Source organism: Talpa europaea (assembly GCF_964194135.1).
Source record: "Talpa europaea genome assembly, chromosome: 10".
Lineage (NCBI taxonomy): Eukaryota > Metazoa > Chordata > Mammalia > Eulipotyphla > Talpidae > Talpa > Talpa europaea.
In genome coordinates, this window is record NC_140077.1 from 74263805 (window position 1) to 74407410 (window position 143606).

The 143606-nt window shown below is 48.2% G+C and overlaps 2 protein-coding genes across 3 annotated transcripts; both read right to left on the minus strand.

Annotated features, from left to right (window-relative positions):
* Positions 1-24327: 24327 nt before the first annotated feature.
* Positions 24328-28203, minus strand: LAX1 (lymphocyte transmembrane adaptor 1; the record flags this gene model as incomplete). The annotated part of the gene is made up of 4 exons (XM_084245528.1): positions 24328-25191; positions 26942-27027; positions 27553-27663; positions 28074-28203. The coding sequence occupies 4 exons, from the start codon at positions 28201-28203 to the stop codon at positions 24328-24330; spliced, it is 1191 nt and encodes a 396-aa protein (XP_084101654.1).
* A 15872-nt stretch (positions 28204-44075) lies between these two features.
* ATP2B4 (ATPase plasma membrane Ca2+ transporting 4) lies at positions 44076-84435 on the minus strand (the record flags this gene model as incomplete). 2 transcript variants are annotated; one of them, XM_084245955.1, is made up of 20 exons in its annotated part: positions 44076-44390; positions 52053-52229; positions 53968-54075; positions 54965-55176; positions 55621-55834; positions 56323-56514; positions 61689-61795; positions 62434-62521; positions 63251-63430; positions 64532-64763; positions 65673-65914; positions 66468-66710; positions 67315-67529; positions 70230-70391; positions 71941-71976; positions 73084-73209; positions 73636-73761; positions 74211-74468; positions 74932-75129; positions 84243-84435. In XM_084245955.1, the coding sequence occupies 20 exons, from the start codon at positions 84433-84435 to the stop codon at positions 44076-44078; spliced, it is 3624 nt and encodes a 1207-aa protein (XP_084102081.1). The 2 variants fall into 2 exon arrangements, with proteins under 2 accessions (XP_084102081.1, XP_084102082.1); XM_084245956.1 differs by lacking the exon at positions 44076-44390 and adding an exon at positions 49022-49210.
* Between the last annotated feature and the right edge of the window lie 59171 nt (positions 84436-143606).

Genomic DNA, 143606 nt, shown 5'->3' on the forward strand with positions numbered 1-143606 from the left:
CAACTATGAATTAATTATATGTGGTGACTCTCAGATTGTATCTCTGACCCAGATCTCTGTGTAGCTGCCTGGAGGTATCTTCAGTTGACTCTTTCACAAGCACTTTGAATTTTGCATACCAAAACCTGAAATCATCACTTTGTCCCCATGTCTCTGCCTCCTCCTGAGTCTCTGTCTTAGCAGGTGTTGCTGCTCACCACCACCCAGTTACTGAGATCAGAAATCTGGGAGTTAACAAGGACTCCTCTTGTTTGGTCACCTGCCATATCCAAATGCTTATGAAATCCTATTGACCTTACTTCATAAAAGTCTCTTGAATCTACATTTTCTGGTCTATTCCCATTGCTTCTGCTGAGTGTAAGCCTTTGTCACTATAGGGTAAGGAAAAATGTCAGGCTTTTCTGCCCTCCCGCCATCAGGATAGATGATGGATCCTTGCAGTCCTGAATGCATGCCTGACGGCGGGCACCTGGAATAGGGTGTGGGCATATGTAGATGGGATTCACCTGGTCTGAGACTGGGCTTTTAAGGGTGGCGTCACGGGGCTGCCAGCAGAAGCTGAAAGAGAAGCTGAGAACGAACAGAAGCTGAGAGAGAAGGCTGGAGAGCCCAGATAGAGTGAAGACCTGCTGGGGGCTGGGAGGCCTGCCAGCCTACCGGCCCCCAGCACCCCTGCCTGCTGTGTACCTGGTAATCCCAATAAAAGCCTGCAAAAACCACTGAGGACTCTGACTCCTCCTTTACCCGGTCTGCTGTATCCTAGAAAACCTGCACCGTATCCATCCTGCCCCTACAATCGCTCATTGCTCATTTTCCACATTGCTGCCACAGCCTCGTCATTGATATTGCTCTTGTAACAGGGTGGTCCCCAGGAAAGGGGGAGGTTCCAGGTTTCCTGCCCTACCTAAATAGAGAGTGGAGCTGAGCAGGGAGAGAAGAAGCTGTAAAGGAGACTGAGAAGGAAGGAAGCAGGATGGAGATCCAGAAGCAGACCTGGAGGAGGCACATGGAGTGGAGAGACATGTGAAGAAACTACACTTGCCTTTTGGTAGTGGACTGTGCCGCGGACCAGCACAGCGATGGACGATGAGGCCGTCTCAGGGTTGAGAGATTGCGCAGGGTGGTCAGGGATTCGATGAATAAATGGCACACAGACACACTTCAAGAGAGTGAAAATCTGAGTGCGTCTTTATTAAGCTAGTGGTCAGTATATATATGTTTTTCTAAAAGCATAGGAACAGTGAACATCAAAGAGATCAGTTTGCTCATAGACTTAGCTTAATTGACAGGGCAGTGATTTATGTCCGAAGTTACATCTGGACCTAGCCTCATTCCTAATTGGACAGGCTATAAATTCTTTCTACTGTTTTATATAATTATTTTCTAGTTGCACTATCATTTTTACTCATAATTGTCATGGGTGAATTTATTTTATAATGCAGTTAATATCAAAGGTACTAAAGTTAAGCACATAATAGAAAGATTATTAAACCAACAATTCTATTATAACACAGTGTTTAGTAATGTTTCATTTGCATTAGCCTAATTATTAAATTATGTATGTTTTTTAATTAGCAATCAATGACCAGAAAAAGGAAAGATTTTAGAAAGACAGTTGTAGCAGAATAAAGTTTGTGGGCCTTGAGAAAGCGAGATAAGGTTCCAGGTGGTCAGCATTTCTTTTAATCATCTTTGTGGCCGCTTTTGATGGTCATTATTTCTTGGCAGGCATTCAGTTTCTCTGCATCTTAGGGAGTTTGCTGTTCTCCCCCTGCGCGCATGGTTCCTTGCCCACGCTGGACCTCAGGGACCATGGCAACAGCCATTAGCCTTGAGGGTCACTGCAGGGGGGGGTGCAACAGACTGGGTGACACAGATATGGGTGAGAGACCCGTGGGGAGGTGACCATGGCGGTTTTTGTCTTGATTTTTATTTTGCTGTTTTCCTTCCGGGCTTGTCTGGTTGTTTCTGACCCTTTTCTATGGGTCCCACTGGAAGATGCTTTAGACTTGTGGCAGGCTTTGGGGCCTTGCTCTGGTCCAATCCCATTTGGTGGACTTTTACCCACGAGGGGACAGGTAACTTTGGGTGCTTGATTTAGAAACTAAATTCTTTGCCTTTCCTGTATTGTTTCCTAGTTGTATTAAAGTTCCTTCCCATTAAAGTCTCATATGTTTTGTGCTGACGTGGCAGATGGCAGAACCTATTTAGAATAGGCAGGATTGTGGGGTTTGGGCTGCCCCTCTCCCTGCCCTGTAAACCCTGTTACACTCTCTCCATCTTGCCCTTTCTTTAGACTTTTCCAATCTGCCACAGGATATGTCTTTCTAAAATGCAAGTAGTCCCCTTTCATCTGAGGGGGAGCCCCTCAGTGGCTGTTGAAATCTCAGGTAGAGCTGAGCCCTATCTACACTAAGTTTTCTCCTATATACACATATCTATGGTAAAGTTTAATTCGTAAATTAGCCACCAGAAAAGATCAATAATAACTAATAGTAAAATAGAGCATTTAAAATAATATATTGTGATAAAAAGTTGTGTGAATATGGTCTCTCTCACACATATGCTGTCTCTCAAAATATCTTATTGTTAATACTATTTTTGGATTGTGGTTGGCTGAGGGGAACTGAAATTGTTTAAAGTGAAACTGGATAAGGGGGGATGACTGTAGTATAAACATCACACACGCACACTCTTATGCACAGAAAATATTCTGGAAGAATCTATTAAGAGTGGTTCATTGAGGTGAGTGGAGCTGAGTGTCTGAGGTGGAAAGGAGATTTTTTTGGGTACTGATTCAAATTTTGTTTTATTATGTAGTCAAGCTTCACTTAATGCCTTGGTCAATGATGAATTGCGCACAGTGGTGGTCCCGATAGGCTAACCCATACAGCCTCGGGGCACAGTGGGTGGGGCCAGCAGGGTTTGTATAATTATAACTCTGTGATAATCTATGGTGTTCACACAACATGAATGACATTCCCTGACATTCTATATGTTACTTTTATTATGTGTAAACTAATTGATGGAACTGGAGGGGATAATTAAGTGAAATAAGTCAGATGGAGAAAGACAAATACTGGATTCCACTTATATGAGGAATGCAGAGAAACAAAGGGTCAAACAGAACCAAAATCACTAACACACTCTAGAAGTCTATGGAATTGAGGCTCCCAGAAGGGAAGAGGGAAATGGAGAGCAGAGGCTTGTTTCTTTGCTAAAATGCTTTTTCCACCTTCAATCTAGTGACTGTTTCCTCTGTGTTCAGCAGACAGTGACTTATCACCTGGCTTAGGAAGGGCCTGTCACTCCTTTGCGTCTTTCTATGCACAGTGAAGGCGTTGGGAACAACATCTCGAGAGCCTTACAGCTTTTAGTGCAAGGCTGAATGTGGGAGCCCAATGCTAAGACTGGGTAGATGAGGACACAGGGCTTCCAGACTAGGGAAAACAGTTTGGATGGTTATAGGTAGGAAATCATGGTTTCTTGCACAGGGAATGACATGACAAGATGGACTGAGAGAGAAAGATGCTGGAGGGAGAGAGATTAGGTAGTCAGATGTTGGGACTGATCTGAATGTGAAGAAATGAAGACTAAGATTTTGGGCTGTGGCCTTGTGAGAGGAGGAAAAACCTGAGGGAAAACTGGTTTGAGGAGAAGAATGAGTTTGCAAGGCAGAAATGAGCACTAATTGGAAAAGTTATCATTTATAGAACATCATCTATACCATGTACGTGCCAAGTGTCTTCAGGCCTGAGCAGACCTTGAGCTCTTGCTGAGCTTACTGAGGCCCTCCCCCAGTGCAGCTGTTTGCTGTGGGCGCTTGGTTATTATGGCTGGTGAATTCTGGTAGAGTCCCCTATATTTTTCTGCAGGCACAATTTATTCAGATGAATAATTATTGACTCATCCATCCCTCCAAACTAAAGGAATACTGACCCCACTGAAATTTAAAGCTATAAAAACATGACAGATGATGAGTTGTGGAGGCTAAAGTTAGATTTAAGGAAAGGATAATCTGGTTCCCAAGAAGGAAATTTCTCCAAGAGAAAGTGGATTTGGGGCCAGTGACACAGACTCAAGTCAAAGTCCGGATGGGAGGTGCGTGTTATGTACCCGAGGACCGTGCAAAGTGGAGGTAGGTGTGACCCTTCAGGAGTCTTGGTAAGCAGCTTTGCTTACTGGAGATGGTGTAAGTTCCCTTCCACATCACTGAAGCTTTACTCTCCGGGAAAATCTACACGAAGGCCTTGGAAGCCAGTAGAATTTTATTCCTTCAGGATTTTTTGGGTGTAAGCCAGGAAACTGAGACCCATGCTGTTGACTGGTTTCTAGCTCTGCTGAGTGCAGAGCTGTGGACAGTGGCGGCAGGTGTCTGGCTACCCCTGCCAGGGGCAGAGGCCAGCAGGCAGGGGTGACTTGATCAGAGTTGTGTCTTTGAGATTTTTTAGAGACCAGGAATTGCAGGACTGATCTCAAAGGGTATTTTAGTCTTCTTTCATCATGGTCTGAAGCAGCAGCAGTGAGCAGGGCTATTAACAGATACCTAAGGTGCCAGGGAGATTCTCAAACATAAGAGTAGAAAGTAACCCCTGGAAAATGCTGTACCTTCCTATTTGTCTCACAAGTAGAGACTCAGCAGTACCTGGAATGTTGTTAGGAATGAAAAGCCTCAGACCCACTAAATCAGAAAAGACTGCAGTTTGACAAGCCCTCCAGGCATTTCTACTGAACATTCAAGCCTGGAAGTCCACTGACAGAGCGTCACTGTAAAAGTAAAATGCCTTGAGTTCAGACTAATACTGTCTTTGACATAGATTAACTATAATCTGTAATCCACAGGTCAACCCATTTTACTGATGGAGGAAATTAATTCATTCTGTCCTCCTTGGTGGCAGATCCAAAGAAGAGGCCCTGTCCCTTGTCCCCCAGCTGCTCTGCATCAATGGCCGTGGACAACCACTCCTTCTTGGAAACATGCTCTTTGCATGGCTCCTTGGATGGCAGGCTCCCCTGGTCTTTCTCCTCCAGCATCAGACTCTTCCAGGTTGTTCCCGCCATTTTTCAAATGTTGAGGCCCCAGGACTGGGACCTGCATCTCCTTTCCTCCGCCTTGACTCTCTCCCTAGGAGATCATTTCTCATGCCTTGAATATCTATGAGCTCGTGACTTCCCCACACTCCAAACTTTCCTTTTTTAAGAAAGGCACACTGCCACGCGAATTTGATGTATCCTATTTGATGTGTCCCGAGTCTTAGAAGCTTGACTATTCTTTGTTCTCCTTGTTCTTGACAAATGGACCTGGAGTGTTGGAGGTTCTAATGGGGGAGCACAGCTACTTGTATACCTTTGACAGAAGAATAATCTTCTGTCAAAGATCGTGGCATTCTCCTACATTCTGTCTGTTCTGGGGCAATGTCGCCCTCTTCCACCAAGGAGGGACCACAATGGAGTGGTGAGGGAGACAGGGCCACCTGCCAGCCAGACCTGCTGAATCGGCCCTGGCGAGCAATGAGGTGACAGTCAGCCAGACCACCCTTCTATTGTCATCTCAAACTTGTCATTTAATTTCCTACTTGATGCCTCTACTGGTTTCACTAATGGTATCTCAGATGTAATCAAATCAAAGTGGAGAGCTTAACTTCCCAGTAAACCTTCTTCTTTCTCGTCTTCCCAGATAATGACCTCATCTATCCATCATCAGTTTGCTTAGGCCCTAAATCTGGGAGTCTTCTCTGATGTTCTCTGAGGCTTATCAGTTCTGCTTCCAAAATCCACCTCGGACCTATCCACTTCTGTCCACATCCCCAGCCACGATGTCAATGTAAGCCGTCATCGTGTCTCTCCCGGTGGTTGCTTGAGCTTCCTGGCTGGCGTCCCTGCTTCCTTCTACTCATGCTCCTTCTCAGTACTTTCTCTATAAAGCAGCTTTGAAAACAGAAAGCAGATCATGTCACTCTCCTACCTAAAACCAGTAAATGGCTTTCCATGATAAATAGAATAAAATCCAAACCCAGATTTTTTTTGTGACTGAAAGGTACTGCCTCCCCTGGCCCCCAGCTCCATCCTTTCCCCTCACTCCCCTCACTCCAGCCACAGGGGCCTCCTTTGTGTTTCTCAGGCCGAAGCTGAGGCCTGTTCTGCCCCTGGGGCTTTGTGCTGTGATTTTTCCTGGAATGCTCTTTCTGCTCAGTTCCTTTTTACCTTCAGGCCTTTGCTCGAAAGTTCACTCACTCGGAGAGGCTTCCTCTGGCTGCTGCATCTAAAGTGACTCCTTCAGTTACCCTGAATTATGGTTCTGCTCATTTCCTTTATAGTGCTATAACACTTGTCACCGGTCTATAAGTAAAGACTTGCTAATTATCTGCCTCTCCATTAAATTGTTCACTCCATAAGGGCACAGGGATTTTCTGTTTTATTTACCATTTTATCCCCAAGACCTAGAAATGTATGTAGGACAGAGGACACATTCTCAATATTTGCTGGATGAATGACAGTTTAAATAACCTTCATACCCTAGTTCTGTATCATATCAGTTGCGAGGATACTTGCTATGTAGGAGAAAGAAAGGAGCGCTAGGCATCTGAGACAGAGGACCTTATTCTGAGAGCTGGAGATGGGATTATATTAGTTCAGGCTGCTATAATAGAAGAGCACAGTTTGGTGGGCGGGTAGGGGGCTTCTACACATTTATTTCTCATTGTTCTGGAAGCTGGGAAGTCCAAAATCAAGACCCTGGCAGACTGAATCTGGTAAAGGCCTCATTCCTAGTTCATAGACACCCGTCTTCTTGCTGTGACCTCACATGGTGGAAGGGATGAACAAGTTCTCTGGGGGCTCTTTTATAAGGGTACTAACCCCATCCATGAGGGCTCCACCCTCACAACTTAATCACTTCTTTTTTTTTTAAAGATTTATTTTTGCATAAAGAACTGGGGTGTAGGCCAGAGGTGCAGGGGGTGAGAGGATTCACCAGAGACAGAGTGGGGAGCAGAACACACAGATGTACTGAAATATACTGCTGAGGGGAGCAGTGGGCGAGACAGGAGAGGTCTGCTGCACCATGTGGGTAGCTCCCTGGCTAGGGCTTGAACTCATGCTGCAGTGGCTGGTGATAGCTTCAGAGTGCTGAGACTTTAACCCCTGCGCCACCAGGGAGGCCCACAACTTAATCACTTCTCAAAAATCTGGTCCCCAACTATCATCTCACTATAGTTTCAAAATGTGTGTTATACTTGGACACAGACATTGAGTCTGCAGTAGTGCTTGATGACAGCATGACACACATGTAGAAATCTTTGTTGAACTTTGCATTTTATTTCCTCCTTTATTTAGCAGGTAAATCAGGATCCTAGGAGGGCTGCTGAGAATATGGACTCTGCTAAGGGCTGATGCTCCTGGAGAACCTTGAGTTGAGTAGAGTCTTTTCCAGAATTTAGATTTTTTTTAGGATTTTTTTAATGGTATCTTTAAAAAAAATAGTTTTCTTAAATCACTGTTTTTGTATAGTACAGTGACTGCTTTCTCTCCTCTCAGGTGTAGTCCCACCACCATCACACCCGGGAGCCGTCACCATATTCTCTTGTGTTTTTCTCTCTCCTGTTCTGTGTGCCTCAGATCTACGGTCAGCTTGCAGGTTTTGTTTTTTTCTTGACCTTTTGTTCAGTTTCTCTATATTCTGCATATAAGTGAAACCATCTAATATTTATCTTTTTCCTTCTGACTTATTTTGGTTAGCGTAATCCCTTCCAGCTCCATCTATGTTGCTGCAAATGGCATAAGTTGTCTGTTTTGATAGCTGAGTAGGATTCCATTGCTTATATACCACAACTTTTGATCCATTTGTCTGTTTGGGGGCATTTGGGTTGTTTCCATACCTTGGCTACTATAAGTAGTGCTGTAATAAACAAAGGAGATCAGGTTTCCTTTTGAATTAGTGTTTTTGTGTTCTTTGGGTAGATTCCTAGGAGTAGAATCACTGGATCACATGGTAGATCTATTTTCAGTGTTCTGAGGAACCTCCACATAGCTTTCCATAGTGATTGGACCAGTTAGATCCCACCAGCAGTGTAAGAGGGTTCCTTTTTCTCCACATTCTCTCCAGCATTTGTTGTTTCCAGTTTTTTTAATGTGGGCTATTCTTGCCAAAATTCAGATCTTTGGGCCTCCCTGGTGGCGCAGCAGTTGAGCGCTGGGTTGCGAACCTGCCCGCAGCCTCTGCGGCAACGGTTCGATCCCCGGCTGCTCCCCAGCCACCGGAGGAGGGTCCCACATGGTGCGCAGACCTCTCCAGCCGCCCGCTGCTCCCCTCAGCAGTGTACCTCGGTCCTTCTGCCTGCTCTGCTCCCCACTCTGGCTCTGGTGAATTCTCTCACCCTCCCGCGCTTCTGACTGTACCCAGTGCATGTATAAACAAAACAAACAAATAAATAAATAAACATGCCTCTATTAAAAAAAAAATTCAGATCTTTGGTAAAATTTAGATTCAAGGAACCTGGTGAAAAGAATGGAAAAATAATTCTAGATCACTTTAAATGTTGGCTGTCAACTTCCACTTTAGACGGAGTAGATTATTCAACTGTGAAATGTCCCAGGGACATCCAGGGCCACAAAATTGGCATCCAGAAATGAATGCCATGAAATGAGGTGATGTTTCTGAAACCACAATGCTTGGGGAAGTGTGATGATGAAGAGCGTATATAGGGGCTTGAGACCGCTCAGCCATATCCCAAGGGGGTGGAGGGGCGGATCAGGAGCTGGCTCCCTGAGCCCTCAGACCCATCCATGTAGTGTCAAAGTGTTGGTAATATCTGCTGACTGAATCCAGTGATTGGTTAATACATCGGGAGTCTTTTTCAGTCAACAGTATGGACTCTGAGCAGGTGAAGAGTCCATTCCTGAACGTAGACTAACTGCAAAGACATAAAACAAGCTCTCCCCCTGACATGGGGTTCTGAGACTCAATTAAGTATTAATTTGCGGTTGTAGTTTAAGAACTCCTTGGTATCCTCAGGTACACAGATTATGCAACCTAATAGATCTTAAGACATGGAAAACAGGGGAAATAAAATTTTTAAATCCTCTAATTGAGAGAAGCATTTAAAAAATCAGCACTGGCTCAAACCCTGGGAGGTTATAGGCTGAGTGTGTAACTATTGCCCTGCAGCTGACACAGCAGCCAGAACTAACTAAAGATGAACAGAGCTTTTGAGATGAATGGTCCTCAATGTTTCTATGCCATGTTTCAACCATCGCATTTTGAAGAATGTTACCCACCCTGCTTTAATCGTGGGAGAAATGATATCTGATAGAAGATACGAGAGATGCAATGGACTCTGCATCAGGCAGAGTAATAGCTTTTTAATCAAATAGCTCAATCATAAAAAATAGTAAAAATGAGGTTTTTGGTTTTGTCCAAGATGGAATAAGTTCACTATGGCCTCTGTAGCCTGTGGATTACAACTAAAAACTCGAACACAATGGAAAAAATAGCTATATCAGGATCTTTTTTTTTCCCCAAAGATTTATTTATTTATACATACAAGAGCTGGGTTACAGGCCAGAGGTGTGTGTGGGAGGGGTGAGAATATTCACCAGAGACAGAGTGGGGAACAGAATGGGCAGATTGACTGAAATACATTGCTGAGGGGAGCAGTGGGCGAGTCAGGAGAGGTCTGCTATTCCATGTGGGTAGCTCCCTGGCTGGGAATCGAACTGCTGCAGAGACTGTGGATTGCTTCATAGGTTGCCTGTTAACCCTTGTGCCACCAGGGAGGTCCTTCACAAGGATCTTGAGAGTGAACAAAGCAAATGAATTATGGAGAGATGTCAAAACCTGGAGAACTAAGCCAGAGAGAGTTGACTTTCTAGTTTTTAAATTTTCCCTCTTTTCTCTCTTGACCTGAGAGCAGGCACAGCTATAAAACTGTGTGGTGAAGGAACAAGCAGTAAACCCGTTAGGGCCTCCCTGGTGGCGCAAAGGGTTAAGATGCAACTTATGAAGCAATCCGAAGCCTCTGCAGCACAAGTTCAATCCCTGACCAGGGAGCAACCCACATGGCACAGCAGATCTCTCCTGCATTGCCCGCTGCTCCCCTCAGCAGTGTATTTCAGTCAATTTGCCTGTTCTGTTATCCACTCTATCTCTGGCGAATCCTCTCACACCCCCCCCCCCCCACACCTCTGGCCTGTACCCCAGCTCTTGTATGCATAAATAAATAAATCTTTATAAAAAAAAAGAAGCAAACCTGTTACAGAAACCCCATGTGGGGCCTCCCTGGCATTGGATTTATTTTGAAATCCACTCAATACCCTTTAATTGGTGAAATCAAGTCATTTACATTTAAGCTAATTAATGAGACATATCGCTTGTTGCCATTTTTTTCTAGTTTGTCTTTATTTTTGACACTTTCATTTCATGTTTTATTTTAGTTCTATGCCCATTGTCATATGTGTTACTTCTGTTGATTTTTGTTTGATGGATCTGCTGAGGTTAGTTTATGATGGGAATGTTTTTGTGGTCCTTGGATGGTCTGATCGCAAACTCATTCTGAAAATGATGCTTTTTTCTCTCTTCCTGCTTCTTCATATTGTGTAATGTAGGTGTTGTTACCTCTATGTTTGGGTGTTCATTTTGTTGCATTATAATAGCTCCTTTGGTACTTCTTTCAAATCCAATTGGGTGTTGATATATTGTTTTAATGTTTGCTTTTCAGTGAAGCTCCTCTCCCTTGCTTCTGTGTTGAATGGTAATTTTGCAGAGTAATGGATTCTAGGCTAAAAATCTTTTTCTTTGTGTACTTTAAATAGCTCCTGCCATTCCCCTTTAGCCTATAAGGCTTCTACTGAAAAGTCTATGGACAGTATAGCCGGTATTCACCATATTGCCAGTGTTTTCTTACAAGTTCTTTTTTTCAATGCTTTTAGTAGTATTTTCTTGTCAGTGGCTTTCAAGTTTTATTAAAATGGGTCTTGGAGTGTATCTGTAGGGTTTTATTTTGTTTGGAACTCCTTGGACCTCTTGGATCAGGTCATCTCATTTATTCCCAAGACAGATGGTTCTCAGCAATTATATCTTTAAGTAAATTTTCTATGCCTTTTTCTTTTCTTCCTCTGGGACCCTTATGATATGGATGCTGTTTTTCATTAGGTAATCTCAAAGGGCTCTACGCTGTGTTCATCTCAGTATTTTTTTTTTCTTTCTGTTCTGCTTGTGTGTTCTTCACCACTGTGCTTGTTTTTTTTTTTTTTTTTTTTTTTAAGATTTATTTATCCATTCAAGAACTAGAGTACAGGCCAGAGGTGCGGGAGGGTGAAAAAACTTACCAGAGACAGAGTGGAGAATAGAACAGGCAGACGGACCGAAGACACTGCTGAGGGGAGCAGCAGGCGAAATAGGAGAGGTCTGCCGTGCCATGTGGGTATCTCCCTGGCCGGCAGGAAATCGAACCTGCACTGCAGAGGCTGTGGAAAGCTCACAGCTCACTCTGTGCTCAATCCCTGCGCCACCGGGGAGGCCCTCCACTACTGTATTTTCAAGCTCACTAATTCTCTCCTTTATTTGCCTTTGTTTACTTGTTTCCATTACTTGTATTTCTTGTGGATGCCCTCTATTGTTATTTTTAACATTGGTTAAGTATTTTTTAGATCCATTAGTTCTTGCTGTAGCAGCCTCATATTTTCTCACCTAAAAATCAGAGGATTTTTAGTCAGAGTTTTTGGTGTCTATTATTTCCCAGACTGATGCACTTTCACTTGCTCAGATAGCTGGTCAGGGATTCTCTCTGTGTGTCTGCTTTTGGGTCTTGTCCTGAATTCTTAAGTGTCATCCCTGTTTCCCTGGGATTGCCCTGGCTCAATATCAGCATCCTTTATAGTGTAATTGCCAAGGTTGTGTGAAATATTTTACTTATAAACACAAAATTCTTTTAGTCTGCAATTAGAAGCTGAAGTAAGCCTAAAATCTAGTAATTAATATTTCAGCTTAATGACATATATTTAATGAAGTCCCATTAATGTCTGAGAGACCAGTGAAGCAATTGTTAAGATTTCTGTCTCACTTGTTTAAACCTTACACCTCCTTGAAGGACCTATACAAAGAAAACTATAAAACACTGTTAAAAGAAATAGAAGAAGACACAAAGAAATGGAAAGACATCCCCTGCTCATGGGTTGGAAGAATTAACATTATAAAAATGGCCATCCTACCAAAAGCAATTTACAGATTCAATGCTATTCCAATAAAAAATTTCAATGACATTATTCAAAGGAATAGAACAAATATTGAAGAAATTCATATGGAGCCACCAAAAGCCCTGAATAGCCAAAACTCTCCTGAAAATAAAAAGAAGGGAATAGAGGTATCACACGCCCAGACTTCAAACTATACTACAAAGCCATAATAATCAAAACTGCATGGCATTGAAACAAGAACAGATCCACGGACCAGTGGAACTGAATAGAAAATCCAGAAATAAACCCACAGATTTATAGTCAATTAATCTTTGATAAAGGAGCAAAGAATATGCAATGGAGCAAAGAAACTTTGTTCAATAAATGGTGCTGGGAAAACTGGGTCACTACATGCAAAAGAATGAAGCTTGACTACTACCTCACACCATGCACAAAAAACAACTCAAAATGGGTTAAAGAACTAGACATAAGACCTGAAACCATAAAATATATAGAAGGAAATATAGGCAAAACACTACATGACATATACCTCAGTAACATCTTTAAAGATACTATCACCCAAAGCAGTGCTAGTGAAGGCAAAGATAAACAGCTGGGACTACATCAAATTAAAGAGCTTCTGTATAGCAAAAGAGACAGTAACCAAAACAAAGAGACACCCCACCGACTGGGATAAAATTTTTGCATACAATGCTAATGATAAAGGACTGATCACAAAAATCTACAAAGAACTAATGAGATGCAACAAAAACAAAGTAAATAATACAGTCAAAAAATGGGCAGAAGAGCTAAAAAGGAACTTCTCCAAAGAGGAAATGCAAATTGCCAACAGGCATCACTTGTAATCAGGGAAATGCAAATCAAAACTACAATGAGATACCATCTTACACCAGTGAATGGCACATATTAAAAAAACTAGCAACAACAAATGTTGGGGAGGATGTGGAGAAAAAGGAACTCTTCTGCACTGCTGGTGGGAGTGCAAATGGGTCCAACCACTATGGAAAGCTGTGTGGAGTTTCCTCAACCTGCTAAAGATGGAGCTTCCATATGATCCCGCTATTCCACTCCTAGGTATTTACCCAAAGGACACAGAAACATTAATTCAAAAGGACACCTGCATCCCTATGTTTATAGCATCACTATTTACAATAGCTAAGCTATGGAAACAACCCAAATGCCCAAAAATAAATGAATGGATCAAGAAGGTGTGGTACATGTACACAATGGAATATTATTCAGCAATCAAAAAAGATAAACTCATGCCATTTGCAGCAACATGGATGGAGCTGGAAGGGATCATGCTCAGTGAAATAAGCCAGAAAGAAAAAGAAAAATGCTGGATGGTCTCATTCATGGCAGGAATTTAGAAGACCCAAGTAAAGGATCAGGAAAAAGACTAATTATGATAAAGTAAAAATCAAAATCAACAGGCAACTATAAACCAGAGACACCCTATAGGGGGGAGAAGGGAGTAGGATCAAAACAAGCGGGGTGGGAATTTTACGGGGACTATAACAAAGATGAAAATGCATACATTGTACAAAAATGAAAAATGATGTAAAAAATATATAAAATAAAAGAAATAAACCTTACATCTCTTAAGGCTGACATAGGCCAACATTTCCAGGTGATATGAAGTTAGTATTCAATTTTGGGCCTATTATTTTCTTGATATTGGCCATAAAAACCTCATGAAGCTACTAAAGTTATTATTTCCTTTTTCTGTTATTTTTTAATTAAGGCAGTTAATTTTCTTGATAGCATGAGCTATAATTTGTGTTCATAAACACAAGTGTAAAAGTATTACTTATAATCCTGAAGATGCATGTTCATGTTTTAAATTAAGCCATTAAAATTTAAAGCTGGTTCTCATTAACTAAAATCCAAGATTGTGGGCTGCTTTAAAAAAAAAAACCTTTGGGTTAATTTCTATTATGTTAATATTCCTGAGTTTAGAAATATTTATATAGGTAAGTGAATTTATATATGGATTAATTCCAATATTACCATGCAATTTCATAAAATAATAAAACATATAGATAGAGGTATATAGACAAACACAGAGATCTCTTAGTTTTCAAAAATTTTTCCATGTGTTAAGTAAGACATCTGGGTCCTCTCTGGTGGCGCAGGTGGTTGAGCGCAGCACTGTGAAGCTGTCCACAGTCAATCTCCGCCGGCCTTGGAACAACCCACATGGCGAGCAGACCTTTCCTGTCTCGCCCGCTGCTCCCCTCAGCAGTGTATTTCATCAATCTGCCTATACTGTTCCCCGCTCTGTCTCTGGTGAATCCTCTCGCCCTCCCGTGCATCTGGCCTGTACCCCGGTTCTTGTATAAATAAAATAAAATCTTTAAAAAAAATGTAAGACAGTTGACAATCTCATCTCACAGGTTTAAATATAATATTTGAGGAGAGGTAGCCCCATTCCTTAAAAAATCATGGCAAGGAAATCTGTTTGAGTTTAAAAGTGTTTCTTTTCCTCTCCGCCCTGCCCCCTTTCTTATCCAATAAGATTCCGGGGAAGCTGCTGCCTTTTAAACTTATAATAATGGTTTTGCAAATGAAATAAAAACCCTGGTCTTAGCCAGAAAAATTTTGGTTCCTAATTTGACCAAAATGTTAATTATGGAGTTATTATAAAATGAATCTTTTCAAATACCGTAAGTTTTAGTCAATATTAATAGCAAATATTTCTGGCAATGCTAGAAAACCTCAGAATCATCCATAGATAATTCCCCCGAGGGCAGGCGACAGTAAAAACCCTGCTCTGAGATTCCTCATCTTCCTTCCAGTTGTTTATTGGCCCTAATTAGATCATTTGAACTATCTCTTTCTTTGAAACCTGCAGTTTCAAATTTAGAGCATTTTAGAAGCCTGAGGGGCATTTTTGCTGTTGTGGGTCCAGTGAGCCTGGAATTTTCATAAGGCTGTTAATTTCACTAAGACATGGTTTTAAGTCTAATCTGTATTTTCATCTTATTGATAAATTGCCTAAGGTTAGCCAAGATACTTCACTACATTTTCATTTTTACAGTTCTCTTCCCCTTTGTTTTCTTCTACACAATTTAGCCTCTTTTTCTAATAAGAAATTGAGAATTACTTTTTTCACTGGTCCAGTAAGCAATTTAGAAGTTTTCCAATTCAACAGCATCTGTACTGACTAGTAAGCATTCTTAGTGGCTTACCCAAAGATTCAGAAGTTCATTCCTAGCATAAGATACCACAAAAGGAAAGACTTGACATATTAATACATTAATGGTTTGGCTAAACCAGAATTATAACCTAAGCCCCCCAAGTTTGTGACTTTTTGGCCTCCAAGTTTTCCTTAACAAATAGCATTTTCCTACTTTTTTTTTTTTAAAGAAAAGATTTATTAATTTATGCATATAAGAACTGGGGTATAAGCCAGAGATGTGGGGGTGAGAGGATTCACCAGAGAGAGTAGGAAGCAGAATAGGCAGATCTACTGAAATACATCGCTGAGGGAAGCAACAGGCAAGGCAGGAGAGGTCTGCTGTGCCATGTGGGTCAACTCCCTGGCCGGCTGGGGATCAAACTCTGTGCTACAGTGTCTGGTGATAGCTTGATAGCACTGTCTTTAACCCCTGTGCCAGCAGGGAGCAATGGCATTTACCTTTTTGTAACAACACAAAAGACAGAGACTAGAGGGGTGACCTGAGAATATTGCTAGCAATTCCTTTGAGGCCTTTTTGGTAGCCTAGGGTTTCAGTCTCAGTGCTATCACTGCTATGGCCTGGATTTGATCCCCAGCCAGGAGCTGCTGTATTTCAGTAGACCTGCTTGTTCTGTTCCCCACTCTGCCTCTGGTGAATCCTGTCATCCCCTGCACCTCTGGTCTACACCCGAGTTATTTTATGCAAAAAAACCCCACAAAAAACCCTTTGTATTGGAACAACATGGGGATGGGCAGGATGGCAAGAACTGGGAACCTGAATTTCCTGCCCAAGGAACAGAACAGTACTTCAAGGTGGACGAGACCTTTACCCAAACCTCCAGTTGCAAAGTACATCATAAGTCAACATGAAACATATATCAATGAAGCATGACCAAATAAAATGATTCTGGGTGAAATGAAAACCAATTGGTGAATCACAGCACCAAAATTCTTACAGCCAAAAGAGTTGCTCAAGACCCAGGAATCTAGCCTCAACAATATTTTCTTCTACTAAGTAAATTATGAAATATCTCTCACCACTTGGCTTCCTTTAGATTTCTGCAGGGAGAGGGAGCAGGAGTCTGACCTGGTAAAAATCTTCGTGTTGCTTGCCAGTGTGTTTGCAAGTCCTCAATCTCGTTCTCTGCAACCGTCCCAGGAAAACAGGCAACATCCAGCCATTTGCTACTCTGGCTCGGCTTACTAAATTGTCTGAGCACAGGGGAAATTTCCTTACCCATCTTTGTTCTCTTAAGTCTGGACTCATGAACAAAGTAACATCAGACAGATTGGTAGGAGGAAAGCCGAAAATTTAATAACACAACCTATGGAGAATTTTCATTTTTTATAAATATCCCTGGCTGTTTATCCTGCATTTGGGGGCTGGGGGCCTCATGCAGTGGGGAGGAACTTTACATGACAGATGGGAAGGAATTACCTCACCCTTACTCTGAGAGTAGAGGACATGTTCTCTGGTAAACCTTCAACTGGGTGAGACCCTCCCTGCCTCACCCAAGACTGCATTCTTCTAGGTAGCAAAAGGGGCAATAGTGATTGCTTCTCTGATTAGGAAAGGGCGGAAGCTTGGGACATGATCTGTTTCTTGAGTTGGGAGAGAAGGACTTTGGCAAGGGACTTAGCAGCCTCAAGGGACTTCAGTGTTCTCAGCTCAAAATACTCCGCCTACGAGAGCTGGGTGTCTTGAGAAGAAGAGGTCTGAGAATTCTGGGGTGTTCTGATTACAGCACCTTCAATGGTCACTTTATAGACCATAACTACTATGAATAGCAAGAATCAATCGTGGGCCTCCCTGGTGGCGCAGGTGGTTGAGCGCAGCGCTGTGAAGCTGTCCGCAGCCTCTGCAGCGCCAATTCTATCCCCGCCGGCTTTGGAGCAACCCACATGGTGAGGAGACCTCTCCTGGCTCGCCCGCTGCCCGCTGCTCCCCTCAGCAGTGTATTTCAGTCTGCCTGTTCTGTTCCCCACTCTGTCTCTGGTGAATCCTCTCACCCTCCTGCGCATCTGGCCTGTACCCCGGCTCTTGTGTAAATAAAATAAATCTTAAAAAGAAAAAAGAATCAATTGCATTTCTTTCTCATAAAAACAGTAGCAAGACTGCATGAAACTAACTCCTGTGATGTTGTAATTTATAATAAGAAAAGTATATATTTGACCTAGTTCTGGCAGAGTTCCCAAACCTTTGGAATTTCCTAAGTGTTTAGAATGAGAAAGCTACCTTTTGTGATGTTATTGGTGACTTTTTACAAATTAGGCAACAGTAAGGATGGGGGCTGGGTGACAGGAGAATCAAGCATGTGATTAAAGAGATGCACCTCCCACCAGCAGTGCAGGAGATTTCCTTTTTCTCCACATCCTCACCTACATTTGTTGTTGCTAGTTTTTGTTTTTTTTTTTAATATGTGCCATTCTCACTGGTGTAAGATGGTATCTCATTATAGTTTTGATTTGCATTTCCCTGATTACAAGCGATGTTGAGCATTTTTCATATGCTTGTAGGCCATTTGCAATTCCTCCCTGGAGAAGTTTCTTTTTAGCTCTTCCATTTTTTGACTTGTTATTTACTTTGTTTTTGTTGAGTCTCATCAGCTCTTTGTAGATTTTTGTGATCAGTCCTTTATAATTAGTGTTGTGTGCAAAAATTTTCTCTTAATCCGTGGGGTATCTCTTTGTTAAAGTAAAAATCAAAATCAACAAAAACTATAAACCAGAGACACATACAGGTGGGGGAAGAAGGGAATAGGATCAAAACAAGGGTGGTGATTGTACAGGGACTATAATCAAGACGAAAATGCATACATTGTACGAAAATGAAAAATGATGTAAAAATATATTAAGTAAAAAAATTAAAAAAAATAAAAAGCAAATGTGTATTAAACAAAAAGAGATGGACCTTTCAATCCCCCCAACCTTCCAGGGCGGGGAAAGGGGCTGGAGGTTGAACCTATCATCACTGGTCAATGATATAATCAGTCATGCTTATGTAACAAAGCCTCCAGAAAAACCCAAAAGGATAGAAGCTGGAACACCATCTTCTGGGGTGGTGAACCAGAGTGGCTCTACCAAGGATAGAAGCTTGTTAGTTTGAGATCTTGCCTTATGTACCTTTTCATCTGACTGCTGACTAGTATTCTTTAATACTCAATGTGATAAATCAGTAATCTGAGTAAACGGGCTTCCTGAGTCCTATGAGCTGCTCTAGCAAATTAATCAAACCCAGAGGATGTTGCGGGAACCTTTGATTCATAGGCAAGAGTCAGCAGCATGGCTGACAGCCTGGATCTGTGATCTGCACATGGAATGAAGGGCAGCCATAGGGGACTGAGCCTCAGACCTGTGAATAAGACACTATCATCTGTGGGTAGCGTTGAGTTGAATTGTGTGACACCCAGCTGGTGCCCCAGAACTGCTTGATGGTGTGGAGAACCCCCACCCCCACCCCGGCTCCATCCCACACACTGGAGTAGGTGATCAGAACCCTTAGCTCCACTTTTTGGTATATTCCACCAACATGCTCCACCCTCCACCCATGCTAGCTTACTGCTAGCAAAGGGAGACTGGAGGGAAGAGAAACTATAGGTTGCTTTCCCTTTCTTGCTGTCATTATTTGCAGCATAGTGGTTAATTAATACAGCAGACCCTCTAATCTGCAGCTTCCTTTTTCATGCTTGCAGTCCCCAGACATCACCTGCAATCTGAACATGTTATATACATGATACCGAGGAGGGGGACAGCGAGTGAGACCAGTCACATAACTTCCGTTACAGTTTGTTGTTGTAATTGTTCTGTTATTACTGTTAATCTCTTACTGTGCCTCATTAATAAATGAAAGTTTATTATAGGTAGATATGTATAGGCAAAAGTAGCTTATCTGGAGTTTGGTGCTAGTCACAGTTTCAGGCATCCTCTGGGGGTCTGGGAGCACCTCCCCTGAGGATAAGGGGGGACTACTGTATAAGGAAGTGACAGAAGTATGAAAGGATGTGCGTGTCCTTGGTTGTTTGTGTTCCTTAGAGCACCGTTGTCCTTCTGTGACTCCGGCTTATAGGTTGGTTTAAGACTCAAAGTTTGAGAGTAGTTGTGAAGTCAGCACAGGCCGCAGCCCACAGGAAAACCAGAAGTTCTGATGAAGCGCCCTGATCATGAGGGAGGGAGTGCTTGGGGAGGATGCAGGCAGAGCAGAGCAAATCTTGTATTCTTCTGCCATTAGGGGGTGAGTAATGGAGAAGGAAGGTGGACACTTAGTAAGCCTCTGAATTTGATACCAAACAGCATTCTGAATGATATAATCACTATAATACATGGTTGAATAATTAATACACTATATTTTACTAATTATGGAATCAGAGCTGATTAGTTATCTTTATATCTATTTTTCTCATCATGATCTTGGAGAATTTTCCCCATGGTTGGCATTAACAGAAATATGAGATGAGACAGTTACGACCATTGCGCATTCAATTTAACTAAAAATTTTCTGGTAACTAATGTGAGGAAATAAAGAGAGAGAAAAATTATAATTTCATGAAAGAAAAAGTCTTTCATCCATTCATTTGTAAAAATTCTCAGAATAAGAAATAAATAGAAAGAGAAAGATTACCTATTTAATAAAGATAGTCTATAATTTTTAATTCTCAATTAGGGGCAGTATGCATAAGGCTACCTGGTTTATTGAGGGCTCCATCTCAGTGGGGTATAAACATGAGTTGGCGTTGTTTTTTCTCAGGACCTGCCCCTCTCCAGGTAAGTTGAGCATCCCTTTTCTCCTGGGTGGTAGCTCTCTTATGCTCCTGTAAATTTTCATCCCCTCTTGGTTATGAGAACTCTCTGTGCCAGTATTTAAGACTCAGTTCTGTCTGACAGCCCTCTTCTGCTTGCGCAGGGGAGGTGGCCATCCTCTCTCAGCTTGTTTCTCTTTCTCTGGCTAACTCTGACTGGCCACCAAAACCGGACTGACTCAGAGCCCTGTGTGGCAGGAGTTCCGCCTCATGACCTCCAAGCTCCACCTCAAAGTACTATCTCTTTGAGGATAAGGTTTCAGCCTATGAATTTTGGGAGAGCACAAATGTTCAGTCTGCGGTACTGACTGGGCACTTGTGAGGCCCCCTCTGATGGTCTGTACCTTACAGATTTATCCCATAGACCCTGGCCTCAGCAGTCCATTCAGGTGGTACCAACAAGATGGCCCCACTCCAGTCACCTTCCCTGTTGACACTCTCACTGTTGCTACACCCCATAATGGGTGGGCTGCTTCACAGCCCTCCTGTCAGCTCTGGAAACACTCTCCTCTTTCTGTTCTCCTGGGGCACCAGGCACTCTGCAAAAGGGAAGAGTCATCACCTGGAGGCAGGAGCTGTTGAGGAGAAAAGAACCTCTCTTCCTGATCGACATGTTTCTCAAAAGTGAGCCTTACATGTCTTAGTACTCCACGGAGCAGGAATGTGGTGTGTTGGAGAGAAGTCATGGTTAAACAAGTCCCAATCTCTGTCCTTGGGGGTTGCCTGACCCCTGACATATGAGCTCACAATGCTGGCTGTTGTACTCAGTTTTGGAGTTTAACCTTCATTCCTGAACAAAATTAAAAAAAACCGGACTCAACATTTTTTGTTATAAGTATGTGCACTGAAACCACATCATCAACAATCAGTGATCAATAAGCTGCCTCTAGCTTGTGCTAAGAGCCAGGGTGAATACAAAGGACTAACATGTATTTTCCAGCAGCAAAGTGACTGCTGGTTGACAGGGGAGACTGAATTAACAGAGTAATGCAGACGGCAACCCCCAGAACAATTGTACTTGCGCGTGTTTTGTGCTGCATTCTTTTTGTGGACGGAGCAAAATGCATTTCTTTAAGTGGGGTGAGCCAGGATGTCTTTACTTCCACCTTTGTCCGTGCTTTAAAATTATTTTTTATTTTGAAATATTTTACAGAAGAGTTGCAAAGTTAGTATGGGGAGCTCCTGTATACCCTTCATCCAGCTTCCCCCAATGCTAGCATCTGACATAGAGCCACTCTCCTTGTCTGTCTCCTCCAGCCTGTCATAGTTCTGAGTCGTGATTTTAACACTTGAAGAGTTCTAGTCAGATATTTGTAGAATGGTATTTACTTTGATTTTTCTGCTGTTTTCTTATGATTTGGGCAAAGAACACCACAGAGGTGAAGTACCCTTCTCCTTGATCATATAGCAACAGAATGTTACCATTGGGTTAATCTTAATCACATGGTCAAGGGAGTGTTGGAAATTTTTCCACTGTGAGTTTAGTATTTTCCTCTCTTTATATTCTGCATGAGAAAAGACTCACTAAATCCAGGCCATTGAGCCTCCCTGGTGGCGCAAGGGGTTGAGTGAAGCTCTGTGAAGCTGTCTGCAGTCTCTGCTGTGTGACTTTGATCCCTGGCCAGGGAGCTACCCCCATGGTGCAGTAGACCTCTCCTGACTCGCCCACTGCTCCCCTCAAGCAGTGTATTTCAGTCAGTCTGCCTGTTCTGTTCCCCACTCTGTCTCTATGAATCCTCTTATCTCCTACACCTCTGGCCTGTACCCCAGTTCTTATATGCATAAATAAATAAATTAAACAAAAATAAATCCAGGCCATGCCGAAGGGGAGGGAAATTAAGTTCCAGGGAAAGTATCAGATAATTTGTGGACATATGTTAAAACCACCCCAGTAATGAAATATTTGGGGGGAAATTCTTTGAGGCTATGCCTCTATCTTATTTCTCCTTAAAATGTCACCCACTAATAATCAGTAATTATTCTGTGATGTCTTAATGGTGATTTAATCAGCTGCCCCACCCCAGCCTTCTTCCCTGTACCCCACCCCATTGCTATTTCTTCTTTTCTACATTTATTACTTGGAATTCGCCTACAAGTAATATTTCTTTCCTCCATTTTATCTGACTGTTAGTGTGAACTCACAAATGCTTATTTTGTTCTTTGAGTTATAAATCTGTATTATATATTTTTAAAATAAATTTTATTTTTACATTCCCCATACAATTGCAACCCCCTTATTTTAACCCCAATCCCTCCCCTCCCCGCCCCCTACCCCCCACAGAGTGTCTCTGGTTCATAGTTTTTTGTTGATTTTGATTTTCACTTTCTTATAGTTATTATATTTATTTTTATTGCTCAAATTGTTCTGCTTTGCCTTTGGGAATTCTCTCAGCCAACTCCTTTTGGCACACTGTCATCTTTTCTTCCCCTCCTCCACCTCGCTCTCTTCTCTTCTCATCCCTTCCCTTCTCATCCCTTTCTTTTTCAGTCCCTTCCCCACAAGATGGTCAGCTTCATCCTGTGTTTTCCCTATCCTAGCCCTACAACTAGCCATTTCTCCAAGGAGCTCTGCTTTCCTTTATTGGAGAGTGAAAATTAGAAACGAAATCTGAGTGCTAAGTATGTTCATTGCTCATGGGGTGTCACTGCTTCTGGCCCTTTTAGTGGGTAGAGCTAGAAAATATATGTATACTAGCTTACATATATACACACACCTATGTTTATTTCTGTATCTACTCATATTTATATTAAAGTTAACATGAGTTCAGCTGTACCCCAATTCTAATTTAGCAGCACAGATTTCATTGTAGCCTTTTCCACTTGTACTTGTCACTTCGTTCTATGACAGTAAGAATTATCTGTAATATGTTTTTTTATTTGTTCACCCTTACATTTAAATAGTTTCAGAATTGCTCCCATATACATTTAAAGTAGTTTCAGAATTGCTACCATATATGCCTGTGAGATACCAGTTGACTAACTAGAGCACAATGTTTGTGTGCAGTTCTTTGTGTCTGTATCTTAGAGTTTCAACTAAAAACCTTGCTTCCCAAAGTTACTTAGGTGAGCTTCTTTCCCCCTTACTTCCCTCCATCCCCCACGGGAGGCTATGCCATACAGGAGGCTATGCCATACATCGCTATACGTGAGATCGTTTGTTACAATCTGCATTCCACCATGGGTTTCCCTGTTTTTCAAATTCCCATGCAATAAAAGCCACTCTTTATTCTATACAGTGTGTGTGTGTGTTGGCAAGTACAGAATCAATATATCTACCACCCCAGTACCTTCCAGAAAAGCTATCACCTCAAAAGTTCCCTCCTCTCCTTTACACTGCAACCACTGATCTGTTTTCCTTCCTAGAGTTTCATCTTTTCCAAAATATAATATAAATGAGATGATACAATATGTGGACTTTTAGGTCTAACTTCTTGCACTTAACAAACTTAACAAGCCTTGTTCATGCAGTTACAGGAACGGAAAGCTGGTTCATTTTCCCTGCAGTGTGTGGCCAGCCCATCTATGGATATGCCATTGTTTATCCGTTCACCTGTCAAAGGACATCGGAGATTTTGGCAATTGTGAATAAAATGCTGTAAGCAGTCAGGTTTTGCTTTTGTGAGAAGACAGGTTTTCAGTTCACTTGAATAAATATCTAATGATGGAATGGCTGGGTTACATAATAAGTGTAAATTTATATAAACTTCCAGTTTTGCAAAGTGGATGTTATACTTTGCCATCCATCAGCAAGGAGTGAGAGATCTTCCTATTCTGCATCTTCACCAGCATTTGATCATCCACATTATTTTAAAACTAGAAACTGCTTTCCTCCTTCATTCACATTTCCCCCTTCCTCTTGACCTCTGCCTGGATTATAAAGTAAATGTGTATACCTGCTTTGTAGCCTGTTGATGTTAGGATAGAGATTGATTTTAGACTACTTCATATGTCCACTGTGCACTACAGCACCCTTCTATCCCCCTCCCTCCCAAGTGGTCCTAAGGCACTTTCAGCAAACAGTTTTTAGGTTGGTAGGAGGGACAACAGCATCCTGCTTGAGAAGAATTCCTTCCCTCTGCTTCTGTGAATCTCTTCACTCCCTACATATCTCAGCCTCTTTTGGCACAACTGAACAAATCCTGCAAAATAGAAGGTTGGTCAAGGGTCTTCACTAGGCCATTCCATGTGGCTTTCCAGCTGGTGACTGGATGTTGATTCATGAGGAAGGAACCGGGTGTCAGACCCCTCTTTGGCGTCCTTGTCTCCTAACTTGGTGACTGGCAGGTTCTCATAGTCATTAGAACCTTCATTTGACATCTCTTCTCCAAGGTTCCCAGCACTATGGTCTCCCTGCGCAGATGGCTGGCAGTTCACATGATCTCCTAAAGCCAGGGACTCACCCTGTTGTGTTACAAGTTGGGCATGGGTCTCTGGAATATCTGTCCGGCCTGCTACAGGCTCAGTGTTTGAGAATGTCACTTCCTCCGCCTGCTGCTGGCTTCCATGAGGATCTGCTGGTGGGACATTCTCATAATCTCTGCGCTGCTGGAAAGTGACCCAGGGCTGCTGCTCCTGGATGACTCCAAGATCCACCCCTGCTATGTTGACGTAGTCGTTTGAGCTCTGAGAAGAGCCTTCCTCATCACTGAGTGGGTCACTGTACCCAATTTCCAGACACCAAAGACCAGTGTGGTCAAGGCCATTCTCACAGTCCCAGTCTCTTTCCTCAGTAAACTCCAGCTCCTGGGCACTTGGGAGGACAGAGAGGCTTTCAGGGGCGCTTCCAGTAGAAGCCAGAGACTCAGCAAGCTCTTCTGCTGTGGGGACATTGACATAATCTCTCGAGTCCTCTGAAGAACTGCTCGAGCAGTCTCTGGAAGCTCTGACGTTGATGTTGTGTGCTGAGGGACAGAGGTTGCCACACATCTGGGGCTCTGAGGTACTGTCATAGATGCCCACTGCATGGTCCATTGTAGGAGCCTGGGTTCCGTGCAGCTGGAGGCCACTGTCCACTGGGGAGGCCTACAAACCAGAAGAGGAAGCCAGTGATGGGATGGAAGCATATGTAAGGACAGAGCCTTTGTTCTTTCATGCCAATATAATTCCTTCACTCAGGTCTCAACCTTGGCGAAAGGCTCTAAACGGGGGATTGCAAACTGCAAGGCTTTAGCTGCTAAGTAGATATAACTGAAATGGACTGAGTTTAAGGAAAGAAACAGTGATGATATATGACAACTGGTTTTGGCCACAAAGTGGATATTCAGTGTAGGAGTCAGGGCAAGTATTATAAACTCCAAGAGGCCACCTGCTCCGAGCATGTTGAGAGGCAACACATTGTAGTATAGGGGAAAAGGCAGAAACTTAGGTACACACTGAAGCTGCAAATCCCAGATCACTACTGAGTTTGGACAAGTTCCCTAATCTCTCTGTGCTTCAGTTTCTTAACTTACAAAATGGGGATAATCATAACATCTATGGCATGATGTTTTCATGAGGAGCAAATGGATTGCTATGTATCAAGTGTGTAGAATAGCGCCTGGCTCAGAGAAAACATTAAAAAACACTAGCTCTGATTATTAAAGGGGCAGCTGACACGTAGACTCGGGGCCATTTAGGGATGCTGGTCCAATGTTTCCAGAACTTTTGAATTTTTAAGAAAAGCTACACATCTGAGCTTTCATTTGAAATCTTTGAGAGTTTCATATGTTGGCAATGGTTTAAACTGTTCTTCAAACACTAAGGGGCCCAAGACAAACATATTTGTGGGTTTAAGTCAGTTTGGGATCTCGGCTCTAAATGCCAGATCCCTCAGGGCCAAGGAAGTCCTGAAACCGCTTTGGCAATGAAGCTTCCTCTTCCCCGCCCTTCATCCTTCTTTCAGACTTCCTGCCCTGGGAAGTCTCAGAGGCCAGAGCAGAGCCCGGGGATGGGGCATCTGGGGGAGGGGGAGGCAAAGGTGGCTACATGGAGGTGGCTGCACCACAGGGGAGCCCAAGCCTCTGGGTCACCAGGGTCGTCTACCCCAGCCCCCAGCTGCCCAGGGCGGCTTGTGCTTGAGAGGACCACACAGCCCCAGGACTGATTCCTTCACAGCACATGGGAACTGATTGTGGAAATAAGCACCCCAAGCTCCAACAGTGTCCCTCTACCACCCCTGATGCTCCTGCTCCACACCCTGTGGGACTCCTGCTAGGGGGTTGCCTTCAGAAGCGGGTCATAAAACACATGGGTGGGTGGTTGCCATGAGTGGTATCACTCCCTGGCAACCTCAGCGGATGTCCCGGGTGATCAGACTCTTTCTGTACCAGTTCCACACTGAACGCCTTATCACTGTTTCTGCCACCAGGGATGACTGAAACAAATCAACACAGGCCCCAGAAGTAATTCCCAAAGTGGGAGTTACAGCATTGTCGGGATATTTGTGTCCCCTCCCAGGTGATCGCTTTGGTGGGGGCGATCAATCCTCATTTGGATAAGATCGTGTTTGTTGAAACTATCATTTCAGTTCTAACTTCAGGTCCTTGGACACATGTGCCCTGGTGCCTTTCTTAAAGTTCCAAGTGCTTGCTCTTCTCTTTCTGGATTTTCCTCCTTGGGGAATTCAGGAGGACCTGAGCTTAGTCTCCCCAATTTATTAATAGGATGCAGAGCAAATGCCACAGGACAATTTGTGGTAAAACTAACTCTGAGGCCCAGCTCTTTTTCATCTCAGTTCATCTGCCAGAGGCATGTCCTTTCTCCCAAGGGGCCCAACATTCCACGTCACTCTTACCACACCCTCAGAGGGGGGACTGTTGGCGCTTCTGGATAGGAGGCTCGCGGTACTGAAAATACGGACACTCCTTGGTGGGCGTCTCCCTGGAAGGACAGAAGACAAGTGCTGCAGCTGGTTGGCTAGTGTGTGCTTCAGTCCCAAACCTCCTACCTTGTGGTGGGGTGGGTATGTGGCAAATGGTATTTGCATCAGAGCTACAGGATGATGCGCTGAGGTCTGGCCCCCCTCAGCCTCTGTGGCACCCTAGACACTAGCACAGGGTTTGGAGAGGCAGGAAGGAGGTTCCTGGGGAGAAGTCTCCAAGCCTGCAATGATGGCACCCGTGTTCTCCTTCTGCATGTCTCTCCCATCCTTAGACACTCCCATCTTTCCCTCTGCTACCTTAACATCAAGAAAAAACAAAACCCCAAACCTTGACTGCCCCCTGCACCCTTTTAAAAGCTCTCTACACCTCCCACCGGATTTCTGTCTTGCAATCAATCTGTTCCATCTTCCGAGCTTGCCTAAGGCCTTAGAGCTTAGAGAAAGTACTTCCAAGTGGTGCAAGGTGCACTCTGGGGAAGAATTTCCGTTGGTCTGTACTCCATGGATCAGAACGGACAACTTACTCAGCTCTTCCTGCCTCCGGGGCAAGTGGTCATAGATATTTTTGGCTCGTTGTCTGGGTCGAGGCAGACTCAGCAAGGGCAAGACTGTGACTCGGAGGTAAGGAACTTGCCCTGCAAGGCGAGGAGACAGGTGAGGGTCACGACACAGCTACTGCAGAGAATGTGGGCCCTCTTGGGGGCTGAGATGGTTCCCGAAACTATTCCTCACCCTCACATGTATCACAAATACATTTCAGACTTTACCTCTTCCACATGAGGTAAATGGATGGGGGCTCAGTGGAGAGGAGCAGAAAGGGGAAACGGCTCAGGGGCCACCGGGGCAGTCACCTCCAAAATGGAACCCCAACTAGCATGGAGCCCATTGGAGCCAAAGCTCAGGATCTGGAGCGAGGCGGTGACTGGTGTGCTGGATCCGTACAGGGCGCGCCCCTGTGCAAGAGTTTAGAGAATACACTGGGCTGTGATATCAGGCCACATATTGGTCCTAGCATGTCTCCATGTTGGGTAGGTGAGGGACTCACGCTTCTTCCATTTATTCCAGTTCCACAGGATACAGAAAATTGTGATGAGCAGGAGGATGACGAGGAATCCCGCAAACACAGAAATGATGCTGCTCCAGTCTGTATCTCTAGGAGGAAAGTCAAGTGCCATGACCCATGGGAGGCTGGAGAAGACGCTTCCTCCCGGCTTCCAGAGGGAAAGCAGAGGTGGGTGAGCTGTGTGATGGAAGCAGTCACTGAATGGTGACCCGGGGTGGAGGGGAGTGACCCCAGGAAGGACCCTTTTGCACACCTATGGGAAGCTAGGGGTTGACATGTGAAACTTAGTCTTACAACAATCCAGTCTCTCATGATGACCCCGGAACTTGAGATGGAGACTCAGAAAGTAATATGGCAAATAGCACACAGTGGGGAGGAGCGGAGACAAAACGTGAATCGGGGTCTGTGTGGGTCCCAAGACTGTCCTCTTTCAGCTGCACCACACTGTCTGCCAAGCTTGCAAATTCAAGTCCATCTTCCCAGCTCCCCCCTTGTCCCTGCTCCTGCATTTCCTGTCTTTTGTGGAGGAGATGATCACCCAATTTACAGTTCGGAAGTGACTCTGGATAGTCCAGAGTGTGCACTGGCACTATTAACTCGTGGAGCTGGTCTGCAGCCACACTTCCAGTGTGTGGCACTTAACGAGGCAAATGCACGTGGAGCTCTGTGCCACTTGTGGCTCCTGGCACGGCTGGCCTTACTGCTGATGTAACAGAAAGCAGGCCATGAGGTGACAGCAGGAATCACGAGCAGACTTGCTACCCCCAAATATTAGAAAGCCGGTCCTCTAGAGAAGGTTTTCTCCCGAGATCCAGCCTTGTTTATCCAACTTATACTGGACATTTCCCCTCGCCTGCCTAAGAGAAATCTCAAAACAAATCTGTCCCAAGCAGAACTCCTGTTCTCCCCGCACAGGTCTGCTCTTCCTCCGGCGTTTTCCATTATGGAGTAGCTCAGTCAAAAGCTTTTGCGTCATCCTTGACTGCTCTTTCTTTCATGCCCCATTTCTAGCCAACCAGCAGATTCTGTCTGTTCAAACCTGGACACCTGTCCCTAATGCAGTCATCTCTTGCTCTCCCCACTGCTGCCACCCTGGTGCAGGCCACTGTGTACTCCACGCAGACCTCGGGGCTTGCCCTCCCGGCCCCAACATACTAATGTCATGCATGTCAGCATCTCTGCACAGTAAATCAGATTATGTCCCTCTATTTGTGACCACCATGATTTCCTCTCCCCACTCAGCGAGGGCTTCACAGCACCTTATGGTCTGGTCTCTGCCCACCTTCTGACCTCATTTCCTACCACTTTCCCTTGCTCTGCCTGCCAGCCTCCATGCTGTTTCTCGCTGTGCAAAGCACAGCCTTGTCAAGCCTGCGCTACCTCTCCCAGCTGTCTGCCTGGCTCAGATTCTCATTTCATTTGGGTTTCTTCTGAAATGTCACTTTTCCAGACAGTTCCTTCCTGACTACACCCTGTTACTCTCACCCTGTTACTGACTACTCCTTGTTACTCCCTTACTCTGCTCATAGCGCTTAGGACTGCTGGACGTTATTCTACCTGTTTGTTCATTGACCTGTTTATATTTGACTGCCCCACTTGACTTTAAACTCCACAAGGTTATGAGCTGTCTGTCCTGTTCACTGGTGCCTGGAGCAGTGCCTGGTGCTGAGTAGGTGACTGATGGGGGTTTGTTCAATGAATGAGTGGATTAATAAGTGAGTACACTGGGGCCTCCCCAGTGGCGCAGCGATTGAGCGCTGGGTTGTGAAGTTGCCTGGAGTCTCTGCAGCGCCGGTTCGATCCCCAGCTGCTTCCCTGCCCCAGAGGAGGGTCCCATGTGGTGCGCAGACCTCTCCTGCCGTGCCCGCTGCTCCCCTCAGCAGTGTACTTCGGTCCTTCTGCCTGCTCTGCTCCCCGCTCTGGCTCTGGTGAATTCTCTCACCCTCCGTGCTTCTGACTGTACCCAGTGCTTGTATAAATAAATAAAAATAAATCTTTAAAAAAATAAATGAGTACATGTGGAAATAGTTTTTTGGGGGGGACTTCAAGATTCTGACAACTTTATGAATTCATTCCTCATCAATGTCCCTGTCCGCCTGTAGGTGACATGTGTTTATCACAGTAGTACAAACATTTATTTTCCTAAACTGTAGTGGTTTTAAACTTTTTATCATTGAGCTGTACTATTAGCTGAGATCTAGATCTAGATCCCAAAGTTTCAGCCGCTGATGGACTTTTTTGTCTTTTGTTAGTATGATATTGAAAGTTCTAGCAGTAAAATTTACACCCACTATTAGTTCTGTGAGATTTTATGCCTTAAAGACTTGTCTTGATCACATCCACAATGACATTTTTCATTCATAGCAAATTTCTAGGACCTAAAAATACATCTTTAAAAAAGTGGATCTTTTGTTTCCAACATGGTGGGACCTAGTTTTCTTTTGAGGAGTGGTTGTTGTGACCTGAGAGAGGAACGATTGAGAACAGCCACCAGGGCCCAAGGTGTGAGGACTCTCCAGGCCAGGCAGCTGACTCTAAGGAGTTCCTGGGTTGTGTCCACAAACAACTCCCTTTGCTCCTAAATGGCTTCCTTCCTAGCAGTCTTGAGAACTCCTTGGAGCCTGGAGTTTGGTGGTTTGAGTGAGGAGTGGCAGCCTGGCTGGGGCAGGAATCCAGCAGGGCAAGCAGGGGGCCCTTTGTCTAAACCAGGGGAGGGTGGATCTCGCCACCCAGCCACTCACCTCTTCGTGCTGTTGGGTACTTCTGAGGTCTCCCCTCTCTCTGCCGATGGTGTTCTGGTGGGCGTCATTGCCGTGGCCGCCAATGCCGTGGCTGCCTCTGAGATGCTCTCTGACTTCAATCACCTTCTCCTTCAATGTCTTCTCTTAATCGTAACCGGCCAGTCAGCATGTCTGCCACTTTTCCTGGCTTTCCTTAAGTTGTTTACTCCCAGGAGAAAAGGCAAAATTGGTTTGTGTTTTACCTAAAATCCCGAGAGGCACAACCAAAATTTTTTTTTTTAAGTAGATAAGAATGACAGAAATATTTCTGGTCTCCCACATCTTCCAAAGGCCCCGTAACATATAACTTTTTATTCTCAAAATTTCTGCTTAAATCTTTATTCAGCAAAGTCCCTCACCAAAACAGTGCCTATTATTTTAATTTCTTCCTTTCTCAAGCTTCTCACCTTTCTTTTCTCCAACAAACTCCCTACCTCGTGTCTACCCCTGCAATATCTGTCTGGGTTGATCCAAAATACAAATTGGTTCTACCTGGCTGTGGCCCATGCAGGGGTTGAGAGCTCACCCAGGCACGGTGCTCCCAGGTGAGGTTGCTCGGCAGCTGGCGTGGTGTCTGCCTCTCCTGGAAGTGCAGGGACACAGAGGGGGAGCCCGGCAAGAAGTCTGAGGGAGGCTCCGTGAGAACCTCATCTTCCCTCCCACCCACCCCCAAAACAGAAAGAAAAGAGGAAATACTTTGCTAGAATGGAAACAGAGAGTCAGTGGCAGGAAGCGACACCACCAATGTGCTAATGAAGCATGGGGCACAGGAAATGCTGCTCAGCTCTTACTGAGAAAAAAAAACATGTTCATGCCTGTTCCCTGAGCTGGCCAGGTGTGCTGTGGTCTGTGAGGAATGTGATTAGAGATGGGGCAGGATAGTGGGGGTTGTGATGGTTCACGCTGAGATTCTGAAGCATTTAGAATTTTATGAGACTCTGAGTTTAATAATGTTTTGATTATTATTATTATTTTTTAGCAAGTTCTGAAGCTGGTGCTTTCAGAAACATGTGTGGATCTCCGGCCTCCCCCACACTGATTCTGTGGGTGGCAGAGGAGACAGAGGGGACAGGCTGTTGTCACATATGCCTGCCAGGTGATGTTAACAGAGATGGTCTGACTTTTGCATTTTGAGAACCTCTGCTCTAGGTGTTACTCCCAGAATGGAGCTAGAATGGGATAGGAGGGCCCCTCCAGGCCGTTCTGCCCCACAGTCCCTGTCCCCTGAAGGCCTGCCCTCAGTGGCCCCTGGCTGTTGGCTCTCTTGCTCCAGGGCTCTTCTGGAAAAGGTCCCTCCCACTCCTGCTGGTTGTGCACTTGTCCCAGAAGCAGATAATTCACCTCCTGGGTCTACCAAAGGGTCCCAAACTTTGGAGATTGTTCAAAATTTGTTTCTAACTCCCTTGCCTTCTTCCCCCTAACAATCTTCTGAAATCCTCTTTGCATCTTGGGAAAGTACAAAGACCAGGGGCCACTAAGACTACTACGAGGGAGTGAGGAAGAGCTTCCGACTCGCTTTCCACAGCAAGTGAGTTCCCAGCTGGACGTCCTTACCTCCACGACCCTCTCCCGCCTCTCCCTGAGCTGCTGGCCCCCACCCTGTGTGCCCAGGCTCTCACGGGTCCCCCAGGGCTGCGGGCTGGTCCTGGCTGGTCCTGCTGAGACCCCTGTCATTCCAGGTCCTCACTGCCCTCCCTCCAAGTACCTGACCTGGCAGGAAGCGGAGGTGGCTCAGAGGCAGCTGGTTGGAGAGCCGGGACCCAGGTGTCTGTCCATTTCTCCTAATGGGTCGAGTCTGAGTGAGAAGTAGGATTCCGCATGGGAAAAAGACCCATTGCTCCATCGCAGTGGTGGCTGGGATGGGAGGAAGAGAGAGAGGTTCTCTGGACCTCTCCCGAGTCATCGGTGCCAATAGGGATTGTGTGTGAACAGGAGCTTGTAAGATGGTACAAGGAGGACAGAGAGCACCAAACCTCAGAACTTTGAATGCTCACTCAAAAAAAATTTTTTTTAAAAAGAACTTCCCCCTGTGTGTGATTGTCTCAAGGCCCGCCAGATCTTTTCTACCCAGCCTGCCTGAGTCAGACAGGTCTGCCCTCTGCCTTTCTGATTCTCTCCTGCCCCCACACTGGAGGGAAACAACCTCCTCAAAGGAGGCTTCGAGCCCCCACTCCCAGGCTGGGAGCCTTGCAAGTCCCGGTTCCCAGGCTCTGGCTGTGGCCTCCACCTGGCTCCCCTCCCCATCTCTGTGGCGCAAAAAGCAATCACACCAGTACTTTGCAGTACAAAATAGGTGTCTGAAAGTTTTCCTTGTCATAGGGGAAGAAAACGACGGGTTCCTAGGAAGCAGGGTATATTTTTAAATTTTATTTATATATTTTTATGTATTTTACATTGTTCTTCATTTTTTTTTTTACAATGAATGCTTTCTCATCTCAGTTGTAGTCCCCGTGAAAGTCCCACCACCCATTCACCTGTGAACCATCACCATAGTCCCTTGTGCTCTTCCCACCCCTGTTTTGATCCTACTTTCTTCTCCCCCTGCAGAATGTCTCTGGTTTATAGTTGCCTGTTGATTTTGATTTTCACTTTATTATTATACATTTTAAACTGAACTGCCCTAGGGCTAGTGGGGTCTAGAAAGCCCTTTAACCACCTTTAAGGACCTCAGGGGTTGAATGTGACAAATGATTCTGAAGCACTAAATAAAGAACCCCTGGAGGGGGAGGCGCTTCACGCCAACCCTCAACTTGTTGCTGACACGAGTCCTGGGGTTGCACCGGGACAGGCACCCAAGTGCGTTCAGGCCCTAGTGACTACGTGGGCGGTCTTGGGCAGGTCACCTCATCTTCTAGGGCGTTTCCTTGGTTGAAAAATGACAATAATAACAGTACTTAGATGATGCTATTGTGAGAATTAATTGGGCTACAATGAATAACACGGAACTTAGGACTTGGCCTGTGCAAGAGCTCATTAATTGGGGGCTATTATATTATCACCTCATGATGAATTAGGCTTACTTCTCTACACTTGATGTCTGCTCCTTTTGGCTTTTCTTCCTCTGCCAGCCTGCCTTCCACATGTCACTTTATTCTTCAAGCACATATTTGTGGAACCCCGGCTTACAGAGTCAGCCTGGCTGCCCCCTCACAGGCACCCCGCACCCCTTTACACGTTGCTCCTCCCCACTCGGGGCCTTTGCTCTGGCTCTTTCATTTTAGTAGCGGTTTATTTTTCTCTTGTAAATTGCAGCAAAATCACCTTTTGCAAGTTTATACCGGTTATTTCTGGGTTGCAGGACTTGAGGTATATTGCTAGTTTCTTCTTTGGACTTGGTGCTTGAATGACTACAAAAATCAAGCATCATTTTTATAAAAAACAAAATTATTTTTTCAAAAATGCACCCAAGTGTCCCTGTCTCTCTGGAGACTTCTCTCCTTGGTGCTCGGTCCTTGCTCTTCTGAGCCCCATGGCCCCCAGCCCCGAGTGAGCTGGCACCTGTTAGTTGTTGGAATTAGTTGTTTAAATGTCAGTGTCCCCAAATAGTCTGTGCCCTTCAGGGTGAGGGCTGTTTTATTTATTGCCTGTCTGGCATTTGGCACAGAAGCCTGGCCCGCAGAATTAACTGGGCCGGGGGCCTCTCCGGTGGCACAGCGGGTTGAGCGCTGTGCTGTGAAGCTGTCCACAGCCTCTGCAGTGCGGGTTAGATCCCGGCCAGCCAGCGAGAATCCCACGTGGTGCCACAGACCTTTCCTGTTGCGCCCGCTGCTCCCCGCAGCAGTGTATTTCTCTCATCTGGCTGTTCTGCTCCCTGCTCTGTCTCTGGTGAATCCTCTCACCCTCCCACGCCTCTGGCCTGCACCCCAGCTCTCGTATGGAAAAAAAAAAAATCTTTTAAAAAAAATGAATTAACAGGGCTCTCAAGGTTCTCTAGATACTTACTGCTGCTATGAATTTACAACCTAAGTGTATAGTGGGGTGAGAAACTGAGAAAGAAATCAGTTTAGTCTTTTTCCTGCTATGTGCTCATCAGCCAAAGGGAAAAGGCAAGCCCTGTCCAGGCCTTCCTGCCCCTTGTGGGCAGGGCCTCCCAAGCGCCCCTGCCCCAGGAAAGGGTTAAGGTTAAAGGGAAAGGCTTTTGGATTTCTGGGCCAGGAAAGGCCAAAATCAGCCTGTGGGAAAGACTCCTGCTTAGCTTTGTTTGTGACTCTGGGAGCTGAGAAAACCAGGGCAGGATGACAGCTGGCGCCTCAGTGGTGGCCACAAGCCCTCCCCCACCTTCTTGCTTGCTTGTGTGCTTCTCACCCGGAGGCGTTCTCCAGTCCCGACAAGCCTGAGACAAAGGCAGCAAATATCTTCCTTTTAAGTTACAGTTGTGAGTTAGCAGACTTGGGAAAGAAAGATTTAGAAAGTAAAAAAAAAATTCTCATACTTCTCTGCTCCCTGTCCCCACACCGCCCTGGGGAAGAGTGAGAATCTGGAAGCGAGGAATGTGACAGAGACAAGGGGGTAGTTTCTGCTCTCCGCTCAGGAGAGGCCCAGGGAGAGAGGGGGCGGGCACTGCTGACCAGTAAGAGAACACTTTCCTTACTTAAGTCCGGGGTCTGGAGAGGGGGGCAGGCCTCCGCCATGTGGTCCTTCTGGAGTTCCTGCTTGGCAGTCTCCCCTGGAGTCTTAGTAAGCACAGAGCTGCAGCGCAGAGACAGCTGGGAGGCGTGTCCGGATGAGCAAATGTCGGCTGACAGCCCCAGAGCTATGAGGGAGCTGGTTTCCCTCCCTGAGCCCACACAAGCAGAGCTTCTGACCCCCTCTGGCATGAGTAGGTAACTCCTTGGCACAGAAGCAGCTGGAATAGTCAGTCACTTTAGGAATTGGAGGAGGACAGTGCATTCAGTGGCAGCACTGAGGACCACGGGCTGCTTGCCTGGGGACCAGGCAGGGGAGGTCACAGAGGGAGAGCACAGGGCAAGAAGGTTCCCTGCCCTGCATCTTTTTTTTTTTAAATTAATTAATTAATTAATTTCTACAAGCACTGGGTACAGTCAGAAGCGCGGGAGGGTGAGAGAATTCACCAGAGCCAGAGCGGGGAGCAGAGCAGGCAGAAGGACCGAAGTACACTGCTGAGGGGAGCAGCGGGCGGCAGGAGAGGTCTGCGCGCCATGTGGGACCCTCCTCCAGTGGCCGGGGAGCAGCCAGGGATCGAACCAGCGCTGCAGAGGCTGCGGGCAGCTTCGCAACCCAGTGCTCAACCGCTGTGCCACCGGGGAGGCCCAGCCCTGCATCTGTTGTGAGTGAAGAGAACACCATCTCAATCGTTTCCTTAACAAGACTGTCCCGAACAAGTTAAGGTGGTGAGCAGTATATCTTAATTCATTTTTTAACAAGCATTTCCTTTTCACCATTTTGTGTGTCATTGGACAACAGCATGGCAGTGGAGCTTGGGATTATCTGTACCTTTCGATATTAGGGAAGGCCCACATCTGGTATGAGTGCTAGTCCAAGCTGCCGCCTTCTTCCATTATTTCCTAGGCTGCAGCCACAGGCTAGTCAGGCTTCTAACAGTCTTCAGAAACCCCTCCAGTGAATTCCCATTTTATTCAAGCCAACCATATAATTGCTTATAGAGTCTGCCCCTTTCCTAGACCTCCATCTCTGAACGTATCTCCATCACTTTCCCAGTTAGTCACTGCATTCCAACCCATGACTTCCTTGCATGTTCTCGAACAAATCAAGATCTCCTACTTCTGGGCCTTTGCATGGGCTGTGCCTTTTGCCTGGAATCCTATTATATATATGCACTGCTCACTCTTATTCCCTTCACATCTCTTCACAAATGTCTTTGTCAGAGAAGCCTTCTGTGACCACTCTGTGTTCTTTTCTCCCACCTTTCTCTCTGGTCCTTGTCACCATCTGACATTTTATATATTTACCAGTTTATTTTTTCTCTCCTCCATAAGTCTAAGCTCAAAGAGGCCAGGGACTTTTTTTCTTGTATTCCCACTAAATAAAAAAGTGCCTGGCACCATGAATATTCGTTGAATGAGTGGACTAATATCTGAGCTGAGGAGATTAAACCATAAACAATTGAGACCTTTCACAGATCTTGGTGAGTGCTACCTAGTTCAGTGCTAGATCCGATTTGATTTAGGAAAGAAACAAAATAGAGTTATTATACTTCAAGAACTGCAGAGCAATTTGTCATTGTAGATATAAGTGTCTGAGCCCCCAGTGAAATCTGCCTACACACGTCCCGGTATGCAGTGTGTTCCCCGCACACACAACACTACATTCCAGGGAAGATAAAGCCCTGGAAGAGAAATGCCATTCAGACATTGTCTAGCAGTTGTTAATAGCGAGTTTGGTCACTGGGATAAGAATGGAAAGAGTCCTGGAGTTGGGAGGACTCTGATCCTTAGGTCACACTGCAGATTTGCGGCAGGAAGGGTTAGAAGGCCTTCTACTGTGGGGCCAACTTTGTCGCTGTACCTCCAAGGAACCATCTTGCTCCTCCTCTCTCATCCGATGCCACGCCATTGGACTAGATCTCTGGACTCCCAAGCTGCCTCTCTTTCTATAACTGTCCAAAGCAGAATCCGCAACATGAAACTATGATCTCTAAGTTTTATTTTATTTGCGCATACATTGTTAATTATAATGGAGGACAATTTAGGCTTCCTGGTGTACTTAATCATACAACTTGTTAGGTTGTCACTCAAGTGTGAATCACTTCAGCACTGATTATTTGGTGTGTTAATTAGATTTATAGAATTTCAGAGCTGGCAGGAACCTTAGAGATGGTTAGTGCACAGCATTTTAAGTCATTTTTTAAAGCTACAACTAACCTGTAAATTGTGTGTGTGAATCATCTTTGGATTTGCCACAAGGTCAGGGAGCTGTCTGGTCGCATGTGGCCTTGGGAAGGAGTCAGTCTTGATGGAGAACTTCAAACCAACCCAGTGACTGTGGGGCGAGCACACAGTGGCTGAGGAAGGGGAGACTCACAAACCATCATTAAAGTGGAGGACAGGGCCTCCCCGGTGGCGCAGTGGTTGAGCGCTGGGTTGCGAAGCTGCCCGCAGCCTCTGCAGCGCCTGTTCGATCCCTGGCCACTGAGCGAGGGTCCCACATGGCGCGCAGACCTCTCCTGCCGCCCGCTGCTCCCCTCAGCAGTGTACTTCATCAGTCTGCCTGCTCTGCTCTCCGTTCTGACTCTGGTTAATTCTCTCACCCTCCCGTGCTTCTGACTGTACTCAGTGCTTGTATAAATAAATGTTAAAAAAAAAAAATTAAAGTGGAGGACAAATAGAGCATTCTTTTTAAAAAAGTTAATACAAGGTTTATTTACAAGGGAAATGAGAGAAGGGAGAAAACACACACACATAGACAAACACACACACAGATTAATTGGTCAGTATGTCCTACCAGTAATGCATCAGAGGTGAGACCCTGGATGCATGCTGAAAGCCAAGAGCATAAATTAATCTTTCCTAAAAAAATATGGAAGAAAAGAGTTTACTCTTTTCTGTATGAGAAGTCAGGCCCAAGTAGCTGAGCTGACTTTGCACCCCATTAGACCAATGGTTCAAGATGCCCTGGTCTCTGTCAGAAGCTATTTTGAAACTCATTCTCCAGGTATCACTGCACCTGTGTGTGTCTGTAAGGTCCTGTTTGGTGTAGCAGAGGCATAGATACAGGGTACAGCAAAGACAGGTGAGGATAAGAGGGGAATTTCAGGGCCTAAGCTTTAGAAGGGACTCAAGGGGTATGTGTGTGTATGTATGTGTGTGTGTGTGTGTTTCATACCCCCTTTTAGCAAGCCCATTAGTATTTGGGAGAGACCCTAAAAGTGGGGAATAAAAACCCTACAAAGTTCTCTACATACTGAAGTATCTCCAACACAGATGTTTGTAAATGACTTGTTATCAAATAATCCTCAGCCCCTCTTACTCCCTCTTTCCCTCTTCCTTTTTTTAAAAAAGATTTATTTATTTATTTATACAAGAACCAGGATACAGGCCAGATGCGCGGGAGGGTGAGAGGATTCACCAGAGACAGAGTGGGGAACAGAACAGGTAGATTGACAAAATACACTGCTGAGGGGAGCAGCAGGCGAGACAGCAGAGGTCTGCAGCGCCATCTGGGACCCTCACCAGCCGACCGGGATAGAACCAGTGCTGCAGAGGCTGCGGACAGCTTCACAGCACGGCACTCAACCACCTGCGCCACCAGGGGAGGCCCCTCTTTCCCTTTCTATCCATCCCTCCACCCACCCTTTTCCAGCCAGCATTGGTTCATTGCTTGGAATCAACCTGTTTAAATAGCCAAGAGTAGGTTGTTATTCAACACTTTTCCTAAAGGATCTCAAAAGGCTGACAAAGTCCACCCCTTTCTTGGATGTTTTAAAAGAGAGTAGCAAACTGGATTGTGGACCTGTGGGATGGAGTTCTGAGTTCTGAACTATGAAAACTCAGCACCTAAATGATCTGCCAGGGAGATGTTTTCACCTGCACACAGTTCAAACTGGGAATTAATATCCATCATGCTAGCGACTCAATAAATGGAACAATTTTTAAAAAGGTGAAAAAAGAACCAATAAAAACCCCAGCAACTTTGGGAAGGTGGGGTCTGGAGGACCCCAATGTGAAAGTAGGGATAAGACACTAATACAGGAGAACTCATTTTCCCAAAAGAAAATACACTTTAAAGAAAAAGGAAAAAAAGGAAGGACTGTCAAGCCTGACTTTGTCTTATTTTTCTAAACTCACACATTTTAAAAAGCTCCAGCTTACAGCCCCGATTGTAGATTCTCACCAACATGGGCAGAGCAAACCTTGTACAAAGGAATGAAACTGGCAAGCAGGGCCCTGAGCTGCCCAAGAGAAGCACCGCGAAAGGCCTGCCAGGACCCAGTGACGAGCTGAGTGTGGGTTTGTACAGCTGGGGTTCTGGGCACAGCGGTGGCAGATTCCTTCTCAACCTCGGGAGACCACCAGGGACCTGACCCCAAAGCGGAGACGCATGGAGGACAGCACAGTCACACGTGGGCATGGGTTTTATTCTCAGTGCACGGCAGTATTGGTTTCTGCTCATTAGCAACAAGCTTTATTGGTTCCCAAAATTTTATCCTTTCCCCCCGTCTTTTAAAATCCTATTCTTCCTGTCTCAGTGGAACAACATATTTGAATCTCAGATTTGCCAGTTTAAAGCATTTTTTCTATGAACCACATAAATACATGCAAAACATTGTACAGAGAGTTTAAATAATATCAAAATGCAAATACAGATTGGGTGCACTGTTAAGCTGAACTGCAAATTATGGCAACACACACGAGGGTGCACGTTGCTTTGATATCACCATTTGCTTATATCATGCAGACCACAACAGTCAATCTTTTATTTTGTTTTTCTTTTTTATACAAAAATACCAGTGCTTGTTATACTAGTACTGGGGAAAAAAAAGAAGAAGAAACTCGAAATTCCTATCTGCGTGCTGACTTGAAGAGAACGCAGAGTTGAGTTGGCACATACATGGCATATGCACATATGGCATGTACACATGTGGGGAGAAACACAAACCACAGGCCAAGTCAGTCGTGGGGACCTCACCTCCCTCCAGCTCTCCCAGTCAAGAGGAATGGGGCAGCAGGCCTAATAGCAGAGTAGGGAAGGCCAGGACTGGCGCTGAGCAAAGGGAAGGGTGTCTGTCTATTCTGAGAAGAGTCTGGAATGGCTTAAGAATAGCAGGCATTTGGAAGTGTCCCACCCCCACCATTGTAGTGGGATGGTCCCTAGACATGAAAAGTGATGGTGTCGTAGGCAAGGACAGCTGGAAAGAAAGGAAACCAGGGCTTTAAGGGTTTAAGAGCACACATGGGCTTGCCACACCCCTCTCGCTTTTTAGCAGTGAGGCAATCACTCAGGTTTAATAAGCCAACTTTCCCCTCTGAAGTTCAAGGGGAAGAAGAAACCTAAACCCGAAAGAATCCACAGAGCCAAAGGGTTTTCTAGGTGGTCTCTCCAACACCTTTCGGGAGGGGGGAGTCATTTCGGAGGGCGGGGAACACTTAAGGGAAGGACCGAGCTCCCATCCCCAAGACTGTCACCCAGCGCTGAAACCAGTCTTTGTTTTGCCCGCTTCTGAGCCCTGTCCCCCCTCTGACACAGTGCACAGACCTCTCCAGGGGAAGGAAGAGTCCCAGATCATATCCTGGCACAAAACTCACCAGTGGAAAATTCTGGGGGTGATAGGAGGTGAGCGAACCACAAAAAACTCAACCCCCAAATCAGAGTACCCTTGTAGCTCAAGAGGTATTCATGTCTCGGGTACCACTCTGCCAGCTGTTCAAGACCCCCAAATCTCCCTTGAAGTCCCTAATCACTGGTTACAGATGCGCCTGGGGCCCTTCTCCCTGGGGGTATCAGAAGGTCATTTCCTACTGGCTCTTCCTCTATGCTGGGTGCTCCCCTTCTCATCTGCAGTCTCCTGCCTGTTTACTAGGTTTATCAAGAGAGGAATTCTAGGATATTTTCCCCTTCTCCCCATCAGACTCTTTTCAAACCCAAAGCACCATTTTTGGGGAAAGCTTTATTAACTTATGCCATATTTATTCACTGCCAGTTGGATCACTGAAACTGAGTAGAAAAAAAAACTTATATAAAAAACATATGCATATAAACACTTAAACTTACTCAATTCCATATCAACAAAATTTATATTAAAAAAGCCTATAACCCAACAAATTGTTTTCCCCTAAGTATAAAGATGGCTGTTTGGAGAAAGGAAGTATGGTGCGCAGGTTTTAAAACCAATTACAAATATACTAAGTCACCTGTCATGTCTAACAGCTGGTTATGCACTCCATCCACAGGGTTACATGACGGCACTTTAAGTCTTTTAAACAAAATACATATGGCTGACTCAAAAATATCAGTTTCTGATCTAAAGAAAACTATAGATTTTTGCATAATATTTCTCTATTTTCTCTCCTACTATGGAAACTAGAATACACACACACACACACAAACCGTTGACTCTAAAAGAGTAGACACACGTCCTCAAGAGTGACCTGTGAGGCATCATGGGAGTCTACTGGGCGCAGGAATGATAAAATAGCCTTCAAAGTTTGTTATTGGCTTGGTTTTCAAACGATCTGAGGTAATAAAAGACTTGACAGAACTAAAGCTTCCGATGTATTTAATAAATATATATGTGAACACCTAACACCTTGGCTGAGCGGGCTATCCCCCCATGGATATTTAAGACAGAGGGAGAAATTACTGAAGCATATAAGCTCTATAAAGCCAAAATCCAAATCGGTGTATTATGTAGTGATGGGATGGACGTTGTCTATTTACTCTTCCTTGGGCAGCTCAGGTGACAGGTGGAGGAAGGACTCCAGAAGGAAAGGCTGGAGAAGTCCAGGGAACCCTGCACGAGTGGAAATTTGGTAATTCCTGAAAGTCTCCAGCCCTTTCTCCCTCCTCCCAGCATTCTAGAAAGAAGGAGGCAGGGGACACTGATCTAATGGGAGAGGTGACCTGGCAGACATGAGCTGACCCTCCCGACAGATGAGCCAAAGTCAAGACCAGCAGGGATGAAAATGGAGCTCCAGCAAATGCAGCTCCCACTTGGCCTACTAAGGAACACTTATTTTCCTAGGGCAGTGCCTGACTCCGGAGAGGCAGGTGGGAGGGGATGCGTGGGCAGTGTTCAGGGAAAGAAGGCACAGGGCCTCACTGGGCAGCACATCCTGGAGAGGAGTGTGGGGGGCACGTGGGAGAAGGGAAGAGAGGAAGGGGAGCTTTTCAGAGTGGGCCTTCTTCTCCTTCAGTAAAATGTCACTGGAGCCTTCCACTAGCGATACATCTTTGCAAAATCAATTTTCGAGAAAAGCTGAACCCTTTTCAGAGACTAGATGAGTCAGGGAACATGGCAAAACAGTAGAATAAGAAAAAGGAAGGGGCTGTCAAAGCTTGGACCTGTCATCTAGGCACAAGGTTTCTGGGTTCTCAAAGGAAGGTGTTCTCAGATCCCGCAGAATGGCACTTTGGCCCTTCCCGAGCCTTCTGAACACTCATTCCCTCAACGGTCAGGTCCTGCCCTGGAAGAGCCTTTCAGTGGATGGCTTTGAAAGCAGTAGTGGTCACCCCAAGGGGGACCCCGCAAGAGTTGGCTTTGATGGTCTGTCTTGTCTTAGACCTGCCAGATTCTGGTATTCAATATCCAAGTTCAGTTGGGAGGCAGGGTCATTTTCCATTCATTCTTTTCCTACCACTTTAGTAATAGGAGAAAGTTGAGGCTTTCAGTAAAAACTGTATACCACATATATACAGGCTTCATCGTCAAGACTGATCTCCCTGGCACTTAGAAAGCACACACACCTGACAAGATGGCAGTTTCGAAGTAGAAAAGGTAACCTGGCAAGAACAGGAATACATTCTTAGCAGCTCTTAATTGCTTCAAACGGACCCTTGTAACAGACAAACCCATCTGCCTCTAGAACTACATCAAGGGTTCGATTGGGACCAGAAGGGAGAATGGTCAAAGTTGACGTAATTCATCCATGTCCTTTCTAATTTCTTAATCATCACAACTTAAATTAAAAAACGAAGAGTAAAAATAAGTAACACAACAGTCACAAGCGACCAGAAGAACCTTGGGGAGGTTTTGACAGAGCTAGAAGGTTTTAAGTCTAACTTTCTAAAATGGGAAAATTGTTTTAAAAACAATCACTCTACAGGCAGATTCCGTACACTCCATTCTTACCTCACGACATTTCGTTTGAGGATATTTGTCTCTGTGAACCCTCAACTAAGCTTATAAATAGCAGACTCATAGGGTAAAATCCAGAAGTTGGGAGACGGTGACCTACATGTAAATACTGGGTAAGAATTTGGGTTGGGGTGAATGCCAAAGGGATGATTGTCATTTCTTTAAAAATGACAACGACAACACCCAAGGAAGAAGATTCTACTGCTCATTACCTGCTGGGGTTTGACTGGGTCCTGCTACAAACCTCAGCTCAAGGTTTTTAAGCCAAATCCTTGTAGATTTGTGTTCTTGCCTCTTCGTGGTCACATAGGGGTGAATCACACATACTTGGGAGCAGCTGACATGACAGTGAAAAGTCCCGCCCTCACCTTAGAGACTGGATAGATGAAGAAGGAAACAAGGAAAGCAGGGACGGGAGTCAGAGAACCAAGTTCAAACTGATGTCTCCAGGCTGTGCATGGGGCTGTCCGAGTGGGCGGCGACAGTCTGCACTGGGCTGTAGTCCACAGCGTTGTTGTTTCTGTTGGCCGGTGGGGTGACCTCACTGTCCAACAGGGGCACCCCAGTCTCAGACGTAGAGGCATTTTCAGGAATTTCCTCCTCTTGCTCTTCCAGCAGCGGTGTCCGTGGCACCTCCTCCTCTATGGCATATCCGGGGTGGGTCATGAAGTTGTGGATGGATTCTTTGTTCCTGGGCTTATGACGGGCTTCGTGGAGGGAACTATGGAATACTTTGACCACCTTGATCTACACCGGGGAAAGGAAAAGGAGAATGAGGAGAGGAAGTGAGCCCTAGCCGGTAGAACAGGAACTGGTTTGAGGAGAGAAACAAAATCCAAATGGAAACATTATGCACAACGACCGACACGACACGTCTAGGGAGAGGTCGTGGAACGCCAGAAACATCACGTGGCTCAAATGTCAAGCATGGGGTGGGGTGAGTCATGGCAAACAACTAGGATATCTCAAAAGTTTCATAAAAAAAGTAGAAAACCCAAAGCAAAGTCAGCATTCCCAAACAATCCGCTCGTAAAGAAACAGAAACCAAAAAGATTCATTAGTTTCATTTCCATGGAGGGCAATGATGTTGGAGCTGGGTGCAAATTAATAGCCAAACTCAAAAGATGATTCAGACACACGGACTTCTGTGTTGAGGCCAAACATTCGTGAATATGAAATGGAAAAATTACACACTGATGTTTAGTTGTCGGTCTACAACCCTCAAAGAGCCAGACACACCAATATGCACAAAATACACTTTGGGTGATGAGTGACCACGAATTCCGTGCAGCAAGGCAGACAAACCAATCCTCACTGGTGTAGTGGCATGCAAGAAATTAAAACTGTTACATTCTCCAACTTCATAATTTTCCCCTTCAGTCAGAAAACATGCAGCTGTTTCTGTCCCACCACCTCCATGTCCCCAGCCCCCAAAAGAAAGCAGAACTTCACTCCTTCAGTGCCCCTCCTGCAAGACAGGCGGGGCACAGGCATCTGCTGGGGACGAGAGGAGACCTGGCTCTCACAGCTTAAATGTCCGTCCGTTTCTGACACAGCAGCTACGTGGGGCGCGGCTTTCCCCAGCGGCCCCAGATTGCGAAAAGGAACATGAGCTTATGCGGAGAAGGGAGGATGAGGCCAGGAGGGAAGCCACCAGTCCAGGAGGCAGTGCTGCAAACGGTGGCTTTTCGGATGGGGCGGATGAAGCGGGTATAGGAGGGAAACAATGGACCCTTTTACTGGGCAGTGGGGAATGCACCGCCCTGGGAGCACTACCGCACAGAACGGGAAGGATCCAGCCAATTAGAGAAGGTCAAAATTAGATAAAAAATTGACCTGTGGGACTGGCCTCCGCCTCATCCACAGGCACCGGTTCTCTTAGCAGCTCTGCTCCAAACTGCAGGCCCCTGAGGGTGAGGTTTACAACTTGGGTTGGGGGGGTTGGGGTAGGGGAAATGCTGGGTCCAGAGGCTGGAGAGAGACCAGGGGGAAAGAAAATGGCTGTAGGACAGTTTTAGTTGTTGGGAGGTGGGTCTTACCCAAAAGTTACACCTCAAAAAGAAATGCAAGTGATGTTGAGGTGGGAAGGGATAGGAAGGAGTGATGAATGTTGGGGTAGGGCACCTCTTTCTTGTTGAAGCAAAGAATATGTTCCTGGAGAAGAGTCAAGAATGTGGGGTGGCAGAGCACACCACGAGTCTGGCCAATAAATTGGTTGGCTTCCACTTTCAAAGTTCCGACTACCGCATAGAACTTGCAAAAATCATGGATAGAGAAGGTCCACAAAAGTTGTGTCTCAGCTGACTCAGGCTTTCCCTCTGTTCCCCCACTCCCCAAGAGCCTGGCTGACCCACCCAGGACTGAGGGGGCTCAAAGTCTGTGACAAAGGACTCTGCCACTCAATAGAATCAGCTCAGCAGCTCAGCCAAGAAGAGCTAAAACTCCTGGGCCACATTCACTGAGCTTAACAGAAAGTAAGGCTGAATTCCCCACCTCCTCGGCTCCCTACTGACCATCTAGGGGATGAACTTTACCTGTCATGTTCTCATTGCTCCAGATCTTGGGCGATCAGATAGAACAGAGGCTCCATCTGGCCTTTAGGAAGTCTCAAGTTATAATTCTCTATGTCAAACTCTGGAGCGAGGCAACTTGGACTGAGTAAGCCTGAACTCGAGGCCTTCTCTCGTGGTTCTGGTCAAGAGTTGGGTTCAAGGCCAGTTATATCCATGAAGGAGTGATAACACAGCCTTACTTTTCACCAGCATTTAACTCTCAAAATTTCTAACAAACACTACAGGAGAACAGGTACCTTTATGTGACCGGTTTTGTTTTTTTCTTAAGCAATTGAACACTTTAATGAAATAATTATATGTGAAATCCAGTGTAGGAGTAGGTTTTTAAAACATGGGATTAGGGTGAGGGTCTGGAGCCCTGTTTGCTGGCTTTTTGTCTCACCTGTTGGGGTGGTCAATAACACTGTTACAGGGATACAAGGAGGGAGATACAGTGAATTGGGGATGGACAGATAGAAGATGGGGGGAAGTTTCTTCCTTGGGGGAGCAAGCAGAAGACATCCAGCTAGACGGCAGGCTTCTGGGGTCTAAAGGAAAACCAGCCACCTGCAAGGGAAGCTCAAGTGAATGTGAGTGAGAGAGCTAGGGAGTAGCTCCTGGGGGGTAAGAGAGGGGTGACAAAGCAGAGGGCACAAGGTGGAGCCAGAATGCTCCAACACTGGCCTCAGAGAAAGTAATACAAGCTGGTGAACAATCACCCAGATACATCTCCATTCCACCCCAAGTGGCAGCATCTTCCCTGTCTGGTGCCCGGGGCCTGAGCCGTGTCTGGGGAACAAGATGGAGCCGATGAAGCAGGTGCTGTGAAAGCTTCGGTCTTCCTGCTCAGCCCACAGCCCTTCCTTCCCAGTCATCAGCTCTTGAAGCCACCAGGAAATGCCTTTTTGGGGGCCCCTGCCTTATAGGTGAGAGTGATGAATGCAGGGCAACTCTTCCTTATCAAGAACCCCCACCGGGCTGGCCCTCAGCTTAGGCACAAGTTCTGAGCGCCCCCCTCTGGAGCTCGGTGGATGGACAGGTGTATGGACAGGTGAAGACACCATGTCCTCAGCTGGTAGCTCAGGTGGTTTTCAGAAACCAGAGGAAGAGAAGGGATTAGGGCCTTTCCGCAGGGAAATCTTAGAGATTTAGTGACTGAATGTTGGCGATCTGAAATGGCAAGGGGGTTCTAGCTGCATGAGTCTAACTTCGAGGAACTCCAAATGAGAAGGCACAGTGGGAGGAAGGGCGCCTGTCTCTCCTGTCTGGTTTCTGGACTGTGGTTTTGGGCTGCAGCTTGCTCTCTATCAGTAGCTCTGTGGGAGCCTGTGGGCTCTGCCCTCTGCTTACTCTCCTTCCACCTTCTAGTCAGTGGGATGCCCCAAACTAGCCTTTCCTGCCAGAAAGGCACAGTATAAAGAGAACAGAAGCTACCTAGAAGAAGAAGGAAATAGAGGACTATGGAAGTACTACAGCAAGAAGCTCTTGGATATTTGCATAGTAAGAAGTCTTTAGTTCTTTCTCACCTGCCTTTGGGCCTACGGAAATGTGTATCTATAAAATCCCCTGCCCCACTTACAGTTGGCTAAAAATGACAACAAATCTGTCTAGTCAACCTGCCCAGCTCACAGTCACGTGACCCACAGACAATGCATCTGCTTTCTTCACCCCCATGTTCCAGGGATTGGGATGGGAGCGGCTGGGAGTGGGGGGAAGGTGGAAGGGATAGATGGAACACTTGGATATTTGAAGCCCACAACATACCTAGCACAGAGAGAATGTTCTCCCCATCCCCAATACCTTAATAGCAGTATTGGCCAAGAGCCTTCTTTCTGCTCTCTGTGTTGGGGAAGGTAAAAGAACCGGGATGAAGCAAGAACCCAAAAATCTACCCAAGGAAACAAGAGCTCTCAGGCTGAGTGTTGACAGCAGTCCCGCTGACAGGCTGGCTGAGAAAGGGGTCCTAAAACTTTATACACAAAAAAGATAGGCAGGCTGGCTACAGGTGAGACAGCCGAAGTAGAGGAAAGAGAAGCAAAAAAAAAAAAAAGAAAGAAGACTTGTTCTTCAGAAATGCCTAAAAAAAAGGTTAACAAGTGAAGAAAAAATGTTATTTTGATCTTTTCATATATTTCTCCTACCATATGGGAATGAACTGATTCTTAAATCAGAGTTGGGTTATAGTCCCTGCAAAGTAAAACTGGTGGGGGGGTGTCTAGACATGTGCATGTCAAGTGAACCCCTTCTTTCCTTCACACTGAGCTTCGACTTGCATGACCATAGTGCCAGCTGACCGTAGACAAATGGCCAAGTTCAATGGTAGCCCAGTTAGTACATACAGATCTAATGTTCAAATCTCTGTGGAATAGCACCCCCTTTTCCTATCTTTGTTCAGTGGATCTCAAATGCCCCCAAATGAAGAGTGTGTATGTTTCCATCCAGCCCAACCTTACATCTAACCTTCAGAGACAGAATTTGACTCAAAGGAGGACGAGAGGAGAGAAACAAAAACATGTCCAAACAAAATAAGAAACAAAAAACACCAAGTAAAGGGAAAAAACTCAAGGGAGAAACAAGCAATGCAGAGGAACAGTTCGAAAACAAGATTATTATCTTAAAGGTGGGTATGGCTGCATCCTTTTGCGACATTTAAAACAATGAACTCAAAGGGCACAAGCCTGGCTGGAGTGGAACTTCTGCCCCACTTTTCTTCCCTTAAGTCAAGAGATCAAAGGGAGAAAGCAAAGAAAAGATAACCACACTGGTTAAGGTGGCTGCCGCATGCTCCAGTGGTCACTTTAGCGAATCATGCATCATAATAGACTGTCACTCACTGCCCAGAGTAGGAGATGAAACAGCAGCAGCAACAGAGGTGGCGGGGGGAGATTTGGCTGGTGCCACTGTTACACAGGATGAGCTAGGAACATGTTTTACATCAAGGTGTTGACCCATGGTCTGTCGCTTTATGACTCCCTTAAAATTGGCTCCCGTCTGGAATGTGTTAATTACGTCGATCTGCAAAGAATCACAGGGTGAGACAGCTTTGCTCCACAGAGAGGAGAGAGAGGAAGGGGGATGGAAGGACCTGGGACAGATGTCAGGGAACGAAAAGCAGGAGAGACCCTCCCTCACACACGAAGGGTGGTGAGAAGGGGAACGTTAATTGCATTTTTGGAACAATTTGCTGTGGAGTCCAGAGACCCAGTTGATTCCAGTCTTCTCTTCCCTTTTAGCCTAGGAAGGACATTTTACGTGTGCCAGAGGACCCCCCCCCCACAAAAAAATGTAGCATTTAAAGGGACATCCCACTCTAGGCTTCTAACAGAGAGTGAGAACTTACCCACTGTTTTGATCTCTACTCTTGAAAATAAGGCACGCAATTTAACACAAAGTATAAAGGACTGGATTCGAGGCTCAGGCCTCTAAATCAATTAAGCTGACCACCCATTTTTGCAGATTTTTCAGGAAAATATGAGTTGAAAATGAAAATAGAGGTGTGCAGAGTCCACATGGGGGCAGCCGTGGGTGGCTCCCGGACCACAGGGTCTAGCCTCACACCAGCGGTGTCCAGTCTCCAGTGTCCAACAGTGGTCTTGTTTGCGGCCTCAGTCAACCCCCCACCCTATTCCTGACACTTCAGTAACAAGGAACAAATCAAAAGGAATTCCTGTATCCTTCAGGATTTGGTAGAATCGCCTTAAAAATACCCATGTGCCTCATACCAAGGACCATCTGGGATGCAGGAGAGGCGCATTTATCTGACTTCACTTCCCCGGGAGAGAGGCCGGGAAAGCAGGCATCTGTGAGTCAGGCAGTACTCTAATTTATAAAGCCCCCTAAGAAGTCATGGAGCATTTAGGGTTAGTTTCTGGATTCAGGGCAAAGTTTGAGCTAAAACACCATCCATTCATCAGAGCAGTTTTCCAAGCCAGCGGACTGGCAGCCTGGCCCTGCGGGAGGAGAGGATTCGGCTACATGGAAGCAGGCTCTTCCTCTGTGCTTGTTAGGGTTACAGGGTCCCGAGCTCCACAATGAAACTGGATCCCAGGTTTACTTTCCAGAGTTCTAGCCCTGCGTTTCCCAACGTCTGCTTTCCAGGACCTTTAGCATCCCCCAAGTTAAAGGGACCAGATAGAACAACAGCTGGCAACCACCTCTTAATCTCGGTGTTGCAATTAGAGTAATGAGGATCAGCAACCAGAGGGCAGGGGTTTTGTCAGCACCCACTGAGGCTGAAGAGTGATGGCAGCCAGGAGGGAGTGGCAGGCATCAAGGGCACCGGTTACCACAGCCGGCCTCATCTGCCCAGGGAGCCGGGCGCTCACTGAAGGGCACAGATTGGTCACTGTGGCATCTTTAACAGGTTGCCTTGGCTGCAGAAGATGGGGCTTTAATGCCCATCTGGCTCAACTGCCTGTCTTCCAAAGGGGGAGCGAGTAAGGCTAAAGCTACTCGGGCTGCGAAACCAAATGGAGCAGATAGCGAGGGAACGGAAATTGGTGCTGGGGAGGAAAGAAGATCCATGAATCTCGGCTCCCCCAGAGAGAGACTGGCAAGGAGCCAGGAGTCACTGGACGAGAGAATTCTGGCTAGGAAAAAAAATCACAGAGTAGAAGCGAAGGCATATGTTCCTGGAGGGGGGAAACGCAGAGAGGTTATTTCGCAAAGCGCAGACCTAAAGGGAAGCACCAGGGTCTTAGAGACAGGAGCCCATGCCAATGCCCGTGGGGGTGGGAACGCTGCTGCAGGCACTTCCTGTCTTAGAGGAGGGACTTAGGGGAAAGGAGCCCAAGTCCCCCTCCCCTTCCCACTCTTCCACCTACTGTCTTGTCCCTGGATGCAGGTTCCGAGCAAGTGCTCAGTTTGGAATATTCCTTTCCCTCTCTCCCCCCCCGTGTGCTGAGGAGACAGGGTTGACTAGGGAACCCTCTAAATCATCTGTAAGGCTTCTCGTAGAGAGTGAAGCTTATTTCTGCATTCTCCAGTCAACCAGCAGAGAGGAAAAGGCCTGCTCTCTGGAAAGCATCCTTGAGACAGTGGGATTTGCAGTCTCTGGAGACAGGGACCGACAGAAAGAGGCACATGGACGGGAACCAGGAACATGACAGGACTATCACTGCCTGGGCACCCCCTCACACCTCCCCCCAATCCGTTCACCCAGGAGAAGGCAGTTACAGTTGCTGTGTGGAAATGGGGGGGGGGTAGTTACAGGAAGCTACAGGCAGGGGACTTAAGAACACAGAAGCAGCTTTTTTCCCTTTTAGAAATTGTCAGAAGGGAAAGGTTTGAAGAAATTATAGCTTCTTCCTTTCTGGGAAGCAAATCTGAATCCTGCAAAAGACACTCAAGCATTGAGAGACTATGGTCATTTATACACACTTGGCCATCAGTAGCCTGCCGGGACCTTCAATGTCAAGTGGGCCAGGTCAGAGGGGGTGTCCTTAATAGAGATCCTTCCAGATAACATCTACAGTCCTGCAACACAGTGTGTCTGCTGGGGAAGCGGCATAGACACTGTCTGACATGTTTCTTTTGAAGGGCAGGGAAGACTGAACATGCGCACCATGGGTTAGGTTTAGTGCTCAAAAGAGACCTTGAACAGGAAGCATGTCCACCCAACAGAGGAGGGGAGTGGGCCAAGGGCTGTGCTGACAGTCAGTGTTCCAGGCCCTGGGGCAGCTCTGCTCTCAGAGGAGCCCACACAGCTACGTCTCCCTCTGTCCCGGAACTGGGGACCCAGAGCTGCCATGAGTAGTGGGCCTCAGGAGGGAAGAGATGTTGGCCACCAAGAACTGCTGCCCTCCCAACACCGCCTGGGGGAAGCTCTCCCAGGGCTAGGAGAGGCCACTCGGAATACCTGAGTCTGGATACGGTTCAGGCCGCGGAACCAGAGGATCTGGCCCTTGCGCAGCTCCATCTCTGCAAGGTCAATCTCGTCCAGCCCCTCGGCATCCTTGGTGATCTCCTCCTTGGTGGTGCCGTGCCCGGCCTCTTTCAGGAACTTCAAGGATTGGGTAGGTATCGTGCAGATTACCTGAGAACAGGTGCAGCAAGAGGAGACACCAGAATCAGGGCAAGAACAACAGTCATCTCACTTACCTGGCTCAGGCCCACCCATGGCTGGCTCACTGTTGGCCTAATCTACTTTCCTACCAGGAGAATGGTAGGGGGAGCCTCAGCCATTCAGGCAGGCATCTACCCAGTGCCACCAGCTGTCAGGCCCTCAGGAAGATCTTCTGCATTTGTGGACACACCAAGAGGAACTTATACATTAAACTAGTAATCAACCAGCCCGTCTCCATCTCAGCTCTTCCTTTCCAGCTGTCAAGCATTATAGAGCTATAATGTATGGCACCTAGGAGGCCAGGGCCAGGGCCTGGTGGGAAACAATTCTGGGGTCAGGGGAGTCGCATTGCATATGAACGGTCAAGGGCCAGAGAAGGTTTTGGAAGAGAACTACACTCCCCTTGGCTACCATGTGCAAAGGCATTGCTGTGTTGTAAGTCCTCAGTGCCCCGATACTAGGTGGTGTGCTCAGAACCTGTCAGCTAGCTCTCCTTTACAGACAAGCTGAGCATGCTGGGCTTAAGTGGGACAGCATGCACTATGGGCAGTCCCCCAAGGGGCCATGTGTTTTGAAATAGGAAGGACATCAACATTCTGCTTTCATTTGGGAGGAGCTGGTGAGATACAGAAGAAGGCTGCCTCTAGCATCGAGGGCACGTAGCCATGTCATTAACTCCCACAGGGGAGTTTCAAAAGACAGGTGGAACAAGTGTCACCCCAGTATAAAACTGCTCTAGAAGCCTGTTGGTGGATGAACTTCAGCAAACAGAATGGGGTGGAGGGACTCAAGTTAGGAGCCAGGCATTAATCAGGGGGCATCTAGATGTGTATGGGGGAGACCTGCAGCTCCACAGAAGGAACTTGGGGGCCAGTCAGAGCAGAGCCTCCTGCTACCCAAGTGGTGAGGCTCCAGGGGATGTTGGTAGAGACCTGGGGTCTACAAAGCTGAGATGCAGCCCAGGCAGAGCTGGGCATGAGGGGGACTTGCAAAGTGGTATTAGGAGGGAATGAGGCTCTTAGCATACCTGGTGATACGATTTTAATATTAATAGCTAATATTATTAAGTACTTACAAGGTACTAGACACTGTTCTAAGGTACTTTGTTTCTTCTTGATTTACTGATAATGAATGATTACCAATTACCCTGTTAGCCAAAATTGAGGAAATCGAGGCACAGAGTAGTCAAGTAACTTGCCCACAGTGAGTCAGTCTATAAACAGGAGAGCTGGGATTTGAATCTGGCAGTCAGGCCCAGCGTTCATGCCTGAGTCGCACACTGTGCAGCTGCTCCAGAGACCTAGTGAGTCTGGAATCACCTTAAGTGACACAGGTGAGCTTATGGTAAGAAGCAGAAGGGGCAGAGGAGCCCCCAGTTATGTTGGCACAGCACCCACAGCCCGACTGCAGTTTTATTAGTGGGACAGCATGCATTTTTTTAAAGTAAAATTCTGTTGCAAATCTCCACTCCCTCTCAGAGAAGCTAAGAGATTGGCCCTCTGTGGGCAAGGCTGGAGGAGGGGAGCGGCCTCTGATGTGGTGGGCACTGATCCTTCCACCCTGGGGTCCTTGAAGATGGAAAGACCTTGAAGCCAAGGTGGGGAGGGGAGGGCAGGAGAGAATGGGGGGAGGAGCTGGGAGTGAGAGGCTGCTTGCTGTCCAGGTCCCCAGCGGGGGTGCCTGTGTGCTTGGTGGGTGTGGTGCTCACCTGGCCCCACAGCAGCTCTCCGATACCGATGAGGAGACACCACAGCCACTGGGACAGGGTGAGCTTCGTGCAACTGAAGGGTTTCCCCCCGAGTTCCACGATGATAATCTAGAACAGAGAAGCAGGTGGTCCACCGTCAGGGAGGTGTAGCAGGCAGCGGCCCTCCAGGCCAGGCCACTGCAGCCACGTGCACCGACCAAGGACCTCTGTGGCGCAAGTCCTAATCTGCTGGTTAGGAAAGAGAAAGGTGACATCCAGAGGGGAGGAGGAGGTGCACATACATAGCGTCACGAGAGCACCATGGTGTTGAGATGGACTTACTCTGAAAGTTATTAAGGTAAGGATAAGGGCAACAGCAGGCTGGAGGCAGCTTATGGATAAAGCCAGTGGATGACAAATAGAAGGCATAGTGATGATGAAGAAGAATTGGGGATGGGACAAATAGCAGGGGTGCCCTGGAGAGGGGTGAGGCAGGAGCTCTCATACATGATCTCCCGTATCTACAGGTGTTTTATGCTAGTCTTGACTAGGGTGAGAAGGGCAAGGCCTGAGCCTAGATGACCAGGGCAGTTGTGCCCTTGACACACCCAGGGGACCAGCCAGGCCTGCTCCGTCAGCTACGAGATACCTTCCCCCACTGCTCTTTGTGAATTGTGCAGCATTTTAGAAGCAAGGAGCAAGGACAGGGAGACAGTCCACCTGGCATGCCAACAGGGCAGGAGAGTATCCCTCCTCTTGGCCACTTTGTGAAATTTCTGTTTTAGAAAGACAATGAAGGGATCCTATGAGTCTTATTTACTATCAAAGTGCTGCCTTGCGCTGCAGCACTCAGCATGACTCTGATTCTAGAGCCATGTACAAATGGAAACAAACTGGGAATCCCAAGAGTTCAACCCACAGCTGGGCTTTCACTTCTCCCTCACTCCTTTTCCTGCTACTCTGGTCTTTATCATCCCAGAGGCTCCCCCTGGCCCCCCAACTCTAGCTAGAATCTCACCTGGCTGACGAAAGTGCCTAAGACCACGGCGCAGAAGATGGCGTTACGGAAGATGCCCGAGAAGACATTCCTCTCCCCATGGATCTTGCGGGAGTTGATTTCATTGAAGAGCTGCATCAGCACGAAGGTGTTGAAGATGATGGTGTAGTGCTGGCTGGGTGGCGAGTGGAGAGGTGCGTTCCTCCCACTGTCAATGTCAAAGAACTTCTCACCTAGCGGGGGAAGGGAAGCATGGGGAGCTAAATACGGTCTCAGCCACAGCTCAGGATGTGTGAGAACATGTTGTGGGCCATCTGGTGCTTGGGCCCCTGTCCCTTCTACCTGGCCAGTGGCTGAGCTGCACCAGCAAGCAAGTCCTTTACATGTCAGCCTCGCTCTCGACATCTCTGACTGCCCCCCCTTCCGCTGCTCCATTGACCTTTGCCTTCTTGTACGGCTTGGTGATGAGAATATGCATCCAACAGGCTTGGCTCTCAGGGCCCCTACTCACTGCTCACAAGGGGTCCTGAGCTCCAGTTTTACAGTTCATAAGGAAAACCACAGAATAAGACCCCCTTATAAATTCTCGAGAGGAGTGATAGACAGCGGACACACTAAGTGAAATTGCTGTGCTACCTCCCTCCCTCAGGCCGCTCTCTGCCCCGTCCCCAGCTCACCAGCAAAGACAAGGGAAAAGATGACAGTGAGCTGATAGACTGCGTGGCCCAGGATGTTCTTCATCATGGTGCGTGAGATCAGAGGCTTGTTTCGGCCATAAGGGCGGCGCTTCAACAGAGCATCTGTGGGAGGCTCCGTGGCTAGGGCCAGCGAGGCAAATGTGTCCATGATCAGGTTAACCCACAACATCTGCACGGCTTTCAGTGGGGAGTCCTAAGGGGAAGAACTAGTCCTTTTAGCTGTCCCTGGCCACCACCCCTCAGCTCCCCCATCAACCTCACCCCTGTCCTGGGATGGCTTAACAGCTGCCAGACTTCAACGTTTTGGATCTGGCCACTTATTAGCTGGGTGACCTTGAGAAAATTTCCTAACATTTTTGAGCCCGGGGTTCCTCACCTGTAATATGGGGATAATACCTACTTTGCAAGGTTGTTTTTGAAGAATAGAGAATTCATCTAAGTGAGTACCAGTGGCTGACACATAAGCTGAGTTAATGGTGGAGTTGTTACCATCACCCTAGGGATGACGGGAGCTATGTCCATGAGCAGATGGACACCTTGGACCTAACATAGCTGACTCCTGCCCCCAAACCACTGGGACTACCATTCTTACTCCTCCATAGGCCTACTGCACTCCACACCCCATGTTCCCTGGCCCCTAGCTCGTCCCTCCCATCTCAGCCTATCCCACTCTCCCATCACCTGAGTGATGCAGGCACCGGTGAAGGCCACAATCACAGCCACTACGTTGACAGTGAGCTGGAACTGTAGGAACTTGGAGATGCTGTCGTAGACGTTTCGTCCCCACATCACAGCCTTAACAATGCTGGTGAAGTTGTCATCAGTCAGGATGATGTCTGAGGCTTCCTTGGCCACATCTGTGCCCGCGATGCCCTGTGGTAGGAACGGGAGGGAAGACAGTGAGTAGCTGGTGGGAGCAGTGTGTATCTGAGCCTTGAGCCCAGAGTCCGTTCCCTGCTCCCTTGGGAGCTCCAGAAGTCAGAACACTAGAGCGGGCACAATGGTCACACTAACCCCAGGCTGAGCCACTGTGCTTGGGTTCCCTTCTATCCCAAAGAAACTGAAGGCGAACTGTGCTGCTGCCAGTGCCCACAAACGAGGCCGGGCAGCTGCCTTCGCCTCACGTCTCACCCCAGATGCAAATGACAGCTGTCTTGGAGAGTCCTTCTTAGAAATGAACTAACAGGTAGGGGTAAGTCCTGTCTTTTCTACCTCCAAATTGCTGCCTTCTTTTTCCACGGCCAGTATCTCATTTACACCCTTCTCCCTGACACCTTTAGGTCACCGCGCATTTTTTCTGAGGAGCAGCCTGGCATTCTAGGTCAGAGGTGCTGTCCTTGCGCCCAGTCCCATCACTCGGGAAGCACTAAGGGTTGTGCTTTAGAAACAGTCAGTTTTCAAGCCTGGTAGGCAAAGCCCTTGCTCCATGGACTCAGGTTCATGTTCCAGCCTGCCCTTAAATCATCTGTCTGCTCAAAAGCTGCTGGTTTATTCACAGCTTTCCGAATCCCTCAATTACATCTAGAGTTGAGACTTCTGCTTTTCCCATTCCCCGAGCCTCCAACCTACTCTTTCCCCATCATGCCCCAATTTGATTAAGTTCTGCTTCTTTGAGAAGCAGCCCTGACACCCAGCCTATGTATTTGTTTCACATCCTGCAACTCCTGTGCCCCTGTCAAAACTGCTTCTTTCACCTGGCTGTACCAGCAGATTTATTTGTCCCCTTACCTGGTAGTATTATCATCCTATTCACAACAAACGATTCTCTATTAGGCCACACAATTCAGTTTCCCCTAATGCACTCATACAATGCACTCATACAATGGCATCCCACGTGCTGTAAAAAGAACATCTCTAACATTGACTCCCATGTATGATCACCAAGTCATGCTGTTAGGTGACAAAAACAAGGTGGAACAACAGTATGTAATAGAGTATCACCTTTTTTTATGAATTATTTTATTTTATATAATTCTTACATCATTTTTCATTTTTGTGGGACACAAATCTATTTCGTTCTGGTTTAAAGATGCCAACAAAAGGGCAAACCAAAAATTAAAGAAAAAATTCCCTGTGGGGTTAAGAGGGAGGCAACAGGGCAAAGTGACTGAAGGAGACACCAGATTTCTAGGAAGAGACTTTGTTTCATATATTTGATTTCAGAACTATGTAGCTATTTCATACAAGTATAAAATGAAATGAAGTTTAAAAAGCAATCTCTAAAATGGAAAGCAAGGAGATATAAAGGAACTGATACGGTCAGTTGGTAGCAAACACACACAAAGGAAAAATGTTTCAAATGACTTTTTATTTTATTTTTATTTATTTACTTTTTTTTTTTTAAGGTTTATTTATTTATTTTTATACAAGAGCTGAGGTACAGGTCAGAAGTGCGGGAGGATGAGAGAATTCACCAGAGCCAGAGCGGGGAGCAGAGCAGGCAGAAGGACCGAAGTACACTGCTGAGGGGAGCAGCGAGCGAGGCAGGAGAGGTCAGCTGCGCCATGTGGGGTTCTCCCTGGCCGGCAGGGAATCGAACCGGTGCTGCAGAGGCTGTGGACAGCTTCGCAGGGCGGCACTCAACTGACGCGCCACCGGGGAGGCCCTCAAATGACTTTTTAAAAAGTAATTTTATGGCATATTACTAGTAGGATGTACTTACAGGCTAAAAAGAACTATAAGAAAAATCTTTGTTTTCAGTAGGATAATTATATTATTACTGTTGTTTAGAAACTAACATATATTATAGGATAACGCACATAATAATGATGTTAATATTATTTCAGTTTCAGAGACATAAACAAAATCAGGGAAGTTAAATAAAATTAGTTAGAAATGAGGAAGTTAGAGTTCCACAATTCAAAATTTGAATTGGAAATACCAATATGAATTCACAAAGTACTTTAAAATAAATAAGCACAAAAATAAGAGAGCTACAAAAGACACATTTTTTAGTTTTGTCCACAGACTGAAGTTTTAGAAACAATTTTCTCAGTAGTAAGGAACTCCCCGGTGTTCAGACTGTGTTCGCTAAATACCATTTCTCATTACAATGTAGTGGGACATCTTTGAGAAATGGATGATTCCAGATCTAGGACAAGGAATCTACTTGATGACTCTGGAACATCTAAAGATGTAAGAAACCAAGAAAACTACTAAAGACAGGTGGGTTTTGCCAAAAGGCCTCAGCAGAGTTGGAGACCAATAGGTCAATTTGAGCACCAAACAATGGGAAGGGCAGTAGATCAAACACACCGAATATATATAAATCCATCGTGGTGCTAGTCAAAATAAATAAACAGTTTACTGATCACCTTTGGAGGATCTGAGGAAGTCAACTGCTCATTATTTTGAAAAGTATAAAATGAAGGAAAAGAATCAAGCATGGGATCCTCCTTTCCTGTGGGAATGCAACCTGTGTGTAACCAAGATGTTGACGAGGGTAGTTTCTTTTTACGGAAGGTTCAAATGAAATAAATAAGGAAAATCAGAACATCATCATTTTGCAGTCCCTAATGAAAGAAGGGATCTGGAATCAGACTGCTTCTAAAACTACCAGTTCATAGGCAACACAAGGGACAAAAGAGCCCATTCAGGACACTATGGGGCTACAATACACAGAGTCCATGATTTGGGGTCATCTATGAAGACAAAAAACCTGCTCCTTTCAAGACTAAATAGCCGGGGGAAAGGTGGAAGAGTTAACCAGAAAGGCCGTTTGCAACCAGAAAGGCCTCAGCTGGCACCTGGGAACTTGGCTCTCAGATGTTTCCAGTCAACAATTAAGTGACAGGGGCCTCCCTGGAGAAGCAAGGGGTTAAGACGCAACGTATGAAGCTTCCACAGCCTCTGCAGGACGAGTTCGATCCCCCGGCTGGCCAGGGAGCAACCCACATGGCGCAGCAGACCTCTCCTGACTCGCCCACTGCTCCCTCCAGCAGTGTACTTAGGTCAATCTGCTTGTTCTGTTTCCCACTCTGTCTCTGGCGAATCCTCTGACCCTCCACACCTCTGGCCTGTACCCCAGCTCTTGTATGCATAAATAAATAAATCTTTTAAAAAAAACAAACAATTAAGTGATAGTTAGGAGTTCACTGTGGCTAGTTGGTTAGTTGGCTGGTTGGCTAGTTAGTGGTTCCTACTAAACCCCTTTTTCTCTGGGAGTCTGGGATCACAGCACATGCCACACGAAGTTGCCTGCATTACCAACCTCAATAAAAACCATGGGTGCCAAGTCTCTGATGAGCTCCCTGGGCAGAAACATCACAACCTGTTGCATTTTCACTGCTGGGGGAGAATGAGCTCAGTGTGACACCCCTCCCCCACCCCATGGGCTGGAGAGAGTGCAGAGCATCTGTGGATCCCTCTAGACTCTGTCGGAGCTTTCTCCAGCTGCATCACTGCAATGGGTCTAGCCATGGCACAACTATATGCTGAGCCCCAAGACTCTTAGTGAATCCACAAATGTAAGGGCGGTCCGGGGGCACTCTTGCAGGGACCCCATAGAAAATAGTTCTCAAACTTTAGGGTGTGTCAGAATCATGGAGGGGGCTTAGTAAAACAATTCTCTGGGCCTCAACTCCAGGGTTTCTGATTCAGTAGATCAGGGGTGCCCCCTCCCTCCAGCATTTGTATTTCTCTAGGTTTCCAGGAACTGCTGTTATAGTTCTGGAAGAAGAGCATACTTCGAGGACTATGGCTATATTTAAGAGACGTAAGAGACACAGCAAATAATTGCAATTATGGAACTTACTTGGGTCCGGATTCAGATGAATAAACTATAAAAATAACATTTAAGAAGAAATTTATGAGGAAATGTGAACACTGACAAAATATTTGATGGTAAGAAGGAATCAATTTAATTACGATAATGGTATTATATGGTATAATTCTTTTAGGTATATTTTGATATCATCTTATAGAGACATGTATCAAAGTGGATGAAATGACACAATGTCTTGGATTTGATTGAGAAAAACTAGAGATCTCAGCTAGAGATTGGGGAAGGGGGGTAAAGTAGTCAGTGAAAGAAGATGGCCAGCTGCTGATAATTATTGATTCTGGTGACAAGTACATGGGATTCATTCTACTATTTTCCTTATTTTTGCATAGTCTTGAAGTTTCCTAGAATAAATTTTGCTATTTTTGTTCAAGATAGTGCCCTAAAGACAGATTACTTCTTGACTCTCTTTTCACTGCTTAGAAATCACTAACAGGGCTTCCCCTGGTGGCGCAGCGGTTGAGCGCTGGGCTGCAGGGCTGCCCGCAGCCTCCAGTGCCGGTTCAATCCCGGGCCGCTGGCGAGGTACCACATGGAGTGCAGACCTCTCCTGCTGTGTCTGCTGCTCCCCTCAGCAGTGTATTTCGTCAGTCTGACTGTTCTGTTCCCTGCTCTGGCTCTGATGAATTCTCTCACCCTCCCGCGCTTCTGACTGTACCCAGTGCTTGTATAAATAAAAAAAAAAAAAAAATCACCAATAGTTCAGTATATATGGGAGACTTACAATCATAAGTTAATTGAGTGTGAGGATGGACTTAGCAATCTGGGGGCTTCTAATTGTTCCTGAATATCAGAATGAATAAAGTACCCCTGAAGCAAACTCCCCCATTCGTGGACCCACCCCAGATACTACTGAACTGAGATGCCCAATTATGGGGCCTTGGAATATGTGACTTAAAATGAACTTTCCAGGGGATCTTTCTGCGTCTGATGTCACAAGCGAAAAGCAGGGTACTGAGGCGGTGGGTCAGAATACACATTCACACCTGGCAAGTTTTCTCCACTTGTGCCTGGGTTGACAAAAGCATTTTGTTCATGGGCAAGTTCAAGTGGGTCTTGCTGTGCTGAGCAGTGATATTCACGGTTTCCCTGCCTGTGTCATTTAGTGTTTGTTCTTGATGGCTCACCCATTACACATATTATTGACCAGGTTGGTAGGAAAGATGAAGCTAGAGGAAAGAGCATAACATGGGCCGTGAAGGTGCGTGAAGCAGCAGGTCCAGAGACCTAGCCTGGCTTCCCGACGCAGCTGTGCCCAGATGCTTACCATGGCAAAACCAACGTCTGCTTTCTTCAGCGCTGGCCCATCATTTGTGCCATCACCAGTGACAGCCACCACCTGCCGCTGCTCTCCAACGGTGCTGTCAATGATGCCTGCAGGAGACAAACGCTACTGTGAGTCCACGTGGAGTCCTCTGAGGCCCTCTGTTCCCATCAGAGGTGCTTTTTGGCTCTTCCTCCCTGGCCCCTGTCACCACCTCCCTTTGCACTTTCTTCTTCCTTCTTTTTCCTCTGCAGGAGGTAAGACAGCATCTCCACGGGCACTAATTGCTGCATGGGGGCACTGTGGGTTGATGAAGTCTGTCCTCTGATATCCTGTCTGTGCTTTAAGCAGCTACTATGTGGTGGACAAAACACCTGATGATTTGAAGTTAGTGACTTGGGGGTCAACTGTACCCCTTTCTTCCATCAGCTGGGAAATTTGGGCATGCTTCTTCCTTGATTGCCTCAGCTTCCTCATTTGCAACATGGGAACAAGTTAATCAGCTCTGCCCACTTCACCATACCATTGGCAAACAACAGGGGTCTTGTTTTGGAAACTGTGCTTTACTGTATGCTCTCTGCATGCCGGGGTGCAGCTGTCAGCTGATCTTCGTGTTCTGCCTCAGAGCTGGCAGCTCTCCTGGGACCTCCCTACGCAGGTCAGGAGGTTGCTTTGGCTTTGGGGTCTTATCTGTGCTCACTCCGCCTGCCTCCACCTCCACACTGCCCTGCCCAGACGCCAGTCTCACCTTTCACCAGTGTGTGCTTGTCAGTGGGCGAGGATCTCGCCAGGACGCGAAGCTTCGGCCAGACCTTGTCCAGCTTTTCTTGCTCTACCTGCCAACACCAGACCACACCTGGGTCAGTCAAGCTCAGAATGGCCAGCCAGGAAAATCTTTCTTCCCCACACACTCTGAGCTTCTGGGGGTTCTGGCAAGCCAGGGCCAGGGGGAGTGTTATATTGGCCCCTGGTGGAGATGTGGCAGGTCCAGAGACTTGGTCTGGCTTGGTCTCCCGAGTGGATGCTTCAAGGGTGCCCACTCAGGCCCTGTGTGTCTTCCCTTCCCTCCCAACCCACCCCCGACCCCGAGTCCCCTCTGTCTCCTAGACCCTTGACGGGGATGGGCCAGGGCCAGCTGTTGGCATGGCGGCCACAGCGGTGCTTCTGAGGGCTCAGGTGTGATCTCTGCACAGACCAGTAGGCGCTGATTGCTACACACCCAGATCTTGTACTCTCACACGCTGCGCCACACTAGTCACAGGGTGGTGACGTGGAGGGGCGCGGTGGAGGGAAAGCAAAACAAAATCATCCTGTGATTGAAAAAAACGGACAGACGTGAAAAGTGAGAGTCACTGTCTCAAAAACTTGTGAATGAAGATGAGAAAGGAGAAACTCCCAATTTTATCCTCTGAGCAGCTTTGGTAGAAGGAGCATTTTACTATGAAGAGATGTTAGTTTCAAACCACCTGCAAAATTCCAACCCCCTCCCCCTGCACCAAGCCTTGGAGCCAGCCCTTCCCCTTCCTTTGGACAAGGTCCTGGGTCCTCCCGCTGCCCGGACCCACCTCGCCCTTCTCGTTGCGGATGAGCCGGTTGAATTCTTTGCCCTCCAAGCACAGGAAGTCTTCCCCTGGGGTCAGGATGCCACACTTGGTGGCGATGGCCCGGGCGGTATTGATGTTGTCGCCTGTCACCATCCTGACAGTGATGCCAGCTCGCTTACATTTGGCAATAGCTTCCGGCACCTGTGGAGAGTGAGTTGGAAGAAAGGGGGAGATGGGCGGCGAGGCCTGGTGAGCCACTCCTGGTCAGCAGTGCCATCACTGTGGGTGGGGAGAGGCCGCTGAGAAGCAGGGCCGCAGGCGCCACCTCTCTCTGTCCTTACCCGTAACACTTACGTTTGAGTGACCATTACTGTACCGGGAATTGAAGGGGAGCCTGTTTCAGGAACTAGGTGTAAAAGCTCACTCTTCACGAGGACCCAGACTCCTAAGCAGGCTCCCTTCAGAGATCTGGCCACCCCCTTCCTTTCTGGCAGAAGTTTCTAGCATCTCCACTGCTCTGACCTGTTCTCCAGCCACATCTATTCTGTGTGGTTTCCCAGAGGCATGAACCCCTGTTATGCCTCTGGGCCTTGACAACTGCCCTCTACTTGGACTTCTTAGAAGGGGAGACTTTTCCAACGGCCCAGTGTCGAGAGCTCTTCTGGAGGCACTCAACAAGAGTGGGTTGATGGAAACACAAAGCTGGTGTCCCAGCTAGTTCCTGACTACTCCTAAGTATCCAATAATAAGCCCAACAAAGCCTCTGTGTCTCATCCCTCTGCAGCATTAACTTTAGCCACCTTCTATCAGTTTGCAAAGCAAGAGGCAGAAAACATCTGTTCCTCTAAGTGAGAAGTTAGGTGCCTGGGGTCACAACAAGAAACAGAAATAGGGCCTCCCCTGGTGGCGCAGCGGTTGAGTGCTGGGTTGCGAAGCTGCCCACAGCCTCTGCAGCGCCGGTTCGATCCCCACCCGCCGGCAAGGGTCCCACATGGCGCGACAGACCTCTCCTGCCGCGCCTGCTGCTCCCCTCAGCAGTGTATTTCGTCGGCCTGCCTGTTCTGTTCCCCGCTCTGGCTCTGGTGAATTCTCTCACCCTCCCATGCTTCTGACTGTGCCCGGTGCTTGTATGAATAAATAAATAAATCTTTAAAAAAAAAAAAAGAAGCAGCAGAAGTAGCACCCCAGTTCATGGAACTCCTGGGGCTTCCCAATAGTTCACTCTGGGCCTACACTGGACCAGGGGTTGTGAGAAGACTCCCATTCATGTTCTCTTGCCCTTTTTCCAAGCCAACATCTCACCTCCGGGCGCACAGGGTCCTCAATGCCCAGCACGGCGATGCAGGTCAGCTCAGTAAGGATCTCGCTCTCATTGTCCCACAAGGGCTCCCCGTTGTTGAAGTCCCTATAGGCTATGCAGATGGTCCGGAGGCCCTCACAGGCCATGGGCTCGATGACAGTGTGAATCATCTCATCTCGGTCCTTATTCTTGAACGGCACGATATCCCCTTTCTTGTCCAGGATTCGATTACACCTGGGGAGGCACACAGTCAGCCAGCAGCATCCGTCTAATGTTCTAGAATCATTTATGGACACGCTGGCAAGTCTGCATTATTCCTAAAGACACTGGTCCGTGGCCAGAAATCTCCATCTGTCACCCCAAGGAGCCCCCCTTTGCCTAGCTTGGCAGAGTACATGCTTCTCCTGGGTCATCTGGACCTACTCAGATGTGAACGCAATGCCACGGGTCTCGTTGAATCACCTCTTCTTAGGGCCCAGGCTATGTTTAACAAGAATGTGTTGAGGGAAAGAAGGCCCTAGACTCCAACTGGGGCAACGGTGAGCTCAGCAATTGGCCCTCTTCCCATGCAGGGTCAACTATCAGTGACTTAGGAGCAATCCAGCTGCTTTGATCAAGTTTTGTAATTTCCCTATATTCAGAATTGAGAATGGGAAGGAACAGGGAACACGAAACAAACATTTCTAGTGCTAGCGCTGTGCAAGGCATTTCACATATATTGAATCATTTAATCGCGGAAGCCCTGTGTGGCGAGTGGCTACTACTCTGTTTTCAGGCAGGAAATGAAGCTTGGAGTGCCTCCGCCCACATCCAGGCAGTAACGTGGTAACTGGGTCACCGTGAGAAGCCACTTAATTTCCTTGGAAAGAAGTTACTTAACTTTGTCATCTGTAAAACAGGCACCATAATAGTATCCACATCACTGACGTGTGAGGATTGAATCAAATGAGCCCCCTAAGGTACTTAAAGAAGGGCCTAGCCCACGCTCAGGTAGTAGTGATTGTGCCACCACAGGGAGGAGGATTTGCTCCTCGTCTGGCTGGGCCCAGTGTGGCATGGAGCACGCATGGAGCACGCATGGAGACGCGCCACCCAGGCCTTCCCGAGGGGGCCTTGAGAGGCGGGAGCAGGACGGGCGCTCACTTGCGCAGGATGATCTCCGAGGCGCCCTTGCTGTACATGCGGAAGCCGCCGCCCGGCTTCTGGACCACGGTGCTCATGGACTTGCGCACCGAGTTGAAGGTGTACACCTTGTAGAGCTTCTCCTCGGGCACCTCCTGGCGCACGGCGTGGTAATCCTGATTCAGGTCGGAGACCAGGCCCAGCAGGGCGCACTCAGTCTTGTTGCCCACCTGCCGCGGCAGCCCTCCCTCCTTCTCCGGAGGCTGCGAGAAAAAGGCACGCGTGAGATGGCAGGGTAAGAGACCTGCGAGAACCAGAAGGAAGGAGCCCCAGGCAGAACTCTCCCATTAGCACCCAAGCTGGAGGCGGGGTTTGTCTCCTCCAGGCCAGGCAGAGGGTCGTGGTAATAGGGTCCCTTGAGCCACCCAAGAGTGTAGGGATTTTTTCAGTTTGCCCTGAGGGTGGTGCTGGTCTCTCACCCTGTCGCGGCCTTATTCTAACACCTAGCTCGGTTTCTGGAGAGTGAATTATTTATCCTCCGGCCAAATCTGTTGCTGGTATGAGGTCTCTCGGGGCCTGGAGCTATTGCCTTACATGTTGATGGAAGGGTGTTTCGCAGCCACAGGCTCTGACCTGCCCTCACCTACTTTCTCCATGGATTATTCCCTAGTAGCACTCCAAAATGTTCACAGAGAGTAGAAGTAGGATATGAGATGGCAATTCGGGTAGAATAAGCCAGAGAGAATTAACTGTCCCACAGAAAATGAACGTTCCCTCCCAACTATCGGCTCTAAGTGTGCAGGCAGAGGAGCTCACCAGGATCTTGGAGGTGTAGGCGCTGTTGATGGCAATTCCATTGACAATAAGGTCCAGGATCTTGGGCGGGAGGGCATCAGGGCTTGGGACCTTTGGGTAGTGGGTTTCTCCAACATAGACCTGTACCACAGTCATGCGGTTCATAGTCAGCGTGCCTGTCTTATCCGAGCAAATGGCCGTGGCGTTGCCCATGGTCTCACAGGCATCCAAGTGCCGGACCAGGTTATTGTCTTTCATCATTTTCTGCAAAGGAGAAAAGATTTGGAGGGAACAAGTTAGCTCTCTTAGATATAGACCAAAGACCATTTCTTTTTTTGTTTTTTAAAGATTTATTTATGCATACAAGAACTGGGGTATAGGTCAGAGGTGTGGGAGGGTGAGAGGATTCACCAGAGACAGAGTGGGGAACAGAACTGGCAGATCGACTGAAATACACTGCTGAGGGGAACAGCAGGTGAGATAGGAGAGGTCTGCTGCGCCATGTGGGTCAGCTTCCTGGCTGGGGATTGAACTCGTGCTGCAGTGGCTGGTGATAGCTTCATTGTGCTGAGACTTAATCCCCTGCACCACTAGTGAGGCCCCCCCCAGACCATTTCTTAGCCAATATCTCTCCACAGTTCATTTTCTTGTCCCACACAAAAACACAAGGAGACTATTTTTGTGAACCCCTTAAGGCTCCACTGGGTTATTTAATTAAGAGAGTCCTTCCAACGAGCCAGGGACTTCCGCCCCTGGGAGGCACACCGGAGGTGAGAGGCTAGACTAGCCTAACCTTTTGCCAAAGGCCACTGGCCCCCTCCTTCCTGACTTGCCCTAAAAGGAGGAGGCAGCGTGCCCCCCGCCTCACCTTCACGGAGTAGGCCAGTGAGATGGTGACGGCCAGGGGCAGACCCTCTGGCACAGCCACCACCAGCACAGTGATGCCAATGATGAAGAACTTGACGAAGTACTGGATGTAGATGGGCGTGCACTCGGGAAGCCAGGACCTGCGCTGGATCACGAAGTTGTCGATCACAAAATACAGAATCAGGATGATAACCGTGAAGGTGGACATGATCAGACCTGTCAGGGAAACAAGTAATCTCAACCCAGGCTCCCGGATGCTCCAAGAGCCCTAGCCAGAGACAGATTGGCTAGATGACCTAAGCTGTGACTTTTGCAATTGATTTTTATTTTTTTTTTTTAAAGATTTATTTATTTATGCATACAAGAACTGGGGTACAGGCCAGAGGTGCGAGGGGTGAGAGGATCCACTAGAGACAGAGTAGGGAGCAGAACAGGCCGATCTACTGAAATACACTGCTGAGGGGAGCAGTGGGCGAGACAGGAGAGGTCTGCTGCGCCATGTGGGTCACCATCCTGGCCAGGGATTGAACTCGTGCTGCAGTGGCTGGTGATGGCTTGATAGTGCTGTCTTTAACCCCTGTGCCACCAGGGAGGCCCTTTTGCAACCAATTTTTAAAGCCATTATGTCCAGGAAGTCATACTAAGATCCCCTATCCATTCTCTTTTGGTTGTATATTATAGGGTAAGGAAAATCAGCATCTGCTGAAAATCAGATGAAAAACTTGAAATCAGCAGATGCTGATTTTCCATTCTAAAGACACAGATTCTAGTCTCAGCACTGCACTGTACTTGACCATGGCTTTAGATCAGTTGTTGACTTCCTCTGGGCCTACTTCCTCATTCCTAATAAGGGAGTTGGTCTAGTTTTCCAAAAGCAGCATTCTATGATTCTGTTCCAGACCTACCCTCCCCCTGCAATTTACAATGTAATGACTTTCTCCTACCTCCTGGTAGCTTATTGGCTTGGACGTCTCCCTTACAGCCTGCGAAAGTCAGGCACTTCACAAGCAGCTTACAGCAATGCCCCCATGGTGCTAGCACATCACCTTCGAAAAGCACTTCCCAGACTTGATCCCAACATTGCACAGACAGAAGATGACCATAAGGGAGATATTTACATAGGTCTCACTAGGGGTCTGGCAAGGACTTCACATATACTAACCCATCTAACCAGCCATCCTCAGCTGACTGTGGCTGAGCAGTTTGCCGATGTGGCCTTCAGCATTAAAATCAGGAAAGTCCTAAGTAAGCTGGAACAGCTGGTCACCCCACATGTTGAATACAAGGAAGCATTTGCTCAGGGTGAGAAAACAACCAGCCCTGGGGCCCCAGCTGGCCTGAATGCTGCCAGGCCACTCGGAGGGCTTTGGGGCCAGGTACCCAAAGTACCTGGGACAAGTCTGCTTCAAACCACAGTCTGGTTTTGCTTTCCTGATGATTCAAGGGGATCAGAGCAAGGTCAGAGGTGACCATAGCAAGGAAAGGTCAGTCTTCTGTACTTTGCTTCTTTGGGGCGAGAGCTAAGGTGGGGCAAGCAGGCCACCTGGGGCACACCATCTCGGGAGGCTCCAGGGTGGTGCAAGCACCTCGCTTGCCTCATCTAGTCCTGGACTGGCTTGATATGCAAAATAAAATAAGAGAGGAAACTTGATGTCTGGTTCATAATCCCTAAGAAGAATAAGGCAAGGATTAGGAGAATAGGAGGGGCTAAGTGGTGTCTGTTTAATGCTTTAAGCCTTGTGTCCAGCTCAATAACTTGAGCTCAATAACTGCAACTCATCTCATCCATGTATAGTTTATATGCAAGGGATTTCATGGTAGTCAAAATTAGCTGAGTAAATTTCATGGTAGTCAAAACTAGAACTGAATGAATTGGCTACACCAATGCTAGAACTTTCTGTAATGCTTAAAGTGTTCTCAAACTTTGTGCTGTCCAATGTAATAGCCACTAGCCACCTGTGATTGTTCATCAACTAAACAATCAGTTGATGCTGCTAAGGTGATGGAGGAGCCGAGTGTCTGACTTTATTTCATTTTAGTTTGTTTAAATCGAAGTAGCCATATGGTGGTGGCCACTGGAGTGGACGGCTTCTGTCTGAGCTGTTCACCGTGCCTCCGCAGGGCAGAGCATGGCGTCATCTGGGGCACATTAGAAATGCAGTCTCAGGCTCCACCCCGGACCCCCTGAATCAGAATCTGCACTTGACCAAGCTCCTGGGTGGACAGTACACACAGAAATAGGCTGGGCTAGACTATGATCTTGGCAAACGGGGTGGGGTGGGTTTGGAAGCAATAAATAGCAGCGAACGTCTGTGCCTTGACAGATAAGTCCACTGGACTTCCTCTGCTCCCTTCTCCACCGCCCCCCTACCAAGAGAAGGAGTTAGGAGTGTAGATAACAGGCCGGTGATGGGGGGAACACTTCCTCTCGCGGTAACACAAGTGCTTTTAGTGACCTCTCTGCTGCAAAGAGCCTCTCTAATCACCATCTTTCTATTTCCTCCTGTTTTTATTTTTAATTCACTGCTCTATGCCTGACCAGATGCACCTGCTGTGCTAGGGAATTGCCGTCAGCCAACAGCAACTTTCTCCACCCTTGAGGAATTGATAACCCGATACCTGAGACAAGTCAGCAGTTATTAGCCTTCCTTCTTGTTAATGTAAATCTCCCCCGCCTGATATAAATCCTTCCCTTCCCACTTGTTTGTATGAGGGAGACCGCTGAGCTTTTAGCCCGTGCATACAGGTAAACATTTCTGAAAAAACCTAGAGAGAGACCCAAGGGCGGAAGAGATAGGGCCGCAGCTCCCGAGGCAGCTCTAGCCTCTTGGAAGCTGCAGAACCTTCCTGTGGACCAGGTGGGGTAGGGGAGGGGTCAGCGTAGACCCAGAGTGGCTCCAATGAGACCCTACTCACCGGCTTTCCCGATCTGCACAGCCAGGCGCGTCAGCTTGCCCTGCAGCACCGACTTCTCCTTCTTGGGCAGTTTGACGGTCTTCTTCTCCCTCTCCTCACTGTCAACTCCCTCCTGGCTGTTGAGCGGCTGGATTTCCAGGGCCACTCCATCCTGAGTCTTTGCTAGGGGGCACAAAGGAGACAGGTGAGTGGGCAAGGTAGTAGGGTTGAGTGACAGGCAGGTGGAAACCAGAATCCCTTCTGTCTTCTTCCTGGGAGACACCTGAGACCCCTGGCATCGCTCCCACCCACCCGCATCCCCTGCCAGTGGGGAATTTGCCTTCCACCCTCTATCGGACCTTAAAAACAATGTTCTAACAACTGGAGATAAGCGGGCTTGTGTTTAGGGTATGGATTTCCTCTTCATTGGCAGCCTCCTGGTGCCACCTCAAAGCCCCAAGCCAGGCTTATTCCAGCAAGAGGAATAGTTGTGCCCCTGAGCTCTGTACCCGACATCCTTCCTGGAGTCCAGTGCTTAAAATAGTGACTCTTGACTGCAGAGACGGGCAGAAGGGAAGGTCAGCAGATGTCTCCAGAGTCTAGGGGTCCTAGCCTGCTCTGTTTAAAGGTTCATCTCTCTCTAGTGATAGAAATGTTAGGGAAGAACACAGACCCCAGGCACAGGGTATTTTTCAGATCTGTCTTACATCAGTTGAATGATCAGGGAAAGAAATCTCTTTTCCCCCCTGCCGAAGAAAGGAGGGAAGCACAGAGTGGGAGTTGGGGTGAAGTCTCTGGAGAGAAAAGGGAGAAGTTGGTATAAGGGGCCTCCTGGAATAAGAGAAAGCAGGGATAAAGACAGATATATAAATCCAGTTTTCCTTTAAAAGAAGAGTTAAAGAGATGTAAATTTAAAGAATTATTTCTGTGTAGCTCTGCCTGTCCAGTATGATGACTTTATTTCTAAAGACTACTATGAAGTAGGTTACAAAGGAAAAACAATCTCTAGGAGCTGTCGACAAAAGAGCAATTCTCCCTGGCTCCCAGTACCCCTCCAGCCTCACCCCTGCATCACCTAGCCCCTTGGCTTAGGAAGCCCTTTCCGAGATGGTCTCTGCTGTCAGACTCACAAACAGGACAGAGACGGGATGTAAACACAGCCACCAGAAAAGAAACACACATCGGATCAGGAGGAAGAAAACAGACTGTGGAGAGAACAAGGAAAGAGGTGGGGAGAGAGGTACTGATAAAGGACTCTCTCTAGGCACCCCCAAGAAGACTAGCAGAGAAGGAATCCAGACCAGAAGAAGACACCGATGAGAAAGCCAGCAAGAGGAGGGTGCAGGGACTGCCCGCCCCACTCCCTCCACCATAAGGACCCTGAAGTCTTCCAATCCAGAAACTGATGACCATTGGTGTTTAAATCTGGCCTAGGGCAATGAAGCAAAGAGTTCAGCACCCGGGGAAGAGCAGATCAATCCCTACAGGCTCCCCAAGAGAAACCCGGACATAAGGTTCCGTGAGCCAACAGTAGAGGGCACTGTTGTTCCATTTTAGATTGGGATTGGAAACTCAGCGACCACCCCAAATCTCTGCACCTTCCTCAGGATGAGGCATCTGAGCCATAGCAGCAAAAAACAGGTTTATGGAGAGGAGAAGGGAGAAGGCAGATGGCCTGGAAAGGTCTGGTTTGGGCAGGTAGAGATGGCAAATGAGTGGGTGGAGAGGTTACCTTTGTTGCGATTTTCAGGGACTCCTTGTTTTTTACCTGTTTGAACAAGAAAGAAAAAAGTGGGGTGGAGACCCAAAGTGACTATTAAGAGATCAGACATCCAATTTATTGGTCCTGCTCAGAGCCCAGAAGGGCGACGGCAAGGGGCCGGGTTGCAGGGAAGGGAACGTATAGGAAGCTCACAGCTCTGCTCAGGCCCATCCTGAGCTCTCGGATCCTTGAGGGGTGGGCGGGCCGCCCATGCAGTTGCTGCATGCCCACACCTGAGCTGCTCTGTGGTGGAGCACAGTTGGTTGGGGAGGGCACTCCTGGCCTGAGTTACATCACTTGGGGCAGTGGGGTGTAGGGGGTCAGGAAGTGAGAGGTTTGAACTGTGTCTGCCTAACGGCAGAGGCCCTGAAAGGCGAGCCCTCTCCATCCCCCAAACCGACGTGCCTCCTCCTTACTAATCTGCAGGCAGCGGAGGAGGACAGTCTAGCTCCTGGGGCCACAGGTTTTGCTTCTGCCTGGGAAACTGCCGTCTGCTGAACAGCCTAACTGCTCTTGCAGCCGAGCAGAAGAAGTCACTTCTCTTGGCCAAGGGAGGGAAGAATGCTTAGGGAAAGGTGTAGATTTGATTTTAGTAGCTCTTTTGTTTTCTGTTTTTCCTTCCTTCAGAAATACGGCAAGACAGGGCTGCCCGCGGGGTAGACACAGCCTCTCTGCTCCCATTCTCCTCGCTGTGCTCTCTGGCACGGGCAGCCCACCCGTCAGCAGGAATCATCCTGTTTCTTCTACTGGCCAGTTTCCCCTTAGCCTGGATGGCTCGTTTCCACCCGTGTCGAGGAAGGAAGGGGCGGGGTCGGAGGAGCTGGCCTGCTCACAGGGGCAGGCTTTAAACTTATCCCTTTAAACTTATCCCTGCAGACACAGGATTGAGGCTGCCCCCCGATTTAAGAGCCTAGATCCAGGGCCTGGTTTCATCAGAGAAGGCTGGGGGGCGGGGGCAGGCTTGACATCTTCATCTTGGCAAGGGGTTTAGATATCTGTGCTCGTCATCCGGCAGGTCTTCCAACCAGGTCTTCCAACCGGGGCATCTCCCCTGCTTCCTAGTTTGTCCATGGGAGTGAGCGGGAGCAGAATCTCATTCTTAATGCCTCTTACCTTTCTTCTTCTTCTCCTCCTCTTCTTCCTCACTGGCCCCCAGGAGGGTAAAGATGATTCCAGTCTGGGAGTTGATACCCACAGCAGTTACCAACATCCGGCCAGATCCTTCCATGACATGGGTCCCTATATGGAAATGGAGAAGATAGGAAGTGTTGCTGCTCTACACCTGGCCATGACTTGGTGAGAAACACAAATGTAGGAGAAACAGCCCTTCTTCCTGCCTCCTTCAGGGATAGTGACATATGCAGCAGATAATCAGGAGCTGGGCCCATTTAAAATGAACCAAACAAATTGGGAGTAAGGAGAAAACTGTATGTAACTCCTTTAGGGGAAGCCTCCCTTCCTAGCCGCCCCTGCTCCAGCAGAGCCCTTCCCAGGCCCCCACAGCCCTGGCTTTAGAGAACTCTGAGGTTGCCTGATGTCCTGTCCTCATCCCACTAATACACTATTGGTCTACTTGAGCACAGTGGGGCGGCCAGAAGAGAGCAGGGCCTATGATCTGGCGGTCCGGGGGAGGTAGGCAGGAGTCAGGAGACCCAGAGGTGATACCTGAAAGCAACATGGGGTCTCTTTCCAGGGACTTCTTGACATGGTTCGACTCCCCAGTCAGAGCGCTCTCATCAATCTTGAGGTCATTCCCCTGGATTAGGACCCCGTCAGCAGGCAGCAGGTCCCCTAGTGCATAAAAGAGAAGGGCCAGAAGGGAAGGGGCATGGGTAAGAGCCTGGCAGGTGTGTGGGGACCCCCAGCCCCATCTCAGGGCTGCTCCCCCTGGCCCACCTGTAGGGCAGTGGCCCAGAGTGCATCTAGAGTTCAGAAGAGCATCACCTCTGATGCTCCTTCCAGGAATTACACATTCAAACTATTAGCAATCCCCAACTGCTCTCCTGCAGCCTGAGTATTATACACCTTTAGCTTTAAGACATAGGGTACAAGTCTGACATCTATGGGGGTCATTTCAGCTACCTCTTTCTTTGAATTTTCTTCCTACAACCGCCTTAGGCGCTAACCCAGGAACTAACACATGTTGGGAGCTTTGCTTTTTGGATCCCCTGACCTCCGGATGGCGAAGGACCTGCCGCTCAAATGGGGAGGGTGGCCAGCTCAAGCCTCGGGCTTCTCACCGTATTTGACTTGGGCGATGTCACCCACCACGATCTCGGCCACCGGCAGCTGGATGATGTGGCCATTTCGGATAACGGAGAATTTCTGTTCCCTTTCAATGCGGTTCTGCAGCCCCCGGAATTGCTTCTCCTTGCTCCAATCATTGAAGGCAGTCACTAGCACCACGATGATCACTGAGAAAAGGATGGCTGCCCCCTCGATCCAGCCAGCTTGGGCCTCCCCTTCATCTTCTGGGCTGCTTATGGGTAGACCACACTCTAGCCCAGGGGAAGGGGAGAAAGGGTTACCTGGGGGCTTTTGTCGACATTAAAAATAGGGATAGTGCTTGTGCAAGCTCTGGGATGGAAGTCAGGGAAAGAGAATAATAAAAAATAAAACTCTTGGGGAGAAGAGCTGTTCCCTGGAGTTGGCAGCGGACAGCAGGCTATGGCACTGCTTCACCACCTGTGAAGCTATTTACACCAACCCAGAAGAGTAGATGGCCAAACAGTTAATATGAATTAAGGACAAGTTCTGAGTCAAGAACTTACAGTTCTCAGTACTGCCAGGCTCCCACTATTCCCCACAATGCCAGGCAAGTGGTGGGGGGCACCCTGGGGAATGTGGGGAGAGGATTTGTGCCCTGGATAAAGGACATGGGTTCCCTTAGGAATCCACCCTGGACAGTGGGGCTGGAAGGAACACAGACGGGAGTGGAGCGGAGTTGCTCGGGACACTCACGTTCATTCTCCTCCCCAGCGGGGCGGTAGAAGGACAGGACCAGGGAGATGATGGCGGCAATCTCCAGGATGATGAGCGTGACGTCTTGAAGGGCTTCCCACACCAACTCTAAGAACGTCTTAGACTTTTTGGGGGGGATCAAGTTTTGCCCAAATATGCGCTTACGCTTCTCCAGATCTGCAGGATTCCCAGATAGACCTGAAAAGGAGAGAGGAATGGGTTAAATGAGCAAGAAAAAAGGGGTAGAGATGAATGACAGAAGGTGGTTTAAGACCCCTTTGAGCAACGATCCCTCACTTCCCTCTCTGGGAATGCGAGATCCATTTGGGGTGATCAACCACCAGACATGCTCAGGAGAAATGGGGATGGAACTTTCTGCCTAAAGCTGGGCAAAGCTCTCTGTTGTCTGTAGGGTAAGCTAACCCAGACCTGAGGTCCCCACTCCTCTGAGAGCAAGCTGCAGGCTCCAGCTCTAAGAACATGTAGGAGTTCCCTGGGGCTCACTGTTCTCACACTGACATGTAAATGTTGATGATGGTCTAGAAGCAAGACTTAGCTTCTGTGAATGGCTCTCACACAAAGAACAGAGAGGATAAGCCTCTGCTCAAGGTATTGCTAGAAGCCAGCTACTCAACAGGGCTGTCACCATTCCAGTGGCTTTAGGAGAGCAACAGAACAGAGGCTTAGACTTTGAGACCCCAAGAGGGCTCCCCGTAAGCATGCCCTCCTTTCCTGTCTCCTATACATAGATAGCCACGTGCACCCACCATGGAGAGGTACTGCTACTTAGTAAGTACTGTGTACAGAGAAGTGCTTGCTCGTCGAGAATCACCATTGGACTAAGTACTGCTACTACAGAATACTACCACTACAGAAAAACTACTGTTCAGGTTGAATAAAAACAGAACAAAAAAAGTGAAGTCACAAAGTTAGACAGTACACAGGCCTAATTACCAGTGTGCCCCCCAACACACACGCCCGCCTAGACACCAGCGTCTACACATGCACATGCACAGCTGTGTGCCCAGAGAGAACAGAGAATGATGCCCAGTGCCCGCCTTGTATGTAGGCCCCTCTGCTGGGACCAGGGGGTTACACTTTAAGGGAAGAGCAGAATCCTGAAACTTCAATTAATGCCAGTTGGCACTTATCAAGTTGTTTACACACAGAGGGAAATTAGCCTTGGTCTTGACACTTGAAGCTGCAGGCTGCATGCTGTGGGGTCCCCGCAGGCAGGGTGGGCCAGCAGCTGAGGACAGTGGGAATCGGAAGACAGGGACACTCAGTAGTGCTTCCTGCGGAGGATGCGGAAAAGCTATTTCCTTGGGGGAAATAACTCTTCTCAATATGGCAGCAGAAAGGTCTTTCTCAATCCCAAACCGTGTCACTCATGGACTCCGAATCCTCTGTGGCTTTATAACTTGGAGTGAAACTACAAGACCCCTGATGTGCCCCCAACCCCCACTCTGTTACTACTATCTTCCCCTCTTCATTGAGATCTGCCAAGCCAGCTCCCCACTATTCTCTGGGTGCACTAGCCCCAATTTCGGGCTTCGACACAGGCTGTTCCCTTTGCTCAGATTCCTCTTCCCTGGTGGGGTGCGTCCTCTCCCTCCTCCAGGTCTCGGTATGAGCATCGCTCTCTTAGTGAGGGTCGTCCTCCCTGACCATTGTATTTGCTGTCTCAGCTTCTCTCAACCCCCCTCACCCTGCTTGTTGTGGCACAGGTCTTGCCCCGACATGTGGTGTGTTCCTCTCTCAAGTTTGTCCCTCCTCACCGAGGGGCAGATGTCTGTCCAGGTGCCCTGGGTCCACAGCAGTTCCTGGCACACAGCATGTGGACAGATTTGCTGAATGAACTGAATGAATAAGTAAGAAGTGAGGTCGTAACATTTAAGTGAGTGGTCAAGCCAGAAGCCTCACCCGGCACGCTTGTACCTCTCGTTCCAACACTGCAGAACCCTGCATGGCAGCTGCTGTCACCCACACTTCACAGGTCCGCAGCCTGAGGCCTGGGGTAGTGGCAGGCAGCTGGAGGCCAGCGCGTGTGAGGGGGTTGGGGGGTGGGAACTTTATTCTGGGTGACTGACTGGTCCCGGGTTGCCTGGGACTTTCCAGGTTTTCAACTGAAGCTCAGGTCTCCAGGAATGTTCCTCAGTCCCAGGCAGACCAGGGTGGGTAGTGGCCCCACCAGACTCTCCTCACCTCAGGGCAGGCCCCCCTGATGTTTTCCTCTGAACCTCTGAGCAAATTAGGGCCAACCCCAGCATTCCCAACTGGGAGGAACAAGAACTGCCTCTCCTCTGTCCTCAGGGGTGGTGACATCAGGCCTGCCATGGCCCCATCTGTGAATTTTATGCTCATTAAAAGCTCTTTACGGACTTTTTTGGACCCAGGCAAATGAAACAAGGCATGTTATGGAAAACAAAAATGGTCAGATCTTGCTCTTCTTAAATGCCCTCAAAGTCACATGCTGATTTCCTTTGGGCCAATTTCTATGTCTACCGGCTCCACCTTAAGGCCCCCTGAGCTCTCACAATAACTACCTTAAAAAGCCAAGTGGCTGCCCCAGCTCCCAGCATGCATCTGCAGGGAGGGGGCCGCTGCTCCCCAGCAGCCTTGGGAATCCTCGCTGACGTGTGACAGGGCCAGGCAAGCCATGTGGGGCCTGGCACTCGGCCAACCCCCATTTGGGGCTTTTGATTCCGATTCTTCCTGCCCCAGAGAGGCTCCCAGGCCTGATCTTAGCAGCTGTAACATCACAGAAATGCTGTCCAGCCCAGGAGAGGGTTTTTGTCCCTGATCTCTGCAGTTGCTTCACAAATACTCATACAACTTCCTGGAGAGGGGAAGAAAGACTTGGCAGGGAGAGAGTGCTGGAAACACAGGAAAAGGGCTTCCCTTAGAAATACATCAGGAAAACCTTGTCCCTGAGAACATGAGTAGAAAGCCCCACCCAGGTGGGGGAGCACCTCTGGCCCCAAGAACCAAATTAACCACATGATCTGGGAGAGAAGAATGTCCAGCTGTGAAGTCAGGGGCCCCACCCCGTACTGGGGAGCCCCAGGGCCCCTGCCCAGCCAGGCAGGGGGGCGGAACAGGCAGCCATGGAAAATCTGTGTTGGCCGCATGCCTGTGTAGATACTAGGGCCTGGGAGAAGCTCTAAGGCCAGGCTCCAGTAGGGGAGGCCCAGGGGGGGTGGCCCAAGGGCACCCTTTATCAGAACAGCTCAGTTCCTGAAAGGGTGGGGCAAGGTTAAACATCAAGAGGGACTTCCCAGCTGTCTGAGTTACAATACCTTGCCAGCAAGACAGCAGTGTCTTCTCCCACACAGAAAGTACAAGGGAGAGGTTACTCTAGGTTGATTTGGAAGCTGTCCCCTTTGGTGCATGAGAGATGCAGGCTTCGGGTTATCTTTCTAGTCCTTCTTAAAAAACCCCAGCCTAGAGGGGCCTGAGGAGAAGAGGGACTTGTAATCAATATAGGAACTTAGCCACATGGGAACCTGCCTCCCCCAATGCTCCTCCTCCAAGGATGCAAAGCGACTCCCCCATCTCAGCATCTCCACCTAACACTCGGGTGCCTTGGAGATGTGCTCTCCACTCCCTTCTGGGCCTGGCCGGAGATGAGCCATCCCCTCAAGGTCACAGCAACAGGAGGATGGACTTTGCGAAGACTTTTCTAGGGGGGTTCCTTTGTCAGTGTGACAGGCTGGAATTTCCAACAGCACTGTCATTCTGGGGAAAAACTGAGCACAGAGCTCCTCCCGAGTCCTGGCTCCAAATGCCCTGCCCAGGTGGGCAGCTTCCTCTGGGGATGCCTCCCTCCACTCTCTGCCCTTTTTTATTTTTTTTGAGCTCTTCACTCCCACAGAGAAAAGAAACAGATTGGGGTGCCCCTCAGCCCTCTGCTCAGCCACCTTCTCCCGTACTGCGTAATGCGTGCATGTGCTTCCAGCCAGTGTCACACTCCCTGGGGCTCACACCTCTGAGCTAAATAAAAAGAGCGAAAGCCCCACTTCCAAGGGCAGATGCAACCTCTGCCTCAGCCAAAGAGGGCAGGCGCTGTCTCTTCCCACCCAGCTGGTGGGCCAATAAAAGATAACAAGAAGGTTCACAAGCAAGCAAAATTTGCAAGTCTTTGCTGAACTGCCAGAGGAAGACAAGAAAAATGGCTCCAGGTCTGGTGGAAGAGAGAGGTCTCCATCTCTAGGAAGGTTCAGGAAGACAACTACACACTCCTCATTTCACCACCCCTGATGACCTGTGAAGCAGCATTCTGCCATATAATCAGAAGCCCAGCTATACGCAAGGGGAGGCTGGAAAGAAGAATTTGCAGAGCCCAGGGCTGGGCTGGGAAAAGAAGGCCCACAGCTGACAGGCCCTAGGGGTCTAAGTTAGCCCAGGCGCCTAATTCAAACCAGATAGGGGCCCCCCAGGATGCAATGCAGGATTCCCTGGGAGGAGAGACAAAAGCAGGGCACTTTCATACTTTCTCAATCATCTACCATCCAGCTGTTGATGCTGTTTTCCCCAAGTTTTATGAAAACCTGCCCTACTCCTCATTCAAATATCAAGTATTTCTTTCATGAAGCTACTGGACATCTCCTAACTACTCACATCACAGTTTGTAGCTGTTGGAGCTGGTCTGCCCACCTCTACCTCTTCCCTGCCCTCCAGGGTAGTCTAACAGCTAGCAAATCTCTCATACTTTTTTTTTTTTTTTTAATAATTTCTATTTTCTGGGGCAAGGGACTAGATCTTTTTTCTTTTTAATTTTTTCTTTTTTTCTTTTTGCATAGAAGAACTGGGGTGTAGGGCAGAGGTGTCGGGGATGGTGAGAGGATTCACCAGAGACAGAGTGGGGAGCAGAACAGGCAGTGTATTACTATAATACACTGCTAAGGGAAGCAGTGGGTGCAACAAGAGAGGTTTGCTGTGCCATATGTGGGTTAGCCCTGGCTGGGGATCAAACTCAGGCTATAGAGGTGATAGGGCTGAGCCTTAAACCCAGGCCACCAAGGAGGTCCCTCTCTGTGTATCTGAAACAAGTGCTTATTTATCTGTCCAAAGTGTGGTAGGCAGAGGGGTGGCCACGCATTGTTCATCTCTGCAGCCATGCCCAGGTAAGCTGTTATTTGGCATCTTCTATAGACTTGGGGCAAGAGTATAAGCTGGTGGCTGTGGGGAGAGGGCATGAGGACAGAGAGGTAATTCAGCTGTGTTTCTGTCCTGAAAAGCTCCTAAAAATGGATATTCCAAGGCAGATTATAAACCCTACAGATTGGGAGGAAAATCTCAAAGAAGCCAGTTGTCCATCTTTCCCTCACCTCCCTTCCATTCCTCACCCACTTGTCTGGCTCTCCACATCCCCCAATACTAACATTCTCCAAAGCAGTGGTCTCTAAAAGGGGGGGCCTGCCTCCATCTGTTGGAGTATGGGAAGAATATAGTCACCCGTTGGTACCACAGGGGATTACTTCCAGAGGACCCCTCGCAAAATCTGTGGATGCTCAAGTCCCTTGTACAAAAGGGCACAATATTTGTAAATGACCTATGCAAGTTCTCCCATGGACTCTAAACCATCTCTCGATTACTTGTGCTGCCCAATGCCACATGAATGCGATGTAAATTGCATTTACATATATAAACGGTTGTTATATTGCTTGGGGAACAGTGACATGAAAAAATTCTGTACACAGTACAGATGCAAACACTGAAGTCCTACATAGTCCGTATTTTACATTGGCAGTGGTTTTAATGTGTGAATATGGAATCTGTGGGTATGGAGGGTAGATTATACTAGAACTTTCTATATTACTTCATCCAGTCACTTATTATGGAAATACAGTTGTGTTGTGGTGTTGGGGTTCCATGCTCAGTTTTTTGCCATATTGACAATGCTACTAGAAATTTCAACCTGTCACACTGAGAAAGAGCCCAACCCTAGTATGTCCCAGGTAGGAGAGAAATGGACAATTCTCGGGAGAATATGCCACTGACCTCAATAGACCTGGTAATAGGAGCAATTAAACTAGAGACATCTTAACGTGGCAGGGATGTTAACCTAGATTGTGCAGTTAACAAACCTGCCATTCACTCCCCAAAGAATTTCAGTTCTCTAAATCTAGTAGCTGCTCAGTCATTGTGGAAGCAGAGACACGAGCGTCTTGAGCCAAGAGCATTCAGTGAGTGGTGGCGGTAACCACAGAGCAAGGCCAGACGAGACCTTCTGTAGGCAATCAAATGATACAGGGGTCCTGTTTCCAACTTCCAAGGCCCCGTCCCCTCCCACCCAATCCCTTCAGCTTAAGTCCCCATCCTATTGCCTGACCTGGTTGTGAAATGGCCTGACCTTCTGTGCATCCTGCAGGCTATAAGTTCTATGGAAGGAGGGACCATGCCTGGTGATGGTCATTATGTTCCCATGTGGACAGTAAATATCTGTTGAGTGGTGTTGAAAAGGAAGTGGGAAATCTCTGATCCCACCCTCAGCTCTGCGGAGGAGAAAAGCAGTGGCAGGGAGCAGAGGGAACACGACAGAAATTCCCATCAACATTCCTCTAGCTTCAAATTCGACAGAAATAGTCGTAGCCTTCTGAAAGAAGATCCGCAGTTAATGATTAATTGTTTGGTCAAGGTTTCCCTTCTCTGCCCTTTCTGGTTTGGTCCTGGACCTTCCCCCAACTGTTGGCTTAGGTCCTGCTCAGAACACATCATTCTTCCTCCTAAAAGGGGTAGCTTAACCAAAAGGCAAAGACTGAGGTCCAATGCAGGAAAGTTCTAGACCAAAGAATTTCTCATCTAGGCCTGTCTCTTCTTCCTGCATACAAAGGGAGACTGAGACTAAGAAAATGCCTCTGTTTTCTTCCCTTTAAGCCACAGGTGATTCTCTTTCTGGAAAAGCCAGGAGATACCAAGGAGGACTACGTGCAGGATAAAAGGGTATCTTTTAACCAATGTAATCCAAAAGACTCTGCTCTTTGGGGAATAGAGATTGGCTGGGGATGGGGATGGTCTTGGGAAAGAGACAATAGTCTGGGAGGGGTCAAGGGGTCAGGGTCTGCTGCGGCCATCAGAAGAGATGGCTTTCAATGACAGGTCTGACACCAGCATGGGGAAGAAAGTCATATGTCTGTAATATGTGGTGTCTGATGTTGAAGTTAAAGTAGAATATCTTTTGGCCTCTGGGAAGGGGAGTGCCCGGGAATCTGAAAGTAAATAGTAACAGATACAAGGAAGGACTTGGAAAACTAGGAGGGAAGTCTGCGTCCTTTTACCAGGTGCTTCCCAGGTACCAGGTTACGCCGACTCTTGATTCACATTGTGAGAGAAAAAACTGATCGAAGAGACTGAGCACAGCATAGAAAGGGAAGTTGAAAGATTCTGTTTAGATTCCAGCAGGTGTTTTTCAATTAGTGCATTATTTCAGTGAAAAATAATAAGAAGGGACTCTCTTTAAGGTCATTACTGCTACACAAGTGGCAGGATAAAGAAATCAAGCAGACGCGGAGGAGGCAGTGCCTGAGGACTGTCATCAGATATTGGCCAAAAGGCAAAGACTGAGCCACTGAGCACAACTGGGCACCACCACCTTCACCAGGACTCTTTTTTGATATCAAAGTGAATGGAAGAAAATAGGGGTTGCGGTTCCACCTGCACCTCCTTCTCCAGATACAGCAATACCTGGCGCTCCATGGCACTTAGCTGCCAACAAGTATCTTCAGACACCTGGGCTGTGCTTTATTCTGAGACAATGAATTTATTGAAGGCCCACTACAAACTTGAACTATCAACATACATTATATTAATTCATCCCAACAACTCTAGGGCTAGGTATTTAAATCATTTTCAAAGAAGTAACAGACTCAGGAATGCTGAGAAATTAGTTCAGTGCTGTTAAACTAATAAATGGCAGAACTAACCATTAAACTCAAAATCCGTGTGATAGGAAACCGAGCTAGAGAACTAGAGAGAGAATGTAGGGCAGCTTGCCCAGATGGCAAAGAAAATTAGACATAGGCAATAGACTGAGATCTAGAAAAAAGTCTCCCCCCCATTTTTTTAAAATCCCCTAAATAATCTGGACTCCAAGTCACTTTATAGCATTGGCTAAGGATCAGAACTTCTTAGAGGTGGCAAGAAATATGACATGACCTCCAAGGAAGGCTCAGAAATAATATACCTCAAGAGGCTGAAGGCATCTAAAGGACAAGGTCTTGGCTCCATCTCATGCTACTCAACTATGGGCTCCCTGGCTAATGAAGCCAAACAAGAACCTGTTCCAGAGAGGATGAAAGCAGGCAACACAGGAACACAGGTTCATCTCTTCTCTCCACTTTGATAAGGTCAAATTCCATTTTACTCAGGCTCACTGGGCACTTGGCTGAGCCAGGTGAGCATGGAGCTGAATTTTTTTATTCATTTTTAAGTACAGGTTAAGAACTATATTTAAAGGGTGTCAGGCAGGATTGAAAAAGTCATCCACAATTTCCTGACATAAAACAGTGAGTTATTCCGAGACAGGCTGGGTACAACTATCTACCTGACGACTCACTGTCTCATTTCTTTCTTTCTTTCTTTTTTTTTTAAGATTTATTTATTTATGCATACAAGAACTGGGGTACAGGCCAGAGGCATGGGGGGTGGGAGGATTTACCAGAGACAGAGTGGGGAGAAGAACAAGCAGACTGACCGAAATACACCGCCGAGGGGAGCAGCGGGCGAGTCAGGAGAGGTCTACCTCACCATGTGGGTTTCTCCCTGATGGGGGATCGAACTTGTGCTGCAGTGGCTGCGGATTGCTTCACTGGTTCCGTCTTAACCCCTTGCACCACCAGGGAGGCATTTCTAACCGTGTACAATAAAGCAGTACAGCAGGCAGGGGGACTCACATTTGATTGCTCTTTGGGTGCTCATCTTCCCACTTACAGGAGGGGAAAGAATCTTATCCTAAACCCTTTGCAATCAAAGACTGATACTGAATAAGAATAAGAGACTTGAGGATTATTTACTAATAGAAGTATCCCTCCCATAAACACTTGTCAAATAGAGATAAATATCCTCCTTTCTGTATATTGATTCAGAAAAAGGGGGAAAGAAGGATCTTCAAGAGAAAAATCTCAACCCCAAACATTATCTCTGGGGAAGAAATGGCTCTCCATGACCTCATTCCCTTTCAGTAATTCAAGTGCCACACTTTTCCCACCAGACACAGCTATACCAGGGACGTCTCTAGGAAAACACTTTCTCCAGAAGCTGGGAAAGTGTCTTTTGTAACACTCACCATCGTCCTCCAGCCCCACCCTTACCTTCCACAGGGTGCGTTTTCAGCCTCGTGCAGAGGTTCATCACACCTCCGTAGTGGGTGTTGATCTGCTCTAAGGCATCGTTTGAACGCAGCTCCATGAGCTTCCTCAGGTCCATCACCGTGCAGCCAAAGTCTCCATCACGGCTCTCAGCCACAGAGTTGGCTGGCAAGGCAAGTTCTGTTGGGTTCGTCATTTTGGTTGCTGTTACCAAGCCCCTCCGCCAGAGAAAATGTGGAGTTCTCCTTCAACTGACCAAGGTCTCTCGCCTCCCTGCCTCAACTGTTCCCAATTGCTTCTTTGGGGGCCCAGTTAGGCAAGATCGACTATATCTTGTGCAATAAGCTTCAGAGTAGCAGCCTTCAGCCCAGATCCTTTCTCGTGTATGAAGCCTGGCAGCGAAAGGAGGAAGAGGATGGGGGAACTGAATGGAGGCTGGACCACGTGTCACGATGATTGGTGTCCCCAGGTGTTGTCCCCAGTTGTCCAAGATAGGTAGGTTCCTAGTTCAGACCAACTCGTCCAGATGGAGGTGTAAACAGGATGTGCATGTTACCATGGAGGCAACCTTAGCAACAACCAGCAACTGCAGTGGTGGAGCTGTGGCTGGAGAAGGAGGAGGAAGAGAAGGGCTCCCTGGATACCAATGACAACTGGATCTCTGGAATAAAGAATCAAAGACAGATAAAAAGAAACAATTAGAGCAGTGATGGGAATCTGGCTATGGGAAGGGCAAGAGGTACCCATTCTAGCACTAGGGTTTAGGTGACAGTTGGGGCCTCAGCTGAACTGACAGCTGAGGCCTGGGCTGAGGGAAGGGACTCAGGAGAAGCCCCTTTCTCCCTGGGAGGCCCCAGCATCTTATAATCTCCAATGTAGAGAAGTAATTTCAGATATACCCCAGTGTATCTGAACTAAGTAACGGAAATCCTAGTACTTCAGGAACCTGGAAATAGAAGGTTACGACTTCAATGGCTGTAACGCTCTCCCACTCTATGTGCGGGACCCGTCAGGATCCTCGAGTCTGCGCTTACCTGGAACTGGTGAGCAGAGATCAGAAGTCTGCCCCTCCCCCATGCCCTGCACCATCCCCCACTTCTGACACACACACACTTACAAACCAGGAGGACAACGTGATAGACGATGCCAAAATCCAACGAGGCCCAGCTCTGTGGAAATTCTGCAGCCTGCTGCAGTTATCGGTCAATTAGGCACTAAGTTAAGGTCTTAGGACTAAGCCCCACCCCACTTCAAAAAGCTTTGGGGAAGAAGAGAGAGTGAAATGCTCTGGCAGTTGGTGATATAGGGTGGAACTTTCTCATATAAAGGGGACAGACAGACCTCTGAGGAAGAAAGATAGTGAACTTGAAGCCTAGGAGTGTTCAAGTTTCTCCAGAGTGGTGGGGATGAGGCTGCTCTCATCCACACAGAGCATGGGCCACAACTAGGTCAGCAGGGGAGCAAAGGGGCCCACTTGTCGGGGAGCCCTAGTGGGTCTCAAATCAGCATCTAAGTGGCAAGTATTTCTCCCTTCAGAAAGGGCCATGTTCCCCTTTCACACACAAACCACCACACACATACATAACACACACACACACACACACACACATACACACACACTGACTGGGGAGTAGGAGTGGCAGTGCTATGTGTAGGTGAGACACAGAGAGCTGAAGGTGGGAAGAAAATTTATCCTGAGTCTGTTCTCAACTTCAGAGGGGGGCTGCTGCATCTTACAGGAGCCACTGCCACACAGCAGTCCTTGAATGGGATTGGGTAATCCTGAGCTCAGCTCCAGAACATGGGGGCCCAGCGCTGGCTCAACAGCCCTGCAGATTTGAATTCAGTTACTAGGGGGTAACCGAAGTTACAAGAAGTTCTGGTCAACCTCTCTGTAATGAATAGAAGACATCCTCTTCCTAGAAGGTGAACAAAGAAGCACAAGAGCCATCAGAGAGGACGTGGCTCTTTTATCAAGTATGTTTCCAAAAATCACCTGTGGCCAAAGTTCCTGGACATTTCAATTAATCGTGTCTCTGCAGGTAGCACTGGGTGGAAATGGTTACACTCTCCCTCTCCCAATCTGTCCTCTCCTCCTGCTATCACAGAGTTTTAGAGCCACTTTAACTTATAAAGGGGGAAGCAAACAGGGTTTTGTGTTGCTATTGTTTTGGGTTAGATGTCCTCAGAGAATCCTGGAGGACAAGGAGGTATGAAAAGAACCCAGGGCAGTGCATCAAAGCCCCTTCAGGCAACTGACATGGGGTAGGCGGCACCACAGAATGTTCGCTCTGGTTCAGTGTCTCCCCTGAGCCTGGAATCAGTGAGAGGGACAATAGCAGCAAGAAGCCCATGTTGACCCCTGAGTGGAACTCCTTAACCTCTCAAAAGGATGTTGATAATAGCACTGATAGAAAGCTAAGCTGGAAATCAGAAGATTTTACTTTTCCTGTGTTCATCCACCACAATGTTTGTTCCATTAAAGCAGATTTTTTATTGTCTTGCTGAGCACATTATCTCCAGTGCCTAGAGGAGAACCCGCACATAGTAGACATCCAGTTCATTTTCTTGGTTAAATAACCAGAAGCAGATTTACCCAGCATCCTTTGGGCAAGTCACTTAGCTTTCTTAGAGCTTAGTTCCTCCCACCATAACTGAGGGACAGATTCAGCCCATGAAAGTGATAGGTATAATAATAGTGCTTGGAAATCTTAGGTGAAAGGTGCCCAGTTCAAGTTGATCTTAATGAACTTTTTAAAGCTAACCCTTTGGGCCTCTCTTGTGGTGCAAGGGGTTAAGTCAGCATTATGAAGCTATGGAGAGCCTCTGCAGTATGAGTTCGATCCCTGGCCAGGGAGCTACGCACATGGTGCTGCAGACCTCTCCTGACTCGCCCGCTGCTCCCCTCAGCAATGTATTTCAGTCAGTCTGCCTGTTCTGCTCCCCACTCTGTCTCTGGTGAATCCTCTCACCCCCTATACCTCTGGCCTGTACCCCAGTTTTTCTATATAAGAATAAATAAAATCCTCAAAAAAAAAAAGATAAAGCTAACCCTTCAGGCAGAGGGTCATAAGTCTCCATCTTTCCTTGCTGGAGCGGAACTCTCTTCCCACCAAAACAAATGCAACATTCTGAGGTAGTTTCATTGGGAATAACCATTAGCAAGGTTAGAAACACTGGCGATAACCACTAGCCCATATGGCCTTGGATCTCCAGAGAGGAAGGGACAGTCCTGTCAGAGTCCCTTACCTCTCCTCAAGGTATCAAGAGGAGATGCTTCCCTCCAGAGGCGACCCATGAGAAAGGTCATGTATGGTTAGAGCCCATGGAGCATGCGGCAAGGAATGAGGCCCCTCTGCTTCCAGGTGTTCTAGAGACACATGCACAGGAGGTCAAACACTGAGCTCCATGAACAAAATCAAAAGGCAGTGCCCAGCTGGGGGCCTAGGTCAAGGTGGGACTTCCGTGAAGTGCTTCCGGCATTTGGAGACTCCTCTCTGGGCTCTGAGCTCTCTAGACCACGAGTTCCTTGCTCCTGCTGAGCTTGCCTAGCCCCTGACCTTATTAGGCAACTGGCAAAGAATAATCTGTGAGTGCTTGCACTGCCTCAGCCTCAGACGCAAGGCTCAGATGCCTGGGAGGTCCCACCTCTTGTCAGGTCCAGATTAGTCATTTGGTTTGGGGCATTCTGGGTAAGATGTGCTCTCACTCCCGTTTCCAGCCTTTCACCAGCCTAAGGGATGATAGGAAGTGCTAACTCTCTCACCCATTCCTGCAGGGTCAGGATATCCTATTACTTTACATGACCATTAAATAATTTCAATTTTTTCCTCCTAAAGTTCTGTAACATCTGTTGTATAATTTGTAATGACATGTGCAAGCACTGTCACATCAATTCCAGGTAGGATAGCATGATCCCACCCCTCCCATATGAAGACACGGAGGCCCAAAGAGGTAAAAAGTGATTTGATCTTTGGCAAATCAGTGGCCTTGACTGCTGGTGCCTTTTTGTTACCCCTTACTTCATCCCCTGAGTCCGGACCTAATCATATTCTAAAGAACATCTAAGTAGTTCTTTAAAATGCAGTTGTCCCTGGGGTACAAAAAACACCCCTTTCCATTTGAAGGAAATGCTGACTCTTATCCTCACACTTTCTCCTTCAGAGTCAACTGCATTGCACCCGTCCATACCTGAGAAGCAAACCACCCACACTTCCTAAACCCCAATCTGGGGCTCGGCTCTCCAGCAATTTCCAGAAATGAGGAACATCCAGAGACAAGAACTTCATGCCTTAGGCCACCAAACCATAAACAATAGTCAGATGCTCTATCTCCAACTTTATCCCAGGAATTCCCTATATTTGGGAACCTTCCCAGGGTGCCAAAGAAAGAGCTACACCCCAGACTATGAGGAAAAGGGTAATGCCTCACGTGGGGGGAGAGCAGAGAAGTTTTTTGAGGACTGTCAGGAGCCCACCCCGCGTCACCTGCTCATGGCTCCCATTGAACCTGGTGCACTGTGCATGGGAATGAAGTATGAGTGGAAGCGGGGACAGCAAAGACGGGGGCTGGTGGCTAGGGTTTCAGGCGGCTGCAGCCAGACCTGCCCAGAATAACGAGCAGCTGCATTCGACTCCAGCCTGGACTGCAGGCAGGGGCTGCTCAGAACAGCAGACTCTGGCCCCTGCCCTGCCCTCTTCACTGGCCTCAGACCCTCTGCTCAGGATGGAGCTGGCAGCATTCAGAGGTGCAGGACATGAGGGGTGAAGAAGGGAAGACCTGGGGAGCAGGACATACTGCTCCCACCTGAGAATGCACCAGACTGAAATATGAAATCTGCTTGGCTCCCCCCAACCTGTTGTTTTACTCCTCATCCCAAGTGAGGGTCTACTTCTCCCTGCTTTAGGTGAGGCGGTGAAGGTGCGCATGCACGTGCGCGCGCGTGCACACACACACACATGCATCGTGTAGCACCTGGCACAGCGCTGGGCGTGCAATGGCTGGGCCACACAGAGAGCTGTTCTCACGAGTCCAGGTGTCATTTCACTGCTCTTCACCAACAACCCTGTAAAGGGCCCCTCCGTTTTACAGCAGGGAAATAATATTCAGAGAACCAGGACTCGTGCCCTAGTGTGAATCCAAAGCCACCTGCTTCAAGTACAAGAAAAAACACGTAAGAAAACAGATCTAAAGTTCCAGATTCACTTCCTAAAACTTGATGAGAAGGTCCAAGAGCCCTAAGAGATTTTGAAACAGGTCAGAGAAACACCAGTCCTGAACTCTTTGAACTTTCTGGGCAGGTACAGGGAGAGCTGCACAGCTTATGGGCAAAACCCCCAATCCCTCCCCCCCCACCCCCCAAGTCCCATTCAGAGTGCACTTGGCTCTGGACGGGAGTGATTCCAAGCATACCCAGATCACGCCTGGGATCCAGGATTGGGGCGAGGGCTTTGCAGCCATGGCAATTTGGGAGACACAGAGACCCTCCTCAGATTCCCTCTCCTTTCTCAGCAGAGGCATTTCTGGTCTCATCGCTGACTGTTTCTCAAGTGTCACTCTCCTCTTGGGCACCCCCATGCTTCTGAGGGCTGTACTCCAACAAGAAAGCTGGCAAGCAGTTGAACAGGGGGGCCTTCTCTCCAAAGGTCTAAACTCCACACAAAAGCTTCTCTGCTCCCCTCCTCTTTTCTGGTCCCTTATTTCCCTGACCCAGATTCTAGCCCTCACTTATCACTTCCTGCCACTCAGGTTTGGCTGCCATCCTCACCATGACCCCAGGTCCTTCCTTCCTTCCTCAGACCTGCCTGGCCCTCACTCTCCTCTAACACCTGTTGGGCCAGAAGGAAACCTGCACAAACCTCCTTCAGCCCATGGAAGGAGGCCCACAGGCAGGTCAGCGTCAGGTGGCTGAAGTGCACCTGGGGGCAGCACCACCTGCAGCTTCTCCCCATGTCCATGCCCATGCTGGGAAGCCAATGAGTGCCAGGGCACCCAAACTGGGCCCTGCAGGGACCACAGGATGCCCCACTGTTGCCTGTTGTCCTGGGCGCTGGGGCTGATTCTCAGCCAGCCCTTAGGTCTTGGGTACTGGGGGGCACTGCCTTGCCAGAGGGGGAGCTTCTTGGTTAAAGACAGTGTACACATGGCTCCCTCATTGTCCTTCTTTCCCTAAGGCTGCTCGTTGCTCGTCCCCTTCACTCCGTGCAGAAACAGAGTGCTAGAGTTAAAGCATCTATCCAGAGAAAATGTGTCACCCTCAGCCTCTGGGCGTCAGGGATGCAGAATTCATCCCTTCTCTGTGGAGTGACTGAGGGGTACTTCTGGGCCAACTGGAATCCATGCACACCCTGGGCCCAGCCTTCCCCTGGGCATGTCTCCCAGAGACAGCCTCACACAACTCCAGCAGGGTACACGTGCAAGGCTGTTCGCGGGAACATTGTGGTGACGGTGACGTGGAGCTGGTGACGTGCCCCAGTGATGGATACAAGCTAGAAGACAGGGCTTTTAGCCACACAATGACAGCTACCTACAACCATATCGACGATTTTAAAAACAGCTTAGCTGGGGGAAAAGGTGATTTAATAGCTTTTAGATAAATTAAAAGCGAATGCTTCCAAAGCAATACTATAAATTTTAAGGGGCACACTTAAGCAAAAAGATACATGTCAGCCTGTTAGAATGCAGCTCACAGGCAAGAAGGGAACAGGTATGGGACATGGGGACGGTGAGCCTAAGAAGGTCCCAGCCCAGACCCATGATGATAATGGACCATGAGTCTCTAATATTGACTTGAATGACTGCACCCCAGGTCCAAAAACAAAACAAACAAAAATAAAACATACACAATGCTAAAAGCTTTCACTCCCAGAGGGGCCGTACTGTCTAGGATACGCTGTGACAATGATGACCAAACTTATCAGTTCTGCCCAGATGCCTTCAGGAGGCCGGCAGAAGGTAGGCCCAGATAGCACAGACTTTCTCCAAACAGTGATACTGAGAACTGACCCAACGTTCGTAGTCTGTTTCTGTTCATAGTCTGTTGAGTTTCAAGCCATGTCAGAGACCCCAATGGCCCAGAGGCCATCAAGATGATCAGGAAGCTTCCTGGCAGGAATTGAAACCAGCAAGAATGTTCCTGAGGGCAATATCGCCCTTAGCTCCACCCTAAAGGGGCATCAACATCTTCATGTTTCAAAGGGCAGGCCCTTGGGCCCACAGCCCCTTCCCAACGATCTGAAACATACTGGCCCTAGGTCACTGTGTGGTCTCCTGTGAGGCAAATGGTGTAGGGGTGTGATCAGAGCAAGCTGGAGCTCAAGGCAACACAGAGGATGAAACAGCAGTGCTGACCGTTTCATTCAATTGATTGAGGAGAGTAAGTTGATTTCAAGGGGAGTTAGTGCCCATCTAGAAGATCTTTTCTAGTGCAGCACTGATAGCCTCTCCAGTCCCTCTCACCAGATGGTGGGGTGCTCGGGACGCGGGTCAGCAAGAGGGTCTCTGTTCTCACCCTGAGCAAGGCGCAGCTCCAAGGAACTGGACGAGAAGTTTTGAGGCCAGCAGACAGGACGCAGACTTGGGCAGTAACATTGAGCCGTCTAGTGTATACACTCTTGGACAACATAGATTGCCTTTCTTGGGGCTGCTGTGGTTTTTCCAAGGGAACAAAGAAGCTTTTTAGCAGCTGGTTTGGATTCTGTTATTTTTAGAAACAAATTTCAGCAGAATCATGCCATGCTTGTGGGTGGGGAGAGGAGGGTCAGCCCCCCTTGGCTGATAGAGTCAGATCTCATGGCCCCAAGGCCTCAGTTCTGGTGGAGGCCTCGGGGGTGAGGGTGAGCTGCCTGACCTGAGACAGAGGAGGCCACGTCTGTCATTGAAGGGGCGTGTTGGATGGCTGCGCTGTCCCCAGGGCTTCAGTGGGAGAGGAAGCAAATGAATATTCCTGTCTGACCCAGACAGCGGTCAGAGTATCACACACTGGACATCAGGCCTGGCCAACACTCTGGTTGCCTTCCACCCTCCGTGACAGTCACCTGTTCAGTCACTGGCTTTGCCCAATCCCACCTCTCTCAGCCCAGCTATTTTCTGGAAGCCCCAGACAAATGGCAAGGCTCCTCCATGCTGAGATGATGGCAGGAAAGAGCCGGAGACTCTCCCTAGGGATGGGTCATCTTGCTTCCCAGTTCTCCATTACACAGACAGGACCTTGAGTCTGCCCTGGGGTCTTAGAAGTGGACTCACATCCTCGCTCTCCAGTCCTTTTCTAGAGCAGTGGTTCTCCAAGTGAGCACCAGGGACGGCCACTTAAAACCTATGCTGACTGGGTCCTGTTTCCAGAGTTTTGTATTCAGGAGGTCTGGGTAGGGCCTGGGGATGAGCATTTCTGACTAGCCCCCTAAGGAGGGGCTGTGATGCTGTGGTCTTGGGAATGCAGAAGAGACCATAAAGTGTCTCCGCAAACCATGGCTTGAGAATCTCCAACACCAGCTGACAGCACTTGAGGGACTTTAATGGGGCCCCAGTCCCGACAATGTCCTCAGATCCTGGCCGATGGGGGGTGTCAGAGGTGCTTGTCACATAGGTTCTCCTGCCGCTTCCTCTTGTCCTTCCAGGATACTGCTTCCATTACCTCAGGGCAGCCCCCCTTGCCCAGAGAGACCCACTATTTCCCCCAGGGAAAGCCCCTCCCCCTTGTCCTTGAGAAAACAGACTTGAAGGGTTTCCCTTAACAGATTGTGCCAGAAGCTAAGATTTATTCAGAAAGTTAAAGCAAGCTACCTTTTGAGGTTCCAAGGAACAGCTTTCAGGTACAGGGGGAGCTATGCACCCTCCCGTTTCCATGGGAGGGGACAGACAGTGGGATAACGCACAGGTGAGGGGAAGAGGAGAAACAAGATGCCCAGCACCCACTACAGGCTTCCCAGATGTGCCTGACACCCCGGCACATCTGGACATTGGCTGCCTTATCCCCTGCCATTCTCCATGGCCCCATGGTCCCCACAGAATGGCTGGCCCAGACCCCCCCACCCCCCAGGGGGTGCACCCGCTGTTCTGTGGCCAAGGCAGCGGCCGGCGGGCGCTGGTGGAGAGCAGCTGCTGTTTTCCAGTTGGGTGACAGGCTGCTAGAAACACTCCCAGGTTGCTATGGCAAAGTGAGTGTGCAGCCTGGCTACGGGGAAGCTATTTATGAGCCTGCAAGGGCAGAGTGGTCTGTTTTTTATTATTTTACTTTTAAAGTTTTCCTTTCCCAGCCCCCAAGATAGCTTAAAAAAAAAGAAAAGAAAAAAATCCACCACAACTTTCTCAGGAATGAAGAATATAGCCAAAAATCAGAGCTCAGGACTTGAGCCAGGCAGGGGAACCACAGTGAGAGCCCCTCTGAAGAAGGGACTGGGGCGTCTTGCCGACCCCTGCCTCTCGGCTCATAAGAGGAAGGTCAAAGCGCAACGTCCCCCCACCCTTGCACCACTTACGTGGATGGAAAGGGGCAGTCACTTTGTCTCTTCCTTCCATCAAAAAAATGCTCCATCAGGCAGCATTCCTCCCCACCCCAAAGTCCCCACCAGGCCCACTCTGCCAAAGCCATAAAGGGTGAAGACACCGAGGATCACGCCAGAGGCCGTGGGAAGATGCCTTAGCAACCCCCAGCCCCCAGGGTCAGCCCACCAGCAGGGCCTTCCCACTCTTGGCTACAGGCTGCAGGCCCTGACCTAGGGGTGCTTCTGAAAGGCACACGATTCTTCTACTTGTGCAGACCTGGAGAACCTGGGGCGGGAGGGGGCAGGGAGAGGCAATTCCTGCACAGCATGACTTAAGAATTAGTTAGGGTGGTGAGTACCCCAAATCAGCATCATGCGGCCACGCTCAAGGTTCAGAGGCTGAAGGATTTTCAGAGGGAAGTTAGGTTGCCTCAAACATATACATGTGGGGGGCCTCCCTGGTGGTGCAAGGGGTTAAGACGCAGCACTATGAAGCAATTCGCAGCCACTGCAGCACAAGTTCCATCCCCACCAGGGAGTTACCCACATGGTGCAGCAGACCTCTCCTGTCTCGCCTGCTGCTCCCCTCAGCAGTGTATTCAGTAGATCCACCTGTTCTGCTCCCCACTCTGTCTCTGGTGAATCCTCTCCCCCTTGCCCTGCATCTCTGGCCTGCACCCCAGCTCTTGTATGCAAAAATAAATAAATCTTTAAAAAAAACAAACAAACAAACAAACAAACAAAAAACCATACACACATGTCCAGGACTCAGGCACATGGGAAAGTTTTGACAGAAAAGACAGGGGTGAGTGGAGGGCAGTCTCCACTTATATGAGGACCTCTGCCTCCTCCACGTGCCCAACCACAAATAAAGTAAGGAAGAGGCTCCCCAGTGGAGCAGCAGTTGAGCTGGGCTGTGAAGCTGCCTGCAGCCTCTGCAGCGCTGGTTCGATCCCCGGCCGCCGGCGAGGGTCCCACATGGTGCTCAGACCTCTCCTGCCACCTGCTGCTCCCCTCAGCAGTGTACTTCGTCAGTCTGCCTGCTCTGTTCCCCGCTGTCTCTGGTGAATTCTCTCACCCTCCCGCACTTCTGACTGTACCCAGTGCTTGTATAAATAAATAAATAAATCTTAAAAAAAAAAATAAAGTAACGAATAAGAAAGAAGAAATGAGCCACGGGTGATAGCAGCTCAGAGGGGCCAACACTGTGGGAGGAACTAGACCACATGGTGGAGGCAGAGTTGAGGGAGCACTGACAACCTCAGGCCAGGCTGCCAGGGCCCAAGTCATGTCCCAGTAAGAGAGGGAGGTATCCTGCAAACAGCTAGCACACAAAGGATGCTGCGGGATTCGATCTCCCTCTTTCTCTACCTTATTCCAGCTCCTTTTGGGTTAGTCCACCCTTAAAGGAGGAACCCCACCCCCCTGCACTGCCGATGGGCATATCAAGCAGATAAAAACATGAATGGCAAATCGTCAGACTGTTCCAATCCCTTCCATCATCACAGCTTATCACTGAATGTCTCCCAGATGCCACCATGGCTTGGAAAGGATATTGATGAGAACAAGCCCCATGGGGAGAGAGAGGGCAGGAGAAGGGGGCAGCTGTGCTCCTTCTATCAGGGGTGCACCCTCTGCACCCCGAGGAGAGGTCAAAATTCTAACTGACATGCCTGGTGAGCTGATGGCATCTTGCTGGGAAAATCAGAACTTGGGACAGAGATCTGTCCTGGCAGCACCTTAAGGTCAGAAGAGCAGAACGGGGATGATTTCTGAGCCTGTCAAACCAGCTGTCAGCAGCAGCCAAGTGTTCCTGTAGGGTAGAGATGGAGAAGGGAGGCAGGCGGGGAGGAGAGAGTCCGATACTGGGCACTGACCGGAGCAGTTGGGAGAAGCTGGTAGAAACAAGCTGAGCCAGTGTCCCGGATGTTGGTGTTTCTGTTCCTAGGACTCGGTATCCACTCAAGCTGAGTGGCCATTACTTAGGAATATAAAAGCAGACAAGTCCCACAACCCCCAAGGAAGAGTGAGCTTTCAAAAATCATGGCTGACAGAAGATCGATTGAAAGAACTCAGATCCATGGTGATGGACAAAGGCCCAGTGTGGTGAGACAAAGGGCAAGCGAAGAGGTAACTCAGCCCCGCTGGTCATGGTGACAGAAGCCTCTGGGAGAGAGAGTGGAGGACCCGGGATTCCTGCTGTGTGCAGAAAGGTGGCGTCTTAACCAGTGCTGACCTAACATGCAGAATGAAGAAAGGATCCACCCTTCCTGCTCCATTTCCAAAGGAAGGAGAAATAAGGAAGTCCAGAAAACACTTGTCGCCAACGAGAACCAGTTACCTAGAGGTCCCCTGACCTTTTGCACCTTCCACACTTGCCCCATCTCCCCCTCCTCCCTCTTGGGACCCTGATGTCAGCAGACTGAAGGGGCTGGGGGGCATCTCCTCGGTTCTCCAGGACACAGCCACAGGCCGCTCTGGTGCAGGCAGAAGGAGACCTGCATCCTCCCAGGGAGAGGCAGCGGTGACCGCAAAGATGTTGCCCCAACACCACTGGACTCTGCACCCCCAAACATGGCATGGTAAACAACCTCAGTGACTCCAAGAGAAACCAGGGAGAGTGACGGTGGTGGTGATGGTAGGGAGGTCCGACGAAGTGGCAAAAAAGGATGGTTTTTGAATTATCTCTAAGGCATTGAGCTGCCAGGAATCATGGGAGAAATACCTAGTGCCAAACTCTTTCCATCGCCTCATTTTCCCCTCTGTACCTCGTTCCCAAGCTCCTGACATCGTTTCTTCATATCTTTGGAGACCCCTTTCCCCATCTCTCCCTAGCTCCCTTTCCCCACATTTCCAGGGACAGCCTCATTGGATGAAATTCCATTCTCCTTATCTGGATAATTTCTGACATCAACCCTGTTCTTGTCCGCATTGGCTGGAAGAGTGGAAGGAGAATGCATGTGCCAAGAGGCAAGTCGGGCTCCGCCAGGGTCGACCCAGGCCAGTCAGTACCACCAGGTCGCAGATGATAAGCCAAAAGGGCTTATAGGATGAACTCTGAGCCAATCTGCATTCTTCCAAATGCATCTGGAGCTTGCTTGGCTAAGTCAAATATTTATGTAGCATCTAACCATGTTTGGAGCAGAGGCCAATTCCTAACAGGGATGGGGGAAGAGAAAGGATAGGAGAATATTTTTATGGATTAAAAACAAAAGTCAGGATTTAGTATGCTCAGCTGTGTTCTCAGTCCAGCATAAACAGGGAAGTGTCCTGAGGCAGGAAGGGCTAGGAGGCTAGATAGATGTGGTGGGGTCCTCAGAGGTGTCAGGCCCCCTGGTTCCAGAGCACGTGGCACAAATGGCCACACCCCATAGGCCCTCCCACCTTAATCAATTTAGTGACTTGGTAAAGTTCAGAGGATAAAGTTGCATTTTTGCATTTTGCAAATGCCTAGACAGATGTGAAAAGCACCAGCGGTTACAGTCTGACCCTGGCTCTCCAGACAGTGGGAAATTCAAGAGCTAAACACAACCAGCTAGTCCTACCAATTCCAAGCTGCAAGATGGCGCCCCTCCCCACCTCATTTCCACTCCAGGCCTATATAACTTGAGCAGGGCATAGAGATGTGCGGAGGTTAGAATCCGCTTGCTGGTGACCGGCTGCCTTCCAGCTCTCTCCTCCCCCCATGATGCACAGATTCCCAGAGGAGGAGTAACCCAAAGTCATCCTAACCTAGGAGGGCCTGGCCTTCACAGGGTCCCCTCCAGCATTTGCCTGTCACTTGATTCTGCAGAAACTCCCCAGGGCTCCCTCTTCCCCACCCTGCCACACAGCCTGGCCAGCTGCTCTAAATTAGTAAGATGGTCACCACCAGAGAACAATCTCTTTGGTGTGGGGAGGGGTCCCTGCTCTCCCTTCAGGGTTTTAGCCACTAAACCCTCCCCCTGCAAGCAACCAAGTGCAAAGAGAAACAGAGGACAGGAGGACACGGAGGACAGGAGGACACGCCAGCCACCAGCTGCGCGCTTCCTCCCTCCTCCAACAGCGGCTGCTTGGTAGGGGAAGTCCTGGGGCAGTGAGCTATGGAGACTTTGCCGTCTAAGGCTGTGGAATTCTTGCACCGGACTCCTGCCGTTAATCATCTCAACTCCCCGGATTCCCAACTTGGGGCTTTAAAAGGTAGCACTAGAGCAAGGACAAACATGTCAAGAAGAAAAAGAAAAAGAATGTTGGGTCAGCTACAAGATAACCGCTCCTCATGCTGGTCTTCTGAGTAACTGTAAGAAGGGGAGGAAGAAATGAGCACAGGAAAAGTAAGTGTAGACCACACTCCAGAATCCTCTTCTAGGGTCCCAGCTGATCCTGCCTATAGTCACACTCCAAATCCTACAGGGAACATTGCACTCATTCCTAATCTACTTGTGGAGGGATTATCTGGGATTGCTTTGTTTAAAATGTTCTCCTTTTAGCAGGTCTGATAAATCAGAGGCTCCTGTCCCCATTTGGAAAGAAGCGCTCGAGAGCTCCCAGCTGTGACTTCAGGGAACACTGACTTCCAAGATGGTAGAAGTGGCCTCCCGGCCAGGTTGCCATAGTTTCAAGAGAACAAACAGAAGTTGAGCCTGAAGGATGGGTAGAAAGGTGAATTGCCTTTTTCTTTCTATAGGAATAGTTTCAGGAACCAGGATAGGAAGGGGCCAGAGTAAAGTGAAGGGGACAGAAGGTTCCCTGGGAAGGAAACTGGACAGTCATGACAGTTCCCATTCTCTCAGGGGAAGCTGGTGTGCAAAGCCCCATATACAATGTGAGAAGGTACTACTCAGGGGGTGACATACACCTAGGAAGTAAATAGCAATCTCTCTAGCTAATGCCTAGACAACCTAACCTGCGGGGCAGGAAGAACAAAGGCTAAGGTTGAGAGGTTGTGGAAAAGGTTCACCAAAGGTTCTGAGTTTTACCTGCAAGAGGACAGGTGAGATAATCCCCAGAAATGATGTGCAAAGATACCAGCCCCAGCGGTGAGGCCCACCTTACTGCCCTCCCCCTGCCCGGGCATCGGCATACCACCTTCCTGGGCCCCTGGCCAGGACTCTGACTCTCATGTCCAAAGGTGGGCTAGAATAGAATCCAGCGCCAGCAGAGCTATCAGCTGAACAGGGCCACCTGGCCAGGGAATTCCATTTCCCACTCATGGGCAGCTCCCTGCAGCTTCTGAGAACCCCCTGGAAGCCTTTTTCAGAGCTGGTGCCAGTTTGGCTTACACTAGAGTGAGTCGGAAAGGAGGCACCATTTCTATCTTGGGACTCGGCTACAGCCAGGAGCAGCGACAGCGGTGCCACTAGAGGTTAATACCGCTAGCACCCAGCTACCTTCTCAAAGTAGAGTGCGGGCAGGGGCCAAGTGCGCACAAGCTAGGAGGCCTAATCACACCTCATCACTAGCAATTGTACTAGCCAGCAAGCTCCCAGCCTCTCCCGACCAACTACAGCAAACATCTTTTAGAATCTCAGAAACACAGTCAGGTGGGGGGCTTTGGAGAACATCCACTACAAACTCCTTTATGTTTAAGTGCTGAGCCCTGGGTCAAAACAGCGATACTGCCTAGAGGGCAGCAGCAGGTGATGCAAAGAAATCTGCATTTGGTGGCAAATGAAGGGAAGAAATAACTCCCTTGCTTGCTCACTTGTGTGTATCTAACATGTCCAGGGCTGTCCTGCAGACTGGCTTGTGGCTGTTACAGGGGAGGATTCACTCCCAGCCTGGGCCTCCCCATGGGGTTCAGGCTCACACTACTAAGCAGTGGGGAGCTTGCCTAGGGCTTTCCAGAGCTGCCACATGCAGGTGTGCAGAGTGAGCCCTGAACATGGGCAGCAGGGAGGGAGGTGGTTGGGAGATGAAACACCCGACATTGTGCCGGACAGGCTAGGCACACCAGGCTGTTTGCATCTGAAGCAGGCAGGTTTGTGAAATCACTGTAAGGCCATTAAAGGGTCAGCAGCTACACTTAACTGTCAGCCTGGCTCCTTGCCTTGGGTGACCAGACCCGAAGAAATAACTAAGGAAGAAAACCCCTCAACAGGGGATGCACCAGGGGCTGTCAACGTCAAAGTAGCCAGCCCCACGGGCCCAGGCCCTCCTCAAGCCAGAGCTGCCTGTCCTTGGCCAGGCTCCTGCCACTGCAGCTCACTGGACTTCCCATAACTGGGCTTGCCTTCCCCTCAACGCACCCTCCAAATCTATTCTTCCAGATCTTTAGCTTCCTCACCTGAAAAATGGAGATCATAAGAGTGACATAAACCAGATAGAAGTTGAGAGCATTATTACTTTTTTAGTAGGCCAAGGTCCACTGTCCTTGGATAAAGGTCAATTTTGTACTAAGAAGCTACTGAACAACAGAGACCAGCTCCCCGTGTCCCTGCCACCTTGCTCCTGCGCATTCCAGTCCTGGATCTGGACCCTTGTTCTTGGCGCCAGGAAGACAGCGGCACTCCCCATGCCTGGACTTCTCCTGAATCTCCAACTTTTGCAGGAACATTCGGGGAATCTGCCTGCCAGATTTCCTCCTAAGTGGCATCAGCAAGACTGAGCAGGAAGACAGAAAAGTTCCTGAGAGTCCGAGAAAGCTGTGGGCAGAACTCACATCTGCGTCCTGCCTCACAGTCTTGAAGTTGACATGTCATCTTCGTCGGCACGGCACTTTGAGAGGCTGTCCTCCTACAGACTTTCTAGCACAGGGTCTGAAAGGTGGTGTGACTCACTAAGGTCACCCAGCCACAGGAAGAGCCTGCAAAGAACCAAGACAAACTACTTGCTACAAGGTCCTGTAAAGGCAGTGGAGAGAGACAGGAATATGAGAACAGGAGAACGGCCTACATAAAGCACTCAGCTAATTTTCCACCCAACCCAGGACATTGGAGCTGGAGGATTCCTGTTCTGATGAGCTCAGAAGATCAACAAAGGTTCTCTTCCTGCCCCCCAGAAGTTGTTGTGAGACACTCAAGGGTGTGTGCGATGCTGGTGTGTGTCATCGCTGAGGTCACGGGCAGCCTGAGGACACAGATGGTGGCCCAGAAAGAATGTGGGTGCTGGTGCACTGAGGGGTGTAAGAGGGAGAGAAGGGGAGAACCCAGACAAGAGACGAAGGAAGATTCAGAAGGAGGAAGGAAGAGGACCCTTCCCCTCAGGGAACTTGCAGGCACAAAATTCTAAATAAAGAACACAGGGCACGCCTGAGGTAAGAAGCAATAAGATGAAAGGACTGTACATCCCCCCAGAAATAGTGAGGTGCATGACGCCAAGCAGAGACCAGAGTGACATAAAGGGATAAGCAGACATGTACAAGACAAAACCAAACAAAATCTCAGAAACATAAACAGGGGCAGAAAGTTGCTCTGGAATTGCTGGATACTTTGCCCACAGAGCATCCTGGGGCAGAGCAGGCTTGTCCCCAAAGGCAGCAAAGGTGAAGGCAAGGCGACCAGCAGAAGCAAATTTGTAGCCCCTTCGTTCCTTCCCAAATAGCCTTTCTGGGTTTAGGAGATGTGATGCACATTAAGTCTCTGTTGAGAAGAGATATCTCGAAGGGGGACACCCCAGAAGAGGCTGCAGAGCAGTTTACAAGCAGTAGATGCAGTTGCCCCTCCGCCCTTTCCCATCTGGGAGTTTCCTGCTTCAAGGAAAGAAGAGGCTGTTAGAGCCCCGCGCTACCGGGCAGAACTGTTACTGAAAAGAGCAGGTGACACATGATAAGCCCAAAGAAGTCTGATTAAAGAAAAGAGAGGCTCTCCACAGACGCCTGGATAGACACAATCTGGCATAGCCACATGCTGAAGTATTAGTCATAAAAAAGGGCGAAACCCCTAGAACCAAGGAACATTGATCGTAACAGGATAAACCTTAAAGACATTACATGAAGGGGAAAGAAGCCAGAGGCAGAAGGCCACGCTGGACAATTCCACAGAATGACACACCTACTTGAGGGACAGAATCATAGCGACAAAGAGTGGTGTGGAGGTCGCCAGGGCTGGGGAGAGGAGGAGAAACCATTTAGAGATGCAATGTTTCTATTTAGGAAAATGAGAAAGTTCTTGAAATGGACGGTGGTGATGGTAGCACAACAGTGTGAATGTGGTTAACACCGCTGAATCGTACACTTAAAAATGGGGGGGCCTTAACGGGGGGGGGGGCCTCCCTGGTGGTGCAAGGGGTTAAGACGCAACCTATGAAGCTATCCACAGCCACTGCAGCATGAGTTCCATCCCCAGCCAGGGAGGTGACCCACATGGTGCAGCAGACCTCTCCTGACTCCCGCTGCTCCCCCCAGCAGTATATTTCAGTCCATCTATCAGTTCTGTTCCCCACTCTGTCTCTGGTGAATCCTCTCACCCACCATACCTCTGGCTTGTACCCCAGTTCTTGTATGCATAAATAAATAAATCTTAAAAAAATTCTAATAAAAAAAACAAATTTTGAGATCAAGATCAAAATTGTAACAAACAATAAATTTAAAAAATAGTTAAAAGGGTAAAATTTATGTTCTGCATATTTTACCACAATAAGAAAATATATTTAAATGAAGAAAGGAAAGCAAATGAAATAGTGCTGGTACAGACAGGTGGGAAGGGTAGAGAAGGGTGAGCAGAGCTAATCAGGACCGTGGACGCCTGTTGGGCTGTCCCAGGCGCTCCGGCCAGGCCCAGAGCCAGAGGTCAGTTACCCCAGACAGTGGCCTCTGACACGTAGGGGTGGGTATGGGAGCCCACAGAAGGCCTGGTCAACATCAGACACATCAACAGGTGACCTGGCAAGGTCAAGGGGAGAGGAAACAGACTAGGCTTTCTGAATCCCATACATGTGTGTATGTTGGGGGGATGCTGAGGGTAATGGACAAGTCACCTTTCCAAGGAGCAGGGAAAATTTTCAGTTTGTATCTGTAGAGTCCCCCAAAGCCACCCTATCCTGGCTCAGAGCACAGGGGTCCCTAAGGTCTTCCCCACCCAGCACAGAAACACAGACTTCCAGTCTAGTTGGGTACGTCTTACATCATCTCATTGATCCTCTCAAACTTGGGAAATGGGTAACTCACCCCCATTTTACAGAGAAGAAAACTGGTTAAATATCCTGTCTAGGGTCACTTAGTAAGAAAACAGCCAGTAGCTAAGCCCAAGTTTGGCAAAGGACACTTTTTCTAGAATATTGCCTAGAAGGAGCTTTCCAGACACGAGGGCTCTTTTTCTCAGGGAAACAACCATTTCTTGGAGGGCAGAGTGGCCAAGGCCCAGACCCATCACCACTGCCCGTTTGACCTCGGGGAAGCTAGTTCATGGCCCTCATCCTCAGCTTTGGCATTGATAAAATCGCCGCAATTAGTATCCCCATTTAAAATACTTCCCAAGTATTTTTATTTGAGACAATTAAATAAGTCATGTAGAAGGCCAAAGTACTGCCACATAGTAAGCACATAAATATAAGTACTGTGGGTCTGCTACTCCTAGGCAGCCTATTCGGCCGCCATTTTGTCACCTAAACAAGGTCAATGTGGCCTGGCCAGTTAGGAACAGGAGCCCAACCCTTCAGCCCTTCAAATCAAACAAGAGCACAAAGCTGGATCACAGTGGGGAGGTTATGCATCACAAGGTATGTCTGGTATGCCCAGGGCGGGGGCTGAGGACCTATGCATAACATGTGCATCAGGAGGTATGTCCAGAGTGCCCAGGGGGCTGAGGACCGATGCAAAACAACAACACATACTCCCGATTTATACATCACCAGGTATGACCAGGAACGCCCAGGGGGGCCCAAGGACCGATGTATGACAAGTGTAGGGCAGGAATGGACACAGTGCAGGTTTTCTGATCCAGCTGACCGGGTTAAGGAGGAGTCCTGGAGCCCTCAGTGGTCTTTGCAGGCTTTTTTATTGGGATTACCAGGTACATGGCAGGCAGGGGTGCTGGGAGGTCGGGAGGCTGGCAGTCCTCCCAGCCCCCAGCAAATCTTCACTCTATCTGGGCTCTCTCTGGCGTTCTCTCTGCTCTTCTCAAGGCTCTGCTTCTCTCTCAGCTTCTCTTTCGGCTTCTTCTTCTGGCTTCTCCTCGGCTTCTGCTGGCGTCCCCGTGATGCTGCCCTTAAAAGCACAGTCTCAGCCCAGGTGAATCCCATCTACCTATGCCCACACCCTACTCCAGGTGCCCGCCACCAGGCCTGCATTCCAGACCACAGGGTTCCGTCATCTATCCTGATGGCGGGAGGGAAGAAAAGCCTGACATTTTTCCTTACCCTACAACAAGGGACCCCAGAAGCTGATCAGTGGAATGCCTTGTTGATAAAATTAGAACCATGGCTGGGGGATCAGGGTGTATCATCAAGTAGATAAGAAGTGCCTGGAGGGCAGACTCACAATCCCTACTCTTCTACACCCTTCCCCTTTCTTTAATTCCCTTAATCTCCTCACAACCAATTACATGTGTCAATAAAAGGGCCAGGATCTTGCTCTTCAGCAGCATCCTGTATTATGTAGCCTGCTCCACGACTCCTGTTTGTCAGTGTGGTGGTGTGTGACACGACAAACTGTAACAGGGTGGTCCCCAGGAAAGGGGGAGGTTCCAGGTTTCCTGCCCCACCCAAGAGAGGGTGGAGCTGAGCAGGGAGAGAAGAAGCTGCAGAGGAGACTGAGGAAGGAAGCAGGATGGAGCCAGAAGGAGACCTGGAGGAGGCGCATGGAGCCTAGAGACATGTGAAGAAACTGCGCTTGTCTTGGTCGTGAACGGGGTAACACAGATGTGGGTGAGACCCGTGGAGAGGTGACAATGGCAGCCTTTATCTTGATTTTGATCTTTTCCTTCTGGGCTTGTCTGGTTGTTTCTGACCCTTTTCTGTGGGTCCCCACTGGAAGATGCTTTAGACTTGTGGCAGGCTTTGGGGCCTTGCTCTGGACTGATCCCATATGGATGGACTTTTATCCACAAGGGGACGGGTAACTTTGGGTGCTTCATTTAGAAACTAGATTCTTTGCCTTTCTTGTATTGTTTCCTAGTTTTATTAAAGTTCCTTCCCATTAAAGTCTCATATGTTTTGTGTTGATGCGGCGGATGGCAGAACCTATTTAGAATAGGCAGGTTTGCAGGGTTTGGGCTGCCCCTCTCCCTGCCCTGTAACAAAACTACTGTGGTTACTATTGATCACTCCCATCAGACATTTCACCTGTGGAGTCAGGAACTAGCAGGAGCCTGCTCCCAGAAAGACAGGGAGCAGGGAGCTACTGCAGTGTTCTCCTGGCTTCTACAGGAGGAGGAAATGACCACTGTAAGGTCTTACAGGATTTAAGGTAATCTAGACCAATCTCTTTCCAATGTGAGAGATTATTCTCTTCCCACTCCCTAAGAACCTGCTCATTAGCGCTTACCTTTTCATATTGACCTGGGAACTAATTTGTGATCTCTCCCACAAACTGATTGTACAAACACTTGTACAATCTTTTTTTTTTTTAAGAAGTGGGGTACAGGCCAGAGTCATGGTGGTGGTGGGGGGAAGGTGAGAAGATTCACCAGAGAGAGTGGGAAGCAGAAAAGGCAGATGTACCGAAACACACTGCTGAGGGGAGCAGCGGGCGAGAGAGGAGAGGTCTGCCGCGTCATGTGGGTAGCTCCTGGCTGGCCAGGGATCGAACTCAAGCTGCAAAGGACAGCAGACAGCTTCACAACACTGCACTCAACCCCCTGCGCCACCAGGGAGGCCCCACTCACATAATCTTACAAGCACCTTTTGTGACGGCTTTCAGCAGTTGCAGAAAGTGAGGCCCGAAGTCTTCCGTGTAACCAGTGCTCATACTGGATCATGAGTTCAGGTCTGCCTGATTCCAAAGCTCATGTTATCAATTATTCCATGATGCTTCTGTATTAGCGAAGAGAGGAAAAGTCTGCCATGTGGTAGAAGAAAGTAGCTCTGTTTGAATTCCAAATGACTGGATTGGAGTCCAAGCTCTGTGACGTTGGACATGTTTCCAATAACATCTGCCATTAGTGAGCATCTAGCAGGTGATGAGGGTGATTTTACATCAATGTTTGCCTTAATTTTCCAGAGAAGACAACGGAAGGGCATGTTATGTGCAATACTCCCAATTCCCAAGTAGAAAAAGGGATTTTCAGATTCCTGCTGTCCAACTTTTGCTTTCACCAAGCTGTTTCTCAGAATCTCTCTGTCCTCATTCCTGGAAGATTTTCCCTGATGAGAGACTTCTGTGTTAACAGAAGATCATGGAGTCTCATTCCCACTAATTCACTCTTCAAGAACAAGAGTCTACTAAGTTTCCATAACTTTTTTAAGCACAGAGCTATAGCAATAAGAGGAACTATAATTTCAAGGCCCACTTTGCACTTGGTACTCTCCCATATATTATATAACATTATGAAGAAATTAATGATTCAAAATTACTAACATGGCAATAGTTATTATTTTCTTCTATATCACAGCCTTAAAAAAATTTAAGCTGCTACTATATACAATATGTAAAACCTGGAAATAACTCAAATGCCCAAAAATAAATGACTGGATCAAGAAGATGTGGTACATATACACAATGGAATATTATTCAGCAATCAAAAACGATAAACTCATGCCACTCACAGCAACGTGGATGAAGCTAGAAGGAATAATGCTCAGTGAAATAAGCCAGAAGGAAAAAGAAAAATATCAGATGGTTTCACTTATAGCAGGAATATAGGGGAGCCAAATAAGACATCAGTGTAAAAAAATAACAACAGTACAATACACAACAAAGCAAAAACGGACAATTATAAATCAGAAACATCCTACAGAGGAGGAGGAGGGAGAGGGATCAGAGGGAGGGAGGGAGGAGCACAGGGGACTGAGGTGATGGTGCACGGGTGCATTGGTGAAACTCCATGGGGACTACACCTGAGGGGGTGGGGGGAAGCAAATATTGTTTAAAAATGAACAATGATGTAAAAATTAAAAAAATTAAAAAAAAATCTAAGCTGCTACATTTCTTATAGTCTTCATTTGTGTTTCCTTTTCTTTCCATTTTCTTCCCCTCCACTAGTTTGGAAGTTTTATTATACTTAATTTTTTAGTGTTAGCCTAGAGATCTTAACATGTACCTTTAACTTAAAAACTTGATAATCTCCCCAAATAATATGAAGATCTCAGAACACTTAAAATTCAATTATTTGCCAGTTTACATGCTATTGTTCCTAGGGATTTTAACTATAGCTTCATTTTACCACTATAAATTAGACATTGGTATCTTTATTTTCTCTTCAAATATAAAATATTTAGATTTAGCCTCATATTTGCAGTTTCCTATGATTATCACACTTTCTTGAAGCTTAGACCTTCCTTTGGATAAGTTTTCTTCTAGATCTATTTCCTTTAAAAGTTGCTTTCGTGGAGGGCGTATTGGTGGAAACCTCTGTTTTATTTGTCTACCATGGATCTGATTTTTCACTCATTCCTAGAAGATATTCCCTGACAAGCGACATGGGTGCTAGCAGTTATTTCCCCAGCAGTTAGAAAATTCCACTACCTCCTGGTTTTTGTCATTGATGATGAGATATCAGTTGTCAATCCCACTGGCATTCTTTTGACGGCAACTTACTTGTGGGTTTACTTCAAAATCATTTATGCTTGGTGTTTTGTAGTTTCAGTATGGTGAATCTCGTGATGAGTTTTATTTATTCTTCTTGGGATTCAGTAGGCATCATAAATATGATTGTGTCTCATCAATTCTTGACCATTACTTCTTCAAATATTATCCTACTTCTGCTTTTCTGGAGTATTAATTAAATGTATATTAGGATCTTTACTCTATTCCAGGGGTGGGCAAACTAACACATGGACCAAACCTGGCCTGTTGACTGTTTTTGGAAATCCCATTCATTTACACATTGTCCATGCAGCTTTCACTCTATTGAGTAGCTACGACAGAGACCATGACCACAATACCTAAAGTATTTACCATTTGAACCCTTGCAGAGAAAGTTTGCCAACCCTTGCTCTATTATCTTTGCGTCTGTACCTCTTTCACATGTTCCATCTTCAGCTCTTTCTTTTTTATGTATAATAAACTCCTTTTTTAATAGATGATTGGATCAATAAGATGTGGTACATATACACCATTGAATAGTATTCAGCATTCAAAAAAGATAAACACATGTAATTTGTAGCAACATGGATGGAGCTGGAGGGGATCATGCTCAGCGAAATAAGCCAGAAAGAAAAAGAAAAATACCGGATGGTCTCACTCATAGCAGGAATCTAGAAAACTTAAATAAGGGACCAGGAAAAAGAATATAAGAAAGAAAATATCAAAATCAACAAACAACTATGAACCAGAGACACTCTAGGGGGGCGTGGGGGGCGGGGAAAGGAGGGCTTGGGGTCAAAATAAGGGGGTTGTAATTGTATAGGGAATATAAAAATAAAATTTAAATTAAAAAATAAAATAAAATAAAATAAAAACTCCTTTTATAAAGATTTATTTATTTATGCATACAAGAACTGGGGTGCTGGCCAGAGGTGCAGGAGGGGTGCACAGACTCGCCAGACAGAGTGGGGAGCAGAACGGCAGATCTACTGAAATACATTGCGGAGGGGAGCAGCAGGCTAGGCAGGAGAGGTCTGCTGTGCCATGTGGGTAGCTCCCTGGCCGGGGATGGAACTCAGGAGCAGAGGTGATAACACTGAGACTTAACCCCTAGGCCACCAGGGAGGCCCCATCTTTATCTCTTTCATTTTCTATAAAATTTCTCCAGAAATATCTTCCAACTTACTGATTTCATCTTCAGCTGTAATATACTACTTTAACCTATTCATTAAAATTTTAATTCTTTTATTAAATTCTTTCATTTCTAGAATTTCTTTTTTAGTCCTTTATTATATCTGCTTGGTGAATTAAGTTGCTTGGTTTTTTTTTTTATCATTCTCTCAATGCCCTACATCTTTGAACATATTAGGTATATTTTTATTTCCTATATCCAATTAATCAACTATCTGCAATTTTTATGGTTATATGTGCAGTGCTATTTCTGCTGCTCAGTTTCATCGGTAATCAGGGAAATGCAAATCAAGACTTCCAAGAGTCTTGTTAGCAAAAAATTAAAAGGTATCACAGTACCAAGTACTTGAGAAGACCCAGATCAATAGTATCTCTTACAAATGACTAGTAGGGGAAACTACTGCAAATGTATTGGGGAGCAACCTGTCATTATCTTGCAAAGTTGAATATTCACATACCAAGACCAATATCTATCCCCAAGGGAGACTTGTATATGTGCATCAGGAGACATGGGAAGAAATGTTTGTGGCAGTATTGCTCATTATGGTGAAAAGGGGTAGTTTCACCCATGGAATATGAATGAACTCTAGCTGTACTCATAAATTCTAGTTTTATAATATTGAATGGACATAAGTAATTCCCAGAAGACTACGCACGGTATGTTTTAAGTAAAGCATAGAAAACAAAACGAAATAATATACCGTTTAGGTGTTCATATGTTTATCAAGAGACTGGTGAACACAAAATTCAGGACAATGGTTGTAATGGATGATGAGGTGGAGGGATAGGATAGGAAGGACACATAGGTAAGTTATTGATAGTGATCTTGTTTTTGGTTTGAATGGTGGGTTTAAGTATTTTCATTAGATCTTATAATACATATATAACTTCGATTGATAAGTAGCAAAGGAGGGACATACATAAACCACAAAATTGGATTTATCAAAATCCATGCATGAGAAATAAGGAAAAAAGAACAGCTAGAGGAGAGAGAGAAGTAGATTTCCATTATTTCTTCCAGCAACATTTAAAAAAAAATTCTGCATGGGGCCTCTCTGGTAGTGCAGGCTGTTGAGCACGGTGCTGTGTAGCTGTCCACACGCAGCCTCTGTAGTGCGGGTTCGATCCCAGCCGGCCACGGAGATGCCCACCTGGCACGGCAGACCTCTCCTGTCTCCCTTGATGCTACACTCAGCAGTGTATTTTGGCCAGTCTGCCTGTTCTGTTCCCCACTCTGTCTCTGGTGAGTCCTCTCACTCTCCCACACACCTGGCCTGTACCCCAGTTCTTGTATGCACGAATAAATAAATCTTCAAAAAAAATCTGCATGATCAAAGAGGCATGGAACTACCAAAATTTAGCAAGACTCTCTTTTAGGTAAGAATTTCTATTGTCAATTTCATGGTCTAAAATTATCATTTAACAAAATAGTCAATATATAACGTTTGGTCATATTAGCTTAGTAAGAAAATATCAATCAACTTAGAAGTAGAGGGAAGCAGGCAGACAGCTCTGTATTATTCCTCTAGGACCCTGAGAGCCAGAGGGGAGAGACACGTTAGGAAGGTGGACAGTGGCTGATCTGCTTTGGTGGGGAGAGACAGGAGGAGAGGCATTTCATTTCACAGCTAAGGGAGACTCAGGAGATTATCTATTGATGACACAGGCCTAAGCGCTTCTCTTCCTGGGTGCACAATGAAACAGCCAGGGGATAAGCTGAGATTCTTCAGCCTAGACTTCCAGGGTCCTAGAACCCAGACCATCCACACCAGACAGGGAGCAGGATTCTGGCCATCGCTGAGCCTGCTGCCTGCGGGGTCCTAGGCCCGGCCTCCAGCGCGCTGGCCTTGGCCGGGTGGCGGCCTTGCCAAGTGGCTGTCCCGGGCCTCCTCTGGAGCCAGCGCACCCGCTCCGCGCCGGCCAGAAGCCGGGCCCTGCCGCTCCCAAACTCCCAGCGCCGCTCCAGCCGGGGATAGGCGAGCATCCAATACCAGCCCTTTGGAAGTCTGGCTCAGAGCAGCTGCCCAGAACGAGGCGGGCGGGGCAGGGCGGGGCGGGGCGGGCCAGCGATGGCTCAGGGCAGGCCGTGACTCACCGGCCCCGCCAGCCAGGCAGCCGCTCTCCCTCCCCTAGGTCCGGTCTTCCCCGCCACGCCCCGGGGAGGAATCTCCATCCTTTGGGCTCCGGAGCTAGCTCCCCCACCCTTTCCCGGGGGACAATGCCATTTCTCACCCCGCCCTTCACCTGCCTCCCTAACCACTCCAAGAGCAAAGCCCGGTGGTTTTGGTGGACAAGAGACTTCTCTGCAGTTTCCTCCAAAGAGCCCGGCCCGCCCGGGAAGAGCCAGGCTGCTGGGAGCAGGTCCCAGCTGCCCGGCTGGCCCACTGCTGGCCCGCACAAGAGCTTCATAAATGCTGATGCGTGATGTCAGGGGACAAGGACTAAAAACCGGGTCATTCTGGTTGTTAGCGGGAAAGGCACTTTACATCCTGGTGGAAGGGAAGACTGGTAATCTGAGATGCCTGCGCAGGATGTTATAGTATAAAGAGCAAATGATCTCATTAGTCCTCACTCAGCAGGCTGGGAGATGGGGAGGAAGGGGTGCCCCACCAGGCATGTGGGGGATCTGGTCAGGGCTCAGTGGGGACTGCATGGCTTCCTTTACCTCAATTTTTTTAAAGATTTATTTATTTATTTATTTATTTATTTATTTATGCATACAAGAACTGGGGTACAGGCCAGAAGAGTGGGGAATGAGAAGATTCACCAGAGACAGAGAGGGGAGCAGAACAGACAGATATACTGAAATACACTGCTGAGGGTGTTGGGGGAAAGGATGTCCTGAGAAACTCCATGCAGGCTTTGTGGACTCCACCCCCACTCCAGACCAACACCATCAAGACGTTGGGAAAGACAATCCTGTCACCACCAAAGGGAAGGTGGCTGGACCTGAGGGTGGAGTTAAGCAGCCAGGTTTGGTATAAAAACCAAACACGTGGGCCTTGGGGGGCTCGCTCTCTAGCTCGCCTCCTGGCTTCATGGCTCCTGGCTCGCCACCAGCTCTCAGAGTGCCATTTGGGATTCTAGATCGGCGGATCGGGTAGGACGCATTTAAAACTTTGCCTCCCACTTTTCTCCCTGAGTTGTACATTTCCTCATTTGCCCTTCCCTTGTAAATAAACCTTTTATTAACCTTTCATGTGTGCCTGCAGTAGAGCATTGATAAGTCCTGTTAAGCACGCGGGTGAGAACCCACAGTCAGGCACCCGTTTTGTATCTGGGCTGCCCTATAACAAGGGGAGCAGCGGTCCTCAATCTTTCTGTTCTGTAGAATTAAGGGGGCTACACTATGGCCCCTTCCTGTTTGGAAGTAATGGCATTCTAGGGCTTCTGGATCTTTTATTTTTTAAGAATTATTTATTTATTTATACAAGTACTGGGTACAGTCAGAAGCATGGAAGGGTGAGAGAATTCACCAGAGCCAGAGCGGGGAACAGAACAGACAGACTGACGAAATACAGTGCTGAGGGGAGCAGCGGGCAAGGCAGGAGAGGTCTGAGCGCCATGTGGGACCCTCACCGGTGGCCGCGGATCCAACCGGCACTGCAGAGGCTGCGGGCAGCTTCACAGCCCAGCGCTCAACCGCTGAGCCACCAGGGCTTCTGGATCTTAATCAAACACTGTTTCATCTCAACCCTGGGGAACCCTCAGGCTCTGCAACATGCACTGTACAAAACATTTACAGTGCTTTTAACCTCACCAAAAAAAAGCCTCTCTTTAGATTTCACACTCTTCCCTAGATTGCCTCAGTGACACTCTAGAGTTAGAAACAAATGACGAATGAGGAGACTGAGGTTTCTGACCATGGCTGCTAGCTCGTGGCGTGGACAAGAGTGAAGCTCAATGGGGCCACTCTTAATGCCTCAAGTGCCAGATCTTTCACCAACTTTGGACAAGTCATTCACACTTGCTAGGACTCAGTCTCCCACCTAGAGCCCACCCTACCCAGAATGGGGTTTGATTTGATAGGAGCTGGAGAAGTGACCTATCAAACCTTACAGGAGTCAAATTGTAACAAGGGGGTCCCCAGGAAAGGGGGAGGTTCCAGGTTTCCTGCCCCACCCAAAAGGAGGGTGGAGCTGAGCAGGGAGGAGAAAAAGCTGCAGAGGAGACTGAGGAAGGAAGGAAGCAGGATGGGGAGCCAGAAGGAGACCTGGAGGAGGCACATGGAGCTGAGAGACATGTGAAGAAACTGCGTTTGCCTTTTGGTTGTGGACTGGGTGACACAGATGTGGGTGAGAGACCCGTGGGGAGGTGACAACGGTGGTTTTTGTCTTGATTTTGATTTTGCTCTTTTCCTCCCAGACTTGTCTGGTTGTTTCTGATCCTTTTCTGTGGGTCCTTCCTGGAAGATGCTTTAGACTTGTGGCAGGCTTTAGGGCCTTGCTCTGGGCCAATCCTGCTTGGGTGGACTTTTACCCACGAGGGGATGGGTAACTTTGGGTGCTTGATTTAGAAACTATATTCTTTGCCTTTCCTGTATTGTTCACTAATTGTATTAAAGTTCCTTTTCATTAAAGTCTCATTTGTTTTGTGTTGATGCGGCCGATGGCAGAACCTATTTAGAGCAGGCAGGTTTGTGGGGTCTGGGGTGCCCCTCTCCCTGCCCTGTAACAAGGTGAGTGAGGAGGAGCTTCCCCATTCAAGAATTTTCATAAACATAAGCAGTGTCTGGTGGACAAAGCACTTTCATATCCATTATTCCCTATCATTCTGGTAATAACCCCACAGGTGTCCAGGATTACCATGTCTGCTATTTTAAGGAGAGTGAAAAGGCTGAAGTCAGCAGCTAAGTGGCGTGTGGAACAATAACCCCTTGCTTTCCTCTGGGTTTGTTGCAGGAGCTTCTGGGGTAAGCAATGTTATAGTGAAGCAATGTTATAGTTTCCTTACAATTCATAAGGAAACCCAAACATTTCCTTCCATTTTTCTCATCTATCTCGCCAAGATGACCAGGAAGGAAGAAGGTGCAGGGATAAAATCTTCCTGCAGGCCAGAGAGTGGCAAAAGCTGCTTCAGAGTCACACAGCCAGAGACCTACTAGCTCGGGGACGAACCCGAGACTTCACGTCCCGGCCCTTTGCCTGCATTGAACATGTGCCAACATTCTTTGGACAAGCCTGTATCTGTCATGGAGAAATCTTTGTCACTTCCAAATTTATGAAAGGCAGTTGGTGCAACCTCCAAGAGGCTGGTATCTCAGGCTGTCACTTCAAAGCCTCTAACCGCTGAGGTGTGTTGAGCCACTAATGCAATCACAGGAAATTTCTGCCCCTATATTACACACTAAATTTTTTGCCCCCAGTTCTATATTTGCTAATTATCTTCTGGGTGGTGACAGTTTCCTGATCTTCCCAATTCCTTTTCTCTGCCCCTCCCTGTTCTATTCTTGAATGATTAAGAAAAAAGTTCTCTTTTCTTTAAAAACACAGCCCTAGATAAAATATACTCAGTGCGTGTGCATGCACGCACGCGTATACACACACACGCACACACACACACACGAGAATGGAGGGAGGATAACCTCACAGTTTTCTCCAACCAATGTGAGAGTTCAGACCCAGCAGGACAAGCCCGCGTCTCCACCATTAGTGAGTAATTCCACTCACAGGTTTATAGGGGGCTTGATTTAGGGTGTTCCACATCTTCCAGAAAGCCTGGCCTTTAGCTGAGCCCATATAAATGCCACTTTGCATTTTTATCTCTCTCTTCAAACACAAGTTGACCTGCACCTTCATGTGGGATCTAGACATACGGAGGAAGGGAAGGAACTTTTCAAAGGCAAGTCGAGAGTTTCAAGCTTTCTCCCTTTGACTGATCCCTTCATGTTAGGCTCAGACCTCTGAGCCACACCCAGCCTGGCTCCAGCGCGTCCAATCTCCAGGCAAAGGCTGTGGGCATCCTTGCTTATTTCCTTACTAAATCACAATGACCTTTCGCCTCTATTTGCCTGCAATAATAATTGAACTCGGTGGACCAGGTTTGGAACTGAGTTGTGGTCATTTCCTTAATGTGTCGGGAAATATTCATGATACAGTACTGGGTAGGGGAAAATTTGAATCAAAAACTCAGTTCAATGTGTTTTCAATTTTGTCTAAAACATGTGCACGCTTACCCACATGTAAAAAAGAACAAAAGAGACTATACCAAAAGGTCAAAAGTTATCTTTAGACTTATTTTTCCCTTTATGTTTTTCTGAATTTTCCTAACTTTCTAAGCTGTACAGAGCTCAGACTCTGGAATTTAAGAGGCATGGTTTGAATTCCACATTCACCACTTAGTAACTGTGGGAACTTGGATAAAATATTTTCTCTCTCTAAGCCTCAGTTTCTTTTTGGGAAAGGGGAAGAGTAATGACAATTTCTTGCCGAATTGTCATAAGGAGGAAATGAGGTCATGAAACTTGAGCATTTGGCTGGTGCCTGATACATAGTAATTGCTCAATAAGTGTGAGATATTTTTATGTATTTTATACACAGGGGGAAAAAAAAGGTAAATATCCTTACAAAAATAAAGAACCAGGCCTCCCTGGTGGCCTAGGGGTTGGCCTCAGGGCTATCACTGCTGTGGCCTGAGTTCCATCCCCGGCCAGGGAGATAACACATATGGTGCAATAGACCTCTCCTGTTTTGCCTGCTGCTCCCCTTAGCAGTGTATTTCAGTGGATCATCCTATTCTGCTCCCCACTCTGTCTCTGGTGAATTCTCTCATCCCCCCACCCCTCACACCCTGGCCTACACCCCAGGTCTTCTATGCATAAATAAATAAATCTTAAAAAAAAAATAAAGAACCACTTTGCTGAAAAATCTATATAGGACAGGGGTGAAACAGAAGCCCTCCTGAGCACGTTGTCTCCGGACATGACTGGAACAAGAACAATCACAATGTCAGCTGGAGTTCAGCGATGCCACTGCCCATGGACAGAGGGAAATATTAGAAGGGTAAATGCCGAAGGCAGAGGGACGGCTATGAGAATGGCAGGCTGATGAAAGAAAATAGATGTTTAGAAGGGGAAAAAAAAATAACTCACAAGACCAGATCAGACCACAGAATAAGGGCTCAAATGACAAGTAACAAGTCTAAGTGTACAAACCAGAAAGTGGGAGAAGAGATTATCAGGGTGGATAAGCAGGGGATGTGCTACCTAGTGAGAGAGGCAGGGCGGCCTGGGGCTCAGACAGGATGACTAAGGAGCTGAGTGAGAAACAGCCTGGGCTTAAACTGGGGCACAAGCTGCCTCCCAGATACAAGGGATTATACATGGGACGAGCCCTCTAGTGAGGCTGTTTGCAGATAAGTTGAGCAAGCTAACAGGAGAGCGTGCGCTTGACTGATCTGAATATAGCTAGGGTCCTGGATCACCTCACATGGACTAAAGCAGTTTGACCTTCCAATGACCTGAACTGTCTTGTGTCAGTCTTTAGTGGAGGCAGGGAAAAATGACAAAGGAATGACCACCATTGCCAAGGTTCTAAAACAGATGCCCAGCCTTCCTCCCCTACCTCAGGGTCATGGCCACATACAGAGGCCGCAAGAAGCCTCACTAGCTCCCAGCATGTACTAGGGCAGGTGGCAGGGGAGGCAGGTGAAGAGAGACTGCATCCTCACACAAGGGCCCAGCCATGCTGGGAGCCAAGTGCCTAAGCAAAGTCTCCTGATGGCAGTGCCACTGTTTCTTTCATCCCCTGATCCCCACCTTCCCAGAGATTACTCTGCCCAGAGACCCTTGCCACCTAAGCCAAGCTAAGCAGGAGAGCTGCTTCCCAGGGTTGCCTCCACCCTTTGGAGTTTTATTTTTCCATTCTAGGCCTGCAAATTGAAATGCCTACAGGGACTAGGCAGGCCCCAAAATGAACAAAGCCAGCTGAACATTAGGCAACAGGGAGAGGAGGAGTCTGTGGCAAACTCAAAAGCAAACACTTGTCAGAGGGGCAGTAAAAAAAGTATTCACTCAGCTCCTGCTAACTGTTGTCATGGAGAAAAGGTTAATTGTTGTCAGAGCTTGGTATTTTTAAGAAGCAAGAAATTTGGATTTCTTGTAAAGTTTTCTTTTTTTAAATTTTGGTAACCAAGTATAATTAATCTGCAGGGTAGGAAGAAACAGAGAATTTGACAGCTGAAATGCCCTTGGCCAAACCATTTTACACAGGAACAAATTGAGGCTCAGACAAATTCAGTGATTTCCCAGGAGTGAAAGAGCAACTCAGATGGTTCAAATCCCAGGTCTCCCAAATTCTAATCTAGAACTCATTCTTTTAGTCTATCCTGCCTGTCACTAGTAGGCCTTTGCAATTATTCACGCATAAAATGCTAAAGGGCTGAGCAGGAATGGTAACTGTGGAAGAAGAAGGTAAGCTGGGCTGTGATACTGACTCGACTTTAAAGGAAAATTTCTGTTTATTCAGTTACTCATTCATCCATTCAACATTTACTGATGATCGTTCTAAGAACCGGGAGCTGTACTAAACACTGGATATAGTGAGGTGACTAAGGCGTACGCCTTTCAAGTAGCTCCCAGGCTGTGAGTGGGCTTGGCTGATGCTGCCTCCAGAGCCAACCAGTTGATGCATCCCAGTAACCACGCTGCTGTCAGCCTGCTCACGAATGCTTGGCTAATATTCACACCCTCACTTCCTCTGAAAGCATCTCCCATCACTGGATTCCATCATTAAGAAACTGGAAGGAGGGCCTCCCTGGTGGCGCAAGGGGTTAAGACGCAACATCATGAAGTTATCTGCAGCCACTGCAGCATGAGTTCGATCCCTGGCCAGGGAGGTGACCCACATGGTGCAGCAGACCTCTCCTGTCTTGCCCACTGCTCCCCTCAGCAGTGTGTTTCAGTCAGTCTGCCTGTTCTGCTCCCCACTCTGTCTCTGGTGAATCCCCTCACCCCCCACACCTCTGGCCTGTATCCCAGTTCTTGTATGCATAAACAAATAAATCTTAAAAAAAAAAAAAGGAAACTGGAGGAGACTGGAGAATCCTCCCCTCTGTGTCCTCCCCCCCCCCGCCACCCCGACACACACACACAAGAGAGCCTGGAGCATTTAAGTAATCCATAGGAAGCAGGGGCAAGAATTGGGACCCAACCCATTCTCTCAGTGCCAAGCCCCTTCCTACTCAGGGGGGAGCAAGTTTCAGTTCATGCCGTTACCTTGGCCAAGCTGCCACCTCATCTAAGGTCTTTGTGTGGGTGTGTGCCAGGGAAAGAGGAGGAGATCCCAGACCGGGACTCTCCTGCCTGTTGGTCAAGTGGCCTGTTCAATTCCAGCTGATCTTGGCTAAAGAGTAAGGGCATTCTTGGGCCACAGCTTCTATACAAGTAGAGCATCATCACCCCGTCTGGCTCCCTCTATCAACGCAAGATTCCCTAGCACTGGTCCTGACAGCACTACTTCTGGGAGAGGAAAACAGAACACGAACGGACCAGGCTGAAGCTCTTCACCTACCATCTCTTTACCTGCCACTCAGGATGCTTGTTGCATAAATATCAAGCATAGTCCTAGAAGTGGCACTGAGAGGGCAAGCTGTCATGTGGAGAGGATGGAGCACCCAGCCAGCACTGCAAGCTCTTTAGGTTGGAGAGTTGTGCGAATTTTGGGGTGTCTGGGCTTCCATTACTGGGGGATAACGGAGTAGGACCATTTTGAGAATGTATGAAGCCCAAGGGCTCACAGGGAGCAGGTGGGTAGTCTCATGTCAGAATCCATGAAGAAGGAAGGACGAAATGGAGGGATAGATGAAGAAAATGTAAAATTCAATGAGTTCTAACTATGGGCCAGGCCTTGGAACATGAAAAAATCAAGTCTGGAAGATGACATAGTTTATCTATGGTCACACAGTTGGCCAGGCAGACCTGAACCCAGTTCCACCTGACTCTGTGCTCTTATATAAAACCAGGCTGTTAGGATCGGAAAGACTCAGTGACTGTTACAGAGAAAGACATGGGACCAGAGTCAGAATTTGGTAAACTATGACCCTGGGGTGAAAACACACAGGCAATTAGCATTCTTTCCTCAGCAGTGTAGGATCTGGTGTCCAATTTCCTACAGTCACGGTGCATCCCAGTAACTAGATTTTCCAGTGCTAGAGAAATCTCCTTTCAGTTGCCCCCTCGGATGCCTAAGTGTCTTGGGTCAGCAGGGCACAAGACGGGGAACACCGGTGGGTCTACGGCCATTCTTCCCTTTAATCTCCACATTGAGGCACTGTTCCTAAAGCCCTCCCCCAATCAAAGTAGGCTGTGGGAGTTGAGTAAGGATCGGGGCATATCCACAGGGCTACCCAAATATATTTCAGGGGCACTTTCTTAAGGCTTAGAATATTACCCTTTTTCTTCTGCTCAAGGAAAGTCCAGGACTGCAGAAGATACCAAAGTAAAAGCTACTCAACAAGTTTTTACTGAGCACTTACTATGTGCTAGGTACCATTCAAAGTGCTTGAGATACATCAATGAACAAAAAGACTAAGATCTTTGCCTTCGTGGAACATACATAAAACAAAATCAAAGAGAAAATGGGTCCTTTTTGTGAGATAATGTACTAGAAAGGGCCTGGGTCTTAGAGTCAGTCTGGTCAAAGATTGGTTCAGCTAGCCCTACTAGCCTGATGACCTCTGGGCAAGAGGCTTAACTCATGGAGTGTGAAATTTCTTATCTGTAAAATGGGACAATAACCTGTTGTAGGGGTATGGAAAGGATTAAATATATTATTATATACATATTACCCGGCATATAGCAGGGTTCAAAAGCAGTAATCTTACTTTTTCAAGCCCACTTGTACCTATGGATTCCTAGACAACTTAGGTCATCATCTTTCCCATGTTCAAGAAATATATAGAGAAAGACACCAGAAATACAGAGAAAGATTGAACTTGTGTTGCAGTGGCTGGCGATAGCTTGATAGCACTGTCTTTAACCCCTGCACCACCAGGGAGGCCCAATGCATTGCATCTTAGATGGTAATAATAACAGAAGTGCTAGTCTAAGCTAACAAACATCCATTACGTGCTAGGTGTTAAATTGGATTAATCTCATTTAACAGCCCCTGGTGTGGTAAGAGCATACCTGGGTTGCATCCACCTAAGAGCAAGTAATTTCCCCTCTAGGAATAGCTGCTCCTACCCATAGTGCTAGTGGAAGGACAGGATCAGGTGGCCATGTTTGATCAGCTCCATGCCCCTCCACACATCACAGAACTGAGCTGAAATCAGCATCTCTTGGCATTCGGACTGAGAGATTAAGCCAATTTACTTTGGAAGAGGAAAAAATAAAATTCAATGAGACCTACTATGGGCCAGGCCCTCAGAACATGTATCAATCTTTCTTTACATATTATCCCCATTTTCCAGAGAAAATTGAGTTTGAGACATTAAATAAGCCAGAAGGTCATATTTCCTTGGAGGTTGAAGCTGCTGCTTGGTTCACCAGATAGGTCCAGTGCATGTGGATGAGGAAGCAGCAGTGTCTATATGGAAGAGGGTGCTGGAACCCCAGGGAGATAGCACAATGCACCCCAGGTTTACCCCACGAGCGCTGTGACATTTCCCTGTAACCTTCTAACCAAACCCCCTCTTCCTTTCACGTCTTTGAGTAGGTTTCTGTTCTTACTGCCAGATGATCTCTAAGACAAATCCTATACCTGTCTTAGAAGGTGGTTGTTGTGACATGATTTGAAAGCAGCTAGCATTCAGGCGACATTCAACGAATGCTGTCGAATCTCCCCGTGTTCTGTCAACCAGTCAGTCAACCAGCGGTGGAAAAGGAACTCTAGATAGGGACGAGCCTAGGGTTGGACCTCAGGCTCGTGTTTTATGAACATCTTCATTAATTTGTACAATGAAGGCAATAGTATTGACTAATGTCTGTTGGGGCTATTAAATGAGATTAATCCAATTTGACACCTAGCATGTAATGGATGATTGTTAGCTTGGACTAGCATTTCTGTAACTATTACCATGTAAGATGCAATGCATTGGGCCTCCCTGGTGGTGCAGAGGTTAAAGACAGTGCTATCAAGCTATCGCCAGCCACCGCAACACAAGTTCAATCCCTGTGGCTGCCCAGGGAGCTACACACATGGCACAGCAGACCTCTCCTGCTTCGCCCACTGCTCCCCTCAACAGTGTATCTCAGTAGATCTGCCTATTCTGCTCCCCACTCTCTCTGGTGAATCCTCTCACCCCCCACACCTCTGGCTTACACCCCAGTTCTTGAATAAATAAATAAATCTTTTTTTTTAAAAGTGATGCATTGACTTAGGTCTTGAAAAACAAGGAAGGGAAAGGGGGAGACAGTAAGAGCAGGATCTGGGGTGGAGAATGACAGTGTTGTGGAGTGGGGAATGGGGGGGGCACTAGAATAAGAAGTCTTAAGTATATCTAAACCTTTAGCATTTACGGAATGCTTTCGCCTACCATACTTCATTGGTCACCACACTCTACAGGGTAGATAAGGAAAGGGCTATATGATTTTATATACATTATGTAGCTTATTCTATACATGGAAACACCGAGTCTCAATAAAGACATGAATAATAGGTATCAGCCAAATCCACATCACTCTCTCACCTTCAATGGCACACAGCCTCTGGGAAGTGTGCCTGAAATGAGGAGGCCTGGAAGAGAAACTAGGGGCTTCCTCTGAAAGTTTGTTATTCCAACATTCCGCTCAGACCCCTTCTGGGTATACCAGACCCAGGATGTCTCTGCCCCATCAGGCCGGGAGGTTCCAGGATGGAGGCAGGGAATGGTAAAGAAGGACAACAGTGGATGCCAGCTCCAGAGATAGAGCAGGCTGACTGTGGGACAGACAGACCCAGACTCTGGCCCGGGAAAGGCTTCCTCTGGCAAGGACAAGGGCAAGTCCCTAGCCATCAAGCCACAGTCTCAGTACCACATGGGCTGCCCTGCAATGGCCTCCCAGGACCCTCCCATCATGCACAGTCTAGGCCCTATGTCCCAAAGTCAGGGGTTGAAGGTGTTCTCCAGGGCCGGTTCCCTGAAATGCTGCCACCATCAGGGCTTGTTGTGGGCCCCCAGATTTGGCTTGGGACACCCAGCCGATTCTCCTAGCCACTCTCTATCTCCTGGACATGGCTTCTCCCCAAATCCTGACATCCTGCCAGGTTTGCGGTCGGTGCTCACTTCATGTTTGTTGAGTGACCACATGAATAAGTGAACAAGCAAACAAATACAGATCAGAGCCAGACAATAAAATCCATCTGAGCAGGTGCTTTACAGCGGCCCTCCCCTGCTCACTGCCCCCAGTCAGAGCTCAGTAGCCCTCCCAGTCTACAGTTGCTGAGGGAGAGGTTGCCGTTGGAGTGATTCACCGCCATGCCTCCACTGACCTTTCAGAGGAAGGGGCAGCCCGCAGGCGAGACAGACAGAAGGCCTGCCCACCCCTTTCCAGGACTTCTGCTTCCCCGCTCAATTATCCGCTTCCCCCAGCTCAGTGCCCACCTCTGCGAGGATGGGAGAGGAAACCAGCTCCATTAGGAGCTACTCAGGGACGAGGGTGGTGCCAAGAGAGCTTCTCCTTTGCATTTTCTCTAGTGCTAATGATCTTAATTGTTAATAATAGCAGCAACAATAACAATCTCAGCACTGCACTTCTATGGTTTTAGCAACTTTCTTCCAAAGTGCTTCCAGCGCATGACCTCACTGTGCCGCCTGCCGCCTGGGACCGGCTGGGATTGGTCTCCCTACCTGTGGGTGGAGAGATGGGGCTCCATGGAGGCTTGCTGCTGCTCTGGGCCACACAGTGATGCAGGGTTGGGATCTGAGACGCAGTCAGAAGACTAGGAGCGGGGAGAACTAGACTCTAGCTCTGAATCAGCCTCAAGTCAGTCTGATGTACTTGCGCAAGCCTCGAGGTTTTGGTTCTCACTTGTGAAAGAGGTTATGGACCATTTCTCCTGACTCTATCCATTTCAAATGCTCTGGGGCTTGAAAAAATGAGCTTCCCTGCTCCAAAGCGACCTCCCCGGTACCAAGGTCAGAAAGCCCCTGGAAGTTGGGACGCCAGCTGTGCCTGTCCTAACCACCTAACAGGTGTCTTTGGAGGACCCTCCACAAAGTCTGTAGTACAGACAGCAGGGAGGGAACGTCAAAAACCATCCTGATGGCCCACGAGCACCAGGAGAGCAGGCAAGCCGCAGGTTGTTGCCGAGCCCAGATGCCATCCTGCCCAAGACACCCGTGCCGGCTCAGACAGGCTGGATGGACTTCAGCGGGTGGGAGCAGACAGCCTGCCTCACCTGTCTGAGCATCTGACGCTCAATGATGCTTGGAAAGCTCTCAGCAGGACGCAGCACAGCCCTGCCTCTCAACCCTCCCACCCAGCCTGGCCTCCATCAAGTCTGTCTTCTCTCTTCACTCAAATTCTGTTTGGCAGTCACCTCTCCCAAAAAGCATTTCCAGGTGAGCCCTTGCCAAACCCTGGTCTCCACATTCTCAATTAACATCCCTTCAGTTCCCGACATCACTAGGGCATGTGTCCCTGTGCCAAGAGGCTGCAAGCAAGTGTCCCCACTGCTGTCTGCCCCAAGATGGGGTGTGTGCTGTGGGGGGGAGAGTAGGGTGGCTATTTCCTATTTCCTTAGTTTTCTCCATCCTTAACTCGCAAGATATGAAAAGGGCACAGGAATAACAGACTAAAGATGGACAGCACTCTGCTCTCCTGCCATGGTCAGGGGCCCTAGCCGTTGCTAGAAAGGCTAATGCTGAAATCTCAAGGTCTGGACAAGGGCTCAAGCCCACATGTCCACTCCCAGGGCCAGGCTGCTCTAATAGCTGGTGACTTTACCTAAATTTCTCTCTCTCTTTTTTTTTTAAGATTTATTTATACATACAAGAGCTGGGGTACAGGCCAGAGATGCAGGGGGTAAGAGGATCCACCAGAGACAGAGTGGGAAACAGAACAGGCAGACTGACTGAAATACACTGCTGAAGGGAGCAGCAGGCGAGACAGAAGAGGTCTGCCTTGCTGTGTGGGTTTCTCCCTGGCCGGCTGGGGACTGAACTCGTACTGCGGAGGCTGTGCAGTGCTTAACCCCTTGCGCCATCAGGGAGGCCCCTACCTAAATTTCTTTTAACCCAAGATACAGTTAGGATGAAAACCTCACTTCTCCACCCCAAAGAACTGATTTCCAATATTTCCAATATTAATATCCTTGTTGAACCAAATAAAATTGCCCTTTGTAGGTCAAAAGTGGCTTTATGTTGGCAATTTCACATGGTTGGACCTAAAAACTCTTTGCGGATCATGTTCCTGGGCCACAGTAAGCTCCCTGTAGGCTAAGACCAAGCTTTCTTGGTTTTGGCTTTAAGACATAGCAGAATCATGACCTTGGAAGGTGTTGAGTGGATTCTTTTTAACTGATTTTCCAGGCAGGTGAAATTGGAATCTTAGAATTTGTCTTACTCCCAAACTTCAAGGGTGACTGTCCACAATCCTTGCAGGCTTCCTTACCTCTGATCATCTTGGGTAGGGAACGGGAGTGAGCTGTAGATTGTTAGACTGTGCTAGATTCTCAGATAGAGTATGGTTTGGGCATTGAGACTTTTTCTCCTTTGCAGAAAGGAGAGTCTTGAATCAGGTATGCCAGTGCAGAAGACAAAGGTTCAGAGACATCTTTAGTCAAAATCACCAGTTTTCTGACCCCTAATCCTGTGCTCTTCTGGAAGCCACGGAAGCGCAGAAGAATCATCTCCCTGTCCGCCCCCTTCCAAAGTCCTGGCTCCTGCTCTTCCATGCTCCCTAGCAAGACAGCAGAGGAATTGACTAATGGATCAATATCCCCTCTTCTATACGAAGAGCCCTGAGTCACGCCAGGCCTAACCCTGGGGCTTCCAGGGAGGAGAGAGAGTTGTGAGTAGCCCTGAAAATCTGATCTCTCTCTGCAGCTTGAAAGACTGGGAAGGCGGGGTGGACGGCGAGGCAATGTGGGTCACTGACAGCACAGCTGGTGTGCAGCCCCCGGCGGCGTGGAGACCTAGAGGTCTTCCGTAGCCCAGATAAGAAGGTTCAGGACAGGCACAGCTGGGTTCTCTCAGAATCACCTAACCATACAATTCAGAAGGGATGTGAAAGGTTGGTCAGAAGCTACCTCTGAGCTGATGGTGGATCCCTCCTTTCACAACTGGGGACCCCTCCACCATGGGTAGATGGGTGGCTCTGGAAGCCCATCCCTAGGCTTCTTCCTGCCCAATGGCATGGTGGGGGATGCCAGCTCCCACTTGCTACCCCCTGGCCCAGCTGCCCACCCACCTCACCTCAGCCATCTGGAAAGAAAGCCTGGTGACAGTCATGGGGGTGTGGGGAAGATGCCTCGAGGGCAGCCATAGATGGAAGGTCCTTGCTATGCTGTGTGAGGGCTGGCAAGCTTAGAACAGGGTCCCCTGTTGTTAGGAGTTTGGGAGGAGAGTGAGGAAGTCCAGGGGTCCAGGAATCTTTCCTGGATTGACTTTTGCACGCTATCATTAGTAAAAATGTAAAATTGTAAAAATTAGCTATTATTAGTAAAAATGTCAAACCTGAAAACATTAAAAAAATAGTACAATAAACAACTTAGCTTTACCAATTGTTCACATGCCTTCTCTAGTCTATGCAAGTGTGTGTGTGTGTATATGTGTATAATATGCACATGCACATCTTTTGAAAACCACTTGCACACGCTTTGCCCCTAAATGCATTCACATAATCTCCAAGAATAAGGATATTTTCCTGTAAAACCATGATCACACCTTAAAAATTAATGAGAATTACATATCATCTAATACCTATGTTAAAATTTTCCCGGGCCTCCCCAGTGGCGCAGCGGTTGAGCGCTGGGTTGCGAAGCTGCCTGCGGCCTCTGCGGTGCTGGTTCGATCCCCAGCTGCTCCCCAGCCACCGGAGGAGGGTCCCACATGGCGCGCGGACCTCTCCTGCCGCCCGCTGCTCCCCTCAGCAGTGTACTTCGGTCCTTCTGCCTGCTCTGCTCCTGGCTCTGCTCTGGTGAATTCTCTCACCCTCCCGCGCTTCTGACTGTACCCAGTGCATGTATAAACAAACAAACAAAAACAAATAAATAAATAAATAAAACATGCCCCTATTTAAAAAATAAATAAATAAATAAATAAAATTTTCCCGACTGTCTAAAGATGTCTTTTATAGTCTCTTCTTTTCCTCACCTAAGATACAACTAACTGTCCATTGCATGTGGCTGTAATGTTTCTATAGTTTCTTCACTTGATCTTAGCCAAAAGGCCGAGAAGCAATCCATCGTTTCTTTAAAGAGAGGCCGGTGTCCATCTCTCCACCCTTCTCCCCAAACACAACATTTCTATGTGTTTTTAGGACAATCACTTGTTGGAAGTCTCAGTCAGTTGACATGTAGAATGGCTCACATTCTAGAGGAGTCTTTTGTCTCATGATTAGATTCAGAATAAATATTTTGGACAAGGATGGGATGATGTATACAGTACATCAGGGGGGTTGACACCAGGTGCTCACCAATGAGGCCTGGCACTTGGTTCAGGGAGTCAGAGCTGATCACCCCCTCTAGAGACAAGTTCTTCCTTCTGTGAGGAGTAAGTAATGCATGGTGTTGAGGCTAACTTTTCACCTAGTGGTTTTAGCATCCATTGGTAAGCCTAGAGCGTTCTCTCCCTGCTCCCTTTTAACTGTAAGAATGGGCTCATGGAATCTTTCAGTGTGTCCTATAGCTATCATTGCAACTCCTTTTGGTGCTCAATGTGTCCCAAATATGCCCAGTGGGAGCCCTGTTAAGCCGACGCCCGAGTCCTTGTCATGAGTCTTGTCCAGCCTGTGGATAACTTTCTCAGGCCAGACTTGGAATCAGCCACTTCTCCGTGGAACACTGCTTTCTTTCAGTGGGAAGAGGTTCTTAGAAGTAAAAATCTTGGCACTATGTATGTTCATGCTACTGGGTAGCATTGCTTCTAGACCCTTCTAATGGACAGATCTAGGAGATAAATAAATACTCATAATCCTCACCTTCCTCTATTCCATACTTTTGCCTTTCTTCATCTATAGTGAAACACTGATTCTAAAAATTTCAACATAATTACTCATTTGATCTATTATAAAATAAACAAAAGTTTTCAAAATATTTTAATAAACTTTCAATAAAAGTTTTCAATACCATAACTAATAACACACCTGCAAAGTAAAGTTCAAGAATTTTTTGCAGTTCTTTTTATACTTAGAATATATATCCTGGGCCTCCCAGGTGGCGCAAGGGGTTAAGTCTCAGCACTATGAAGCTATTCCCAGCCACTGCAGGATCAGTTCCATCCCAGGCCAGGGAGCTGACCCACATGGCGCAGCAGACCCCTCCTGTCTCGCCCACTGCTCCCCTCAGCAATGTATTTCAGTAGATCCACCTGTTCTGCTCCCCACACTGTCTCTGGGTGGATCCTCTCACCTCCTCACACCCCAGTTCTTATATGCATAGATAAATAAATCTTAAAAAAAAAAAAAACGAATACACATCCCACTAAGGATGTAGAGTCCTAGGACACTAGGCTCCAAAATTATTTGAATTAATTTTTTGTAAATAAATTGATATTCAGTTTGGTTCATTGTTTATGTTATAGTCAGCTTTAGGGTTAACTTTTCCCTTTCTTTTTTATCTAATGTAATTCTTGAATAGGTAAAATATTTACCTAGAAAACTCCTTGAAAAGGGATAATCGTAAGATATGATTGCCATCTCTATCTCCTTCACCCAGTTCTCACCTACCCTCTATAATCATTTAAATTGATTTATGATTTATTCTGTGTGTATGTATGTGCCTGTAAAAAATATTCTTATTTCTCTTGTTTTTCTAACCCCAAAGTAGCATATTACATATATTCTTTTGCATTTTGCTTTTTCCACTTAACAACATATCCTAAAAATTGTGTTACCTCCATACATAAGACTCCTACTTATTTTTTTGGTTGCACAGTACTCCACTGTGTGGATCTACCGTTGTTTATTCAATCAATATTTTAAGGATGGGCACTGGGCAGTTTTCAATGACTTCCTATTACAAACATGCTTTAAAATATCACCTTGTGCATGTCTTTTTGTATTTATGAATGTGCATTTTCTGGGTATATTTCTAGCAACAGGATTGCAGGGTAATACATGTGTCTATTACTTAGTAAAACCATTGTTTTTACTAACATCCCCTCCATAGGGATGACATGTGCACTCCTGGCATTGATTTTACAAACTTTGTGGATCTTACCATAAGGTGCCCAGAGCTGAGAGCTTCCCTGAGGCTACCTGGGAGCCCTTGGACTCCCCACCAATTATTTCACCACCCACCTTCCCTCTGCCAACTCCCTAGTAATCTGCCAAGGTCAGAGCAGGGGGGTTCACTGATTCCATTCCAAGTCCATTTTCCTGACTTGTGCCAGAGATTTTGTACTTAAGAAACCAGAGCAGAGAGAAGTGAGAAGGCCAGAAGACATTAGCCAGAGAGAAACTAGAATGAGGAGAAGCGAAGGAGAGGAGGGGCTCCTCACACTGTTCTCATGCCCCTCTTCTCCCCTTTGGCATCCCCACCATCTCCCCCAACACAAATTGCCCCCAGTAACGTCTACCCTAACCAGTCCTGGTTCTAACTAGATTCTAGCTGGTTTCCTTCCTCAACCCATGATCCTGTGGGCTGAACACAGAAGACTGGCTTAAAGTGGAGGTAGAAGTAGGAAGCTCCCCCATCTCTGTTTTATGTGCAGAGGAAATAAGGCAGTGGAACCAGAAAGGGAAGGGGAAAGAAGAGACAAAGAGAGATGCTGGGACAGGAAGCATCACACTGCCTCTTGGACCTCAGCCCCAGGGCTTGCTCTAGTCTCTGTCCTGTTCTACAGAAGTAGGGAAATGAGTGGAGAAAAGATGTCACCCCCCAACACCCCCACCCCCATCTGACAGGGCCCAGATAAATTCTGCTTCCCTCAGGTCCAGAGACCTGGCCTTTCTCTCTTTCTCCTCACCCCTCCCCACCAAGTACCAACTGGGGGTGGCAGCTGCTCCTTCGAGGAGGGTGGGGGGAGGGAACTGGGCTGAGGGAGTCCTGTCTGAGAGCAGGCTGGGGAGAGGGTTCCAGGGCAGGCATTCCTCCAGGGAGGCAGTGAGGCATGGGCAGGGCAATCCCTTTCAAGGTCAAATCAAACACTTAGGGTCAACTAAGCCAAACATGCTTCTTAGGGCTTTGGGGATCAAGAGTGAACATCTACCTTTCCTCCCTCTAAATTTGGGGGATCAGCACGAAGGCTTTTGGGAACTGGGCCCAAGGCCAGTATCATAATAAAAAGGGAAAAGGACTCAACAGGGGGTTTACTGAGAGAAACCACCTTTGTGAATAAGAGGGGGTGTCCCCAGGCTGCAGAACTGCTTACAGGGGCAGAGGGGACAGTGCTGGGCAGAGCAGCCCGGGGTCCTGCTTCCTTGCCAGACCTTCCAGTCCAGGGGAGTGGAGGAAAGCAAGGTTCCCCAATATCCTTGCTTAGGGATCCCCCTTTATCCCCCACCCCATCTCACTTCTTCCAGCTCTCACTCACCCCTTGGGCCGACTCAGTGCAGCGTTTCCCGCTAACGGCACACTTCCCTCTTGACTCTTGCCATCCAAGACCACAGAAACCTGACAAACCTGACTTAGCCACTCCCTCCCACCATTTTTGTGGAGAACGGGGTTTTCATTTGCTGGGGGGTGGAGGGTGAGGGAAGAGCACCTCAGGAAGAGCACCAGAGAAGTTGGGAACCAGCCCAGCGAGACAGATTCCCAGGCTCCTCCAAAATGTCACTTTCTTCTCCCAACAAACGCGCCTAAAAGCGCTCAGGCAGCGTGCTGGGTGCTGGGCGCCCGAGGGGTAGATCAAGCTGTGCCCCTTCGACCTGACCTTGAGTCAGGGACCAGAAGGTGGGAACTGGAGGAGGGGCGCGAGGCTCAGGCCCGACGGAGGCGGGAAACCTCCGCTCCTCCGCCGGGCACCGAGTCTCAGAGCGCGAGGCGGAGGGCGGAGTGGGGCGCGGGAGGGGCTGCGACGGGCGGGGCCGCGGGGCCGCGCGAGGGAGGGCGGCGGGTTTGCAGCAGAACCAGCCGGCCCGGCAGCGGCCGGGGCTGCGGGGAGATTCCTCTGCAGCCCGAGTCCGTTCTCCTGAGCGGGCGCCTCGCTGCGCGCTAAATCCCGCCTTGCTCCTGGGGGAGAAGCCAGGTCCGAATCTGCCAGTCTGCCCCTCGGCCGAGCTCTGATGACAGGCAGGCTGGCGGCTGGAACGGTGGGGGGAAGGGCCCCCCAGACAGGACAGGGCCCGACGTGATTTCGGGGCTGTATCTCAGCAAGATGGTGGCAGGCAGGATGGGAGTCCCCAGCAAATGCAAAGAAATCGATCCGCCTTCTCCCCTCCTACAGAACAAGGACATGGGACCAAGTCTTGGGTCCCCAGTCCGCTGGGGAGAGCCTTGTTCCCCCTCTCAGGACACGGCCATGGAGGAGGGGTCTAGCCTTGGGGTGCACTAGATCACACCTCCAACACCTCGTAATGAAAATGGGTTTCTCTCGTTTCCCTGGGCCCGCTCTCCTCCAAGTCTTTTGCTTTTTCCTTCTTTCCATTTTCTAGGCTTAACCGCTCCTCCAGCCCGCCTGGCTGGGTCCCAAGCAGGTGCTTCCTTCCTCTCGGCCCCCGACACCCACAGATGTGTGTGCTTCAGATGCAGGACCCACCTGCCCCCAGCCAGCCCTCCTGCCCACCACCCTCTGCCGGCAAGGCGGCGGCTCCCCACCACCTCCAGCTGCCGCCTCCACCCCGGGCGCCTTCCTCCCCGCCCCCCACCGCCTCCGACCCATCCCAGCCTGGGACGGCCGGGTCTCTCCCCTCGCCCCCCAGTAAAGATGACCCCGAGCAGAGGGGGCTGGAGCAGGGCCTCTAGGCCGGAAGCGCAAAGAGAGGGGCACCTCTGGCGAGGGGCTCCAGCCTGGAGGGGAGGCCTGAGAATCCTGCCCAGACACCCCACCGGAAGGAGGAGATGGCGCGGCAGATAAGGCGCATTTCGCCTCCCCCAGCGGTGCCAGTGGAGTGCCCGTCCATCTCTTCCACTGACACCCCTGCCCGCCCCGGGGGCCAGGCAGCGCATCTGCAAGTTATTGTAAGTCGGGCAGGAATGCCCCGGAGGGAGGTGCCGCGGGCGGGCGGGGCGCGGCCACTCCCGCGCCCTCCGCGCGCAGCCCCGGAGCGCGGCGGGTCCGGCCGCGAGACCCGCGGGAGGGAGGCCGCCCGCCGCGGAGGGTGCCGGCCGCCCCCGCCCGGCGAGAGCGCGCGCGCGCGGAGGCAGCGTGAGGGACAACCCGGCTCTTCATCCAGGCGAGGCCTCGGCCCCGGCCCCAGGCGCTCGCGGAGCCTCCCCAGGATGCCGGTGACTAACGCTGACCGCCAGACACGCAGCAGCCCCGTCACCGGCCTGGAAACGGCAAACTTCCCAACTTCACTCCCTCGTCCTTTCTCCCCTTGGGGACCAAGATGTTTGGGGCGGTGCCCTCAGAGACACTCATACAGTTGGTTCTCGGCGCTCTGCACACTCAAGCAGCAGCGACGAGGGAACTCCCAGCTTTTTCCACAGCTAATTATAGACGTGAAAGTCTGAGGATGTTTTGCAAGCGGCAGAGAGAAACTGCTGAGGTTTCTCTACAAAGCCAAAGAAATTTGATGTGTGCACCCCCCCCGTCCCTACCCCCCCCTTCCCGGGCCGCCACCCACCCCCAGCGAGCCCCTCTCCGCCCCCCTGCAGCCCCCCTTCCGTAAAGATTTCTTACTCGGTTCTTTTTTTTTTCCATCCCTCTTTGGGGCTTTCGAGAAAGGGAACAGACACGGAAAATATTTTTGCAACAGTTTTCCATTCTGTCTCCTTCCCAAGCCCAGGGGGATGGGGAGGGCAGGAACGGATGGGGGGCGGGGATGCTTTTTCCAAAAGCTCAGTTTGGGTGTGAAAAAGATAGTCCCTTCCTTTTCCTACCCCCCGCGGCCCAGAAATGTCAAAAGCTAAGAAAAGCCAAAGAAAATCACTTGTTTGATTACATGGTTTCTCAGAACTGAGTCTAGGAAAGAAATACAATATTTGACAAATCTGTGTGCGAGCGCCACACACACGCGCGCGCGCGCACACGCACACACACACACACACACACACACACCCCAGTGGCAGGAAAAAATGCTAGGAAGAGGAAATTCGGGGAGTTTTAGAAGCCATGGAGAGGAAAGAAAGAGACAAAGTTTGCAAATAGCGAGTCAATTCATTCTCTGCAAGCCTACCTCTCTTTCTAGCAAAGATCCAGGCTTCTCCAAGCGGGACTCTCCCTCCGGGTTTCCATGGACGGGCTAGGGCGGGGGTGACCACCCACCGGTCTCCCCAATGTAGCAAGCGCGCTAGAGATGCCGGCTTTGGTCTCTAGCCTTCCCAGCTACGGCCAGGGAGTGGGCTGGGTCTCCTCCCCTGGCCCTCCCAACGGGAAGGGTCGCTCAGGTTCCTGGAAAAAAATGGGTGCAGGGGAGCTGGGCGGGTGTCTCTGGTCTTGCTCTCCTCTGAGGGATGGTTCCCCAGGAAGTTCGTACCCCCCTCCCTCAACCCCCAGCTTTGGACGGTCTCAACAGCAGAGCTGTCTTAAGAAAATGCTTGTCATGGCAACAGCTCCAGCCAACTCGGGCCAGACTCTGGCTCACCAGCTCCCCGGAGCAGGGCGGGAGGAGAAAGGGGAGGGGCGGGAGCTGGGGCGCAGGCGGGACTTGGCGGGGGGCCGGGCGCTTACTCTGCTCTTAAGGTGGCCCGGGGCGGGCGAGGGCTGCTTCCTGCTTTGTCTTAAGGGAGAATGCGGAAAGGCCGAGGAGGAATCCTCTCCTCTCGGGCTTCCTCCCGCCCTGGCTCTCACTAGTTGAAAGGGAAGGGGGCGTGGGGGGGGGGTGTGGAGAGGTGGGGAATGGATGTGGGTGGCAGTGTTAACCGTTACTGGGTGGAGAGAAAAAGGAAGCTTCTGCAGGCAGTTGGCTTCCTGAGGCTCCTACCGGCCTGCAACCTCTTACTAGCTCAGACCCAGGACCCAGGAAACCACGGTGTGTGCGGAAACTCACACCACCCCTCCCACCATCCTGCCCCGGGGCACTTGGGGGGGGGGAAGGAATTCCTTTGGACAAAAGGGGCTGGGGGTGGGGAACTGTCATGCTCACACCACATGCACTCACACCTTTGCTTATACCTTAGTGCACAGATCTTCATCGAGAACCCACATTCCAGGGTGACTTTTGACCCCCCACCCTTGCCTCTGTAACTTCAGAGGCATATCCACTGTGCATGGAAGCAACTAGCTACTTTTGCGTCCTACTATGTGTGGCCTCTGGCCCCACGGGCCTAATGCTCAGACCATCTTGAAAGGTACATTTTATTATCCTCATTTCATAGTTGAGGAAATTGGGGATCAATGACTCACGCGTGGTTACACATCTGGTTAATAAGAGTCAAGAGGCAAGGCCAAGTCATACTGCCCCCAGAGCAGGGTGCGCTTCTGTGCCCGTATCATCCTCTGGCACGCATTTCCATTCTAATTTGCACACAGACATCCCTGCACACCTATACACAACTCAGTGTTCGTCACATCCCCACAGCAACTCACCCACCCACTGGAATTGTGCAACAGTGCCACCCATAGATTATGCATAGAACCTTATGGCTTTCAAGTACCTACATGCACCACCAACTGGTTCACACAACAACTCTTCATTCACCGGTATGGTATCTTCCCACACCTACCTTAGCACACATATTCATATGCTTCTAGAAGGCAGGTTCACCTCCACCTCACAGGTTATTGTCAACTCAGATGTGAAGGTGACTGACCACAACTTCAGGGGGTTGGGAAGAGGCCGCTTTGATCCTCCCAGCTTAACCCAGCACCTGGCAGCACATCTGACCTCCTTTGCCATCTGAGCTCCACCCTAGGACGCAGAGCCATGGGGACAGGGAGACGTCCGCTGCGAATTCCTTCTTGGGGTTCTGTTTCCCTCTGCCAATTAGCACCCCTCCCAGTTTCCTAACATTTTGGGTCCTCTATTTTCCTAACCTACTATTTCTCAGTAACTCATCCACAACCTCTTTCTGAACTAGAGAAAGTGAAAACGGGTTAAAAGGAAACCTTTCTGGGTGTCTCTCTGGTGGCCTAGGGGTTAGCCTCAGTGTTATCACTGCTGTGGCCTGAATTCGAACCCTGGCTAGGGAGCAGGGCGCAGCAGACCTCTCCTGTCTTGCCCACTGCTCCCCTCAGCAGTATATTTCAATAGATCTACCTGTTCTGTTCCCCACTCTGTCTCTGGTGAATCCTCTCATCCCCTTACCCCCACACCTCTGGCCTGTACCCCACTTCTTGTATGCATAAATAAATCTTGTATGCATAAATAAATTAAAAAAAAAAAACCTTTCTGAGTGACTGGGCTGGGTGCAGAACCTGGAGCTCCTGTGAGGAACTAGATGTTGCTGGCACTTTCTATCTTGGCAACAATCCAAAGTAAGCCCCTGCCTGTCCTTATGCCTCTGCTGCCTAGCCCAGCCCAGCCAATAGGAGGCTACAGTGTGGGAGGGGACCTTGGGCCAAGCTCTACAGAAGCCATTTGTGGACTGTTTTCCGAGCAGTCCTTTCTGTTTAGGGATTGAAGGTCTCACCCTGCTGGCACCAAATCTGGTCCCCTCCACCTCACCTCCCAGGGCCTTTCCATGGAAGGAAGAGCTGATGGCAGAGAGGTGAGGTGGTTCCCTGGTAGAGCTTGGGAGGTCTCACCAAAATGTCAGCATCCAAAGCTCAGATCCATTTGTCGGAAGAAGACAACAAATGAAAGGAGAGGAATCAGCAGAGCAGAGCTCAGATCTAACAACTCTTCAGGCTCTCCCTGGGATGCAACACCTAATGTTTTAGTGCCCACTGAGTGTGGGCCTTACCTCTACCTTGAGCAAGCCTGTCCCTGAAGCGGTCTTTCTGGGTGTGAAGGTATATTTGAAGCATGTCTGCAGTGGCTGTGAGCGGAGGCTCTGCCTGACTGTCCCCAAAACTTGTCCTGGGGGAGTAACAAATCAGGCCCAGTGTGTGGTCTCATTTAAGGAAGTCTGCTTTGGCCACCCAGCCTGCAGGCTGAACAGTGATATGAGTTCACAACTGGTTAGTGTTTGAGAGGCGAGATCTCTCTTCACTTTCCTTGGGTTCAGGGAAACAATGAGGGTAAAGGCTCTATGTCTGCCCTGGGGTTGGCTGGCTGGGATTCCTGGCCTGGCAGGAGTGTGACTTGTGTGACAGTTGGCAGGGTGGCCTCTTGCACAATGCAGTGTTCCCCCTTCCCTGGTTGGGGGGTTGTAGGATAAGAAAAGAAGATGCCCCCCACACCCCATTCCAACCCCAGCCTCTGTGCAAACAGGAGAGAAAGTGTGAGAGGTGGGTCAAGGTGAGTTCGGGGGTGACAGCAGTGGTCTTTATGGCTTAGCCCACCACTGAGGCCTGTTTTTTGGGTGCTTTGTAGTTTCCAGCAGTAGGCTGGCTGTCTAGAATGGATAAAATAAATCTGTCCACAAAAATAACCACTAAATGTGGGAAAGTGGAGTTGTAGCCCTTCTCCCACTGTGACAAGAGGAAGGGCACCCAGAGTTCACGGTTGCTCGGCTCTGTGGGACTCTGGCTTCTGAGTAGCCCCTTTACTTCTGGTCTCTGCACCAGCAGGGCTGATCTTACAAGCTCCTGCTTCTGCAGTGCTAAGCTACTTCCCCTCAGTGGGTGGGGGAGAGGGGTATGGCTTTCTCAGGGCATGCCAGGCCAGGCCAGTCTCTGCAGGTGTCCAGCACTGTGGCCCCTGACCCCATCTCTGGCTTGAAGAAAACTACAGTCGGCCTCATGTTCCCCCCCACCTCCCAGATGTTTCACAGAATAGGTTCCTTTAAGTTCTGGAAAGCTTCACCTTGAGGTCCCCTTTCCTCCCCACCTCCCTGCGAGCGGCACCCAGTTTGTTCTGTCTAGACCAGCAACAGTAGGCCCCATAACCCAGACCCAGTTCCTTCAGGTGGTCTTTCTCCTCACCTTTAAGATGGGAGGCCCCACTCCTGCCCCACCCACATAGAAGCTACATTCTTTCCAGGGATTTTTGAACTTATGACCTAAAAGAGAACAAGACTTAATCCCTCCAGTAAAGACACTATGAGCAGTGAGGCTCTGGATGCAGGGGGAGGGCGGGTGTGGAGTGGGAAGTTCCCCCCTACTTGGGAGGAGCTGCCAGCCAGTGGGAAAGAATAAAGTTTACAAGCACAAAGAGTCAGAGAAGAAAGCCGAGGAGTCAGGCCCGCAGCATCTGAGTCAACCGTGCCTCATCCCCTCAGTCCCCTTGCTGCTCTTGCAGATGAATCCTCAGGTGACTCATTATGCATAAGCCAGGCTAAGTGGGGGTTTGGTCACCTGGACTCAGTGCTATAGAGATGTAATATAGAAAGTAAAAAGTAATATAGAAACTCTGTAGCTGGTACCTACCATTTAGGTACACTCAATTCAGTGAACTTGACTCATTCATTTTACTCGTTACTGAGAACCGTCTATTCAATTCAGGATACGTTGGATTTTTACGGTTTTAGCATCCCCTGGACTTGGATGAGATATGCAGAGATAATAAAGTTTATATATGTATTTACATAGATAAATATATAAAGTTAACATATATTTATATACACATCATACATAGTTCAATAGAAGAATCAAAGTCATTCTTTTCAACATATTTATTGGGTATTTACCATGTGCTAGGCAGCACATGTTCAAAGATGAAGTATGGAAATACGTCTATGGGATGGTTACCCTAGGGTGGTTACCTCTGAGAGAAATATTAAAAAGTTCTGGAAAAGAGATCATATTTGCGGGGGGTACCTGGAAACCTTGAAGAGCAAGCTTTAAACTGTTTTGGAAGGGTGAGAGGGGGTGTGGAACATGTGGGTGATGACATGAACAAAGTTACCAGGTAGGAGGATAGAGACTAAGGTCTGGGGAGGTGGGTTGGGACTGGACCGTCCAGGCCCTGAGGGGTTTGCGTTCAGCAAGCTGACTGTGGCCACTGTGTGCAGGGGAGACTGGAAGCCTCCAAGGCAGGCAGGGATGACACATGCACAGTGCCGCGCTGGGCGGTTCTACAGAGCATGGTTCAGTCTTCTGGAAAACGGTGATCTGCTTGTGGAGACATACGAAGCAGATAACAACGAAACCAAATATATAATTAAATCCAAAACTTGGACCCAGATGAAAAACCCAATGAACATTTAGTGAAAGGGAAGCTGAGGCTAGGCTGGAGCTTTTGAGGAAGGCTTCTTAGAGTTGGTGGGACTCCAACTAGATCTTGAAATTCTTCCCACCACTCCCTGCAGAGCAGGCTGCCTAAAGGCTGGAGGCTGGTGGATGGAGGTGGTTATCCAAGCAACATCTCCCTGTGCCCTTTGTCTTCATTGTACACAGCCCAAGCTAGGCTACTCATGGGGAGGGAGCTGGATCCAGGAAGATAGAGCTTGGGAAACTAATTTAGCTGCAGGCTGGCCCCAAAGAGTGGGAGATGAGTAGCTGCAGCCAAGGGACTGAGAGTGTGAGGCAGGGACATCCAGGGAGCAGTCCCTGGAATTGGCCTGGGCCAAGATAACAGGAGATGAAAGTCTGCAGTTAGACGAGAGTGCAGATAGCAGTGTCCTCCTTCCAGTAAGTTCATCTACCACTGTGAAGATGCTTCAGAAACCAGATAGAAAGTACTTTGCTCCTGGAAAACAAAAGTGACTTCAGCGGGGAGGGAGGGTTCAAGGAAGTTGAGGTGGGTAGTTCTGGCTGTCCTCCTGTGAGACATGAGGCAACAAACAGCAGCAGCTGCCTCTGCCTGCAGCAATAGCAGCAGCCAGCCGGCTATTTCTCCCCAGCAGAAACCTGCTGGGCTCCCCACGGGAGGTCCAGCTTCCAGCTCAGCTCCTTGCTGAGAGTGGGTGGTCATCAACACTCAACAAGCAACAATTTCATTTTTCTCACATCCTGGAATCCTGTGGAGAGGACTGGATGGGACAACCTTGACTGCAATCATTAGAAGGTGAGTGTGGGGCCTCCCCTGGTGGTGCAGCGATTGAGCACTGGGCTGCAAAGCTCTGCAGCGCCGGTTCGATCCCCGGCTGCCAGGCGAGGGTCCCACATGGCGCGCAGACCTCTCCTGCCGCCCGCTGCTCCCCTCAGCAGTGTACTTTGTCAGTCTGCCTGTTCTGCTCTCTGTTCTGACTCTGGTGAATTCTCTCACCCTCCCGTGCTCTGACTGTACCCAGTGCTTGTATAAATAAATAAATAAATCTTTAAAAAAAAAAAAAAAAAAAAAAAAAAGAAGGTGAGTGTGAACCTGAGGGTGGGACACAGCATGAGATCCAAGGAGGCTTTCCCTGCTGGTGTGGAGGAGCTATTCCGGGGGAGCACCTGTCTCTGTCATCACCAAAGTCTTTGTGTCTTTACTTTGTTTGTTGGGTTATGGATGCTGTTTATGGCTGGCTTCATGCTTTGATTCTTGTAACAAGGAGTTTTAATGGGAGTGCCAAAAGATCCAATTTATTCTTAGATCTCAGTGGATGTCTGGGTAGAGGAGGGTTGGGTGTGATGGTGGTGGAGCCTAGTGGGGTGGTTGGGAGGAAAAAGCTATGTATTAGGCCCTGAGCCTCTGGTGGGATGGGGAGGGTCTGTCCCTCATCTTTGCATCCCTAAGAACTTGGTACATCAAGTTCTGGGGTATCCTGGCAAGTAAAGGATGCAGAACTTGCTGTGAGAGGCCTGGCTGAGAGGGGAGGTCAGAGGAAGCTTTTGGATCTTGGGCCTTGGAAGATTTGCAGAATCAATGTGATTTACTTGGGAGCATATTTTGCTGTTCTAATATCATTCTGCTTCAATTGTTTTGGATTGCAGTGATTTGGTTTTAATTTCACTTTGAATTCATTAGCTAGGTTTTTTTTTGTGAACTCAAGTTAGGTTCGTGTTTTGTTTTTCTGACAGTAATATTTGTCTCCATTTATTTTAGCATACAACAAATTAGTGCCATTTAAAAAATATTTTTTGGTGAATACTTGTGTTCCATAGAGCTGAGGAAATGAGTATGGAAAGTAGGGAACAATAGTTATTTTTTAATTTAATTTTTAATACTAATTAGAGTATCAACAATGCCTTATGTGCGCATTAAATTTCAAATGAAGTTCAAGGAAAAGCCAATTGGGAGATCCTTCCTGGCCCCCATGCCAGTCCCCAAAAGTTTGCAATCTGTCCCATCTCTAGGGGTTTCCTTTTCCAGAGACTTTAGTAACTCTTCTGTGTTCGCTATGTGCTTTACAGTTTATAAAGTGCTTTTTTGACATAGAGCATTGAGTTTCATCCTTGCAATAGGCCTCTAGGTAGGGGGAAAAGAGTGGTAATTATTTTTTTTTAAGATTTATTTATTTGGGGCCTCCCCGGTGGCGCAGCGGTTGAGCGCTGGCTTGCGAAGCTGCGCGTGGCCTCTGCAGTGCCGGTTCGATCCCCGGCTGCTCCCCGGCCACCGGAGGAGGGTCCCACATGGCGCGCAGACCTCTCCTGCCGCCCGCTGCTCCCTTCAGCAGTGTCCTTCTGTCATTCTGCCTGCTCTGCTCCCTGCTCTGGCTCTGGTGAATTCTCTCACCCTCCCGCGCATCTGACTGTACCCAGTGCTTGTATAAATAAATAAATAAATAAATAAATAAATAAATAAATAAATAAATAAATCTTTAAAAAAAAAAAAGACAAGTCTTCATTTAAAAAAAAAAAAAGATTTATTTATTTGTGCATACAAGTACTAGGCCAGAGGAGGGGTGGGTTGTGGTGAGAGGATTCACCGGAGACTGAATGGGGAGCCGAACAGGTGGATCCATTGAAATACACTGCTGAGGGGAGTAGCAGATGAGACAGGAGAGGTCTGTGGTGCATGTGGGTCAGCTCCCTGGCTGGGGATTGAACTGTTGCTGCAGCTTCATAGTGCTGAGACTTAACCCCTTGTGCCACCAGAGAGGCCCCAGAGTGGGAATTATTATTTCCATCTTACAATTGGGGAAAATGATGTTCGGACAGGTTGAGTGACTTGCTTGAGATCACACAGCTCTAATGGAAGGAATATAGCAGAGCTTGTGAGGCGCTGCCCAGCTCTCCTTGCCTGGAGCTGGCTGGCGTCTTTGCCCTCTACACCTCAGCCCTATTCTCTAGGCTTCAGGATCCATAAAGTTGGGATACCCTGGGTGGTCCTGGGGAGAGCATCCCTGGCTGCAGGGAAGATTCTGTGGTCACAGAGGCAGGGGTTCCTCTGAGATCAGCACTCCAGGCAAGCTGGAAGGGTGGAACGAGAGCCTGGGCGAGTGGAGGGTGGACCCAAAGGGGAAGGGGAGGTGATGAGAGCCAGAGCAGTCATGAGTCTGGCTTCCGGCCCAGCTACAGTCTGCCCCACTCTGCCTCTGATCCACCAAGGGTCTCGGCCTCACTTGTGCAGAAGGAGGTGCCCTGTAGTCTTGGGAAGTCTTGGCCTACACTCCTGCCTCGAAGCTGACCTGCCTATACAGAGAGCCTTCTTCTAAAAACATCCCCCAGCCCCAAGAAGGAGACTTTGCCAAAGGACACTGCCCTGCTTTGATCTGCTAGAAGTAAGCAAATTCTCTAGAAGGTCTAACCTGAGTGCTTTTCATTGCAGATTCTTTTTTTAATTTTTATTTATTTATTTTTAAAGATTTATTTATGCATACAAGAGCTGGGGTACAGGTCAGAGATGTGGGGGGTGAGAGGATTCACCAGAGACAGAATGGGGAGCGGAACAGGCAGATTGACTGAACTACACTGCTGAGGAGAGCAGCGGGTGAGACAGGAGAGATCTGTTTCCCCATGTGGGTTGCTCCCTGGCCGGGGATCAAACTTGTGCTTCAGAGGCTGCGGATTGCTTCATAGGGCAGTGCTTAACCCCTTGTGCCACCAGGGAGACCCTGCAGATTCTTTAAAAAAAAAAAATTTATTTATGCACACAAGAGCTGCGGTATAGGCCAGAGGTGTGTGTGTGCAGCAGCAGGTAAGAGGATTCACCAGAAACAGAGTGGGGAGCAGAACAGGCAGATCCACTGAAATACACTGCTGAGGGGAGCAGTGGGCAAGACAGAAAAGGTCTGTTGTGCCATGTGGGTCAGCTCCCTGGCCGGGGATCAAACTCAAACTCTAGCTGCAGTAGTTGCAAATAGCTTCATAGTGCTGACGCTTAACCCCTTGCACCACCAGGGAGGCCTTCACTGCTGATTCTTACAGTCACCCACCTCTCCTCCCATCCCCAGCCAGAAATAGAAAGAGGGCAATGACTGAGGCACTTTGGGACTTTTGCTGTGCCTTCTCCAGCACCTGACTCCAGGCTGACATTTTGTGGCCTGGGGTTCTGTGGCAGAGGCCCTTTTCATCTCCAGGAACTGATGTGAGTGTGAGCCTGCCTAGGTGAAGGAGGGGTGACCACAGCCCATTCTTCCAGGCTGGCTTCAGTTACTGTCTTAGGTTTTGTGTTTTTTTTTTTTAAAGATTTATTCACTTATGCATACAAGAATTGGGCACAGGCCAGAGGTGCGGAGGTGGGAGGGGTGTGGGTGAGAGGATTCACCCGAGACAGAGTGGGGAACAGGCGGAATGACTGAAATACACTGTTGAGAGGAGCAGCGGGTGAGACAGGAGAGGTCTGCTGCACCATGTGGGTCAGCTCCCTGGCCGGGGATTGAACTCATGCTGCACTGCTACTGATAGCTTCATAGTGCTAAGACTTAACCCCTTGCACAACCAGGAAGGCCTGACTTACTGTCTTAGTTTCTTTGGGACCTGGTGACTGGAGGTTGGGGAGAAAGTTTGTAGGCAGAAGAAGTTTTCTATTCGTGGAGACTTGTGGCTTCTCTGACCAGAGTTAGTGGCCACAGATGGCTTTTGGTTTGCTTTTGTAAAGTGCCTAACTTCTGCAGGCCTGTCTGGGCCCATATCTGCAGCCTCGGAGTCCGGGAACAGGATGCCTTTCCCTTGGTCACGTGAGGCCCATGGGATATGCTGCAAATTTAAACCAGGAGCTCCTCTGACAAGAGGGAACCTGCAGAGGGCATCTGGTTCTTACCCCTTCCCATTCCAGGCAGGTGCACCTTTGTCATTTCCTCAACAGTGGCCCACCACTCCCAGTCTCTAGGGACTGGGCCTCGATTCCTACACTTTCCATTGAACATGGGGCTGCAACACCCCTTGAGTGTGTCTCAGCCAGACCACCTGCTTCCAGGACCATAGGGGGATCCTCAGCCCAGATCCATGTGCCTCCTTGCCAAGAGACTGCAGCCTTGTGAGAGCAAAGCATCTGAGCTTACTCAGCTGGCATGGTGCCTGACCCAACAGGTGCCCAATAACTATTATAGCAGCGTAATCATTCTAGAAACACAGGCATCAGGCTGTAGCTTCTGCTCAGTAATTACCCCAGTGCAGTCAATGTGCTATCTTCATGCCATCATCAGCATGAGAGTAACCAGCCTGTTAGGCTTGAGTGATAAAGGCTAAGGAATAGTAGTCACAAAATAACTGTGTGGTAAGTTAAAAGTCCAGAAGCTGTGGATCCGTTTGGAAGGGGCCCCAGAAACTAAGCAGGGCCACCAGCTGTGTCCTTGGGTGAGTGAATGAACTTCTCTGACCTTGAGTTCAGATTTCTCTTCTATAAAATAAGAATAATGATACTAACCCCTGAGTTATCAAAAGGTTCAGATACAAAAGCATAAGGAGGGGCCTCCCTGGTGGCACAGGGGTTAAGACGCAACCTATGAAGCTATCTGCAGCCACTGCAGCACAGGTTCGATCCACGGCCAGTCAGGGAGCTACCCACATGGTGCAGCAGACCTCTCCTTACTCACCCACTGCTCCCCTCAGCAGTGTACTTTGGTCAATCTGCCTGTTCTGCTCCCCACTCTGTCTCTGGTGAATCCTCTCACCTGCCCCCCGCCCCACGCCTCTGGCCTGTACCCCAGCTCTTGTATGCATAAATAAATAAATCTTTAAATAAAACAAAACAAAACAAAACACACAAACAAACAAACAAACAAACAAACAAACAAACAAAAAGCATAAGGAGTGGCTCAGTAGCCCCTAAAGACTCAGCTCAGACATCACCTCTTCTGCGAAGATTTACCTGTGCCCCATTTTCCAAATCCAGGTTAGGTGCCCCTCCCAAACCACACTTGTTGCTAGAGAAAAAGCATCCTAACTAACTAATAGAATTCCAGAGACAGCAGCTAAGAAACCTGCTCCCTGAGGTCTCTAAGAAGGAGCAACATACCAGCTGCCTGATCTGGGCCACTCTTGGGTGGGGGCAGGGCCGCGGAGCTCTGGCTCCTTAGAAGCCACAGACACACGGAAGTGAAGAGCAGGGTCTGTGACCCTCCCTTGAACTCACCCCCTGCCTGCAGTTTCTGGGGCTGCTGGAAGGCTCAACCCCCTTTGAAACAGGACATCTTGGTTGGAGTCTTTACCCACCACTGATCATATTCTTCTGAAGCTGGAGGTGCTATGTGAAAGGTTTTAGTTATGCTATTGTATCTGATCCTTCTGATAACTCAGGGGTTAGTATCATTATCTTCATTTTATAGAAGAGACAAATGAAACTCAAGGTCAGAAAAGTTCAGTCATTCACCCAAGGACACAGCTGGTGGCCCTGCTCAGTTTCAGACCACATTTCATCCCGGGTCCACGGCTTCTGGACTTTTAACTTCCCTCCCGCCCTACCTCCTGTTTCCACTTACCCCTTTGAACATTTAACCAGCAGTTTCAAGTTCCTAAAATAGGCATCTTGCTGGATAAACTCAACCCCAACCAGCTGGCTGATGGGACCGGCGCAGTCTTGGCACCCGCAATGGGTGAACACGACCCCCTAGGACCGGCTTCCCAGGGTCATCCCAGTTCCCTCCTGGCTCTCCATTCCCCTGCCCAGTCCACGCT